Source organism: Micromys minutus (genome assembly GCF_963924665.1).
Source record: "Micromys minutus genome assembly, chromosome: 21".
NCBI lineage: Eukaryota > Metazoa > Chordata > Mammalia > Rodentia > Muridae > Micromys > Micromys minutus.
In genome coordinates, this window is record NC_137956.1 from 24631897 (window position 1) to 24776075 (window position 144179).

Below are 144179 nucleotides of genomic sequence, written 5' to 3' on the forward strand. Positions count from 1 at the left end.
TTTATTAATCTTTAATGATGCATACAAATGAGGGCAAATTAAAAACCTCAGAACAGGAATCAATGTTCCCGTTATAAGCAAATGGCTTTGTTTGCTAATCATTTATTATGCTAAGCAGCTCACTTAATTTTCTTACTGGCTGAAAAGACATTCAACTTTAAAAATATATATGGCACCCGGAAATCATCTTTCCTTAGATTACTGGAGCTCCTGGAGCATGTTACAAACCTTTTATACTCAGAGTCAGCACTGCGGGAGCTTAGCCATCCTAAGTGAGGGAAGGCTGCACTCCAACATGCCCAGGAAAACCCTGGTTCAGGTGGAGTCACAGAGGAATTCTGCTGTTTTCTCTCTCGTCGCCACCATGTGGTTTCTCTTCCCTTCTGAAGTTAAGATCTTAAACATGTATTCCGACCACTTAGGCCGGTCTCCTTTCCCTAAACTTTTTTTTTTTTTTTCTGGATCAGTTTTGTCTGACTTTATCCGTTTCCTTTAGTCTACTGCCCCACCCCCTTTTCTGGAAGGGCCTGCTTTCTTTCATTTCATTTCTTGGCTGTCTGGCTATTTTCCTTCCAGTTTGTTTCTTATAATGTTCCTCCCCATGTCCACCCATCATGAAGTGTGTTCCCACAGCATTGCTTCTCATTCACCCAGCAAATATTCTCTGAATAAATATTCCTTGAAATTTCTTCTCTTACACCCACATACAGACCATCACATTTTGTTGGCTGTACGGTAAAACAGACATTTAGTAGCACCAATGTGGTTAACACCACCATGCCCTTTTTGCTGGGCTTCAGTCTTTAAATCGGCCTGTAGTGTTGTATTTACCACTGCCTGCCCCTTGGTTCTTCATCCAACATCTGGAATCTCATTCTTTTATAATTCACCTCAAAGCACACTTCTCTCTTGCCTAAAGCACTCACACGACGTTTCTGTTCCCTTAGATCAAAGGATGAAGTCAGGGAAGCTCCCTATGTGTTCAGCTGTTTCAAAGGATAAGATAGAATCTCTACAGTGCTTGAGCTTAACTTGAGGTAGTTGGTTCAATGAAGAATGATGGGGCTGTTAGAAGTCTTCATACTCGAAGGTAACATAAACAAACGCAGGCTTATTCCTGTTTTCTCCTCTGATCTTACCTTACTGTCTCTGAGCATGTCAACCTGACTTCCTGTCTTCCAGAGGTACATAGTCATTGGTAGATTGCTGTGTCTCTGAGCACAGCATGCTGGGAATGTGTGGGAAATAACCGCTATTCCATGGCCCTTCCATCAATGAATGTTAGAGTTGAGAATAAACTCAGATATTTTGTGCCTTGACTACACTATTTATGATGTGTAAATTGTACATCAGGTGTGTGGACTAAGGGCTGTACCTACTGGATTAGATTACAAAATGAATGGATTCCTGGTTGTCTTTTTTGGACTTTCTTTCACCTCACCTATTCAATTTCTTCTCAACACTCTTCCTGCAGCCAAGGCTGACAAACAGAGGAAAACAATGACAACGATTGTTATGTAAACATTTTTTTCCCTTTAAAGGTTATATACATTTAATTGCTGTACAAACCATACCACCAATTTAGGCACCAGCAAGTCTCCAGGTTATAACGTTGAACTCCATCTGGTAGGATGGATCGATGACCCTGATTCAGTGCAAACCCTCAGTCTCTCCACTGAGTGATTGTTAAGGACCAGCTTCATTCTCTTCCAGTGTCTTCTCTTCCGGCTTTACCTGGCTTTGTTCCCAGTTTTCATCCACATTCATTGACCAACAGGACGATTTTGCCTTTGTTTCCTGGCCCAGAGACTGCTTGATTCTGAAAGTCTTGTGAGAAGGCATGGCAAGAAGCCGTATCAGGTATGCGGCAGGGGAAAGGAGAAGAGAGTGCTAGACAGATTCCGGAGAATAAAAATGAAAACGTTCACCTTGTGGTGAGAGATGAAGTATGTCAAGTCAATCAAGTGTAGGTAGGATACAGAATGAGGTGGCTTCAATTTTAGTGAAATAAACTGAATTGTTGGCAAATGGGTTAGGATTGTTTCCAGTTCTATGAAACCTTTGTGTTTAGGATGAGAACAAAAATCAGGATCTAGCCATAATGCAAAGTGCCACAGTTTGGGTACAGGAAGCAGCACGGGAAAGTTGGCCAGTGATAAAAAATTGTGGGCTGAGGCATCAAGTGGTGTGTTCCTTAAGCAGAAACAAAAGAATGGGAGAAGGGAGGGAAAATGTGAAGGAAAATGTTAACAGTTGGTGTTATTGAGAGAACAGATTAAAAAAAAAAAAACCCGAATCCACCCGAGTTAGAGCATCATTAATACAGATAAAGAAGCTAGGCATAAGATCTGGATTTGATGAGCTAAAGATGCTAAGTCTTTGCCATGGGAACATACAAGAAGACAACCCCAGCAGACAGGAGGTCTGGAAATCCGAGTGGGCTGGAAGGAGTTGGTTTCAGGCTGTTATTGAAGCGTCTGGCTATTTTGAAAATCTCAGAGGCTATTGCTTTATAGAAGCTTTTAAGTTCTGCCTTTGAGACTCAACAGAGGATGAGACTGTCATGGTAACCAATAATTACTGGTGGGTTCTACAGCTAAGCACACATGGAAATTCCATCACTAGCCAGGCAAGTTGAGGGTTCCAGAGGTTCGGGGAAGCAAGAACTCAAGTTCAAGGAACTTGGCAGCGGTAAGTCTGGATTTCTGGAAACGTATTTAGCCAAACGACCAGCCGTTCTTCTGAGGGCTGGATTCATGGAGCTGCACCTGCCACCCACACCGTTGAAAGAATCCACCCCTTAGCTGCTTCCTCTTCAGAGAAAAGCAGTTTCACTCGTTCTTCCTTACTCCACTCTTCTTTAGTCACGGTTTCCACTTCCTTGGCTATTTCTACTCATCTCTGTTGTTTCTCCAGGTTTCCTTTATTCAAAAAGAGAAGGAGGAGGGCAGACACACCAAGAGCCAGAAACTGGCTCAGTCCTAAGATTATTTTTTTCCTTTAAATGTCGCACTCCAAATATTTACACACTTCCCCACCTGCTTTCAATCTGTTAGCTAGTGTTCCTCTTGAATTCATGCTAATTTTTACAAAAACTGTAATCATGAACTTGCGTAATTTTAACTCTTAAAAATTCAGAGTTAGGATGAGTATTTTCTTTCTTTTCACACGTCATGAAGCTTTAAGTAGAAGCTTCTAGAATGAGGCCAATTTGATTCTTCATTTTTAAGCGTACCATGGAGTATGTGAGACAAAGTTGTAAAAACTTTTGCCACTGAACAGTTCAATTTAAATCTCGGGCTAAAGCGTAAGAACACAGGACAAATGACTTTGTATAGACATACTAATGAAACCCCGGATTAGTGGAGGCGGCTCCCAGGAGCCCAGGAATGGCTCCCCTACATCTTCGGAAGTAATTTTCCATGCGCCTGGCAGGGAGATCTTGTAAAGCACAGCCCCAGGTTGCACAAGCTGGGCTTGTACTCCGTCAGATTTACAAGCTTCATTACTGGAAAGAGTGGAAGGCTCTCCTGGCCCCAGCAGCAGGAGAGATGTTCACCGGACAGTGAAAAGTTTCTGTTTACAGAATAAAATCAAAGCATGGCCTTCCGTGATGGCTAAGTTCAGAAGCAGAGGCAGGGCAGGGCGTGTGACAAGCGCCTATTCAGCCCAGCAGGCTGAAGTCCCGGGGCAGTCACCACTTACCTCCGGGAGCGCCCGGTTCAGTGGAGAAGGAGGTCTAGCCAGGGCGTGCCGAGGAAGCTTCTGGAACGCTGGGAGAGCAGAGGGGCGCACGTTTCCCCAGCAAGCTCCTTGGCGCCCCGGAGTGAGGCGGTGCACGTAGGCGTAGGCGACTCGGAGGGTGGGGGCGCAGCCGGGCTAGCCCGGGGACGCGGGGTCCCCGAGCAGCGCCCCGCCCCCGGCCCCGCCCTCCTTGGCTGCTCTTAAGCCCCCGCGCCGCGCGCGCCGCGGGTTCCGTCGTCCGCTCCGTGCGCTCGGGCCCCGAGGTAGTCCGCTCAGTCCTCTCCGAGCGCTTCGGTACCCACGCAGTCCTCTCAGTCCGCACTCCGCTGCCGTCCCGGGTCCCGCGTCTTGTCCGGCGCTCTTCGGGGTCTCCGCGTCTCGCGAGAAGTCCTCGCCGCAGGCCTCGGGCTCCCGGGCTCAAGGGCGGATGGGGGACCGCGGAGTGAGGCCGGGGCGGCTGTTGCCCATGCTCGCCCTGCTCTCCTGGGCGGCCGGCCTGGGCGTGGCGGAGGAGACGCCCTCGAGCATCCCTGCAGGTGAGCTCTGCACCCCGGCTTCCACCGGCGGGTCTAGAGGGAGTCCCGCATGCTTCCTCTTTGCGTGCCTCATCCCTGTTTGACCTAACCGCGGGGTTCCGTGCGTCGCGATGGACGGGGGCATCCTTCCCTGCGCCCCCGGAAGCCGCCCGCCATCCTGCCTCTGTCAATACTCCGCGCTTGGGACCTGGCTAAGAGCGGACCCAATGCGCGCCCACCCACTCCTCCTTCTGTTACATTTTGGGGCGCCCCTGAGCCCTGGCCCTGGCGGGTGTTCGGAAGCTGAACTAAAGCTAGTAGTTGGAGGCAAGTTCCTGTGAACAAAACTTTCTGGGTTCAGCCAGAGGAGAGCCCCGCCGCCTATTTGTCTCAGCGGGACTTGCAGCGCTTTATCTCGCAGGGGAGTTCTTTGGCTGTTTCTCCTTCTTGGCTCTGGGCTAAGCTCCCTGGAACTGAGCCTTGCGTTTAAATGACCTGATGTATTCTGGTGGTGATTGAGTGGGTGGATGGCGATCATTTTGCATTCTTCAGTAACTAGTTAGATCCTTTTTTCTGCTGGAAACCAAGCTCAGGAGCAAACATTGCCACCTTGGAATTCCGATTCAGCGGGTGACACTTGGCAGAAGCCCAGCTGGTCCCTGTAGACATCGTTTTTTTGTCTTTTTCTTGGCTCAGTACATGGAACGTAGGGGCTTAGAAACACCTGGTTCTGTGGAACAGTGCTCTCTTTGTTGGCTGCAGAAATGTATGCCTCTGTTCTATCAGTCACAGGGAAATCTGAACCTGTACGATTGTATTCTGATTTGGAACTAAATGTAATCCCATATCAAAGGTATTTTCTTTTAGCACAATACTAGAAAACCACACAGATAAATGCAATAGAGCCACAAAATATAAAAACGCAGCCTGAAAACTGTCTTTGTTGAAACACCCAGACAAGCTTTTATTGATAAGTAAAAATAACCTCCAGGACTTGCTATTCTAGAGCTTGGCTTCAGCTTCTGGGTATTTTAGGCCACTTCGATTCAGCTTCTCGCTTTTTACAGAGGATATCTGCGCAAGGCTGCTACCTTTATATTTGTAGTTAAAAATCAGTTCCCAATCCAAGCTTTTGCATTTCACAGAAATGGATGTTAAATTTTTAATGAATTGTTTTATCTGAGGCAGGGGATTTCAGATTTGAAAGTTTTCCATATAAAACCTATGGTAGGTGGGCCCAGAGTTCAGTTATGAGCTAAATGTTGGAAATGTTCGTGTGCATTAGTGGAGACTGCTGAGCAGTAGACATTCTGATTACACGCACAGATAGATGGTTTCACATGTTCCGTGGTAAGCTAATAAATGCAGAAGATGCATTGTTCAGTAATTTGGTCAGGTTTATTATCAGCCATGGTAAGTTTTATCCCTAAGACAGTATAACTGAAAAACCACGACATAACTATTGAAGTAATATTTTAAGGTCTACGTTGTCTAGGTGAATAGGCCTTCGAGAAGAGTGCAGATCGCCTGGGACTCCCCCATTATTTATCAGTATGCTCTAGTTGGTCAGTAGGAAGTGTATTCAGAGCTGGGGAGATGGCTCAGTCAGTCAAGTACTTGTCCCAAATGTGTGAGGATCTAAGTTTTTGGATGCCCAGGGTCTACTTGAAAGCTAGGCATGGTGGCCTGTGCTTAGAACCACCTTGATGAGACGGTAGGAAGACTTTGGCAGATCCCTGGAGCTGACTGGCCACCTAGTAGTGTAGCCAGCTTGGCAAAGTTCACCAAGGTGGCTGGTATCCGAGGAGTGACTTCTGAGATTGTCTTTATGCCTTCACATGTATTCCCCTGTCACCCCCCAGTATGTGCTCTCTCTCCCACATAAAAAAAGTGGATCCCATTGATAATTGGAGCTGTACCACCATTGCTTGAATTGTAAATCTACTTTTTTCCTTAACCTCTTACCTACTAGATGCCAGTAGCGTCCAGCTCTGAATGAGAGAACAGAAGTAGTTTTCCCCAAAAGGCCAGTCTGAGAGGCAAATGGTCCAGGCTTGAGAATCACTTTGCAAGATTAATGTCCCAGAGGCAATGTGACATTACAGTGCCATCTGGAGGATAATAGGTCCTCCTCTGCCCTTCCATTTATTTGTGAGGGTTTTCTGGAACTTCTGGGCTCATGTGATCCTCCTACTTCAGCTTTCTGAGTATCTGTGACTACAGGTCTTAGTTTTTTTTTTAAAAAAAAAAAAAAACAAAAGCATTTTTTTGTTCCTAGCAGTTTTCCATTGTTACACTGAATGTGCTTCTGGAATATATTTTCTGGCTTTGGGCTGTGTGCTCAGCAGTTGGGAATGTCTTGCTTGTTACAGCAACTGAAAGGTCTGCTGTGTGCTATCCTGGATGTCTTTTGGCCACCTCAGTAGTCAAGGCTCAGAGAGAATGTAGCAAAGATTTCAGTTACAGTCATTTGTCCCCATTTGTCCTCAAAGCATTTATCATTTTTTTTTTCTTGGAGCTTTCCCCAGCCGGAGGTCTTCAGTTAAGTTCCCATGTTGATGCTTCTTTCTGTGCTCCGTGCCTTCTGTATGAGACAGGCAGGCGAGGATGTTCCTGCCAAGTGTGTGCAGTCAGGATGCTATATCTGTATCCAGACTAGTGTGCTTTTACAGATGCATTCACTATTATATGAACTCCACTGGGCCAAAACCAAGTTTGGAGCAAAAGTGAAAGAGATGTTTTCAGACATACCTGTGAAGGCTAGCGTTTTTCAAAGATGTTCATTTATAAGCCCTTTAATTTGCTACGGTGCATTCGAGGAAGGAAGAAAAGGTCTGGCTCTATCTGCTGACGCAAACTAGCAATTTACAGGGTGGAGAGGGAGACAGTCCCCAGAGAGGCTGTGGGGAGGGACAGAGGGAAGCTCTGTGTGTACTCTCCGCCTTTCCTGTGCTTTCCCTAGTCTGAGACCTGAGAGATGCCCCCTTGCTGTCTTTAGTTTTTGCTTTTCTTTCCTTTGTAACTTAATACACTCAGTTTATGCAGCTCACACCTGTTTTGCTCTGTGTTTATGATTTAAGGAATTAGACCATTTGAAGTCGACTTTTGCTAATTTTTTATCGTCTTCAGAATGCACGCCTGGCCCCTTTACCACTAAAAAGATTCACCGTTTATTTTGTAAAGCTTAAGGTCTCCTTTGAGAATTATGAAAAGCAGTGTGCAGCCACTGATGTTAGTAGCTGCGCCTCTTCCAGACCTTCAGCGAACTTGGCTCGGTGTTCATTCTTCCTCGGGGACCCTTGCTACCAAGACTGAGCACTTTAACCTTGTCCTATCAGGGCCTTATTTCAAAGTTGCTGTTAGCAGCTCTTCTCCGTAGCTTGTGCCCACCCCTGCCCCCAGATTTCTCTTTCTAAAACATGGTGTGTTCACTGTTTTCTTCAGGTGCTTGGATGCCGCCATCAATTATAGGACCAGAATTGAGATTTGGGATGTTTCATATCTCCAACAAGGCCACTGGGGAACAAGAGGAGCCTGTACCCCAACTCCTGTACTGTTTCTGTTTCTCTGTGCTCTACCTACCCTCAGTATTGTTCTGTTGGACTTTTGGGCACTTGGGAAGGAAATAGCAGCTGGGCTTCGGTGACTTAGAGAGATGGATGTTGGATAGGAAAAGCACGCTGTTCATAGGTTATGCATATAATGGTATACGTGCAAGGGAAGTTTGCCTCTCAGCCAGGCACAGAATGCAAATCACGGGCCAAACCCACAAGGTCAAACCCAGTTATGTGTTTTGTATGGCCTTTCAGCAACCAGACTCCACAGTTTAGCATGGATGGAAAAGATCAGAAGGAAAGTAATATATGGTGGCAAATGAAAACTTTATGAACTCAAAGCTGTACTAGCTGCAGTCACATTCTCCGTGGTGGCTCTAGTGCTCCCAGGCAGAGCTGAGGAGTTTGCCACAGATGGAATTGAGTATGCTGTCTTAAAATGTTTACTGTCTCACCCTGTGCTGGCACTTGCCCTAGAAGAGGACATTCTTACCGAAGCTGTAACTCATGTATATTGCTCCTCTCTTGGAAAGGGCCACATTTGGGACAGTAGCAGCTGGCCCTGGGCATGCCAGAGGGCTGGTTTTCATTTTAGATGTTGCCAGTGATTTCTGGAAAGTTTGAAACATAGTACTTGGATCTAACTAGATATATACTTTGGTGTAAATACTGTTTATGTAGTTAAAAACAAAGTATCTTCATTTTGCCCAGATGGGAAGGAGATACGTTTTTCTTTAGATTTGTATTCTAGAACTTTATTCAAGGGCTTTGTTGATGGGTTTTGGCTTAGTTCCTTGAATGAAATAATTAGTACATTTATCCATCAGAAATTTCAGTCTCTTCTAACTGCAGCAGTAAATCATGCTGAGTGGAGAAAAGCAGTGCATTTTCAAGTGACTTGAACTGTTGGTGTGTGTGTGTGTGTGTGTGTGTGTGCTTTATTTCTTTTTCTCTGTGAACATGCTACAAAGGAATAACTTTCAAAGTTGTTGCTGTTGCAATTGCCCCCAAGTAGTTACTCAGGGTCTTAGAATCTAGACAGTGTCATGCCCTGAAGCTGTCTTGAAAGCCCGCTTTGTCACACAGTTGCTGTCGGTGGAGGGCTGTTAAATCATTATCCGACTCATTGGGTCACAAGGATATTTCTATACTGGAAACCCTTTATCATTTTAAAATGTACCTTCAAATAAGCTACTGTTTATGTAAAAAATTAGTTTATAATTTAAAATACAGTAACCTCGTGTACAGTTTAATATTTTTCATCCAGTGTAGGTTCACTTACAAACTTAGATTGCAGATAAGTCGTTTTTATGCAAAAAGCTAGATTTCTTTTATTTGTATGTTCTGAGAGGGGAAGTTAAATTTTTGTAGCATTTCTATAACACATGAATACACTTTTGGAAAAATAAGTTAAAACAGAGTATTTACAGATCTATTTGAGTTATGACTTTCAGCAATTTTCTCAATGTAATGAGTGTCACATTCAGAATCCTACTAACATACAATTTTTCTTGGATTTCTTAAAGGGGGTGTGATTATGCACAGAGGGCTCTGTGGTGATATTTGTTGGTTCGGAATACTATTTCTATACTGCTACCAGAAAGTTAGTTTAACATCTAGTCTGGGTAGGTTTAGAATGCTGAGCAGCCAGCGAGACATTCCTAAGGGGTCCATGGACAGCTGTTGTTCCTCATGTCTATAGCTGCCAACACCGAACCCTCTCCTTTCACCGTTCTTTTTGATTGTCTCTACTCACAATTACATGAGTGCAGGGTTCTGAGTGACAGGGATATTTCACACCTTGCCGAGACAGGGAGGCCCTTGCCTTCTTCCCTTCTGCCTGTGACTTTCTGTTCCTGAAGGACAACTACTTTGAGACTTCCCCAGAGATGAAAACGAACAAAACCACACTGCAGATGTTAATGCAGCCTACAGAACATGCTCAGCACTATGAATAGTCCGTGGGATGATTTTAGTGCACACACACTAATACGTGGGGCTACTGAGGGCTTAGTAGGAGGTGTTGCGGTCAAACCAGGATGCATTCAAGTAGGAGAAAGTTAAAATTACATTTCATTTGTTACCTTATGTGTTTGTTTTAGCATTATTTAGCTTATTGTTGGGTGCATAAGACATCCAATTATCATGCTAACTTACCTTTGGCAGTTTTTTTTTTTTTCTTTGCCACAGGGCTGCAGAGTCAGATGTTGCTGAGGCAGTCCTCCATTTGCGTTCCAGTTTAAAGGTTTCTTCCAAAAGCAAAGCGAAAGAGGCTTTGCATTAGATTTCAGTAGTGTGCTTCTGTTCCACGGACAGGTGAAGGTTTCTTTCTGCATGGAATAAAGGAGTTTTCAAATACATGTTTCTGTGTTTTGATGAGGAGGGTCTGACTGTGTTGCTCAGCCCGCCTTCATACTTGGATTCCTCTTGCCTCAGCCTCTCTAGGGCGGGCCAGGGTTGTGGCTGTGAGCTGTCACGTCCACTTCGGTACAGACAGTTCTTGTGTTCTCATCGTTACTGCCTCGGACAGTCAGATACACAGAAGAGATTAGATTTCTTCCAGATCACACCCTCTCAGGATGCACTGTCTCCACCCTGTTTAGGTATCCCCTCTGGAAATGCCAGGAAGAGCTGGCAGACTGACACTGCTGCTTAGATCCACACAGATGAAGCCTTGGCTTCTGCTGGTCTCTCAGCTCTCAGAAAAGCTAATCCCTCTCTTCAGCACCTGGCGTTTACAGATAACCTGGGCTACAGAGGGGTTGCAGAATACGAAAGTGACTCATGACATCCAACCTTTGTCATTGCTGCACTGAGGACCTTTATCCTGGGATTCCCCGGGACCCTTTAAACTTCTTAAGCCAGAAGTGAAAAGAAAGAATTTCTCTGAGTCTAACTGGGGATTGTCAACTGAGCTTGGGCCCATTTCCTTGGGTAGAACACTTTCCCCCTCCTGAAAGAACTAAATATGTTCTTTCTGGGCTGGTTGAAGCTTCCTGTTTATCCCAGTGTCCTGTCCTGAAAACTGCTCCTTCTCAGGGTTGTTCTTCCCCAGAACTGAGTAGTGCACCGTGGCTGGCTGAGTGTTCTGCAGGCTTAGCAATCTGAAGAACTGCGTAGATTCAGGCAGTCACTAGGCTCCTGTTGCTGCAGCATCCCTTGTTGGTAGGAGACACACCCAAAAGCCATCCTCCTTTCCTCTAGAGCCCAGGGCACATTTTTTGGTGCTGCCTTGGCTTTAGTTAGCTTGGGGCCAGAGTTTCTATGAGATCTTAGGGTGCTAATTGCTTAATATCTAATATTTACTGCACAGGGGGAATCCAGTTTCTTTAGGTACTTTACCCACTTTTGAGGCTGCATCTTACTTATCTAGTCCTGGCTGGTCTGAAACTGCTGGCCCTCCTCCCTCTGTCTCCTCGGGATTACAGGCCCATGTCACCAGGCAAGCCTCCTATTTTTGGTATTCTTGATTCAGTTTCAGCAGGTTCCTGGCGCATTTAAAAACTTTTCTTTTTGGTTCTTTAGGTATGGTAAAGCCACTATTTTGTTTTCAAATTTTCTGCAAATGGAGAATTTAAATCATGTCTTTCCAAACCCAAATGACCTGGCTAATTCACTCTCCCAGGAAGCATTGCAAAACCCTGTGCTGAGGGCTGACTGACTGGCTGGTTGGTTGTTTGGGTTATTCCAGTCCTGCCCAAGCCAGCTCTGAGACCTCTTGTCTCCAGAGGTCTCGGCTCCCACTCCAGCTGGTATTTCCTGGCTGCCAGCCTGCACTGTGGCTGCGACCAGAATGCCCTGCTCATCCAGACCCTACTAATTCCTGCCGGCCACTTCTAGAGGACAGTTCTCTCTTTCTTCTTACTTTAGTTTAGAGAAGGTTGGAATTTTTTAAACAGTGACTTTACTAGGTAACCAAGGGCAAAACAAAACCAAACCCAAATCCGGAAAATCACCACAGCAAAGAAATGACCAGACCCATGCAGCAGAGTTCCCAGTGTTTTCTGACCCAGCGTCCTTAGAGCCCCATGCTCCTGGCATGCTGCTGGTTTCTGTCAATCCATGCCCAACTTTGGTCTGGCCAATCTTTTATCTCCTTGCTTTTCCTAGCACGGCATGTTACAGGGACAAATGCTTTCCGGGGTGGGAGTGCTGACATTATAGACGAGTGGATGGTTGTGTTTGGAGCCTCTCGGTGACTCCGTAGCACAACCTTTCCCATTTAGCATCCCATTTTCTTCAGTAAAAGAGAGATTCTGTGTTACATTCGTCTACTTTGAAAATGTTGCCTGTATGGTTCTTTTATTTTCCTTTATTAGTTATTTGAGAGTTTCAAGGCCGTACAGGTTTTGATCATATTTACCCCCCACCCCCAACTCTTTCCAGATATCACCCCCTTCGCTTCAAACCCAGCTTTGCATTCTTTTCCGAAGCCCAGGTGAGCGTGCATGTGTGTTCTTCCAGTGGAGCAGATCAACTAACTCTTTTGCATTGTTACAATTCTTGGTTTTGAGTAGCAATTGGCCAAGGCTTTTGTGATTTTATAGCTTTCTAAATACAGATTTAATTAGCTAAACTTTATGTTGTCCTCTAATAAGAGCTTTTGTTGGTAGCTAACAGCACCACTGTTCATTGTTTAATCCTCTAGATATGACAATATTTCGGGGTTCCAGTGTATATTGTATGCCTTGGCTGTGTTTTTTTGCTTTATGTGGAGGGAAGAAAAAGTAACACAAACCAAATCCCAGTGGATTCAGTTCTTGTGTACACTGAAATCGTAGGAATCATAGCAGGAAAAGAATTCAAATGTAAAGTTGAAGAAACTGAAAAAGCCTTTAGGGTGAAGGCCCAGAGGAGAGCTGGCACCAGGAGGCAGGGACCTGAGATCCCTTCACTCTGTAGCCTGAGCGCTCAGCAGGCCAGCACACCCAATGTGCAGTGTGTGAGCTTTCTCCTGCTATTGTTACAGATACACTTCTCTTTTGAAGTTTGTGTTTGCTCCTAGTTATTGTACCTCTCATGGGATTTGACTGAAATTTGATGTGTCTTCTTTTTCTTAATGAGCTTTTGATTAGAGGTAAGATAATGCTGACAGTAACTAGAGTTAAATTTACATTTTAAAATATTCCAAATGTTTCATCTGAGGGAGAAAACCAGTCTAGTGTTGATATGACGCTATTTTTTTTGTCTTCACAGAGGAATTAAATAATCTACTACATTTAAATAATGTGAACATTTTTAAAAAGAACTGTATTCTGTTGTTTTCTTTCTATTTAAAATTTATAAATTAACAAAGATGATGCTGATAACCCAGGAATGACTAAAAGTCATGTAGTGTGTGATGTTTAAAAATTTACTCTTCTTTTTAGTTACTGAAATAGGTTTATCCCATAATTTTAAAATATGATGACCATTATTGTGCTAGAACCATAAATTCAAAAGGAATCACTTTGTAGGAGAAAAGTTCAGGTGTGTGTTCTGTAGTGTGTACGTGCATGCTTCCGTGTTCTCTGCTACATACAGAGATCACGTTAGGCCTTTGGAGAGGAGGGCCTTCCCTGAGGTCTTGCTTTCTCAGTATTTGTTCTTCCTGTTTGCACATCCACACCTGAATGTTATCTAGTGAGTAGCATTCTTATCCCTAATACTTAGAAGATTGCTTTGTTTTTTTTCTTTTCCTTTTTTTTCTCTTTTTGGACTATTTTATTTATTGCTTCCAAAAGGACCACACCCCACCTCCCACACTTGCTCTCACTCTTGCTAGGCAAATGCTCTACCCCTGAGTTAAACCCCAGATCTCTAAAATGATTTTAGGTAAATTAAAGGAAGAAGTTCAAACAGAATAGCCAGAGGGAAAGTGTGTAAATTTTGAAAAAGCAAAATAACTCTTTTGTTATGCTACTATAAAATTGTAAAAGCATTCACCTTGCAAACTGGAGAATTAACTGTGATTTGTTGAGAAAGCCAATAAACATTAACCTATTCATCCCAATATATTACATATTAAAGGAATGTCTGACTTATTAGAATGGTAAGTGCTTTAGTGTGTGGGTCGACTCATTAGTGTATAGGTGTACATGCTCACTTGCACATGTGTGTTTACACATGAACATGCATGTCTGTGTTTGTGTGAAGGACAGGAGTTGAAGCTGGGGACCATCCCAGATCCTTCTATACTTTATTGAGATCTCTCCCTGAGCCCAGTGCTCGGGTGTTTTAGCCAGTCAGCTTGCCCGTGGGATTTTCCTGTCTTCTTTCAGGTACTGAGATTATCAGTGATCCATACCCAGTCAGTTTTTAATATAGGTGCGGTGTAACCAAACTCTGGCCCTCCAGTTTGGGGACTGGCATTTTATTGAGCAATCTCCGTAGCTACGAGTTAATTAAGCTACTTATTACTGGGCATTACTTATTAGATGTTTTTATGTTCTTCATGTTCACACATTTTCCCCATCACAGTGATAGGTCCTAAAGAGCTAAGCCCAGCACATAGGGTAGTTGATGGCTCAGTTCCCTGACAGAGGTTTTTGTGTGGCTTATGATTATGGGGGTGGGATCCTGGTTGAAGTGTGAGAGTTCAAGAAGCTTGTGCTTTAAAACATGTTCATATAAGAAAGAGCCATCACTGATGATAATGTGTTTCCTTTAACTAGGTTTGGATTCTGATAGGCCTGTGTTCATGCAGCTGTGTTAGGGAGTTTGACTATCATGTTCAAGAACCTGTGTCAATCCCCAACACAGAAAATGAAAGTAAAGCAACTCATCATAGATGGGAAACATGCATTTTTCTCAGTAGTCATCACCCAATGCGAATGGTTTGAAGAGTTGTAGGGAAACTTGGAAAACACTCGTGATAGGAGGTGACAGGAAGCAGAGTGGCAGAGAACTCACTTGTATGTGTGAAGGAAAAGGGCCCGCACAACTAAGAAAAATGTTAATTGGAAGCCATTGATGGCGTATTGTAGTCCATGTTGATGACATAAGTTGAACCTTTAATTCTGTCTGAAGTAGAGCTTTGGTTTGGTCAGTGTCTCTGTAGGACTTTAGGTTATGCTAACTAATGCCATGGCATTTTATGTTGACCATAACGAATGTACTGTTCCAGATGTTCTTGCTAGACCATGGAATTTAGCTTGTGGTCTTCAGTGGGTGGACCTTGGCAGTATTCCCCCTCCCCCTTTTCTTTCTCTCCCTCCCTTTCCCTCCCTCTCTCTCTCTTACACACACCCTCTGTCTTGCACAATCATACTCCTCTCACACTCTGTTTCTCTCACACATACTCCCTGTCTCTATCTCTTTATCTGTCTCTGTCTCTGTCTTTATCTCTCTGTCTCTCTGTCTCTCTCTCTCTCTCTCTCTCTCTCTCTCTCTCTCACACACACACACACACACACACACAGAGGACATCAGCTGGCTGCTTCCATGATTAGCAGAGATGGAGAAAGGTAGATAATTTATCAACTCTACATGGGTGTTTGATGGTGAACAGGGTCATGATTCACATGTCCCTTGGTGCGTCTGATGAATTGAGGTGTATGTCGTCTCCTGTGCTGTAAATAACTTGAATAGCCATATTAATTTCACCCTTTCTGTTTAATATTGCAATAACATAATATTAAGGATGATAGTAATTTATTTTGAAATACAAAGAGAAATGCAGAAGGAATACGGAAGAGTGTTCTTGCTTTCTGAGAATAGCCAGCAAGGGCTCACCATGAAACACTGATAGAAGCCTAACTGAGTTTAAAGTACTGAGCTTCTGATGCTGGAGTGCATGAGTATTGAAAGCCAAGGGCTTACAAACTGCTTACATAGTAACGGAAAGATAAACAGTGTGGAAACAGTATAGGACAGTAGTTAAGAGGATAAAGCTTCCGAATGACATAATGTGTCACACAAGAGCAGATTATCCTCTGCACAAGCTTCTCAGCCTCTCTGAACTCTCATAGTTCCCCAAAGTAAAGCCATTTCCTCCGAAATCATATGAACATTGAATATGACAATACCTGTAGGAGAAGCGTGCCTACAAATAGAAATCACCCAATTTGGGCTATTACTTTTGTACCATTTTAAGAAATATAGTTCTAGTTAGCATTTTTCTAGGGTGGAACCTAAAAATAGTGGAATTATTCTTATGTTCCTGTAATGGAAGACAGAGAGGATCTCAGTAGGTGTTAACAAGCTAAGCTGTAAAGGCAGCATTTTTGGAAGAACTCAAAAGAAATAAAAGATAAAATTAACAGTGCAGATGTCATCTTTTTGATGATATTCACTACTTGGCTTCAAAACTTTAGTTTCTTTGTCATTCTTATATAGGATTTCCCCCTCTTTTTCGTTCCCTTTAAGCCCAGATCTTCTTGGGATTTATGCTCATAAAACTATGATTCACTTGTGTCTTCTTGAGTCTAGTGCATGTTTGATTAGTCCAGGCACTCAGATCTGCTTTGGGCATCATTATTACCTTGGCATCTGCATACTTATCTTCAGCAGAAGTATACACACACGTTAATCAATGTCTCAGACAGCTAAGGACTTTAAATACACTATCTGAAGCCATGGTGATTTGAATTCATCTCAGCTGCATGTTCTCAGAAGTCCCTGCGCTGGGAAGTTTTCGTGATCAGATCCACTCATCTCTGTTTCTAAACTCCCTCACAGTTGTCTTCATCCCACACCAGGTTGCGGAGTCAAATCTCTTCCATTAATGGGATATCAGAGAGGTCAAATAGTGTTAGGTTTTCAGGATCAGGGAATTTTATCTGAAGTCTCTCTATTTATTTATTTAATTATCTATCTATCTATCTATCTATCTATCTATCTATCTATCTATCTTTTGGTGGGGAGAGGGGAAGAGGGAAAGGTAGAGAAGGGAGGGAGAGACAGACAGACAGGCAGGGCCACCCTAGCGCTGCCTTCCACACAGATAGGGCTGCGGGGGTCCTGGCGGAGGGGTGCATTGCTCTTCAGCTCCTTCACTTTGACACCTTGTATCCCGGCTCTGGGCACAGGTCTCTGAAGGAGACAAGCACGGCTCTCCATCCTCCTCCTGCCCCCCTCTCCAGTCCAGTGGCTCCGGAGCAGGAGACATTCTCCCAAGGGATAAAGGGTAATGGTATGTAAGGGCTCTGCTCTGGGTAGTTGGTGCTGCTGGCCTCCTGTGGCTAAACAGTGATGGATGGATGATGCATTGTTTCTGAGGGAGGAGGCTTGAAAACTTTCTGGAACTACTCAAGGGTTGTCTGTAGAGTAGCCAGAGGAGTGGGCCTGCAATGGAGCTGAGAGTTCTGATCCACAGACAGATAGGGAACACTACAGATCCTGGACTGTACTGAAAACAAGAGAAAAACTGCTGAGATCTTTTGAGGTGAAAGAAGTTTGGCAGGCCCCCTCTTCTGATGACAGTGTGAAGAACAGATAGATTAGGTCTGCAGTGATTACTGTGAGGTCCTTAAGAATAAGGTACAAGGGGAGGAGGAGGATGGTGCCAGACATGGGACAGGTGGCAAGGAGAGGCCAGGCCACATGACTCTGCTAGGATTTACAGACACATTGCACATGCACAAGAGGAGGGGAGTGGAGGATATACGATGTCTCTACATTTTATACATGCTTGGGAGTTAAGTGCTGAAGTTTGCTTTAATCTTCACAAAGCAGAAATGGACTATGCCTGCTCTACCATTCCGACATGGAGGTAAACTAGAGCTTTCTGAGAAGTTTTGGTGGCTATTTTTCTTTCAGTAATCAATTATTAAAGTGTATAGTCTTTTTGTCCATGTGGTATTCACGGGCTTAATTTAGTGGCATGCTAGGGCTGAAAAGAACCGACTGCTGAAAGAGGGATTCTGCAGAGGAACTTCAAGTGTGAAACTCCAGGAAGATCTGGAACAGCTGCTGCTGGTCACTGACCCCGTGAGTTTGGGACACAGCATTCTCCAAACTTTCATTACAAAAATTATATTCCCTGAAAGCTCTGATAGTCACAGCAAGGGAAATGGAAATAGGCCAGGGAGTCTGGCTCCAGGGTGCTAAGATCATTGCTTATGTTCTCCTGAGTCAGCAGAGGGCTGTTCCAAAGTGATGAGCATATCTGATTTGATGCAAGATTAGAGTGCACTGAGTGACTCTGCTCCCCCTCATACTCTATTGCAAACTAAGGTTTATATTGAATTTGATTTTTTATTTGTCATTTATTACGAATTGAAATGTGTTTAAAGGCAGGCACTGCCTAGTGTGCTTTGGTTGGTTTACAGGAAGTCCTGGGGCATTCATGTTTCCCACGGGTGCTTCCCTCCAACCCCAGGGAACCTTTAGTTGTTCTGGGCTGTTTTGTAGTGCCTGCTGATCTCTTCTGCTAAACATGCAGCTTACACAGTTTAAAAAGGATGTTTAGATGTCATGTTGATACTTAGTGGTACCCTAGGGCTTAGCTTTCAGTAATGAGTGAAGCGAGAGATAACTGGAAAAAAGACTGAAAAGGCAGAAAGAAGAGAAAAATAATATTGAGCACATCAGTGGAGAGTGGATTAATGCTCTGGATTGTAAATTTGGCACTAGGCAGGTTTGCTCATAGAACAGGGAATTGATTGTGTTACATACGTTTCTATTTAGTGAAAAAAGGAAAAACTAGTTTTCTTCACACCTTTCCCCTCAGTGGCTATGATGAAACACTGTTAAAATCTTTTAGGGAGAAAGCTTTTCTTCCAGTTACAGTTCCTGTGCTGAGGATGCCACAGCATGAGGGATCTGGGCACATTGTGTTCACAGTCAGGAAGCAAAGAGTGATTAATTCTTGAGCTCAACTCACTTTCTTCTTTTTTGGTGTGTAGTCCAGGATCCCAGTCCAGGGAATGTGCTGTCTACAGTTTACCTAATCAATTTCTTCCTCAGTTAACTCAATCCCTGAGGGAATCCTAGATCTCTTTAAGTTGAAGGTCGATAGTGGCCATTATTTCAGATTCAGAAAGTATTTATCTTGGTGATAGCAATCAGTGGGAAGAGTTAGTTCATGGCTGGAGAGAAGGCTCAGCAGTTGTGACCACATATTGCTCCTGCAGTGGATTTTGAGCTCATTTCCCACAAGAAACCTTCAACTCTAAGGATAACTAATGCCCTGACTCTGTGAGCACCTGCACTCACATACACATACCCATCCCCAATAGAAATAACAACAAATCTTCAAATGAATTTTAAATGAGGGGCATTAAATAACAACAGTGATAGTTTTGTCACAGTATATTTAAAAGTACTTTCAAAGGTTTAAACATTTCCTTGATCATTTTTAATTAAAATATTTTTTTGGAAGATGAGAGACATAGCTCAGCAGTCAGGGGAAGAGTAATTGCTCTTACAGAGGACCCTGGCTTGATTTCTAGGACTCCCATGGTGGGTTACAGCCATCTGTATCTTCTATTCTGAGAGGATTAGACCTCTCCCTTGAGCACCAGGCAAGCATGTGGTGCACTTATGCACATGCAGGCAAAACACATATCTGTAACATAGAAAAAACATTAACAGTTTAAAAACACTACCAACAAAAAATTGTGGGGTAGGAGATAACTTGCGACTCAAGCATGAAGACCCATATATCTCAGCATTTACATAAAAGCCAGATGTGTTGCACATCTGTAACTCCACCTCTGGCAAGCAAAGACAGGTGGATCCCATGGGCTTGCTGGCTGGCTAACCAGCCTCACTGAAACAGCCATTTCCATGTTATTTAATTGATCCAGTCTCAGAAATAAAGAGGAACACAACAGAGGAAGACCCTTGAACTGATGACTTTTGCCCCCCCCCCCCATATATACATGGACAGACAGGCAGACAGACAGACAGACACTCTCACAGCTATTTTTCTTCTATCAGAATTTGGTCAGTGACACAGTAAAGGAAGTTGTTATCAGTCCTCCAACTCTCTAAGAACAGGAATGACATAGGAAGTCTGGTCTTTGAACATTTATTTATTGCTGGTTTTAGACCATTTCCCTTCAAACGCGTGTCTTCTCCTAGGAAACTCTCCACTTTAAGTTTCACTGATAGTATACATTTCTCAGAACTATTTCTTAACCTTCTTGTTTAATACACTTTCTTCATTAAAAATCTCTCACCTCGGTATAATATAAAAAAGGATTCTTTGTTCATTTATCACAGTCAGTATGAAACCTTTGTTTTATGGCAAAACTTACCCTGTGTTATCTTTGACAGTCCCCAGATTATGTGGAGTCAGACACCTGCCTTTCAAAGTAAATTTTCGGATGATGTTTCTTTACACTGAGAGTTTGTCAGTCAGCACTTTATGTTCTTCTAAATCTTAGTATTTCTTTCGCTTTCTGTGGCATCTCTGGATGAGTAGGCACCTGTTTCGAAGTGGACAACCCTAAGTGTTGAAAATGAAAATGAAAATGAAATAAGTAATTGTAATTCATAGGACCTTAGGGCACAGTAGAACCTGGAGTTAATTTAAGTCTGTGGTTTAGGAGCCAGACTTGCCTCAAGAAGGAAGCGCCTTTTTGTTAGAATTTCTAAGTGTCCTGCTACTCTGGTACTCTCTTGGTATGTATGAAGTTTTTTTTTTTTTTTTCTTTTTTTTTCTTTTTCTTTTTCTTTTTTTTTTTCTGGCCATAAAAGAAAAAGAAATAAAAGTAGCCTTGAGATTCGAAATCATTAGTTCCTTTAGGATCTATTCAAAGCATTTGTGTTGAATACATTCTTTAGGTGTTCAAACTGCATGAAGGTTTAAAGTCACATCCCAAAGGAGAATGAAGCTGCTGGAGTGTGGGGGTGGGGTGTGGGGGTGGAGTGTGGGGGTGGAGTGTGGGGGTGGGGTGTGGGGGTGGGGTGTGGGGGTGGGGTGTGGGGGTGGGGTGTGGGGGTGGGGTGTGGGGGTGGAGTGTGCGGGTGGAGCATTCACTTTTCTTCTAAGAAAGGGAATCTCTGGATAGGGTGTTTGTGTATGTGTTTCTCCAGAAGAGGTCTGGAATTTTTTCCATGCCATTCTAATAGTTATCAAAACATGGTTAACTTCCACGAGATACCATGGAAGCTTGAGATGCTTTCTGCTGCTGCAGTCTAGAAGTGCGTAGGTAAGTCTGGCTTTTCTTTCAATGAGAACATAACCTCCCATATAACCTCCCTATGCTTAAGTCCATTTTTCCAGATGCCACCGGAGAAGCTATACACAGTTGGAGCAAGTTTCAAGATAAAGCCCTTCCATGCTGGTAATCAGCTTAGTATTGGTGAAAACATGGGCTACTAATTGTCCGGTTGTAGATTAAAATCCAGCGATTATTTGTTACTCGTGATTAAGGACTACAAAATAAACAGATGAGCTTTTCACATCTCAGTGTAAAGTACATTTTATAATCATACAGGGATAGCTAGTGAAGAGGCGTGCTGGCCAGTGCTATTCAATCCCGTGACCCTTCAGATATTAAAATGGGAACTAAGAAGTTAAAGACCCAGGGCCAGGAACATAGCTCAGGGGTAGCACACTCCCATAAGCCAAGTCCTGAGTTCAGTTCCCAGCATCAGAAAAACAAAAGCAAAGCAAGAACAATGAAATTAAACTTGAAAACATGTGAAAAAATGGTTCATCTGGGGCCCTGCTCTTATAGCAGTTAGGAGTCATAGATAAGTCATATTTTTCATATGTGTTTTTAAATTTATAGTCAGCTGTGTTCAGTAGTGGGAATGTGTTGTAACAGAAAATGCAGAGTAATTTGTGAATTTGAGAAGCATTTTTACTTGATACACACATACACACACACACCCCATAGTTTAACTGGTATTATTTTATTTAGCACTAAATGAAATTGTGTTTTGTCTTTGAGAAACCTTGGAATTGAGGGCATGTAAGGCACACTGGGAGAGGTCACTGGTTCTGAGGAAATACTCAGAGCTCTTCTTGGCTGTGGCGGTTAGGATGGAAGAATAACAGTAGAGGGCAGGGTGACCCTGGACTGTCAGAGGTGTCTGCAGAGTTCGCACTTCTCAGGATTCCTGTTAGAAGCTGACCACGTGGAATATGGGCTATGTTCTCCAACAACAGGGGAGATGTCTTCATCTTCTGCTCCAGAAATGCTCTACCTTAATCACTGACTGCCCGGGTACTGCACAGCTTGGATAGTGCTCGGGGTGGGGGGCATCCCGCCCTGTGTGTAAACCCTTTGTGGATTTATACACAGATGTTAGATTGCATTCATAGAGCTGTTTGAACATCTGCTTTAAATGTGTGTGTCATCTTTATGAGTAATTAATGCCTTACTGCTGCGTTCGTGTGGAGTCATCTTAGTATTTGAAAAACCACGTGGCCTGCCGTTTATTTCTAATGTACTGTAGCAAGAAAGTAAATGAGTGTTTATACACAGAAGACAGGGAAAGAATGGCGGAACCAGGGGAAGGAGAGCTAGCTAGATGAACCCTTCCTCCAGCCTTTCCTTCTCAGCGTTCTCCTGCAGAATAGTCCTCTCCAGTGATCTTCAGTGGCTGTGTCCCAATCCTTCTAAGAGCTGTCTTAGTAATGACTTAAAGTGGTAAATTTGCATAATGCACCAGTGGCTTGTTTATTTTACTCTACTTTAAAATGAGGAAAAGTCTCTGCATACTGATTGCTCAGTCTGGTGAAATTCAAACTAATGGGAAGTACAGAGAAGCATTTGGAGTTGAGGTGAGCTCAGTCTCTGCCATCACACAGTGTCCTAAACCCCAAAGTAGCTCATTCCGGTTTCTTGCTAGTTTGTATCTGAGATTCTCCTGGGAGCAAGGAAATATCAACACAAGAAAAGTTAACAGGTTACTGTTACATTCTAGGTTTCTTAGGATCTACCTTGTCATTGTAAGTACTTTCAATTTAAATACTTTCTTGCCATTTTCTGGTCAGGTCTCTCTCTCTCTCTGTGTGTGTGTGTGTGTGTGTGTGTGTGTGTGTGTGTGTGTGCGCACGTGTGTGTATATGTATGTATGTATATATATATATATATATATATATATATATATATATATATATATAGTGTATATATATAGTAACTTGTTGAATTATTCAAAACACACCCAAATCCGTTGCTTTTCACATTCTTCATTGCTCCTCCTTGGTTCCAATTATGATCTTTAGCCTGGAGTGTTGTAAGCCCCCTCCAAGCCAGCAGTGCCTACATTTATCTGTGATTCTTTCAGCAAAGCCAGGTGATCCTGATAAACATTAGTCATAACAATATGAGAAAGCCATATTCTGTTACACTAAGCATTTTGTCTGGGCTCGAATCTGGGATCCTGTCATTTCAAATATATTTTGTTTAGGGCAGCATATTTGATGAAAATTGAACCGTTATAGTAATTGGATTGGATGAATCATAAGTAAACACTGTTGTTGCTCTTAGTGGACACTAATGTTGACCTTGCGTTTTATCCCTGTCCTCAAACTTCTGATAACATTGATGTCAAGATTAAGAAATGCAGTGGCCTGCGAGGCCCTCTGAAGTTGACAAGCTGTTCCGGGGTTTGCATGTGCCACGTCTTCGCAAGCTTGATGCCTTCTGCTCAGGTGTAAGCCTGCCTTGTCCTTTCCCAAGCCGGACACCATGACACACTCTGTACTGATCGTTTCTTCTTACTAGAAAACTTCAGCGTACTATTGCATGGCTCCTCACAGACTTTCCTCTCAGCGTGCTCGGTGTGGGATTCAGGTGCAGCACGGACGCGGCCGTGACTCCCTGTGTTTCCTGTCCATGTGCCTCAGAGCAGAAAGTTATCCGAGGTATCGTCCCTCATGTTTGCCCCGCTGGCAGCAAAGGTTGATTCATTTCCTCTTTTATTCCCCTTGGAATACTGAGCCTTTAGAACACTGTGGAGCTTGGTAGAACACAGCACATGTTGAAGAAGTGGAGGGCATTCTGGCTTCTGTAGAATGTTTATTCCTTGCATACCGTACAGGACAGCATCTTCCCCTGTCTGGGTCTGGTACTTCCCAGAGCTCTGCATGGTCTTTTTCATCTTGGCATCCAGATGCCCTTTCTCTCAGTAAATGCATTTAACCATTTCCTTTCATTTTTGAGTGCAGAAGATGGCAGTCTCTTGCCTCTGTTTCTTATTATTTAAATCTTACCCTTCAAGAACCACCTACAGTTGATTTCTTCTTTGGAATAATGCAGATTACTTTTGTTCTTCGTTCTCCTGTGTCCTGCTGTACCTAATTGGAATATCTGCCAGCATAGGTAGCGAGTTTATAATGGGATCTTCACTTCAGCTTCAATAGTATCTCCTGGTGCACAGAAGTTAGTCCACCAGCAGTTCCTTATACACAGTGAGGAGAAATGTGACCCAGTGTCTTGTGTAAATGAGACCTGGGGTAGTTCTGACACATGTTCATGCCTGAGAACAAGTTGATAAGGACAGTGGATGAATGGAACAGATTGGTGATACCTGCGATTAGGGAACTAGTTGGTAAATTATTATTACTAGCATTGAATTATCAGGGTTCAATAGTCCCTAGGTATAGAAAATCAAAAGTGAAAATGGGGGCCCAGAGATCCAGTATTCAAAGAATGCGTAATATGGTTATTTCTCTAAATATATCATTAACTAGGGGACGTCCTGTAGGACAAAGAACCGTCAATGAGATGAAAATAGGTCAGTGTTTACATCTGTGGTTTAGACTTTGGTCTTTTGAGCACATTTTGGATAATAGATGGTTGGCTGCCTCGCTTCCTGTGGGGAGATTTGAGACTGCTAAGTCATACTGAGGCTAAATGTGGCACACATGGCTTCTTAGGATGGGTGAGAACCTTAGGTTCCAGCTTCACAAATGGAATGTGTCAAAGGGACTGGTGACTTGTGGGAAAAAGTAGAAGGACCAAATTAATAGGAAAACTTAGAATTGTAAAGCAGACACTGAGAGGGAGGGTGCTGTGCTCTTCAGGATAAGGTTAAGTGGTCCCAAATGCAGGGGCTGCTTCTGAGAGACAAGTCACATATATATATATATCACTAAGGTCAACAAAGTGTCTTTTGGGAGGTGCACATCAAATTACTCCAAGTGTTTTACTTGGAAACAGGCTATGCATTCTTGTATCTCTTTGGTACTTGAAAAGTGGATCAAAATAAAATACTTGGATCACCTACTGTATATGAGCGGTCATTTACTATACATGCATATTTACTTGCATGGTACTAAACTCTTTGATTTCCCCATCACTTTATAACTAGGATAAACTATACTTCCCGAACTCCGCTGTTGCTTCTCTAGCATGCTGTAAGTTGAGATGGCCACTTCCTCAACCATACCAGTCCATCCTCCTGGAATCAGGAGGGACATGGCATCCTTTCCTTTGCTCCTTTTGCTTTGCACACTCATTATAAACCTGACCAAAGGCAGCCAGTAACAGTCATGTCACAGACTGAATGCTAGGTTGTCATGAGCTTTACTCTGTGAAAGAGTTCAGCTTCATTCCTATTTCTGGGAGACAGGGAGAATGTGGTCAGAATATCACCCGAGTGGCCTCCAGCTCTGCTCTCATTAGTATTTTTTGCTGCCTGAAACCTCATCAACAGTACTTAAAGCCTGTTTCTGCCAGCGTCCCTTGCTTAAGGCACTCTAGAGTTCTTCTGTGTCTACTGGAAAAGTCTTCCACAAGGCAGTTCCTACAGGCTTTGATCTAAATGGTCAAGTTTATAACACCCTGAGAACCCTGAATATCTTTCTTCTGATCTCATTAATTTTCTTGTTGCTGTAACAGCATTCCTGATACATTCAACTTAAGGGAGGACTGAATTATGCTAACCATGCTGACAGAGGACTTCAGCCCACCATGCAGAGAAGAAATAGCAGCAGGAGCTACGCCATCTGTGGTAGAGAGCAGGACTCTGTGACTGTTGACAGTACTAGGCTGAACAGGAAGCAGAGAATGGCCCAGAAGCAGGGCCAAGCCATAATGCCCAAAAGATCACTTTCTGAGTTTGGCTTTTTCCAGGCTGACCTAACCACCTAAAGTCCCCATAATCCAGGCCAACAGGTAGAGACCAGCTACTATGTGCCTTTGGTCGACATTGCAAAATCAAGTCAAGTAGAATTGAACTTAAAATTTATATAGTGTACCTGTAAAAATATATCTAAAGCACGGTCAACTCTATCTTCTTAAATGTTCTTAATGATAGCCATGTTTTAAAATAGCTTAACTAAGTCCACAGCACAGTAGTTAAATAAGATATAGCTTATGTAAACCAAATTATACTGTTGTTCTATTTGGGAACAGCTCAAATATATGCAAAGCCTATAAAAGGAAAATATGGATTAGCATGTAAATGTGCTTATATATAATTGTATATGAAATATTCACTTGTGTGACATTGAGATTTTTTTTTAGAAGCAAGCAGCAGAACCAGTTTCTTTGATGTCTTGAGTGGAAACCACTCAGATGTTTGAATATATATTTTAATTTTATTGTTTAATCCAAACCCTAAATTATAAAGAAGGAAATATTGATCATCTCTATCTATATCTCTGTCTATAGATATATAACATTTTTATTAAACTTATGTGTATAAGTGTTTTACCTGAATGTATGTCTGAACAGCAATTGTGAGCCTGATACCGATAGAGACTAGAAGAGGGTGTCAGATCTGCTGGAACTGAAGTTACAACAGGTTATGAGCCCTACTGTGTGAGTGCTGGGAAGCAATCCTGAGCCCTTTGGAAGAGCAGCCAGTGCTCTTAACCACTGAACAATGGTTCTAGCCCTATGTATATATTTTTAAAATATTTGGCTTGGCACAGTGAAGCTAGACTATTATACATTCTGAAACACCCCCCTAACTGTTAACTTTTCAGCAGGATGAGAGTGTGGTAGTTGGTAGTAGAACATGCAGATAATTTTTGTGACGACTGTAGTAATTCCACAGAGGCACAGTCTGTAAACGTGGCATTGTGAGCCATTCGGGAGTTACTTCATAGCCTCAAATTATCATGTAATATCCCAGCCCACATTTTTAGTATTATCTTACATGGCAACTCCTGAATAATGAGAACTGAAGTAGCAAGAAGGTGTTCTAAAAATTTTGACTTCCTGGAGTAGATGCTGTAAAACCTTAAAGTCAGAATGAGGCTGAGCTGCTTCTGCTTAATTTAATGCGCTTGACCGTACACAAAGGGTAGACAGGACAGGCAGGTTCACCTGTTTCTATGTCTCACATTGTGCGGGGAGTCAAGCTGGGCCTTGAGCATGCTAAACAAGCATTCTGAAAACCAAGAAACAACATCCCAAGCTTGGCAGCCCAATCCCTTGAAAATAATTGGGTAGTGTTCTCTTAGAAATGCAGGATAGAGGAAACAGCTGTTCCAGTGTAACTGAAGATGATAAGTGAAGTTTAGGACTTTGTTTTCATTAAATTTCAACAGCACATGTTTCTGGATCTTCTTTTAATTAGGCCATTCTCTTAGAGCATGGCCTCTTAATTCCAGCACAGGTGCAGTGGCCCGGGCTGCAGGGCAGCTCTTACAAGTGTGTGCGCTGGTGGGAACCTATGTTATCTTCTGTGTTTCTTTGTCCTGGTCCCTAAATGTTGCTCTCTGTGTATGAGCATAGTGGATATTTTTACTGCCTGTGTAGAACGGGGAATAGAAAGCAACAGATCAGACGTGTTTCAACAAGCTCCATAATCTGCCTGCAGATTTCAGAAAGGCAGTTCCCCCTCTCTGAGAAAGCATTTGGCCAGCAGATGCGTTCCCCCACTCTCAACAGAAGAAGTTCTCACAAGCACATCTTTCTATTTTTGTGATGTTTCATGTCTCTGAAGCCCTGGGGTTCATTAATGTATACTCTTTCTTTTGGGTGGGCGGTTGGCAGCCTCTTGTGTCTTTGACATTCGAATCTTATCCATCGTTCACATTTTGTGATGTGTGGAGGTATCAAATATGCTGTTACAAATTCTAGAAAATTGCACCATGTTTGTTGCATCTAAGGGCTAGAATGAACATTAATTTTCTCACATAGCTTGTTTATTTGGATACATCTTATTCTTGTTGTTGACACAGAGTTCTCAATTATTACTCCTCTTATAATCAACTCTCTAAAGTTATGCAGAGAAGCCAGTTTTATTTTTTTCTTTCTTAAATGAGTTAGTACAAAAGGTGGTTGATTCCTTTTTCATTTTTTTCCTTTCAATCAGAGTAGAAAAGCATCTCAGTCTCTCAACTGTTATTACATGGCAGGACTTTCAGATGTCTTGTCGCACTGGTCAAACCTCACACACTCAACACTGCCTAGTGTCTTGTAACTTTACACCTGGGAAGGAGCTGGCGCATGTCACCTGCCTCGCCAAGATGGCTGTCTTCTTTGCTTGCTTGGCATGTATTGGCTGTTCTTGAGCCTGTGTTCAGCCTCATGAGTTTTTTTTTTTTAATGTAAATTTATATTTATTATTAAAATATATCTCCATGTTGAAGGTGTCACAGAGAATACTTTTCCGTGTTTTTCCCCCTTGTTGTTTTATTTCAGAATTTTAGCTCAGGTTTTATTTGGGTGATATGCGAGTCCTTTAGCATGCACATTCTTTGGTGTCTGAACTTTGTTTTCACATTCTAAACTCCAGAAGGAACTCTTGGATCTCTGTGTATAGTTCTTGGCTGCATCTAGGCTTGTGTAATTTTTATCTCCATGTTTCTGGGAAGGGATTACTCGGAATCAGATCCCCTTCATTTTTCTTCCTATAATTTAACATACTGAGCTTGGGATCTTTTAACATTTAATTCTTAGTAGCAGAAGTTACTTAGCACAAGTGTGGGTGTGTGGGAATGTGAGGGAGTATTGGCTGTGTGTGGGGCATTCTTCCAAAGTATTTGTGAGTGGAGTACATTTTGTACAGATTAAATAAGTTATGTGCCCCAAGTTTTACAATCTTAAGAATGTAACTGTTACTACAACGTGGACATGAACTTATCTAAACTGATCATTGTGTTATGACCAACTCCTCTCATTTTAGTTTCTGTAACCAGTTATTGGTATCATTGCCATAAAGCATGTGGCCAACAATAAATTAAAAATGACATCTTAAATAGTAGGGTAGAATTTTATTATTTCAGTCTTTACCTAATAATCACTTTTACTATAAAATATACTAATCTTGTTTTCATTTGAAGTATAAATAATCTACTTGCATACTTTGAAAATGTCTTAAAGCACCCATAGCTCTGTGAAGGTTACTTTGCCTTCCAGTCACTATGTGGCTACCAACAGTAATATACAAAACAAATGGGTGTATATAAATACATCCCCAGAAAAAATAGTACATACAGAAGGAAAAGGAGTGAATCTTGTACACATTTTTAAGTCTTAATTCTAGCGTGTATTCAGTTTTATTTGAAGTGTGTTTTGGTTGGCAGTGTTTGGGAAGAACCGTCATAATACCCTTAGTACTGTTTATCATTCATGTCCTGAAGGTTTGGCTGGTTTGCCTCATCAGGTTCCAGAAGACTGTGCCTAGAACATGTTGTCTTCACATAGGACAGATGATCATATAGCCTTCCTGCATGTAGTTAGGGATCATATAGCCTTCCTGCACGTAGTTAGGGATCATATAGCCTTCCTGCATGTAGCTAGGGATCATATAGCCTTCCTGCATGTAGCTAGGGATCATATAGCCTTCCTGCATGTAGCTAGGGATCATATAGCCTTCCTGCACGTAGCTAGGGATCATATAGCCTTCCTGCACGTAGTTAGGGATCATATAGCCTTCCTGCACATAGCTAGGGACACGCATTCTCCATCTCACCGTATGCATGCTGCTGTAATGATCAGTTTGTCCTGGTTTGTCTGTCCATGGACTTTCTACTTCTGTAACTGCAGGCAGGATGTGGGAAAGGGAATGGGTGAACAGCCGGCCAGCGTTCCCACTCTGGGCACATTTTCCTGTGTACTATTTGTTTCCCCTCATGCAGTTTAGTGTGGAAGTACAGATGGAAACTGCCTCCCATTGTTCTAGCTGAAGTTACAATGGGAATTGCTCCTGGGGCACGTTTACCTTGAGTTTCTTCCAACAGTTCATCAAAATAAAATGCACTCCCCTAGCCACCTACAGTGCAGTTAAGACTGTTGGATGTAGCTTGGTACTTAGCAACAAAATGGTGCTGTAAGATCTGGGAGAACCTATTTTTAAGATTTATTGTCTATTTCTCTGTATGTTTTCTAGTGACTGTATGCCATTGCACAAGTTCTCCTGGGGCTTGAAAAGGGTATCCTAGCACTTGGAGCTGGAGTTGTCTGCTCTTAACTAGAGTCATCTCTCCAGCCCCCAAGCCCCTAGAACACCTTCTTTTATGTAATTTGTATCCCGAATTTAGTTTTAAATTGACTATTACCTAGCTACAGGATCTTAGGAAAGTCTTATTTTCTTTTTAGACCATCATTTTCCCCCTCTATAAGAAGTGGGTTTACTCTTCTGGTGCTGAGGTAATTTACTTTAATAGGAAATGACTGTTAAGGGAAGACCGCGGTATGCTGCCCTCTGCCTGAATTCTGCTTCTGGCACCTGTGTGCAGTCTTCTCTGTATGGCTAGCTTGCATTCTGAGTCTTGAAATGATACACAGTCATATCGTATAACTAAACAGTTGGCCTTGTTAAGGCATCAGGTTCCTTCCTACACCTGGTTGTCAGGTATGCATTCAGAGGACTGAGGATTCAGCCCAAGTTATGGAGATACGAGGATAACTTGGGCTGCATCCTCAGGGTGTTACAAAGCAAGTGCAGCCTTGGGGATCCCCAGAGAATCATGCAGGAATCTTCTAGTCTTTCTTGATGTACAGATGGATTTAGTTTCCCCGCAGCCAGTACACATGAGATGTTGGTAACATGGGCAGGACACCGGTGATTTAGTGCCCCGTTTTCACTGTGGACATCTGACATACTCAGGCTCCTTACTACCTTTGAAACCTGGCAGAAAATCAGGTGTACAACACGAACCACATTGGACAACTTAGGCACAGTGAGTAATTCTTCAGAAGAGAGTTGTTCCCCTAGAAAATGTAGTAGACCATATCTGGGATCCAGCTTTCCACAGAGGACTAGCCTTTTAGGCAGGCCTTTCAGAAGAGGGATGCCTCTGGCTTACCATTTCTTTTCTGCACACATATTATTCTGTTATTATTATTATTATTAATTATTTTATCTATTTACATCCCAAATGTTGCCTGTCCTCCAGGAATTAGGAATTCTTTCCCCCATCCTTTCTCTCCTGTGCTTCTAAGAGAGCCTCTCCCCCCACACAAGGCATCCTCCCTCCCTGGGCATTAAGTCTCCACAGGATTAGGCTCATCCTTTCCCACTGCGGCCAGACAAGGCAGTCCTCTGTTACACTACACATACCATTCTAAAGTTTGTTTGTGGCCCTGTGAGCCAAGTGAGGCTCCCTTAAATACTGGAAACAAATGGGCTTTACACAGTAGCTCTGACAAGCTCCTCCTTGCTCTGCAAGTAACTAGTTTGGTGCTATTAGCTAAATCACTTATCCTACTTACATCTCACACTTTGTTTTCAATTTGTTCAGCTTATTTTAGAGACTAAGAGTTAGTCTTGCGACTAGGTCTTTCTTCGTGAGTGTCAGTGTGGAGAACAGAGCTTGCTGAGGAAATAACATGATAATATGCCTCAACTGGGATGGTTTGTAGGTAACAGTGCCGCTGGCCAATGGAGTGATGTCTACAGAAGTCTTAACCTATAGAGATAAAATAGCCTTTTGTGAAAGCTCGTCTCCTATATTTGAAATACTCTGTTCAGGACCTGTTTTTCTTGAGGCATTAATGAACTTTCTTTTACCAGTAAAACAACTTCTTACTACATGGGTTAATCATTGCAGTCTGGTCCATTTTACACGCCTGTTTTTCAGTAGTTCTTCGTTTAAGTAATCAAAAGCATTCCCATGAGATAATGAAGTGTTTAGTCATTGTAATGTTATGAAGAAACAGCACGTAATATTTTGCTAAACCTTCTTTCTTTATGTCTTTGCAGATAAATTATTAGTCATAACTGTAGCAACAAAAGAAAATGATGGATTCCACAGATTTATGAATTCAGCCAAGTATTTCAATTATACTGTGAAGGTATGATATGTCTTTCAGCCATTGGACTTGTTGGAATGTGTGCCTAAAATATATTATCTAGTGGTTTAATTAAACGTGTTCTATATGGGTATATACGTAACTTTCCTGACTTCCTTTGGAGGGTCATGCGCACATACAACGTAATCAAAGCTTGACAGTAAATATCTTCACTGCCATGGTGTTTCTTTATAGACAGTTGAAAACGTGGCAGGAAGGGGTCTTTTGGGGAGCACTACTGACAGTCGTGTTTCCTGTTTTGTTTGCTTTGGGTTCATTTGTTGGAAAATTGCCAAGTGTTTTAGATGTTTTGTCTTTAGGGTTCATGGATATGATCAGAGGTGACTTGCAGCCCCCGAGAGAGTGGGAAACTGGCATCTGTGAGATCTGCTGGTTGGATCTGGTTAGTTTTTGATACAAAGAGTGTGCCAGCCATATCTTTTCCTGAAAGAGGGGCATAGGAAGTATCTGAGTGACTGAAAAAAAATGAAAAACGGAAGAAGGAAAACATTTAGCATTTAATATTAAGGACAGGGCCATCGGTTGCCTAGCCTCTAGATGACAAGGTATAGATTTTCATGCAGAGTATTAATGTTGCCGAACTTTGCTGGAAAGAGATCTAGTGATAGGGTCTCTGTGTTTAAAGAGTAAGGAGAAAGTAAGTGAGAATATCTTTAGCATTGCTTAATGGGAACGGTGTATATGTACAAACAAGTCAGGTGAGATGCTTGACACTCAGTGGGCCAAGGTTTAGGGCTCGGTGTGAAGAGAGAACAGAAAGTTTCTCATGTACATGTGTTAGAAAATTGAGAGAAACACATTGATGAGCAAAATTATTTATTTTTGAGGAAAACTTGGTCCTAGAGTACATAGCTCTAACCTGTCATACCTTAGAGTCTAGTCCCATTTGAATTTTAGAGATTTGGGCCTCTCTTTGTCTGCCTGTTCTGTACTCAAGAGGTTTCTAGATTAAATACTTTCTACCAGGGATATCTTCCTTACTTGAAGGAGCTAGACAGGAAAATTCTCCCGCGCACACCACACACGTCAGGTCAGTGAGTCACACAGAGGACCCAGGAGTCTTGCTTTCACCCTGTGACTGATGTGCAGCGAAGCCTGTCTCTCCTTCCTGTGCTCATCTGGGATAGGCCTCAGATGTGGTTGTCCCAGTAGACTCCTCCATATTGAGACTCCAGAAGACCACGGAAGGAATCTCAACTGGAGCACTGATGGTTTGTCAGACTTGCCCCTACTTGAATCCAGCTCCACACTAACTTCAGTTTGTTTGGATGTCTTTACCCCAGACATCCCTGTAAGGGGTAAAATGTCTGAGGTTGGGCTTGCTGCATTTGTTTTCCTTGTGTTTCCTTTAAATCCCATTCTCCTTTTGTTGTCCAGATCTACTTGTTTGTCGGAGGTGGGGAACGTGCTGGTTACCTCTCTCCCTCAAAGCCAGGGTGTCAGTTACCGCTCACAGTCAGGGTGAAGTGGCTAAGGCAGAGGCAGATGCTGGAAAGTCAATGCTGGTTTAGCTGATTTCAGCATCCCCGCATTGGGTAATTCTTACTAAACTTTTGAGGCTGATACAAATAATATTTGCCAAAGAAATAGGGGCTCTTTATACTTGATGCTTTCTGTGTGTCTGATGCTTTCCATGTGTTTGACAGGACAATCTAGGAGCCTCTCTCTGAGCCTAGGAATCTCCTTGTAGGTTTCCTGTCTCATTAGATAGAAACCACAGGGGTTTCTTCATTTGCAATTAAGTCTGAAAAACAAGAATAAGATGAGAAATATTTTCTGAGTCCACTTGTATAGGTTAGAGTCAGGTTTTGAGATGTTGTTTGGAGTGGTGTCTTAGTGGTGGATAGCGTTCAAGAATTATGACCCTCCTGTACATTAATTTCCCTTCCATCCCGGTATTGTGCTTATAAATAAGTACTGAATTTCAGGGAGCATGGCACAGTTTCTGTTGACATTGTAATGCTGATACTGCCACTGGCATTTTCCTCAGGATAAGTTCTTAATTTCATTTCTAGGTTCTTGGTCAAGGGCAGGAATGGAGAGGTGGGGACGGAATGAACAGTATCGGAGGGGGCCAGAAGGTGAGGTTAATGAAAGAAGCCATGAAGCACTACGCCGGTCAGAACGATCTGGTCATCTTGTTTACTGAGTGGTAAGAGAAATATCCTGTGGCTTTTCCCATCTGTATTACATCACCTTTAATGATTAAATTTAATAATTGAAGTTTAAATGTTGAAATATTTTACTAACAAAGACTCATTGTAAAAAGTATATTTTTCTCAGGTATAAATGAGTTTTTTTTTTCCCAGTGAGCAGCTAACGCTTCTGAGCCCCAACTTAAAGGCAAGATGGTTTTATATTGAATTTTTATATTAGCAGGAGTTTTTCTTCTATGTAAAATAAATTTACTATGCGTGAAAAAAATCACAGTCTGCATCAATCTTGTAATATTGAAGATGATGAACTAATAAGAGACATGGAATCATCTAACATTTTTGTGAAATTCGTTTTAATCTTGGGTTAAAAGCACGATCATGCTTTGAGTACACAATTGAAGGAGGCAACAAAATGACCTCGGTTCAACCACCAGAAATGCCTTATAATGATGCAAATATAAGGCAGACATACAAGACCCTGTGCTGTCAAGAACAAAGAGTCCTTTGGTGCATAAATTTCTTTGGTTTATTTGCTCTAGAGCTTGGCTGAAATACCAAGGGATATGTATCCAGAGCACGCATTCTGCCATAGAGCTAACTTCCTCACTCCCAGATACCATCTTTGCACACTGCCTTATTCTCTTGAAATATTTAGCATCTTCTTAAAACTTAGATATTCTTAAAAACACCACATTGCACTATATACTGTTTTGTATCTTTTCATTTTCATACTGCTGTCCTTGATCTTTCATTTTTAGTCCTGTTTTTATTTCTCTCATTGGTGTCATGACGTCATCTTAAGTCCTCCTTTTATTTCAATTTCCAAATGCAAAAACCACATTATCTGCAGATGAAACTAAAGATGGTTGTTCTTAGGTAAAGGCATATGTGAGGATGGCCTGGACTCTGACATACAAACAGAAACAGTGATTCCTCAGCCCTGTCTGCTCTTAATACTTTCATTTCTGAGGGCCTCCAGAGGAAAGCTTTATTTTTTTGTATGTACCTTTTCTTGCAAGTTGGATTATGATAGGGCAGTTATAGTACACCTTATGCACTATGAAGTGTTTTACATTATTTAATACATTCATACCATATATAATATGCATCATATAACATCTAGATTAAATGCTAAGTATGGATTTCTAATAGTCACATCCCTGAGTTTGAACCTGGCATAAGCAAATTTGGGTTTTTGATGGTGAGGCAGATAGTCTGTGGACATCTGTGAAGAATCTGGTAATGATCTCTTGGTTTCTGAGCCTTTGAGTGTAGGGACCCTGATTTTCTCTGAGCTTCCCTTCCCAGCCTTCTTTCTCACCCTGCTCATCTGATTTATCCTGGAGAGTTGGTGGTATGGGGAGCCCAGCTGTTTCTGACAGACAGAAGAGGGTATTTATAAGACACCCTGAGACAAGTCAGGCTGATTCGTATGGATTGTACTTCAGACTCAGCTTGGCAGAAAATACAGTGTTTGAAAAAGGTCCAGTGGCTCTCAGTATTGCCAGGATCAGCCATGTGTCAGTGGACCAGGTAGATTTTTTGAGAATAAAATTTTTAAAAGCCTGTACTTTTATCAAGAAAAGCAGGTTTATTTGGTGAAGACTCCTCCCTGGCAATAGTGACAACTATTATATGCAGACACAAAGGATCTCCTCATTAGTGATAGACAGTGTGTGTGTGTGTGTGTGTGTGTGTGTGTGTGTGTGTGTGTTATGTATGTGTCCCTGTATATCTGTGTGTCTGTGTTGTCAGTGTATTATGCAGGTATTAAAGGTTCAATACTGTTGCATTGTGGTTTTATCTCTGGAAATACTGAAATTTGAGGGAGACTTAAGATACATAGTTTTCAGGTATGGGCTGTTTCAGTTACATTAGACTTTATTTAGCCTGTACCTTATGGTTTAGGTTATAATTTTTGTTTAATTCTATGCATATAATGATCACTAAAGTTTTATAATAGAGAAAAGTAACAAGGTTCGGGAGACTTCTGTGGCTTTTTTCCTTGGCAACCCAGTAGTAGCTTTTACCTCATGTGTAGATATAGTTTAATTCATTTATTGGTTGATTGATTCATTTGTTCAGCAGACATTTACTGAGTGTCTTCAAAGTTCTCAGCTAAGGGCCTAGAGTCCAGCTGATAAGGGAGAAAGTGTAGGCTGGAATAAGAGGGGTCTTTTGACTAAGTGTATCAAATTGAACGGATGTCTGGATGGGTTCAGAGAATTACAAGAGACTGAGGTAAGTAGAAGGCAATGCTGTTTTCCTGCCATGGTGGTGTCAGAGGAGTGGAGACCGCCAATAAGGCTTGAAAGGGAATGGCTTGGGCCCAGTTGGGAAATCCATGTTAAATAGATGTTCCTTATGAAGGCACTGTTGACCCCACATGAAATAATTTGTATCAGCTTCTGAATAGGATAGGGAATCAAGATTATTGTTGTGAGCTGGTCTACGTAGATTTTCTTCTACAGGGCAGGTATCCATAAATGGGGCTTGTGTCACCAAGCATTGTTTTGTAACTGAGAACTCTACATCTTCTTATGTCTTATATGTGACTGCTTTTGTACCAGCCTGGCAGAATTAAGTCGTTTGACAGAAACTGTGTGGCCTTGGAGTCCAAACTGTCTTCTGAAAGCCAGTGTAAATATTTGGTAACTTATTTTAGGCCACAGCTAGAAACTACTGGTTGACTCTGGGGTGTGGTACCTTCAGGAGAGTCTCAGATTCCCCGAGCCAGGGATGTGCGTGGCAGGGTGGCAGGTTGCTGAGAAGGTGCCTGTGGAGCCTGCAGGGGATGTCAGTCAGTGCAGGTCATTGTCTTCGGGGAGGAGCTGAGTAGTAGATGTAAGGCGCAATCAGTAAGACACTGCGAAAGGGTTCCGATGAATGTTGCCATGGAAACTGACGAGTCCAGGATAAATGATGAATTTTCATCCAGTCTGGATCACTGTGGTAGAAGTTACCACAAACATAACACAGAAGGACAAACACTCATAAAGTCTCAATGACCTGCCGGAGACAGAACTGTGACATGTCTGGGCTCACTCTTATGAGTTTTGCAGGACTTGGGGATATTTACCATGCAGAATATGGAAAAGTTTTATTTTATTCCTCGCATTTAAATGGCCCGAGTTCCTCTGAGAATTATTTTTATGACCTCTGTGCACTTGTGTTTTGAAAAAAAAATATTTTTATTGTACATATTTGTGGCTCAAATGATCTTAAGTAGAAAAACTTTGGTCTTTTGACAAGTTTTAAATAGGCAGAAAGTCCCCCTCCCCCACCCACAGAACTCAAAGGGAAAGGACACTTGCTAGAAGGAAAAAGGAAAAGATGTCAGCAACTTTAAGGCTGAGTGTGGTGGCACCTGCTGTAATGCCAGGACTTAGGAGGAGAAGGAAGGAATGTCGGGTCCAGCCGAGACGTCATGCCATTCCCTGGCTTGCCTGGGTTATGTGAGACCCTTTCTAAGAATATGAACTATTTTACATTTTTTAGTTAGGGTAATATTCTTACTTGAATTTTGTGAGAATAATGTCCTTCTCATCTATCTTAAGAGAACTGCATTTAAAAGCAGTGTTGATGAAGCGATGAATAAGCAAATTAAATATATTACCTTCTTTTATAGGCTACTGCCCGTATTAGTAGTCTAAAATACAGTTTTATCATTGCCCTCCACTAAAGTTCCCAAGATGAAAAACATTCACTTTCCAAATGTCATCTGTAACTTTTTTTGGGCTAAGCTGGGAATTCAGTCCAGTTTTCCTTCACCTGACGCCAAGGCTGTATGTGGAGTTTCACCACCCTCACCCCAACCCCACCTTTATTTGTAACATTTGAGTATGGGGTGCTCCTTATGAATTTTTTATAGACTGTCTGTATATATGTGTGTCTGTGTGTTTGTCCATCAGTCTGTCCATCCATCCATCTATCCATCTGTCCACCCACCCACCTATCCATCCATCCATTCATCCATCCATCCATCCATCCATCCATCCATCCATCCATCCATCCATCCATCCATCCGTCTGCCCATCCACTATAAATCATGGTTCTTTTACTCACTAAACTACATTTTTAAACTATCTTTAGAGACTGTCTTGGCCTCCTGAGACTCACTGTCTGCTTGACTCAGAGTTTGAGCTTTTGGCCTCATCTTTAATGTCTCCTCCTCCCTCCCACCCCCGCCCCTCAAGCTCTGTACTCACATCATGAGCACATACAAACAAACTTACCAAGTAGTACTTTGGAATAAAGCAACTATGGTTAAAAACAGGACTGATGAAGTCAGTTATACAGAAATGTCTGTTTATTTTGTTTTGTAAACCAGATTAGCTTGTTTAATTTTAAAAACACATCAAGAAAAGTTAATTTTGAGATTTCAGAATACGTTTACTGAGATATAAAAGTTGGTTTAAAATAGACATCTTTTTTAAAGTTTATTTAAAACACACACACAGACACACACACACACACACACACACACATGAGCACTGTCTTTTCCCATGCCCTACTTTCTAAGCAGCCCCTCCCCAGCTAATAACCAGCAGCCACTGTGTTTGCTTATATGTAGCAACTGTTGATGGACAATGACTACTTACAGTTCCTTTCCCTCTACTTTAGAAATGAGAAAGTAAGCTGTTAAATGACTGGTGTGTGTACTCTGATGGCCAGCAGCAAAGCTGGAATCAGACTGCGTTAGTACACTACACACTGAGATAGACTATGTGTTTGTGCGTTAATAGTGCCAAGAGCATCTTCCTTATTGATTCTAGAAAGAAAAATAAAACATTCTAATATGTATCTATGTTTCTGCACTCTCTCTGACGGTCTGCCTATTGGATATTAATAAAGAGAAATTTAATTTTAAAGTGCAGTATTTCATAATAGAAATATAAGTAACTGATTAATTTTTCTAGAATAGCTTCAAGTGAAAAGAAATTAACTTATTTAAACAGTATTTTAGGTATTACTTCAAAAAATTGGGGGGGTTGTTGTATGGTGGATTTGTGTGAGTAATTCTAGCCCCCATAGCATTTCAAGTTTAACAGCAGTCTGTGCTATGTAGTGAGATTCTTATCTCAAAATGAATTAGTAAATACCAAATTTGTTTAGCAGTGTTAACAGTATTCAGCCTTTTAAATTTAGGTTTTAGCCACATATTTTATTTTGTAGAGATGTAAGCACTTACGCCCTATGCAAAGGGGCAGAGAGGTGCGGTCAGTTTCCTTTTTAACGGATATTGCTTGGTGGTTATATGTCTTGCTTCTTCACACTGTGCTGGACAGAATTAGTCATGTGGCGTGTCTTTCTTCCTTCATAGTACTTCTTAAGCAGGATGACCATGTGCTCAACTTAACACATGAGCAATGCTGTTATCCAAGGATTTGAATGTGGAAGAGGGGCAGGTATTATCTTTGCCAAGAGCCTAATGGAAAACATAAGCTTATGGTATTTTTGCTTCCCACAGTCAACTATACATTACGAAATCTTACATAGACACAGCTAGAGAGCACAGATGGAGCAGCCGTGTGCTTCCAGGATGTAGAACTCACAGTCCATCTGCAGTGCTAGCCACTAGGGAACCCTTTGCAGAACTCTAGAGCTCGCCCTTCATATCTGCCACCTACCATAAGATTAGCTTAATGTGTGACAAACATTGGCTTTCAGCTGCACTGATGTAAAAACAGATACTGGTAGATTTAAAGTTGTGATAAGCTTTGACTTTCTGTGAGAGGTTGCATTCCTAATAGAGGTTATTACAGTCAATTTTCTGTTAAGTTATGATCCAGTGAGTTAGATCTGAAAAATAAAATCTGGGGGGGGGGGTGTCGTCAATCAATAAACCTGTCATGTTAAATTATTTTGTTAATTTTACCTTGCTCAAATTTATGGATCCGATTATGATATAAATGTGATTAAGATTTCATATTATAGAATATATCAAGTATTAAATGGGTACTGATAGCAGTGTGAGATATATTAGCCAAAACCAGTTTATCAGGGATAATAATGAATTGGTCACTAAACTTCCTGTCTCTGAATGTAACCAAAATATTTGTTAAGATGGAAATTTTATTAAGTATTTATGCCAGTGTCATTACCTTAAACTAACTGTAACATTTGCACACTAACTTACAATGTTTATTTTGTAGGTAAGGTACTATATATAATGAAAACCATCTGATATTTTTATTTCATTTGTCAATGTAGAATAAAACCAAGTCACATGCAGTTCGTGTGATGTGAGTTGGGCAGAGGCTGCCTGCTGTGTGCTCTAAACATGTTTTAATCCTGTATGGATTCTAAATTCTCGGGTTTTTGGGGGGATTTTTTTCTTAGTTTTTGTCCTAAAATTCTGAAACATGCATTTTAAGACTTGTTTGTTTCCTTTAAAACCAGTTTTGATGTTGTATTTGCTGGTGGGCCTGAAGAAATTCTTAAAAAGTTCCAAAAGACAAACCATAAGATCGTCTTTGCAGCAGACGGGCTGCTGTGGCCAGACAAGCGGCTGGCAGACAGGTATCCTGTTGTGCACATTGGGAAACGCTACCTGAACTCTGGAGGTATGAACAACGCGCTGTAGACTGGAAGTTTCACAGCCCCACAGGCAGGACCTTGCGAGGAAGTATCTTAAAGCCAAGTACAAGTCAGAGCTTAAACCCCATTTCCCATGTGCTGTCTGTATCTAGGCAGTGTGGATGTTCGAATTTCCACATTGTAAGTGAGAATTAAGTCTTCTCGTTACAGTTCATTGAGGTGTTTTGGGTGTCGGATATTAAGTTTAATAAGTTTACTTTGAAAAGGTTTCTTGTTTAATCTGTAATCGTGTGATTAAAAACAGTCACTTGTTAATCTGGTCTGTTTTTAAATATATTATGCTTAATTACTTATTTTGACTTTTTTTTTTTAGTCAAAAATTTAAATAGTGTCTGAACGTACAGAAGTGTTGCATTCTCTATGAGAATCACCACAGACTAAGTACCAACGGTCACATACACTGCTTAAATAAGAGGAAATTTGACCTTGGAGACATTATGACTATAGAATATGTTCCCCTTGAACTGAGATTAATGTAGGCACACAGACAGAAGAAGGTGTGACCTCATAGACGGAGGACATGTGTTCCATGTGAGCGAATAGCTCTGGATTAGGTTGTCGTTTGTATTTGGTTGTTTTGTTATAAAAATGGCGTGTACATGATATCCTGTGGTACACGTTCATCTGGGTAGAAAACCCCCTGAGGGAAATCTCCGAGGGCCTCATGGTGCTGTGGAGATGGCGGATATATTCGCAAGTAAGTGCCGTTGGCACTGATCTAATACAGGGAAGCCCTCGGAGATTAGGGGATGAAGGCATAGCCCGTGAGCGCGTGCAGTGAGTCTGTGGTTTCAGAAACAGTCTGTGAGAGGTATTCAAAGGACATGAGTTAGTTATGACCTAGTGAAAATATATCATTTAGTTTTAAAACACATGGATAGAAAAAAATGCATTAAGAATGCATATTAATATAATTTTATTTCACTTACTTAAGGATATTTGACCTTAGAAGAAGAAGAAAATAATTTTTATAAGACAATACTGTAAGCCACTAAAATGTTGTATCAATTTTTTTTTATTTTAAAACATGACTCATAGTAATTAAACATACATTGTTAGTCTGGAGAGATTCTCTGTGTGAATGCTCTCACTGTTTCTGCAGTTCACAGCACCCATATCATACCTGCTACCTCACAAGTCTGTGACTCCAGTTAAAGGGATCAGACACCGTCTTCTGGCCAGTGTGAGCACCTGCACACACTGCACACTGCACGCATACCAGCAGGCAGACTACTCACAAGCATCAGATAAGCCTTTCTAAAAACTATTGTCTCTGTGCGGTGATCTTGTCAGTGAAGCAGTCATACAGCTGGCTGCATGTCTGATCCTCAGGGGAAGACTTAGCTAAGGATCCTGTTGTCTCTGGTCCTTGTAGATCCATGCCAGGGCAGAGTCATCGCATAGGCCTGAAAACCAAGGGGAACACTTCAATTTTAGAATTTCCTTTTCCAGACAATGACATATAAAAGCTAGCCAGACAAGCAGTCTAGCAGGCACAGTAAGACTGCTTCAAGTAATGGAAAAAATTCCCCAAATTCCCTAGATAGAAAATTTGTTCTTGATTTTTGTAGTCAGTGACAACTTACATTCTTTGCCTACACTGGAATCTTGGCACAGCAGGAGACATTTCCTTCATTCAGAAGCCATGACTCCTTTTCTCTTCAGTGGGTCCAAGGAGAGAAATTCACAAGGTCAAGGGGAATGCCATCTTACCCTGCTCCTTGCTAGCTAGCCTTTCCTTAGCAACCTTTGAAGGTTAGTTCCTCTGTGTCAGTTAACTTCAGGAATGCATGCATTCAAAGCACCTTTGGTTATCTTGCTTTGTATTATAGTTGGTGTTATCTCTCCATTCAGATATGTTAGACCTCATGACGTTCCCATGTTGGCAGCTGTCCAGTGGCACCAACATTGACATGTTGACATGCGTTTAGGTCTTTTGGTCCTGAGCTCTCTGTTGTATTTTTGTGCATTGCAGGCTTCATTGGCTATGCTCCCTACATCGGCCGTCTGGTCCAGGAGTGGAATCTGCAGGATAATGATGATGACCAGCTCTTTTACACGAAAATTTACATTGACCCACTGAAGAGGGTGAGCCATGGCTTGCAATTTCTCATTTGCTGTTTTGGCTGCTCTGATTTTTTTGTATTTTCCTCAACCAAGTGGTCATTGAAACAAAGGATTTCAGAAGCTGAGTTGCAAATTGTTTGTTAACATCACAGTTAAAACCCTACAAGTCAGTGTAAGAAGCATGGACTGGTGACCTTGGTCTCCCTGCCTCCCTTGGGTATGAGAACTTTGTCCCAGTCTCTCAGTGGCTGGCTCAGAAGCCTTGTCTAACCTGGGTTCATCAGAGAGGAAAACTGGGTTTAAGACCCTGTTATTTGCTGTATTGTGTGGAAGGACACATAGAACAACTAGAAAATCCAGGCCTGCCATCTGCCTTCCTGCCTGCCCACCTGCTGCAGCCTCATTGCCAGACCTCAAAATGTCAGAATGAGGTTAAGACAGGGATGTTTCTGAGCCTGTAGACCAAAGATTATGCTAGATAATTATGCCAAATTTGGAGCATATATCTACTATTAAGACAGTGTTCTAGCAATAACAAATTAATTGTGAAAATCTATTCATCCATCCATTCACCCATCCATCCATCCATCCATCCATCCATCCATCCATCCATCCATCCATCCATCCACTCACCCATCCATCCATCCACCCATCCATCCATCCATCCATCCATCCATTTATCCATCCATCCATCCATCCATCCATCCATCCATCCATCCATTTATCCATCCATCCATCCATCCATCCATCCATCCATCCATCCATCCAACTGTCCGTTCGTCCATCTGTCCATCCATCCATCCATTTTTATGCAAGGTCCCGTGTAGCCTAGGCTTTCTTTGAGCATTTTATCCTTCTGTTTCTGTCTTTGAAATGCTGTAATTTGTAATCACATACAAGTTTGCCTGGCAATGCTTTTATTGATAACTTTGAAATGGCATATGCATTAAAGGCAATTTTCAATTTTAAAAATGATGTACATCAAACTAGAATGGGCATCTCTGTGAGACTTGTCCTTTGGAGCTTGAGGGTGCCTCACCATTGTCCAGGGGCTGGTGTTGTAGATACGGTGTGGTGAACACAGACCTGTGAAGATACATTTAAGTGGGTTTTGTAGGGTACAGGAAAGCTAAGAATGTTTGCAAAGGGGATGAACAGATGTCTCAGTGGGTAAAACACTAACTGTATCAGCCTGAAGACCAAATTTGCATCCTAAATATTATACAAACACTAAGCAGTTATTCTGTATTTTCAGTGCTGGGAAACAGAGGCTGGCTGTCTCTGGAGCAAGGTGGTAGCTAAATTAGCTCAGTTGGTGAGCTCCACATTCAAGTGAGAAGCCCTGCCTCCATATAAGGGAGAGAGCAAAGAGAGAAAGATAGTCAGTGTACACCTCTGACTTCTACATACATGTGTGCTTACATACAGGCTAACACACACACACACACACACACACACACACACACACACACACACACACACTATGTCATAAAAGGTAGAGAAAGCTAGTGCTTTGGAATGTATGTAGATCATGGAATGTAGATGCTAAGATTCCAAAGACCATGGCCTGAGATTCTAGGGAGGCAATGTGTTTTATCTCTTAATTAAAAACTGTGAGTCACAAACAGAATAACTAAAAGTCCTGGCGGGCCTAATAAGACAAAGGTTTTGTCTGCGTATTTATTTCTCTCTCTAGCACACTAGATATAAAGCGAGAGAAATGGGCCCTAACAGTTGTGTCCTCCTTTCTGCTTGGCAGTGCTCCCTATATAGCCTGGAGTGCATGTGTCCTCTCTAGCCTAGGTGACTGGTGGGTCCCCAGTCTTCATAGGTTTGTTCTAGGCAGATAAAATTCAGGGGGCTTTACAAAGAAAGCCATTGAAATTCATGGGCTCTCCTTAATGAGCCTTTCCGGAAGGGTCAGGAAGTGCCTTTGTATTTCATTGACAAAATTCTCCTGTGACTGCACGTTACACATGAATAAAATTTTGTGCTTCTCAAATACATAGATCATACTAAAAATTCTGGCTATTAGAACTCAGTCTGCCTCGTGCTTTATAAAAAACATTCTTAAAATTGATTTAAGCTTTAATTCAGAGAAAAAGCAAATGCAATTTGAAAAAAAGAGTTTAAATAATATGAGGTAACATTTTGTGCATTTTCTGTGCACTATAAATATAATTGTAACTTTTCTTGAGTCTGGAGTCCTGCACACTGTCACCAGGGACCCAAGATCCGTGTGACTGCAAGTGTCATGTGTACAGTGGTGTCTGTCTTAGACATCTGAATATTTTCATAATGCGTTGAACAAGTATTTTAAAAAGTTGCAAATCCCCTCCAAGATGGGTTTGTCAATATGACTGCGCTGTTGGCTGTTTCTGTTGTAATTTTCTGTGTTACCTGTTTTCCTATTTTTTAGGAAGCTTTTAACATCACATTGGATCACAAATGCAAAATTTTCCAGGCCTTGAATGGAGCTACAGGTACAGACGCCCGTGCCGCCTCCTCGTATGTGTGCATGCCCGTTTTCTGCACTCTCCTGAGTTAGACCACTTGTGCTATAGCCAAGGTGGCAACCCTCAAAATGTTCAAAACATCAGATACTGAATGTATGCTGACATGTTCCCACAGAATTCAGGAAAATATTCCACGGAGTGAGAAAGTTTAAGTACTGGCCTTGGGTCCCTTCCATTGGGTGGGTAGCAGTGACTTAATTACACCTTTACAGCACACTGTGTGCTTCAAGTTCTTTGGATCCTGAGTTACCTGGCCCTTTAGTAAATTGAAAGACAATTTACTAGACCTGAACACTTGTACATATGTGCATGTGCACAGAGTGTGTGCATACCTGCACATTTACGAGTATACTTCATAGAGCACCTGTGCTCACAGCACTTATGTGAATACACTCCCAGTGTGTGCATGTACCAACATTCTTAAAAGTATGCACACACACGTACACATGTGCAAATGTACTCTCAGTGTGCATGTAACACCTGAAAACTTGTGACTATATGCACAACGTGTAGAACACCTGCACATGTGTGTATACTCACAAAACTCATGTATGTATACTAGTGTATAGGTGAGTACACTCTTAAAGAGCATATGAGCACACATGTATACTTGTACACACACAAGCATGTTTGTATACTTGAGAGTGAATGTACAGAGTGTGCTTGTGCTCATTTGTGAGGATCCATACAATGCACACACCTGCACATGAGTATATATGTAGCATCTGTGTACACCTGTGCATTTGTCAGTACTTGCTCATACAACATGCAGATACATCTGCACACTTGTGTGTGCACACACAACTGTATACTTGTGGCTGCTCAAACAGTACTTGTGTGCATACTCATGAGTGCACATACAGCAAGTGTGCAAACCTGCATGTTTGAGTACATCTGTGCAAAGAATGCACACGTACATACATGTTAGTATCCTTGATTGTATCATTTTTCTAGAGGTATGTGTACCCCAGTAGGACCTATCAGTGCATTAATTTGTGTATTAAAGGTCAAAATATTTTAGCTATGAATGGATTACCATCTTAAATATTAGTGTGTTAGAGTTCAGTATAGTTCATGTGCTGTCCATACAGTGACTAGGTTGTTGGGATAGAAAGTGTGTAGTGTTTAGAACTGTGAGGTGAGAAACCTGAGGTACAAACACAGTGCCTCTCATGCTCTTCTCTGCTTTCTGGACCATCACAGAAGGCCAGCTGAGAATTGTACATCCATCCGAGCAGGTGCCCATCAGCCGTGCAAGTCTTGCTTATACCAGGGAGTGCACAGTCACCACACACACACACATAGCTTGTTGTTTCAGAACAACCCTTCGAGGCCGGTCTGGGTCCACTACAGGAGGATAAATTCTGGTAGTGTGGCTGGTATCACACTGCTCCATGTCAGGACTATCGAAGCTACTTCTCAGCCCAGTTTTGTGATACAGCATTTGGTTGGAAGCTGTTGTTTGCTAACTACAGACTTGAAGAAGACAGTTGCCTTGCATTTAAAAAAAATTGGATAGTGTGTCTTAGAATTCTACAGTCCTATATATGTTTGAGGTTGACAAAACTTTTCTCTTTTCAACCCAGATGAAGTTGTTTTAAAGTTTGAAAATGGTAAGAGCAGAGTGAAGAACACATTCTATGAGACACTGCCAGTGGCCATTAATGGGAACGGGCCCACTAAGGTAAGCGCCGTGCTCTCAGCTCGCTGTTTCTCAGTGTGGGACGGTGGAGAAATTTCTGAGTGCCGTCATTTTTTAAACCATCTGTGAGAACTTTAGTGTGAAGAACAGGTATTTACATTGTCTTGATGCAATATAGCATTTGGTTTAGGATAAACAGGATTTTCTCTTAGCAAGATTATGACCTTTGTTCCATAGTAGATACTTCACTTTAGTGTTTATTTGATTTTTAGGAGAAGTAAAGGCCAGAGGACAGGAGAGCAAGCCTTAGTCCCCAAATTGTTCAAACACGTTAGAATAATCACCTGTTTTTTTTTTTTTTTTTTTGGGGGGGGGGTCGTTTTGTTTTGTTTTTGCTCATGAAGTAATTTCTTTAGTTCTTTGAGTTATAATAAAAATGAACTTAATTCATGCACCAAATCATAATGTGTAGCCACTGTGACCTTCACGAATAGCTAGATATGGTTCAGAACAGGTCCTAAGCAAGACCAAATGACATCATTCTTGGAAGTGCTTTGAGGAGGAGTCAGGAAGTACTAGATCTCAGTGCCTAGGAGCCCAAGGCAGCCTAGCCCTGGAAGCAGCTTTCCATGCCTTCCACAGCAGCCAGCAGAGGCAGCTCCAGTTAAGAGGAAAGCAGATGCCCTGCTGTGTGGGAATTGGGAGGAGGTGGATCATCTCCTGCATGAATGACAAACATGGGGCCATTTGAAAACAACTGTTTCTCAATATCTTAATCAAAGGGCAGGAGGTGGAAATTTCCAAGATCAAATTTTAATTCTTAAAACAGAAAGCACAAATGCCCCTTTGTGACTTACCCTTTGGAGCTACTGACCGTTTTCATATTCATACAGAGGATCTAGTAGATGAATTCATGGCATAAATATTAAATTTTGTTACTTCTAAGTGGGAAAGTTGTCAGTTATTCTAAGTTGTGGGGATTGTTTTAATGTGTCCAATTATATATTATATGTTCTGCATTTTTTATGTCCTTTATGTCTTTTAAAAGTGACGTGTATTAAGGTGTCCATTTTTATATAGGCATGATAGTCACTTTATTATTTGACAGAAGCACTGTAGTTTGTTTCTGCTGTGTATTTAAAACATTGCCACTGCTTTAAACCCCTTTTCAGAGTGTGTCCATGTTTTATAACAACATAGACATTTCTAGACACAGTTTACAGCTGTTAGTGATTCATCCTTTAAAGAAAGCTTTACTGGGGCCCCTGTGCTCAGTCCGGTGGTGAGCTGTGGCATCCTCAACCATATCTGTATGACTCCAGCAGAGCCTCTGAGGAGTCATCCAGATCAGGATCCTGCCAGTGAGCACTTCTTGGCATCATAAGTAGTGCCTGGGTTTGGTGGCTGCATATGCGGTGGATCCCCAATGAGGGAGCTGGAGAAAGGAGTGAAGAAGCAGAAAGGGTTTGCAACCCCATGGGAAGCACAACAGTATCAACTAACCACGCCCTCAAGAACTCCTAGAGATTAAAACACCAACCACAGATCTCACATGGAGAGACCCATGGCTCCAGTTGCATATGTAGCAGAGCATAGCATTGTCTGGTGTCAGTGGGAGGAGAGTGAATGGTTTGGTTCAGTGAATTCACTTTGGTTCAGTGAATGCATGTTCTCCCAGTGTAGGGCAATGCCAGGGAGCTGAGGTGGGAGGTGGTGGTTGGAAGAGGGAGCACCTTCATGGAGGGAAGTGGATGGGGAAGGGGGATGGTAGTAGGGGGAAAGAGGATAACATTTGAAATGTAAATACAGAGAATATCCAATAAAAAGAAGAAAGCTTTATTCAATGTGTATATATTGTTGATAAATGTTAGTGTACTTCTGCGGCTATACCAGGTTGAGACAGAATTCTGCAGCGCTGAGGATCGGTGAGCACACCTTGCTGGGTAAGGACTGCTTCTGCTCATCTCTCTCTCTTGCCTTTACTAGATTCTCCTGAATTACTTTGGAAACTATGTTCCAAATTCATGGACACAGGAAAACGGCTGTGCTCTTTGTGACTTGGACACAATTGACTTGTCTACAGTAGACGTAAGTAGAATTTATTTGTATGAACATCGATTAAAAGCTAAATTGTCCTAAAATGAAGTGAGTCGGGAAAAAGGCAAATTGTTTTACAGTGTCCTTTGGATATTAGGTTTATACAAGTACAGTGACTGAGAGAATCTACAGGACTGTCCTTTCTAATTGTTTTGAAACCACTAACAGCTGAAAGTTGAGGGGGCTGAGCATTTACTGCATGCCAAGGAGTTGAAGCAGCTCAGGATAAAGTCTCTGGGGGCTTCTGTGACTGCAGTACCTGGGAGCAGCAGCGTCCCCCACACAGCACCCTGCAACTCCCAAAATGAATGCTTCCTTTCTCATTGCTGCCGGAAGGGAGGCCACAAAGTAAATTGTCTACATTTAGTAACTTCTGAGTAAAGCTCTATGTCACTTGAAAGAAAGGATTTTTTTGGCCAGACTCTGAAGCAACAAACTAAATGTTTCCGATCTGGAAAGCGAGCCAGAGCAGCTCTGAATGAATCTGCACCACAGAGATGTTTAATCGTTTGCCCTGATGGTTTTTGCAGAAAATGGTGGTGTCCTCCAGAAGGAGAATGGATTCCTTCTGTTTAGATTTTCTTCTCTAACATAAACTTTCTGGTTGAAGGATAAAATGCTCGTGTTGAGGGTTTTTTTTTTAATTCAACATATAAATAATGTTTTTGTATATAAATAATTTTGTTCTTTACTGTGGTTTACTTACAACGTAATAAACTGTGCTAGGAAAGGAAAACAAGTTATTCCTAAATCTAATGGAAGTCTGTAGTCTCCAAATGTAGTGACCATTCAGTAGGCACAAAGACATTAAGTATTCGTAGGAGTTAAGATTCCAGAGTCAGCACATGTTTACATGTGGGTCATAGTACAATTTTATTGTGTAGAATTAAATTTCTGTTATATTTTAACTCATTCATGCTTTCTGCATGTGTCTGTGTACATGCTCATATATGCATTCTATGTGCACATATGGAGGTCAGAGGACAGCTTGCAAGACATAAAAAGACATCTTTTTTTGATGAGTCCTATGGGTTATAAACACCTTTGTACCTTTACTACTGGAGTCATCTCACAGGCACTATACGTGCATATTTCAGATACTTTTAGTGTTTGATAGACGTTTCACTATTGCTGCCGCTGTTTTAAAAGAATTAAAATAAGATCATTTAATGGCTCTAAGTTACTCCCGAGTTCCATCTTGCTTTTGTATGATGTAGGATGGTAAATAACTTCTAAGCCATTTGGACAATGAATGAAATAATTGTGAACTACTCTTGAATGGTTTCCTCCAATAAGCTGAAGGTTCTCAAAGTGTTAGAGGACATCAGAGCTTGATGCAGCTTAGCGATTATGCTGACAGGGAAAGTTGAGTGTGCTGTTGATGTAGCAGTTTTTGTTTGTGTGTGGCTTTCCTCACTATCATACTGCTTGAACTTAAAGAGGGTGGGTGTACTGCCTCCAGGGTTTTTTGCATTAATTTGCATATCTAATAATCAGTGTTGGAAGTGATAAATAAAGCCCAGTGGATAGGCTGGCTTTCCTGCAGACATGTTCTTATTTCCAGATAATGCAGGAATGTGCTTGAAGAGATAAGAGTGAAGTCAACACCATCTGGTTTGTGGGACTTAAGGTCTGGCTCAGTGGTATCGACCTTGCTCAGCATGTTTGGGCTCCATGAAGATGTCTCGTAGCTCTGGCTTTAGCTGTTGTGTAGGAGTTGGATTGTGTGCCTGTTTTTCCCCCTTAAAGATACTCTTTTAGAACCAGGAGCTTCCATTCTCTTTGATAAAAAACATCACAAAGACTGCCATGGTCAATGTGTATTTTAGACAGTTTCATATAAAGAATAAAAGGAGGAAACTACACCTTAGTATGCTTAAAGTAGATTTAAGAAAGTGCATACAGTATTTTTACTAAGATAAAATATTAGTGAAAGTAGCATATATAAAATAATGCGAAGAAAAGAGTAAGAATATAAGAGCCTATTAATAAAGGGAGAATTCATCTCCGTCCCCCCTCTTTTCCTTTTTCCTTCCTTCCAATCTGTTCTTTCTCTGTGCCCAGTGAAAGTTAGGGCCTCTACTAGTAAGCAGCACCCCTGGCCTGGAGCTTATAGAAGTTGTCAAAACCGTTCGGCTCGGAAGCCATTTCTTTGAGAGCAGCCCTGAAGGAAATGGATCATGGAAGTAGACTGTACCCCAAATTTATGCGATGAAGAGGATAAGAACTTTAAGCTATGCATCCAGGTTTCAGGAACATGATCCAATTTGATAAAACCACCTTGACTGGCTTCGTGGATACTAAGTGTTAGAGGACATCGGTGCTTGATGCAAGTTTAGTGATTATGCTGACTTGTGTGTTGCTCTTTGTGGTTTTCCCCTCCCCGTGGTACTGCTTACGATTTGAATAGAATTTAGAGTGGTACTGATGATAATTTGCCTTTGTATCTGCCGTAACACATAGGTCCATCCAAAGGTCACAATAGGTGTTTTTATTGAACAACCAACCCCCTTTCTACCTCGGTTCCTGGACCTACTGTTAACACTGGATTATCCCAAAGAAGCACTTCAGCTTTTTATTCACAATAAAGTAAGTGTCCCATGTGTGAGTGTTGTGGGTGAGAATTCTTTTGAAGTGAATTTCCTTGCGCATAAACCAAGTGGAAGGTTTTCCTTCCGTTCTGGGTTAAGAATTGAAAATCGAATCTAATGTTAAACTGAGCAGCATGAAATTGACAGTTTCTGTAATGAAAATGGCTGAATATTGGCCATTTTCATGCAGAGTGTCTGTGGAGGGTGTGTGGAAGAGCTTGTGTTCCTTTGCACTGGGGAGGGTTTGGGGCTTTATTTTCACTGGATTTCTGGCCACTGCTGATTTTCTAGCAACAGCACCGTCACATTAGACCTGAAACCACTTGCGTCCATCTCAAAGTGGCATGTGCTTCACCGGAGAATTGATGATGTGTTATTTCTTGCAAGACATGAACCATGCCGTTTTCTACTTTTGTGCCAATAGTGTTTTGTTTAACTGTTGTCTTTTGGGTGTCTCAGAATCATTTATTTTTTCCTTAGAGACTATTTTAAAATTTCAGAAACTTGCCTTTAGTAATTTCAGAGAACATTTGCCATCCCAAATTAATCATAGTGTAGATTCTTAAAACAATCCCTTCTTTTTTTTTTTTTTTTTTTTTTTACTTCCATGGTGTTAAGCTTTTTGTTTACATGTTACCTTCCTTTTAGATGGCTTTAAAATCTTTAACATTTCTGTTTGTGCTTCTGCTTAAGGTTGTGTCTTGCAGCCTTATGTGATAACTGACTTTGCCATGCTATGACAGCACTTTTGGGAAGGCAGAGTAGCATGTGCTACATAAAAATTTCATCACAGCCTGGTGCTGGAGACAGAATTCCCTGGAACTTCAGTATGGCTGAGTCATGCCAGATTGACAGTTTACCTGCAGACAGCCTATCTGTCAATACGAATATGCCAGAGTCTCCATCTTACTAAACGTAATCTTGCGTATCTTTGTAATATTGTAATTATATTGCTGCCTTTGGCTTCAGAGATTATTGTTGCATTTTATTTAGCACAATGAGACTTTATAGTCATTACGGATTGATACCCATTATATTTAATAGACCTTTTCTACATTTTTATGGCAAATGTCTAAGATTCTTAGGCTGCAAGATTCTTTTCTCCCTACAGTTCACATTCTCTTGAATTACTAGGACTCAAGTGCTACTGCAGGATTTATCCAAGGAGCAGATACTGAAATATTTCTGAAGGCACTTCTCTTTGGATGTTGATGCAAACCGATTTTATGTTCTGTGTCTGTTTTTAAAGCAATAGTTAAGTGCATTTTTGTATTGAAAAATGAATCACATAATTCACACTTCAATGTGAAACATCGTCTTTATATATAAAACATGATTGTTTTTCTCTCTAATTTTTTTCTATTTAAAATGCGTTATAGGAAGTCTACCATGAAAAGGACATCAAGGTGTTTGTTGACAAAGCTAAACAAGACATCGGCACTATAAAAATAGTAGGACCAGAGGAAAATCTCAGTCAAGCGGAAGCCAGGAACATGGGCATGTATGTCTGAATGGGTAGATAGAATTAATGTTCCAGTAGATGAACTTCCTGTAAAAAAGGTCTCAGAATTCTTCTACTAAAGTTGCAAGGCAGACGCTTCAAATGTGTCCCAGACCCAGCTGCAGGCGTCAGGTCTGGGTGGGTGCAGCTGCAGGCGTCAGGTACTTTTATGTTCACCATGAGGCAGGCGGCCCTGTGTGTAGTACAGGCCTCTGGGGAACCCAGGTGCGCCCGCTCGGCCTGGCTAATGTTGCATACTCAGAAGACTGTTTGAAGTTGTTTCACACTCCTGATAGAATCCATGTCAAATTTGGCTCGCAGTGAAGGCATGGCCTCAGAGAACGCCACGCCGATCCTCCACACTGCATTTTGAAAACTGCTTGTAGAAAGGCAAACATACCATGGCTTCTTATCAGGAGACATTCTTGTCTGTTGCTGACTCTCATTCTTGTACTGTTCCAAGTCCACCTCATAGCTGGGGTTCTGCTTGGGATGGGATTTTTGTACAGGCAGAAATGCCCGTGCCCCCGAATCTTATTAGACAGCCCCGTGAGTTCCTTTTCGGAACTTACTCTGATTGTTTGAATAGCTGCTGTAAGTCTTCCCATCAACTGTGCTTGGCACCTATATGGAAAAATGTACTTAAGAGCAGAAAGTAGCCAAGGGGCCAGCACTGGAAAGATGAAGCAGACAAAAGAGTCCTACATACAGAAGCCATAACATATGGAAGATTTCAGAGATCATCTTGGTACCAGCAGTGGCTCAGGCCTTGGTATTTCTGCTGATAATACTGCAGGCTCACTTGGAAAAAGATGCAAGTCACCACCTCCAGTGAGCAGACAGGAGATAACTGCCCTAAAAAACATTCTGTGCAATCATGTATTAAATATTAATAAATTTACTGACAACCTTTAACTTCATCTCCATAATTCCTTTCAAATTCCAGATGCTGGTGTCTAGGTTTGTAGTATAGTGGTCTTAGCATGGATAAGGTTGGGATTAATCTTCATCGCCACACACACACACACACACACACACACACACACACACACACACACAGAGAGAGAGAGAGAGAGAGAGAGAGAGAGTAACAATAGCAAAAAACCCTAAACCACTAAAATAAAAACCTGAATTCGTTAATTCTAATATTTCATTTTGTGCATCTGTGTGTTTGCATGTAAAACATAATTTCAAATATAAACAAATTAAGGTTTTTTTCCCTTTCAGAAAGCATTTACAAGGTTCACATACCCTCTTTGTTACAGGATGTTTTGTACGTATGGTGCATGTGTGTGCATGAGTGTAGGCAACTATCATGTTGCAGAAGCCCGAGCGGGACATCAGATATCCTTATCTATCTTTATTCCCTTGAGACAACATCTCTCACTTCCCTGGAGGCCGTCCGAAAACCTGCCAGTCACAGCCACACCCCTCTGTCTATGTCCTATAGACATGTTGGACCATGCTGAACTTTTCAAATGGATTTGGGGCACAAGTCCTTATATTCACATAGCAAGAACTATGATACACTGAGCCATCCCTGTGGCTCCTATACGTTTTTATGCCTTAAAATATATAGTGACTTGAAATGCATTTCTCATTTGGTGATATATACCTATGCATTGATGAATTAGGGGTTTTCAGTATCGAGCAGTGTTTGGAAAAGAACATCAGAACATCCCTACTTAGGTTTGCTTTATGCTAATATTTCCAAACATGAATTTCTATCTTATCCTTATTTTATTTTCCTTCTCAACATCAGGGATTTCTGCCGTCAGGATGAAAAATGCGATTACTACTTCAGTGTGGATGCAGATGTTGTTTTGACAAACCCAAGAACGTTAAAGATTTTGATTGAGCAAAACAGGTACTAAGATTTAACTTGAATTCATTAGTCATATGATAATTTCCCACATTTGTGTGGACATACTATCTAACTGTGCAACAAACTGAGAGGTAAGTGTCATTCACCTGTCTTCTGCATCTTGTAAGTTCCCTGTACTCAATATTCCATTAGCAGCTGTAGCCAAAAGTGTTTAACAGTGCTTACAGTCAAAAAGTGGTTGTTTAATGGTGTTTTGTCTATTTTTTATATAAGCAGCATTTAACTGTATTATTAAGATATCTAGTACTAGTAAATGTTTAGACTTCTGTCATGTATAGATATTTTAAATATAGGCATTCATAAAGCTCATTATCAAAGTTGTTCCATCGAACTGGAGTTCTAGAATCCGGCCTTTCCGATGCTCTGGTCACCCCACAGCGAGCTGTAGTTCTGTTCTGTTGCACCAACTGTTTCCGACTCGAACTGAAATGGAATAAAGACCTGATGGATCCAAGGGTCTTAATCCTGCTGTTGTAATACAGCTACTGAGTCTGATGCTTTTCCGTGGCTCACAGTTGTGCTGTTTGTGTGCATTGATTATTGTTTGTCACAATAAGAAGGTTAGGAATTGAGATGCCAGCCTGACTTCACTATGTTACAGAAGTACATAGGCAGTCTGCTCTGCCACAGCAGCCCGTCCTGTGTATGGAGACATGCCCCTAGATAGCTGCGCAGTTTGCAGATCCAGCCTTTGCTACTTAGCCTGACTCAGAATGTGTAATCTGCGTACACTAAGTCATTGCCCCTCAGTTAACAACTAAAACACCCTGAGATGTCCATTGGCCAACATGATTTAGAAATTTTTATCTTTAAGTCTCTTCCTTGGTGATGCTGTTTTGTTGGGTTGAGACTTTAAATTAACCAGCACAGATGAGTTAATCCTGTGATAGTTTTGGTAGTTATAGTCACTTAATTATCGGTTAGTGTCCTAGTGTAAAAATCCATACCAGATGTTAAATATAGATTCTCCTGAATATTAATCAAAGGTTTTCATAATCTGAAAAATTTATTTCAAGAGGAAGTCAGGTGCCTCTTCTATTCTGTATCCCTTTATAGACTTGTAAGATCAATAGTTCCTAATTGCATGGACTTCTCAGTTACAGAAGATTACATATGGTCCTCATGGTTCTTGCTTTTGTTCCTGAAGTTTCTATGAGAAATGTGTGCATAGCAATATGTTTGGGATACAGAGGACTCAAGTGTGGGTCACATGTTGGGGATGGGATATGAAACTGAGCATCTGTCACCTGTCTGTTCTTCCTGTTTCTTGCTTCCCATTTTCCTTCTTTGATGTAAAAGAAGTCATCTCCCCCAGAATGTATCTTCATGTTTTCCATTCATAAAAAACAGCCCGTAATCTTTGGTTTCTAAGTTTCTCATCCTAACACTTCAGGAGCAACTGAGATAATAAATTATAAGGGTTTTGTTTGTTTTTTTCTTTCTTTTTTTTTTTTTTACTGCCAGAATACTTCGTGTCAGTCATTGAATCATCATTCCTTAAATTTCCATAAAGATGATTATAGCATTAATTCTAGTGCTATACTTACTGTACAATACAAAGCCTTGTGCTTCTGGCTAATATTTGGTAAATGGTAAAAAAAAGAATCATGGTGGGCATGATATATACTTTTCCTTATTTTGCCTTCTGTGTATAGGTACTTGGCCTGCATGTATGTCTGTGTATCGTGTGTGTGCCTGTTGTTCAGAGACCTTAGAGTCTCTCAGACCCACTGGAACTAAAGTTAAAAGGCTTCATGAGCTGACATGAAGGCACTGGGAACCAAGCCTGAGTCCTCAGGATACCGAGCCAGAACAATCTCTCTAGCCTTGACATACAATATTTTTTATATTTATTTTTGTATATGCTCACACAAGGGGCCAGCTGATCTTAGCAAGGATTGGGCATTTTGAATTATGATTGTTTGTGGAGAGTGTTCAGTCTGTAAGCATGGAAGAATCATGTGAGCTTTTATTAAATTGCATGGCATCACTGCAACTTAGTAGTAAACATAGAAGACTAGCAGACTTTTTACTCATTTGGAAATGGATAATATAAATAAGACTTCCCAAGGGAAAACCTGACATACTTCAAACTTGTATCGTCTTTCTCTCAGACGAACCATTTTTCAAATAGTTATTAAGGCAGGATAGTGTCACAGTGCTTTACTCTATATGCTATAGCTGTAGCAAAAGGCCACCAACTGGGTAATTTATAAAGAGTGAGAGTTTGTTATTTCGCTCATATGGACTTTGAGGCTGGGCAGTTCAGTATCACATGCAGGGGTTGCTGCAGGGCTGCCTGCTGCCTCCAACATTGTTGGCTATGTTCTGCAGAGAAGAGGAACAAGAGGTTTCAAGGTCTCTCTGCTTTTATAACCTTCTCCGAAGTTAGGGACTGAGATGCATTGGTAGCAATTACATTTCAACTCTAGTTTCCTAGGGGACTTTCAGTTCCAGGCAAGCACCTCTGTTTTGTTTTCTGAAGTGAAGGCTGACGCATCCCTTGCCCTGAGGCCAGCTTACAACCATAACCCGGTTTTAAAGCTCCTGGAGACAGATGGTAAAGTGATTAGGGTTTGCTTTAGGAACATTGCCTCTTCAGTGTCTCAGCCCATCTGCATGTGTTGTTTTTCATTCAGCAAATATTCCTTGGCTAACTTACTACTGTACAGAGTGTTCAGTTTGCTGGGTTAAACTAGAATTTAATTTAAACACAGTGAAACAATTTAGCTGTACTCACTTCAAAGTAACTAACATGCTGTTAAAACTTTAGTTTAATATTTTGTTAACATTTCCAATAAATTTTCCATTTTTGCCCGTTTTAGTTAAAATAACTGAAAATTTTGTGTGTCTAATGAAGAAAGCATGATGAGATTAATTTTTATTTGTGTGTTATATATGTATATATATGTTATAATTGTTACAATATGTTAAATGAGCTTCACCATGATATATGTTTTGCAAAATCCAGAATCCCAGTGACTATTTAAATGCTGTGGGTTTCCTTCTTTAGGAAGATCATTGCTCCTCTTGTGACACGTCATGGAAAGTTGTGGTCCAACTTCTGGGGAGCACTGAGTCCTGATGGATACTATGCTCGTTCTGAAGATTACGTGGACATCGTTCAGGGGAACAGAGTGTGAGTCAACTGATTAATCTTTTCATATACAGTACAGTGAAGATGTGATCTTACTAGTATTACTTGAAAATCATTGTTACCTGTCTTCATTTTGTGTAGTATAAATTTGAGAGCTTGAAGATCACTGACAGTTACATAAGAACTTTTTTTTAAGTTTGAGAGCAATCTGCTTGATTAATGGGACAAGTTCATTAGTCTTGCCATGTGGACACAGCTAGTGGTAGAGAGCAGTAGAGCTCTTTCCTGAAAGCTGGAGAAGCTTTTAGCTTACTTAATTCACTTAATAGCTCTAACAAAACTTGTCCTTGTTGTCTTTAAAGTCTATGAATATTAAAATAACAATGCAGAAGAACTTCCCAACATTCCCAATTGCATGAGGTGATTCTGTTGGTGACAGTGGTAGCTTTGGGTTTATTTATTATATCTGTGTGTGAGAGCTAATGTGTACAATGGAAAGGTAGAAAACTTCACTAACATTCAGTGGTCATCTTTTAGATGGTTCAAAAATACACATGCTATGAAGTACAAGTGTGCAGGTAATACATACTTTCTAGATGATTGTTGACATTTTCTAAAATTTAAAAAAAAATTAGCCTGTCAAATACCAAAAGAATGTTTTGTTTTGTTTTTTAAAGGAACTGCTGGGCAAGAATGTTGCTCTTTTTTTTTTTTTTTTTCCACATGGTGGGCTAGCATGCTTGAGTCCTAAGTGCTTTGTCTTAATTACCAAACTCATCAACTCAGTTTAAAAAGGAAATATACTCTGATATCTAAAAAGAGGTGCCCTTAGATTAAATATTTCATATTTTCTGTGGGAAAATTGTAGATGTGGCAAGGTGCTTTCTTCTGAAGACTGACTTAGGAGTGTTACATCTGAAGGATGTAACTACGATAAAGTTTGTTACCTGCTAGCATGGTAGGTAGGGAATCACTAGTAAGACAACTCTATTTCAGTTACTCTTATTGAGTCTAGAATGGCTTATATAAGTCATATATTTGATACTGTCCATGGATTGGATGGAAATAAAGGTTGTCAAATGTGGAATAGTGCCTTCATGTTGATTGTAGTAAATCATTGTTGCTTTGTACACGGTGGTTTCCTGTCTGACTTACCGGTAGAATACAGTGAAGAGAATGAGAAAGTTCGTGGTCAGTTACTGAGCTGGAGGAAGGAGTGGTTCGAGCCTGATGACACATAAGAGTGCATCTGCATTTGTGCCTTTAGAAAGAAGCGTTGTGCGTTCCATCATGTTTACTGTTTGAATTTACCTGACAAATTTATTGTTTATAGTCTCTCATCTAAATAAGACCAAATGAAGTCTTACACTTTCTTGGTCAAGATTTTTCCACTTTGCTTCGTAAATGTGACAGACACAGGCCTTCCAGAGCTGGTACCGTTCATATAGAATGGAGTAGGGATGGGGCAGAGAGAGAACTGTCTGCAGACACACACTAGCTGTATTCCCTCCTGGCTTCTTCCACGCAGATTCAAGGAAAGCTCAATGAATTTCTTGAGACTACCATAGAAGGGTTCTTATTTCATATTTATTTTTTCTGTGCTTGGATGCAGGATGCATGCCCTCAGTCATAGTGTTTACAAAGTCCTGTGGTATAAATGCTTTTATGACTTGCATCTTGGCTCTCTAGAGAGCTATGCCAGGTAATGCCAGCACACCTCTGGTTCTGTGTGGGTGCTTTGGATATCATTTGTCCACTGTGAAACAGAAAACATTCTGCACAGTAGACCAGTAGACTGTCATGACCTAACTGTAACAACCATGGCACGTAACAACAGCTAGATACACCTCAATTAAAGTCTATCTAGAGATAATAAATTTCTCCCCAACCTCATTAGGACATGTGCATACCAAAAGTTGTATTTGTCAATCATCATCATATGATTTACCAGATGAATAGTTTATATATACAAAACCTGAACATATGCAAAGCATTTATTTTAAAATATAAGCGTGAAACACATTATTTGTTTGTGTGGTATCTTTCGGAATGTATTTCTATTTGTTTGTTTGTTTATTTATTTATTTATTTTACTTTCAGAGGAATCTGGAATGTCCCGTACATGGCTAATGTGTACTTAATTCAAGGAAAGACACTCCGATCAGAGATGAATGAAAGGGACTATTTTGTCCGTGATAAATTGGATCCCGATATGGCTCTTTGCCGAAATGCTAGAGATATGGTAAGATCCACAGCTGCGGCTCCCTGCAGCCTTCTGATGAGGTGCTTGCTTTTCAGTCCGTGTGCCACTGTATTTGGATGCCCTTTTCTCCCATATTTGTAAATACTAGCCAATTCTTTTGATCCTGTGCATTTTTGGATACTAATTTGTGAACATTTGTAACATAGATTTTAAATGTTATATTAGATTTGTCTCATAAGCAGCCTAAAGATATTTTAATAAAGTCAGAATTAAGAATAAGCTTTGTTTCTTTTAAAGAATACTATCTTTACATTTGAAAATTTTTAACCAAATTAAGTTTAGTTAATATTAATTTGAATTAAATGTACTTGCCACATTTGATAAGCACATAATCCTGTGAAATCAGTGGCTACTTTTTTTTCTGAGTGTGCCTTATAATATTAGTGATGGTATACTTTCACAAATCAGGCTCCCTAACTTTAGAAATAGTATATTTATTACTGTGGTATTGATGATACATTAGTATTTTAGAAATGTTCTTTTACAATAAAATATAAATACTTAAAGAAAATAAATTTTGAAACTGCGCAAATATGTTTTAATTAAAAAACATATTTATAAGATTCTCTGTTTCAGATATTGTTATTTTGTTCCTCAATTTATATAAGCAGTCATGGCCTTAGGAATATCAGAAAAGTTGGCAAGTATTTTTCCTTAGTTTAACAAGGCATGTGTTCCAGTATGTTTGTGCCGCCTGTTTCTCTGTGTGCATCCTCACTGAGCACCCTCAGGACCTGTGATTTGATTTGTGCTCATGTTTGGCTGATTTCACTCAACAGCGCATCCGGAATGGCCTCTGTTACTCGTTTTTTTCGCCTTCGTCTTAGTTATGTGTCTAATGAACTTTTGCTTAGGAATGAGCGTGGGTATGTGCTTCACCAAACACGTTCAAGTAAAGCAGTGGGGAAGGCTTGACGCTCCTGTGTGCTCGTAAGCTTTGCCTGTTATGCATGTTGTCTAGGAAGGGCATTTCACAGAGTCTGCTTTTATCCGAGCTGCTATGTTTATTTACCAAGATGTCTCACACATGGGTGTGCAGATCACTGATCCCATCCTCCTCTTCATTTTAGACCCTACAAAGGGAAAAAGACTCCCCTACTCCGGAAACGTTCCAAATGCTCAGCCCCCCAAAGGTGTCATTTTCATTTATTTTCTAATTTTTCTTTATGTAATTGTTAGATTGCTGTGTCGAGTGGCAGTAAAGCCACCCCATTAGAGCCTCCTTTGCACTGATGGGTAAAATGTTGGTACTCATGAGATCCTTATCTGCTTGTATGTGTGTTGTGGGTTCTGGAGGAGTGTTGCTGGAGGGTCGGCTTTTGGTTGATCAAAGTAGTTTACATTTTATAATTAACAGGTGAGAGAAATAATTTCAGATACTTTTACTTATTGTTGTAAGGTTTGGAGGTGCTGAGGAGAGGAGGAGGAAGTAGGTTTAAAGTACATCTCCATTAGAGATGAGACTTGGGTACTTGCTGATGTGTTTGTTTGCACCTAATCTTTTTTATAACAAAAGCAGGTATAAAGAGATGTCCTTGACCCAGTGGTGTCTGCCACATTTACTGGGTTTAGGTCAAAGACAGGAGATGTCCCTCCTACACCCTTCCAGTGCCTACTGAACTGTGTGCTGAGGCAGAGCCATAGAGGAGTGCTTCACTGAGGAAGAACTTCTGACATCTTGAGCTCCCATAAAATACGTGTTTTTTTGAAAGGAGACGAAGAGAGAGAGAGAAGACACATTTGATTGCCTGTCGATGTCTGAAATGTTTTCTGCTTCCCCCATCTTTGTCTAGGATTACTGAAAAGTAACAGAGCAGCCCAGCAGCCCGGTCCTCCTCTTCCATTCAGTTGACCTTAGTGCTAGTAGTTTTGTATGTTGTGTGAATATATAACACATTTATTTTTTAAAAAAATACGTGTTTTAAAAAAAATTAAAATGTGTGTTCACAAATGAAGTATTATAAATATTGAAATTAATGCATTCTGTGTATTTTTCCCATAATTAAATGTTCTGTGGTTTGAGATTAATACTGCCTTTTTTTTTGGTACATAGGGTGTGTTTATGTACATTTCTAACAGACACGAATTTGGACGGCTATTATCAACTGCTAATTACAACACCTCCCATCTCAACAATGACTTCTGGCAGATTTTTGAAAATCCCGTGGTATGTTCATGGTCAACTCCCTTGTTGTTTACCTTCTTGTCACATTACATGGATATAAACTGTGCACTAATACTGACACATGACGTTTTCAAATGGGTACAATTAATTGTGTTTTATGATCTGCAATAGTTTTAAACTTGACCAAGAACTCTTTAAAACTAAGACACAATTACCTTTTTTGAAAGATACAATTATCATAAAGGAAAGGAATTTATCAGTTTCTTTGCTTTCTCTCAGACTAAGCATAATTTTAAAAACTATGAATAGCATACGTATTTTAAAAAGAGGGAAATAAAGAAAGACCTTAGTGACTTGGGGCTAGAACTCTCCCCTAGCATGCAAAATGCATTAAGTTCATGCCCACCTAAACACACACACACACACACACACACACACACACAGAGAGAGAGAGAGAGAGAGAGAGAGAGAGAGAGAAAGAGAATTACAAGTTAGTTTGGGAAAACACCGAGTATTTAATTAAAGTAGTTTAGTGTCTTAATACTTAGAGTATTCTAACAGTTTTTTAAATTTACATTAAGGTAGCCAGAGGACAATGTAAAGCTTTCTCCCATATAAGGTAATGTGCTCTTAAGTTGAAGAAATTTGAGTCAAACAGTAATAACTGTTGGTTTTGAATTACAGGGACTTTGTTCATCAGTAGCATTGGCACATCTATTTATTTAAAAAGCTTTCTTGAATAGTCATTTTTTGTTACCTTCTTAAGATTTCTTCCCCTTGCCAACAGTAAGTTTTAAATTACAAAGACTCTGACCTCCTGATGTGAGTAGTCTTTGATTTTTGGAAAAATAGTAGGATTCCAGAAAGAGCAACTTTGAACACTGAATCCTCTGTTGGATAAAAAAATATATATATCCTTTTGGTATTTCAAAGGTACATTTGTCTTATTTTACCTGTATATTTTCAACTTTTATGAGGTAGAACTGGAAATGTGCTTTATTTTTTCTTACAGAGAAAATAGAATGTACTTGCTTAACCTAGGTTCTGAATTTTTGAGAGTTTTGAGGGGCAGCATGACTTGGTTATAGCTTCCAGGTGAGCTTTAGTTCATGTCCTTCATTGTCTGAATTCCTGTAGGAACTCAGCTCTCCTGAGAGGTGATGGTAAATGTGCTGAGCAAGGTGGTGCTGCTTACCTTCCATGGTCTTACTCACTTTTTCACACTTCAGTCTGACGGTGTTCAGTGGCAGAATACTTAGAGATTTTCCATTTTCACAATTTCTAAAAGATTAGTGAGATTATAATTGTTTTACTGGCTGGAAAGATACTTTCAAATGAAGAGTTTATGTCAGTGCCCAATATAAAACAATAGGAACATTAACATCAACGAATTAAAAATGGTGGCCCAGCCCTGAAATGTAAAGATTTTCTCCTACCTCTGATCTACATTCCTGGGTCTGTTTACACACTACATGTTTAGTTTCATAAAAATTGCATACAAATCTGTTTATTGTAATATTGTCAATTTTAGTAGCCTGAAACACGAAACTTTATAGATGCAAGGCTTGTCATGGGGTGCACCCATACACAGAATCAGGCCAAGACTGAAATAAAAACTGATTTCTAAAAATTAAAAGTTTCCAAACTTATAAATTATTTGAATATTTTAACAATATATATACTTGTTTATGGAACAGTTGTTTAAAGTGTGTTCTTTTTTCTTAGGATTGGAAGGAAAAATATATAAACCGTGATTATTCAAAGATTTTCACTGAAAATATAGTCGAGCAGGTTTGTACTAATAATTCTAACTTGTAAAGTAGTTTTTTTTTATAATTTCCACAAAATCTTAAACAATACTGGATTAGCAGAAAATTTAAATATAGAGACAGTATTGGTTAGGTACTATTCATAAGGTTTACCTACAGCTTTTAGTTTTATTAATGGAGCCAACCATTAAGACCTGTCTTTGATAACGAGCAGATGTGCATCTAGGTGCTGGAGCTGCCTCCAGCCACTGAAGTTTGGGAGTTTCTGATAGACGGTGGTACAGTGGAACGTGTCTAGGAAAACAGTGGATTCCCTTTCTTAAACAGTCTTCACTCAAATCTGTTAAAAAATGAACTACATTTTAATGTTTGAACACTGTTCAAGCTGTCATTCAGATTGTTTCTGAGGAAGTTTCGCCAGGTTTACGATACACCATTGTTTCATGGAGCAAGAAGAAGAAAGCACACAACTACTTAATCAATGATAAAATTATTTTTTAGGGGGGATTTTTTTTAAAGAATTCATACATATCAAGGACTGTTACTGGTGTTATTCGAGCTTCTAACAACACACTGTTATTGTAGCCTTGTCCAGATGTCTTTTGGTTTCCCATATTTTCTGAACGAGCCTGTGATGAGTTGGTAGAAGAAATGGAACATTATGGCAAGTGGTCCGGGGGAAAGCATCACGTGAGTTGTAATTTGCAGAAAGGAGTTAAATGGGAGGAGTAGATATTTAGAGATATTTCAGAGGACACGCATTATTTGGTACATGTCTCTGGGGTCTTGAGCTAATTGAATCAAGCAATCATCAAGCATCTTGGAAGCCTAATTTTACTGATTGCTAATTGTTTTAGCTCACGCTGTACCTGGTCTCTTTCTCATTTATGGAAGTATTTCCACTGTGTGGCCATAAGGAAATCCGTGTCTTCACTCACCAGTGTTTCAATGACAGTTTTTATTTCCTGTGCTTCCTGTCCCAGCACACTGTTTTGACGACACTGAGACAGTCATGCACTTCACTGGTCTTGTGTGTGTGTAAAATCTGTAATTATGCTTTTTATTTACATTAAGTTAGGAAATGTGGCAGGAAGTAATACAACATTGATTCTGTATGTATCTCTTTAAGAAGCCACAGGGGCAGCCTGCTCTTTAACATTACCGTGGAATTTTAGTGGGCTAGCTTGGAACCTTAACTGCATTTGTTCAGCTTTGCTCACAGTTATGTACCTGCCCAGGAAGGCCTGCTTTCAAGATATGAGGGAGAACTCACCATCTAAGGATGATGGTGTGATGGTGAACAGTTGCCTGGGTTACACCAAATGCAAGAAACGCTGCAGGGGCTCTGGTCCAGAGAGCACACAGTGGGATCTACCATGAGGTTGTACTGCGTGTAATTTTAAAAATCCGCACTAGCTCCAGCTTGGCTCTAGAATAACAGCTGTCTGTTCCTCCTTGCCCAGTGCTGAAAATGGCTGGCCCCGGGTTTCTGTGGCTGGTTTGCTAAGCCACCCAAAACTCCCGTTCCACAGATGGACTGCCCAGGTGGTTGGCTACACAGACCAATGACTGATTTGTGGCTTCACCCTTTCTCTTGCCCACCTAAATGGTCACAAATAGAAAACAACAGTCTTAATATTTAATACCACCCAGTTTTGTATCAGTAGATTTCCAACCCCAATATGCCTGTGCAAAGAACACACAACTCAGTTATAATATGTATGAGCTGCACACCTAGATTGGGCAAATCTACCACTACGCATTCCCCAGCTGTGAGACCTCTTGCTACTGTGACTCCTCCAGGCCATGTGGTTCCGCTCCATGTTCCACCTCCTTTTCCACCACCTTCCTCTCTCTCCATCCCTCTGTCTAGTGGGCGCTCCTTCCTCCTTCCTCTCTCTCCTTCTCTGAAACTTCCAGACCCACCTTTCCCTTCCCCTGCCCAATAACAGGCTCTAGCCTTCATTTGACCAGTTAAAATGGGGAGAAGATTCATGTGGACTAAGCTGAGTACTTGATCCACTCATCATGGGGTGGTTGGGGGTGGAGGGGGGCAGCCAATCTTCAGGAAACACAATTAGCATCAAAATACAAACGGCACAGGGCAATCCACAATAAGGCTGCTTGTAAATTTATTTTCAGGGGTGGTATGAAGACTTAGTCCACTTTAATAGTGAAACTCGTCAGTTAACAAGTAGAAAAGTGTTTTCCAATGGAAGCTTGCTTCACCACCAACACATGTGTGTCATGTGCAAGGCGGTGCTACCTAAATGAACTTGGTCCTTCTCGAAACTAAAACAGGTGGCACAGCATAATCAACCAGTTGTTTATTTTATGATTCTTGAATGGAAACAACAATCAATACAAATTGTCTTGATACATTAACGTTATTTCCAGGATAGCCGTATATCTGGTGGTTATGAAAATGTCCCAACTGATGATATCCACATGAAGCAGATCGATCTGGAGAATGTTTGGCTTCACTTTATCCGTGAATTCATTGCTCCAGTTACACTGAAGGTCTTCGCAGGGTATTACACAAAGGTAGGCCGGCCTGCCCCTTACGCACTTACCAGTTCAGGCACGAATGCAGTCTTCTGTGTTTTCAGTGGTAAGCACGTCTCCTGCGTTGGTCTTCTAGGGCTTTGCACTGCTGAACTTTGTTGTAAAGTACTCACCTGAAAGACAGCGCTCGCTTCGTCCCCACCATGATGCCTCAACGTTTACCATCAACATTGCTCTAAATAATGTAGGAGAGGATTTTCAGGTAATTATGACAAGCATGAGAAATTTAGGAGCTGTGGTATTACGTATAGAAAAGGCTCTGCTGACACTCGGTTTTTGCTCACTGTTTAGGTGGCACAGTTTGAATATTGCTACTGATTTAAAACTGTGTTTGTTTAACTTTTTTAGGGAGGTGGATGCAAATTTCTAAGGTATAATTGCTCCATCGAATCTCCACGAAAAGGCTGGAGCTTCATGCATCCTGGGAGGCTTACACATTTGCATGAAGGACTTCCTGTTAAAAATGGAACAAGATACATTGCAGTCTCGTTTATAGATCCCTAAGTTATTAACTCAAACTGAGTGGCTCTTTGAGACGGATGACAAACGTAAACATGTCCCTGAAGTTGGACTTGAGAAGACAAGAGGAATATTTCAACGATGTCAACAGAACAACGTCACTTTGGGCCAAGCATTTGAAAACTTTTTATATAAAATGGTTTCATGTCTCTTAATGTCTGCTCTGAGCCTTAAAACACAGGTTGAAGAAGAAAAGAAAGGAAAAAAGTGAAAGTTGGTATTTATTTCTGTGCTTTAATTGTCTCTGAAGATAATGGCAGTTTATAAAATGTTTAGGTACAAAGGCATGAATGATAATGAGGATCAATAAGCCTAGTGATATTTTCTTATTTAAGGAGAACCTGAGATTTTATTTATCAGTGGGAGAAGTATAGAAAATGGTTCTAATGAAAATCAGCAAATCTAGACGTCTGGGATTCTGAAGCTTCCTGAATTTATATGTAATTATTAAGCCACGTTGACCTCTGTGTAGGTCTGTTTTTCAGTAATAAGAATGAAAACCCAAAGAAAATATTGCACAAAGGTTTTCCTCAAGAAATTTAGGGCAGATAGCCAATGGAGGCACATCCTTTGGAAATAAACTTAGTGTGTGACGCAGATTTTCATGTCTGTTGGAAACTGGGCCCCTGTGTTCCTCCAGGGCAAGCTCTCAGGGGAAGCTCATGTCTTTCTGCTTTACCAAGTGCTTCAAGCGTCAATTCCAAGTGACCTTATGTCAAACAGGATTTGTTTCCTCCTAGTTTTTTCTCCCTAATTATAGAAAATAGTAAGGAAAAATAACAATTTCATTGAGATTAGTAGTAAATTTTACTATGTTTTTTTTAAGCTTAAGTACTTGAATTTTATATCAGGAAAATAGTTTTTGAGCCTGTTTCTTACCTTTGACCTTTGTTGATAGTTGGTTTCTTTTTGTTTTTTCTGGGGGAGGGCCTTTTCTTTCCTTCATTGTAAACTTTTTTCTCAGTCTTAGTCTTGTTATTACTTTTCCTCTACCCCACTTTTTAAAAATTCCCACAGCAAAATTTTTATTTCAGTTTTTAATATTTCTCTGAATGAGGTTTAAATATCTTTATTATAGATACTGTTTTTAATTTAAAGTTTAAACTTGAAGAAAGTCTTTATTCATGGTGCCAAAATGCATTTTTCTAACTCTCTGTGTTAGAAAATAATGAAAAATAAAATAATTTAAAATAAACATTGTGCTTTTCTGTGTTATTGGTGGTTCTTCAGAAATGAACATATTGTAAACGCTTCTGAAAGCATATCTGGATATAAAAACTGTAAGTATTTCAGTTACCTTGATGGTTTAATAGTATATATCAATTAGTACCTAAATTTTAGATTCAACTGTACTTTTTTCTACCCTTACAGTGATGGGTCATCTTACAGAGACCAGGGAGATGATATAACTCATTTTATAGGAGTGGAAATGGAAACCGTACATTTAATCAGTCTACATATTGGCCTAGTTGTAGTTTCAGGTCACCATGAAGATCCAGGCTCTGTTCCAGACAGTGATTCTCTTCTCGTGCTCACTGGGAGACTGATTTGAGCAGTAAAGAAGTTGGATTTTCTCCTCGTTCTCTTCTTGGTAGCCCTAAACATCCAAAGTAGATCAGGTAGATTGAGGAAGTATTTTAGTAATGATCTATTAATTTAATCGCGATTCAGGCAGAGTGTTCACAATATGTAGGTCTGGTTTGGCAGTACTGCCATCCTGGTCCACCAGACACTAAGGCCTTATTCTCTCAGGATAGCCTCAGACACATACACTGTTCTGAGCATTGGCTCCAACATGACACGTCAGGCCATAAATTGAATAAAGACAACATATTAGCAAGTTTTCTGGTTTTATTTTTTATCTCACTTTAATGGGGTAATGCACAGTGTATCTTAGAATCATAATTAGTGAGAGTAAACCTCCCACAAGTAGATCATACAAGTTAAAAAATGGAGAAATGTAGGATCAGGTAGGTGGAGAAAACTGATAACTGGGATGCTGATGGGAAGAATTCCTGGAGCCATGATTCATGCATTCATTTTAGGGAGAGCAAAATGACAGATGTCTCTGGAAAAGAGGTGTATGAAGAAAACACCATGCTACTACAGTGCAGGGCCAGCGATGGTAAAAAAATCTAATCTGTGTCTGTCTGTCTGTCTGTCTGTCTCTGTGTGTCTGAAATATTCTAGAGAGGAACATAAAGGTGTGAGGCCTTAGAAGAGTCAATGATCTTGTACTTTATGTTCACTCTGTAAATGCATTCAGGCATTATTGAAATAAGACACAAAAAATACCATTTACATGTGTATGTTGAAAGGGCTTTCAGTCCTCATGATGGTTATTTTGTTCCAAGTTATTTTTCTTCCTTTCTTATTTCTTCCTCTTTTCTGTTTGAAGCCGGAACCTCTTGCTCACTTACATTGTTTAGACACCTCTCATGTGTGCTTTTGCTAAGTACTTATGCACATGGGAATCAGAATGAACATTGTCCTCCAGAACAGATCATCATATTCCAGTAAATCAGTCTCTGTCTGCTTTCTCTCTGAAAATCACGACATCTTATTGGTAATTTTATAGAGTAAAAATATGGAAAAGCACACATGTATGTAGTCAGTGGGACTCGCAGTGATACATCCACATCACTGCTACTTTGCCTGCTGGCTAAACCCTAGAGCACATCTTATGTGTTAGTGTTTGGGCATGTCATTAATTCAGTTTGGAACCATTTACACACCGGATCTCCTTAAATTGCAGACAAATCTAATAGAATTTAAAATTGCCGTTTGCGGTGGAGAATCGGTCTGTGTAAATAACTTCCTTTCATGAAATGCTGCTTTTGGAAAATTAAATTATTTAGGACATCATGAAAGCAGGCTTTGTCAGCAATGTTTTCCTGTGGCCTTTTAGAGAACAAGTATAGACCTGGAACTGTAACTAAGAAAAAGACACTAGAGGAAAGCGTGTGTGTGTGTGTGTGTGTGTGTGTGTGTGTGTGTGTGTAAGAAATGAGCTTTGATTCAAATTGAGTAAAGCAGAAATCACATGGACTCATGCTTTTAAAATGTGAACTGAACTGTGGAAGACTGGGCTTAGAGCCCATTGGAAGGGCTCTTGACAGGTACAAGACCCTGCATTCAGTTATGAGAGCAGTTTTTGTGCTATCAAATTTATGATGTTCATATTGTTTATTTGTACATTAATAAACCAATTGGCATGTTCTGTCTTCACCAAGAAAATAAGTGACTACTTCTGAATGTTAATATTCTTTGTAAATCAGGAATTTCTGCCTATATAATAGTAAGAAAAACCGGTCATTAATTTAAAATTGCCATAAGGGTTACCATTTCCAAAATCTCATTCTAAAGTAAATATTACTTTGTCCCTGAGAATTAAGACATAGAGAAGGTTTCCTGGAAATTTGTGGTAGATAATAAACTGCTCTCCGCATAATCGCACAATAACTTTTACAGTAATTTTTAAAGGCGTTTCTTACAATGTTGTTCAGTGAACTTTGAGGCTGTAATAGGATCTCTTAGAAGAGCAAGGAGAGTCAGTCACTTGGCAGTTGCATCTGCTGGAGCTTGTGACAGCCAGGGCAGGGCTGAGCACGTGGAAGCCTATTTGATACTGAGCATCAGTGGTGCATAATTGATTAATTGACAAAAGTGTATAGTTTTAAAATTAAGTTAGCCTCTTACATTGCGTTTTGCTAAAGTATTCTCATCTGGGTTTGCATGGTTTGTGTTTGCAAACTGTGACATCACAGCTCCACCTTGTGGTTAGAAGCTAAGCATGACAGAGTCTAATCTATAAAGAATGAAAAAATTGAATTTTCTGTTAGTTATTCCTGAGCATTTTTTTTTCCTTTAAAGCTAGTATAACTGAAAATTGCAGAGGTGATTTTTCAACAATTCTTTTTAAATGTTTCTCTGTGCTCTGGATCCGTGTTTTAAAAGGAGTAATTGCATCTTTATTCTCAAAGAATGGGCATGTTTCCAGGTGATGCTGATGGAACGCCTTGTCCTCCGTGCTGATTGGAGGCTTCTCACTGAAGTCCGACACCTGCTAGCGGGTGTTACTAATACAACCTGTATAGAAGATGTCAGATGCTGGTACGTTTGATAAATATGGCGGTACATAAGTTACAGCTCTTACCACCGCAGGAAGAGGCCCATAGGATTCTACAAAGGAAAATCTTTTGAATTACTATCTATAAATAATAATAAATAATAATTGTGAGTGGTCATCACAAGGCTGATGCGTGTAACATTAAGGATAAGTTACTGTGGTTAAAAAAAAATAGAACCTGGGTGTCAGCATCTTTTGACATTAATGATGTTATTGTACATGGAGAGAGGTTGGCAAAGTAGTTCTCAGGTGTGTCTGCTTTTCATAATCACATGTTCACAACCACCCTTCCCTCGGCCCTTGGCTATTTGACCAAAGGGATCCAGCTCACTCTACAGCAGTGGTTCTCAACCATCCTAATATTGTGACCCCTTAATACAGTTCTTTACATTTTGGTAACCCACAACTACAAAATTATTTTTGTTGCTACTTTATGACTGTAATTTTGCTACTGTTATGAATCAGGATATAAGTGTTTGCGTTTTCTGAAAGTCTTAAGTTGGCCCCTGTGGAAGGACCACAAACGGGTCATGACCTACAGGTTGAGAACCCCTCATCTCTGAACCTCAAGGACAAGGAATAGCAAATACATATTATTGTGAAGAGTGGATGCTTGTGTCAGTGACCGTCCAGAGCTGGTCCTAGACGGTAGTGACAAGGGTCCTTTTGAAGCCACTGCCTTCCACATCAAATCCATGTGGACACTTTAGAAATCCATCCATCCAAAAGTGGTATCATAGTCTCCAAGTTTAATGACAGAACTTGCAGCTTTAGTTCTTTGGACAGTGAGTCTCAGGGAAACTTCTCCAGACTCCAGGAGAAGTGTTCCATACAAGCTCTGTCAGCAAAGGTTAATGCCTATCCAGCCAGATCACATGTTAAGAGATAAACTTCAGCAGTTTTAATAGAGTGATAACATTGTAAGCCACTCAGCTTCCATGGGAAGCCCTCTGAGCACTCCTTTTTTTTTTTTTTTTTTTTTTTTTTTTTTTTTTTTTTACATTTCCCTCTCAAGACCCCGCGTTTCCCAAGGGTAAAAGTGAAGGTTTACTGCTCAACAGTCTTTTCAGTTCTGGAGCCTCTTTTTTTTTTTTTTTTTCCCCTTACTGCTTTATTTAAAAAAACAAAAAGAGGGATAGATTTACAGATTTTTAAAGGTATTTTGGCATAACATTATATGAATAATTTTGTCAGTAGTTAATTCTTTTAGAGGTTTGATAGCATGCCTAGAAATCCCACTAGTTACCATAAGCATGAAGTAAATGAAGGACAGAATGTAACATGGAAACAGATTTCATGTTAGGTATCGATTAAGCATAATGATCTGTGAATACCAAAAATTGCCACAAGGCTATTATCTTAGCTCTTGGATTATTAATGATTTGAGGTCCAGGTGTATCACACTCTGAGAGGGTGCTATACATTTAATATTTTTTTCCCTAAGAAGGACTGAGGCTTTTTTCTTTTTTCTTTTTTTTTTTTTGGCCTTTATTTTTCTTGAGCTTCATAAAGTGAGTTTTTTCTGGGGTGTTCTTATTGGGGTTAGTATCCAGTTATCAGTGACTGCATATTATATCTGCCCAGTCTGAAGTCTACAAAATGTTTAGCTGAACAACTGGGAGGTGCTTTTATTTCCAAAATTTTATTGTGTTTGAACCAGTATTTGCTAGAGGCTTGGGTGGGGCAGATCCTTTGAACCTAAAGAGGTTCATTCTTGAAAATGTATGGACTTTTTATTATATGCAAGGTGAAGGTGTTGAGACGGTCCCTGAATAGAGCTGTGTACAAATAATCCACGTTGTAGAGAGGGATGCATTAAGACTCACAAGTACTCGCTGCCTCTGCTCTCATCGAGTTTTTGAGTGACCTGCTCAGTAGCCGAATGTGGTAGACTTCTGAGAGTCATTTTAAACCAAATGACATGGTGTTTCATATAGTCAAAAAGAGTGTATATATTTTTTGTTCTAAAAGTGCTATGCCTATACACTATCTAAAAAGCCCCCATTTAATCATCTAATTCTGAAGTAAAATATAGTTCTAAAATAGCAACCAGTAAAGAGAGTGGATTCAGATGCTGAGGCTGAGAGTGGCCTTGACATGTTGATTGGAGCCCCATGGTTACCCTGGTTACTGCTGGTATTGCTCATTCTGCTTGGCTGGCTGATTTGACCAAACATCATTTCAACATCTTTTCAGACTGGTCTTCAAAATGGGATAAATACTATTTAGGAGAGTTAAAACTAGAGTAATGTCAAAAGAAAAGAAAAAAAAAATAAAAGGCTAGAACTTAGTAACGCTTTTGGCTGAAAGGTAGATATTAGTGAATCATATAAACTTAGAAAACAGTAATTTTTGTAAAAGTATGAACATGTTATTTTTAACTTTACAGTTGCTATAAGTGAGTTGGTCATGTGTAAAGAGAACTTGCAGTGAATTCAAGGGTAAAGTAATGATGAAAATCGTAGAGAAGGTAGACATCAGGAATATGAATATTTTTATTTGTGTGTGTGTGTGTGTATGTGTATGCACACGTGTGCATGTATGTGCTGAGATGGAGTCTTTCTATGTAGTTCTGACTATTCTGAAACTAGCTATGTAAACAAGGCTGCTTGCCTATGCCTACTGGGATTAAATGTGTGGCCTACCATTACTGAGGGAATAATCTGATTTTATTACCCACCAGATGTGGTAAAAAAATTAACACATAGGTAGCTTATCGCTGGTTAAATAGCTTTCCTCTACTGATTTCGGATATTTGTCTTGGCAGTGTTTTTTTGGATAGGGTTGTTTGCAATACATTTTGTAAAAATGTAGTCCATTGTTAAACTATTTGGGGTCTAAAATGAGGACACAACTTGTCTCTGTAACATAGGTGATGGTTCTCAGATGCTTATGACTCAGGATGATGGTTGATAGTTTACTTTTGTGGTAGTTATAGGTACTCACTGAGTCCTCATGTGCTTCCAGGTGTCACAGGTGGGATCACGTGACTCTGTAGCTCATTCCTGAGACAAGCACTTAGCACTCATCTGGGGTACCCTGTAAGCTATGTACACTGAGAGGCCTGATCTTAGAGTCATTCTTGGAAGGAAGTAAATCCGAGAGCTGCAAGAGCCAGATTTCTGTGAGAACTGAAGTTGATTTATGTTCATTAAGTAACAGAGACTTTGCAGTTTGTCAAGCAGTTTATTGCAGTGTAACTGGTGGTTTGAAGGAGATGTCCTGTGTGTTCTGGAACATTTGAATAATCGATCTCCAGTGGGTGGTAGTGTCTGGGGGTTGCTTAGGAGGTGTGGCCTTGCTGGATACAATGTGTCACTGACTCAGGCTTTGAGAGTTCAGAATCCTTCCACCATCCCCAGTTAGTTCTGTCCCTCTGTTTTTCTCTTTATTTCTCTTTCTCCCTCCCTCCCCCCCCCCCCCCCCCGTTTGCTGCTTGCAGTTCGAGATGTGCGCTCTCAGCTGTTCCTGCCTCCCTTGTCTCCTGATACCATGCGTCACCACTCCTGAGGGTGACAGACTCTTAGCTCTCTAGCGCCCTAAACCCCACATAAACCTTTCCCTCTAGAAGTTGCCTTAGTCATGATGTTTTATCTCAGCAACAGAAAAATATGGTAACATAACAGTCAATGGGAAGAGAAAAGATATAGTCACTGACTTCCCAAGTTAGGTTTTTTCTAACTTTTGATGATTCAAAAGCAATACACATGAAGTATTAAAATGCTGCCGTTTTATCTTTTGTCAGGTTGTCCTGTGCATATTACTGCCTCCATGTTACAGTGTGTCAGTGTGTTGAACTTCCCCAGGAGCCTGGACTCAGGGCTGGTGCTCTGCTCTGCTGTGTTAGGATGTCAGGCTTGTGCTAAGTGCACTTTCAACTTAAGGTTTTTCAATTTATTGTGTGTTGGGATATAACTCCACTTTATTCAAGGGATATCTGGCCTTGGTGTGAATTGAATTTCAAGTATAAAGTGGTAGCATCACCTGTAGACGTAGTGATTTGGTTTGTCATCTAGGAAGAGGTGTGTGTTGGTGGCCTTCTAAGGGAGCAGTTCACACTCCGAGCACTCCCTCTCTGAGCAAAGCCTTTAATCCCTCCCAGGTTGCAGTCTTCCCTTAGGAAGTGACCCACCTGTGGACTTGCAAGATGTCAGCCTGAGGTATGCACCATTCTGCATTGCAGATCCACAGGAAACGAATCACAGACTTCCTGGACCTGTTGAAATTGGTCATTTATAAGGTCTACTGAGAATATATTTGTATACCTCTGAATGATATGAAAGAATACTCACACACACTAATAAAATTTACAATTTTTAACCTTTGTAGTAATAATTACTGCTCAGGTTAAAATGTTTCACAAAATGTAATTGTAGCTTAGACTGAAGTTTCTTTTTTATAGGTTGTTTTGTTTGTTTACATCTCAAATGTTGTCCCCTTCCCAGTGTCCTCTCTGAATGCCCCTCCCCCTACCTCTATGATGTTGCTCCACTACCCACCCACCCACTCCCACCTCACTGCGCTAGCATCCCTCTATGCTGGGACATTGAGCCTCCTCTGCCATTGATGCCAGATAAGGCCATCCTCAGCTACATATGCAGCTGGAGCCATGGGTCCCTCCATGTGTACTCTTTGGTTGGTGGTTTAGTCTCTGGGAACTCTGGGAGGTCTACCTAGTTAATATAGTTATTCTTCCTATGGGGTTGCTATCCCCTTCAGCTCTTCATAGACTAAACTTTCTGACCAGGTCTGTACATTAGAGATGTGACTTGCTCATATTTAGGTGACGTGAACCAGGGGAAGACTAAAAAATTATGTTAGGCGGAAAGAAAAATCACCTTTCACAAATATGGCAGCAGCCTAGAACTACCAACTAAAACCACAAAGAAAAACTGAATTCTATAGCTTGCTATACTTGGCTCAAAAAAAAAAAAAATAGTAAGCAGCTATACAGTTGTAGGGTTGATTGCATAGGGAACAAAATGTTATCTGGCTACAAATTATTCATAATAAAATACCAGTGGAGTGTGCAGTAGTCGGGGCAGTTGGGGTTGCCCCAGCCTTTCTGAAGTCTATGAGGGTGTGTTTTCAAAAGAACTCATCTCAAGTGTGGGGTGAAAAGTATGGGCTGAAGAATTTATTTCCTGATATTCTAAGGAGGTGGTTAGAAGCACCACTGTGCTCTTTCCCTCTAGGCTGAAGGGAACCTTGGCTATGTTCTCCTTTTTCCAGTAGATCAAAGCAGCTGAATTTAGCCCATGTTCCTTCAATTATTAATGTCTGGGAACTCTCAGTGGAAAGACTCTGCAATCAATTCTGAATTCTTAGTTATCAGGTTTAAAGTTTCCTTATAATATTGTACTGTGGCTCCCTTCAGCAGTCTTTTTGGCCATATTTTTATAGGATGTTTATCACTTACTTTATTAAGAGATCATGGATGTTTCCTACAGAGGACAGGTCTTATATATGGAAGATCTAATAAGAGGGTCTCAGACCTAGAAAGACAAAGTCTAAAATCTAATTAAACAATTAGTGTCTCTTGTTCATTCAAATACCAATGCAGAGGCTGTGGGGAGGGGCTCTGTTTGGGAGAGGGAAGTTACTTACTATTCTTCCTTTATTCAAAGTGGACACATCATAATCTTGTTTCTGTATCTGTTGTTTCTTTGTTTTGTTTCCGAAGATGTGTTTGTGTGTTTGCTTTACTATTATTTGTCTCTTTAATTGTCCTATTGAGGTAATGTGGCTTATTCTAGCTGTGCAGACTTGTGGAGCCCAGGCTCTGACCCCGACAATTCCAGAGCCACTAAACAAAACAAACAAAAAAACAAAATAAAGCAAAAACAAAAACCAAAAAACTCCCCACTATTTAAAGAAAACTATGTTCTCAACAGAAATTCAGCCTATTAAAGTATTGAATTTTGACCTTCGGAATTTCAATACCTTTTAACTATAGCCAATTTAGTTGTAGCATGTAATCTTTATTTAAATTTTAATTTCTATGGCACTTTAAAATACTTTTATTGGAATATTTTTATTTATATTTCAAATGTTATCCCCTTTCCAAGTTTCCCCTCCAGGAACCCCCTATCCCATCTCTCCTCCTCCCCCTGTCTTTATGAGAGTGTTCCCCCACCCACCCACTCCATCCCACCTCCCTGCCCTAGCATTTCCATACACTGGGGCATCGAGCCTTGACAAGATCAAGGGCCTCTCCTCCCATTGATGTACAAGGCCGTTCTCTACTATATATGTGGCTGGAGCCATGGGTCCCTCCATGTGTACTCTTTGGATAGTGGTTTAGTATTTTCATGATTAACTTTCTAGTTTTGTCTTTATCTTTGGAACAATCATCTGTTTTAGGGTGTATCTAATTTATAATCTTATATCCTTTCTTATCTAAAAGCATTTCATTTTTCCTTAACCTGCTTTCTTTTTTCTTTAGCAAAGTACTTATACAAGTTATACTTTCCCTTTTCTCACTTCACAGTTTCATTTTGCAGATCTGTATATACCACGTAAGTGGAAACAAACAGAGAAGAAAAGGCTTAGGCACTGGTTGACCAGGATTCAATGTTTAAAGATACTCATACATTTATTACATTCCAATCTAGTTCTGACTGTAGCTCGGCTCACACCATTAGCACCCAGTGGTTGCAGGCCGTGCCACGGGGACAGTCCTTGGGTTTTCTCTCCACAAATCTGACAACATAGTAACATCTTTTGCAAATGTATGTCCCCAGGTTAAACACAGAACTGAAACCAGTGATTCAGCTCACCCACAAGAACAGCAAGGTCATATTTACATCTGTTTATATCTAGCTCCAGCCTTCACTGGGCATTGTTGAGGGATCAACTGTACTTTCTGGGAAACTTCGTGTTATGGACGCTCCCTTGGGCACTCAGCCGACACCACAGTTTACTTTTCTTTAAACAGTTTACATAGTTGGCTGTGTTTTTGGCAGAAGCTGAGGCTATGAAAACTAACAGTATAGAAAACTAATGCTGTCAATAACTTCACTTCTAGAGAACAGTCCTAGTCTCTGTTTATTTTATCATCAACTCCTCCAGATATCAGAGTGTGGAGATGTGTGCTCATGTACTGAGGATGGAAAGCAGACAGATCTATTCCCAGCCTGACCTGGGTGGGGGTGTCAGTGTAGCTGAAAAGGATCACTGTGCTACTAAAAATGGAATTTTAAATACTTCTGGTAACCCCCTCCAATCTGGACCTCTGTGTACCATGTACTGTGGGCAAAAGTTACAAGGTTTTAGATGATCAAGATTAAAGCAAGCAAAGATTTAAGGACAGATTTTTTTTTTTTTTTGAAAAGTAAAATCGTTCCATATTTATTTGTTAAATCTCATACAATTTTAGTTTGAGATTGTTCTTCTGAAAGTCATCGTCTGGGGCAAGAGACCTGAGCTATTTCAGAAAAGCAAGCTGTTGAGAAGCGCAGGCAGTTCCACACACTCCTCGGGCAACAACAGAAAGCAGCACTGGGATTTAACTGTCCCTCTCAGAAGTTTCTCAAAAGAGCAGAATCTAAGGCAAATGTGGTCTGCAGTCTGTTTAGAAAGTAGTAACAGTGCAATCTGCCTTACAGATGCTTTTCAGTCTCATCAGGTCCCGTTTGTCAATTGCTGGTCTTAGAGCCTGAGCCATTGGAGTTCTGTTCAGGAAATGTTTCCCTGTGCCAGTGCATTTGAGGCTCTTCCCCACTTTATCTTCCATTAGATTAAGTGTATCTAGTTTAGCGTTGAGGTCCTTGATCCACTTGGACTTGAGTTTTGTGCAGGGTGATAAATATGGATCAATTCTCAGTCTATATGCATACTGCCAGTTAGAAAAGCACCATTCATTGAAGAGGCTTTCTTTTTCTCGTCGTATATTTTTGGTTTCCTTGTCAAAGATCAAATGTCTATAGGTGTGTGGGTTTATTTCTGGGTCTGTGATTCTATTCTATTCATTGGCCTGTCTGTCTCTGTACCAATATCATGTTTTGTTTTTTAAAACCACTATTGTACTGTAGAATTGAGGTCAGGGATTGTGATCCCCCAGGAGTTCTTTTATTGTTGAGACCTGTTTCTGCTATCTTGTGATTTTTATATGAATTTGAGAAGTACTCTTTCCATGTCTGTGAAGAACTGTGTTGGAATTTTCATGGGGTTTGCATGGAATCTTTTGCTAAGAAGGCCATTTTTCAGGAAATCTTTCCATCTTCTGAGGTCTTCTTCAATTTCTTTCTCCAGGGAAACAAAGTCAGATACACACACCCAACCATTGGACTGAGATTGGGGACCCCAATGGAAGAATTAGGGGAAGGATTAAAGGAGCTGAAGGGTCTGGCATCCCCATGGAAAGACCAACAGTGTCAACTCACCCAGAGCCTTGGGAGTTCTCAGAGACTAGGCCACCAACCGAAGCACATACTCGGGCTGGTCTGAGGCCTCCAGCACATAGATAGCCGAGGACTGCCCTGTCTGGCTTCAGTGGGAGAGGATTTGCCTAATCCTGTAGATACTTGATGCCCCAGGGAAAGGAAATGCCCTGGGGGGGGTGGCAGAGGAGCAGCCTTTCTGGAGTGAAGACGTGGAGGAATGGGGTGACGAAGTCTGGGAGGGGGCAACATTTGGGATGTAAATAAATAATTAATTTTAAAAATTAATAATAAAAATACAAGAAAGTAGTCATAATGTGGTTGGGGAGATGGCTCAGTGATTAGGAGCACTCATTTCTCTCCCAGTGATACTGAATTCAATTTCTGGTACCCACATGGCAGTTCACGATGGTCTGATATCATCATCTGCTATTCAGATATACATGCAGACAAAACCCCAAGTAACAAAATCTCTAGGAAACCTCTATGTGAGAAAGTTCTACTGTGGGTTTTATTTCCTTATGTTGAATATATTGGTCCTGTTTTGTTTTGCCAGCCTCTGCCTGTCAGGAGTATTATGGGAGTGGAGGACGAAAAGTGCCCGTGGAGAAAGAATCTCTGTGCTTTGCTTCGCAGACCTTACACTTCCTGCTTCACTTCAAGCCTGCTAGATTCCAAGAACACGTGAGCGTGTTGGAGTTTGTGTTTCTTCACACTCGCTGAGATGCTAAAAGTGAAACTTCACGAAAGTAAGGATTTAGTAAGAATTGCTGACTGGAATGTGATAAGAAGTTTTGTTACTGAAAGAGATTTAAGATGGGAAAAGCTTGATGACACTTCACTAGTTTAAAATGAAAAACTGAGGGTAGGAAATCTCACAGGACTGTGAGGAAGGAGCGTGGAGAAGAGAAGGAAGCCAGCTGCAGCCAGCTGTGAGACAGGAAAGGAGGCTTTAGCAAGAGTAAGGAAGCTGGAAGCAATGCAGACTTTAAAACCATACTCAGGTTCTGGCCAGTACTCGGTAGAAAAATGCAGAAGAGGAGAAAAAGACATCATTCCACCTTCCTGACTGACCTCTCAGAAAGGCAGGTGTCCCAGCCAGACATTGCTTTGCTCCCTGAAAATTCATTATCGTACGGTAAACCTGCCATCTTCAGTTTGTCCGCAGCCAGGTTCCTAACCTGCCTCACAGGGTTTACCCATAATGAAAAAGACAAGGTGGACGCCACCTAGAGGTGGAGTCTGTTCTTAACAAGGGTGTCAGCTGCTCGGCACCTTTGTCCTCTTCCTTGGTTTTTATTTTAGTTGTCCTAGTGAATGTGGGGTGCTATCCCCCTGTGACTTTAAAGGTGCTGAATATCTATGGATTTATAGGTCTTCAGTATTATTTAACTTGGGAAAAATCTGTGTAAGTCTTGGCCAGCTTTGTTATTTTTCTTCTTACTGTTAAGCTGTTGGGGATTTATTATATATCTAGTAAACATACAATATTTTAACCAGCCCAGACATTTGTAACAGCAGCTTTTGCTAAACAGAAAACTTAATTTTTTATGTTCTAAAACTTGTGTGTACGCACAGAGGTATCATCAACATTGTATGTATATATTTTCTTTTTCTCTGAGTATATGCTGTATGAAGTGTGCATGCTTGGGTTCATTAGCCTGTGTATACTTGTGGAGAGCTGAAATGAACTTTCTTTGTTGCTTATTTCTGTTCACATTTTTTTTTCTAAACATGCATCTTATTGAATATAGAACTCACTGTTTAAACTAGATTATTTAGTGAGCAAACTCTGGAAACTTATTTGTTACTTCCTCTCACAATCCGGTTTATACAGGTTCTGCAAATCTGAACTCTGGCTTTTCTGCTTACATGGCAGAAATTTTTACCTCTTATGCTATATCCCTGGCCTGGCATTTCATTTCTTTATAAGCTCATATAGAAATCAATCTATATAGAATTAATTTCAGCTGGAAATATAGATTGGGTTCAGTAAGGATGATGTAATGATAAATGACAACAAATATATCACGGATATATGTGAGCATAAAGAAATTTGGCAAAATAGGAAATGGAGATACCCAAGGTAACAGATGCTTACTTGTTGTGATGCACAAAGAAAGAGGAGGAGGAAGAAGAGGAGAAAGAGGAGGAGGAGAAAGGGGAGGAAAAGGAACTACTAGGCAAAATATAACCACGCTACTGCTTGAGAAATTGAGTCATTGGTAGCTCCTTCTACTGTGAGAAAATCAGGTTTGCATTCAAGGAAGGTGGCAAGCTTGTTTGGTATGATGAATTCTGCTAGTTAAGAGGATGCTTCAGGAGCAGGGTTTGCCTATAAAAAGACAGGTGTGGGGATCTGCAGTACAACAGTGGTCATTTTCCAACATACAATTGGATGAAGACTTCACCCACTGAGGGAGCATAATGAAGCCTTGTGTGAGGGTTTGTGCTAATGACAGAGCAGGGGAGTTCTTGAATGATGAAGCTCCCCTCTCAGTGATCCAGCAGCTGGTGGAAAGAGGACCCCACACCCATCAGTTATCCTGGGAGGTCCATTCCTCTTGCAACCTCAGCAGCCTTCCTCAGACAGAAGAATTTTGCATGGACTTTGCATTTTCTTCTGTGGTTGTGATATTTCTGAAATTAGATTTGACTATTGCAAAGCAGAACGTGGCATGATGAAATAGAAAGATCTAATTAAGACTCTGTTTCACTGTTCTGTTGACCTGTTTTTCCCCTCTGACAGTTTTAGTAGTAAATGCTACACACACTCTTGCTCCACCAAATATTTTTGAGTAGGACTTACTGACTGGATCTTAATAACAGCAGACAGGTATCAAGATTTGGTTAAAAATACAAGAGATATGAAGCATGTTTAATGTTATCCTGGTGGCTAAGAGAACGCAAGAGCACTTTGTGTAGTCTATAGTTCCTTAGTGATTCTACTGAAATCTCTAAGCAGTTGTAGGTAACTGCTGGAAACAATAGCAGTGCAGCTCCCAAGAGAGAAGGGCCAGGTTCCCAGGGTCAGAAGTCCGGCTGGATGAGGTCCAGTGCTCTCCAGTATCAGCAGCTAACTCCTCTTCTTTATCAGTATTCGTAGACATCCTTGACTTAAAAACAGATGTAGATACTATGTGTAACCCACATTAGTCATAAAGACTAGTCACGACGGTGAGAGTTCTCTAACCAGCAAACTGAGTGTCGTTCAGCAAGAACCACTTCTCCAACATCTGCAGACACCTGCACAGCAGGGGACTGAAGTTTTACTTTGAAGTGCCGGATGGTTCCATGTGCTTCCCCCACAGTACACCTTATTTCTTACTTTTGCTGTTAATTTTTTTCACTAGTTCCTGTCTTTTTGTTAACTCATAGACAATTCTTTGTCTCCTGGTTTGCTCAAGCAATCAATCAGACACTTGTCACAACACAATCAGTCAAAGCGACTGGCCAGGATAACTCTAGCAACACATTTATAGAAAAACAGTGTTGGCAAAAGTGATGAATATTTACGATTTTCATGTACCTTATAGCAGTTCAGGCCAGCCATTGTATCCTTTCCCTTCTGTTTATTCTTCCTGGGAGTGGTGTAAGATTTATTCTTTTACATAACTCCACCACAAGATTTCAGTGCAAGATGAGGGGCAGGCTTCTTTCAGATGTAGTCAGAGTTCATTCATCTCCCAACTGCTTACCAGGACTATCAATCTTTGCTGAACAGGAGGAACTCCTTTCTCTGGATCTGAGCCCTTCTATTTGCCATGGTGTCTGGTTCAACCTGAAGAGTGATCGTCTTCCTCATAAGAGTCTTCTGCAAATTTGTATTTTGTTGGCTTTTTCATTCAGCTCTAAAAATCTCAAATTTATTCAGAGTGCTCCTAAAAATCTAAGGTACTTAACACATTTTTATATTCGGGCTGATGCTTATCACCGCTGCATTGAAAATGTTTAAGAAGAAGTGGGCAGAAAGATTATACTGCCTTAAGCTAGAGTAGATCAAAGGCTTATGTCCCACTCAGATAACACCTCAGATTACCATAAAATGTGTAGGCATTCACCTTCTCCAAATTGCCTCCCAAATTGTGGAAGGTCCCTGAGGGCTTTATGGCTGGCAAGAAAAAAGATCTGGTCCAGAGAAGAATGAGACACGGTTCAGCCCAATTTAAGTAACTGGTGCTGGGCCAAGCCTTCTTGGAGTCTGATATCAGCTCGTTTAATTTTTGCCAAATTTAAGCACAGCACAATTTTGGAAAAAGTTTTCAGATAACAATCAACTCTGCCCCATGAGCAGGACAAAGCTTCAGGGTTATTTACATTGAAGCTCTTTAAGGCTTTGCGCATAGAAAGGGACCTGGTTGACTTAGAAGCAACGCTCAAAATAGGGCTCTAGGGAGAACGTGGAGGTAAAATACAATTAAAATTTGAACACAACATAGAATTAAATGTATAGAGTACAGATCACAAAAAGATGAGTTTTATGGCCTAGAAACAATGGTCAAGGTTTTAGGAAGCAAAGTTCTGGGATAAAGAAACATAGTATTCTGGTTGATGTGGGAGGAGCCTGGCCCAACAGGTAGCAAAGGATTACCAGGTTGTAAACTACATCCCCCCAGCATTTCTGGAGAACAGCCAAGTATCTTCTCTCTTTGGAACAATCAGCTGTGTGTTTAACATTTCCTGGCTTTCCCAGTACTCATCTCTGTGTACAGGGGCCTTTTAGCCATCTACACCAAATCAGGAGAAAATGTATTCGATAGGCCACAGCAACCTTGGCTTCAGAACAGCTGTTAAGTGTGGTACCTTCTCAGCAAAGACAAGGACTACAAGCGAGGCTCTCTCTAAGCTCAAAAAGCTCTGAGTGTTCAGTGCAGATTTCTGGGAATATTGGAATCTACAGAAACTGGCAGGCACTTAACTGGTAACAAGGGAGTCTTCATACTAAATGTTGGCTTTGCTATTAACCAACCCTGAACAGGGCGAAAAGCCTGTTCCCATTCCCGGGCCAAACTCCTCATCTGAAATACGTGTGTTGGCTTAGAATGGTGGAAGCCCATGGAAGCATTACATATCATATCCACAGAAGGCTCTCTCTGTCCTTTCTTTCCTCGTTTCTCCTAGTTAGAAAGGCCTAAACACTTAATCACTAAGTAATTTTTCTTCAGAATGCAAGAAAATTGGATGTGAAATAGAAATTGCTGCCTAAACAGGACTATCCCAATGGTGATATCCCAATGGTGATAGCTCAATGCTAATATCACAATGATGATGTCAAAATGCTAATATCACAATGGTGATATCAGAATGGTAATATTCCAATGGTGATATCAAAATGCTAATATCACAATGATGATGTCACAATGCTAATATCACATGGTGATATCCCAATGGTGATATCACAATGCTAATATCACAATGGAGATATCAGAATGGTAATATCTCAATGGTAATATCAATGAACATATTAACTAGGAAGGGAGAACTCTTTTCAAGACTCTACCCCAGGCAAAGAACTGCAGGGAACTAATAACTGCTGGGAAAAGAAGAATTCACCTCCACCAGTTATGTGCCACATTTATCCAGTGCAGAGTTTCCAGTGCTGAAATGCTATGCATACCAACAACCTAAATGGGCTGAGTAGATTCTGTCTCCACCTCTGTGTCTACAATGTCTGTATCTGTATCATCTAATGTATATATCTATACATCTATATTTTCATATTCACATACTTACATATATAAATGTATACGTATGTAATAATGATAAAGAAAAATAAGCCACCAGTGGGAAGGAATGGGAGCAGCGCTGGGAGGGACCAGAAGGATAAAAAGGAAGTGGGAGAAAGTGGCATATTTCTATTTTAATTAAAGTGTATAAATATAAGTAATAAAGAGGAAACTAAGTAATTTTACTCATAGCCTATGTTTGCAGTTTCAGAGGGGAATTGGCCATGTGGAGTCTGAGGTGTCACATGGTAAGAACAGAACTATAGAGTGGCACTGGCCCTTTCCATGGGTTCAGATTCCATGTTGCCACAATGTCTGTTGCCCCCCCCTCCAGCATTCCCTCTGGCCTCAGTAGGACCCTGGGTTTGTGACCTCTGGGATTTTAGGCCTATGATTTTCCTTCTACTTTCCTTTCATCGCAGCAGGACTGTAATTCTCAGTGGGCAAACCAGTAATTATATCGTATTGCCATTTCAGCAGCCTGGCACGTAAGCTGGAAAACCTTAGTACAGGACCAGACTAAATTAGCACAACCGGAGGTTTCTCCCCCTCTACAGATCTTTCTTGTAGGTGGCAGACTTCCTACACCGCACGTCTTTTCCTCATCTTAGGTGCCGGCTTCATCTGTTAAAAGCATATCCTAAAACTCAGATGTTCATTAAAAAAAAAAAAACAAAACAAAAAAACTAGACTCTTGTCTTCTTTTCAAAGTGAATCATCTTTTGAACAAACGAAGCGTGCAGCTTCAGGTTCAGTGCTATAAGGAGCATGGTTTACCCAACTGTAGTTCTACGAAGTCTGAGTAAGGCCCTAAAGGGATTTCCCACAGGTTCACCTACTGTCTTCACTCATCCTCTTTCAAAACCACGTTCTCCTTTGTCCCTTTATTGTCCCCTCTTCTGCCTCTGTTGACATGTATTCAGCTGCATGCCTCTTGTCTCTGTGATCTGACACTGTGACACTGGCCTGCCCGTGTGTGCCTTCTCATCTTTTCAAAGCACAGAAAGAGTGACGGGGGATGGGGAAGCAGATACAAAGCCTCTGCTTCACTAATTTCTTACTTTTGTTAAATAGCTGTGCTTACCCTCCGTTCCCACCCAGACCCCGACCCATCCTTATTGGCTTTTCTCTATTTCTAAATGGTGATTCCATGAAAAAATCAAACATTTCCTTTTCTGAGATAACAACTGATTTCCTGTGTCCCCCTCAAACAGCCAGCACAATTTATGATTTTAAAAAGAGGACCATTTGGGTCTAACAAACATGTGACATTCGGCATAATCTTCCCACTGTTTCTGCCTGGATCTAACACAGGAAGATGTGAGGGTGCCACCCCCCTCGTCCTAGCTGCTTAACATTTGTGCTGGTCCCCTTACCAGGACTAGGTAGAGGCACTTCTTTTTATGTCTCAGAAAGGACAGAGGGTAATTTGGCCTGGCGGCTTTGGACAAGAATGTAACAACATCTCTGTAGCTTGCCACCTAACTCAGCAGCAGGACCCCATGTTGATTCATGCACACACCAGAGTTAAGGCAATTGCCCACAATCTATGGCATTGGAGGCTGGTTTTCTCCGAGTCCTTCTCATGGGTGTGGCCTCTTCTATGCTTCATGTCCACAGTGAGAACCCAAAGCCCTACAATGTGCCCCTCCCAAGATGAGCTTTTACCTACACTTCAGAAACTTGTCTTGCCCTGCCAAATGTGGACTGTAATTCTGTCGGCCTGTCTACATTTGCAGCTGCTACTATTCTCTCCAGCAAATCTAAAATCCATGGTAGCATGGTGCCATCTTCTTCCTTACAGCTTCATGGCCGTTTCCTATTATAGTCTCACCTTTGCATTTTCTCCTTCAGATTGCTTTGTTTCTATGTCCTGACCACACAGACACCGACTTAACAGATCATCTTCTGGAATGAAATATCTTTTGAAATGAAAAGAAGAATATATTTGAAGCACAGATAGCAAGGTCTATTAAATGTACAGCTAAATTCATGCTGGGGAAATTTTTATTTATATCGTTAATGCTTGTTGTGAGGAGTGAAAAATAATTTTAGGACAATGACAAAAAAATTCATGCAATAGCCAAGAAAAAGTTGCAGGAGAAAGAAATGATAAACATTAAAAAAAAAGGATGCTACATGGCAGAAAATGTGATAGAGAAATAAGTGAAACAAAAAGTTGATTATTTCAGATGATCAATAAAATTAAGGTGAGCATGAAAACTTGCAAGGTCTGAGATAATTGAGGGGTTACTATTACAGAACTTGAAAACTCAATAACAAAAAAATACACTACCTATATTATGCCATGAAAACAGCAAATATACAGTGAAACTATTTGTAAATGCAAATTGTAAAACTATGCTTACATGGAAAACCTGTTACCTTTATTTTTAAAGAGGGATCAAGTTTAGCACACAGAAATACACAATCACACACTCACATACACATATACTCACATGCACACATTGCACTCACACACACAAATACACCCCCACACACTCACATACATGCAGAACTCATATATGCACATTCACATACAGACACACACACACACCCAGGCTCAACTGGCTTCATTGCTGAGTGCAATAAAATGTTTGAACAAGCTGCAATACAAATTCTAAAGGATTTCAGAAAAAGAATAAGAAAACACTATAAATAGTTCTCACTACCAAAAGCTCACAAAACCTTAAAGGAAAACACAGTTACAGAATGTTAGTTAGTTCAATCCAGCCATGTTCAAGTGAGATTTTCTTTCAAGAAGGCCAATTTGATTTAACATTAAAGGAAATATTGACAGAATAGTTGTACTTACAGAAGAGAAAAAGTCATATGTAATTATACAGAAAGCAATTGAAAAAATTAGGGTGCAGCGTTAATAAATTTTTAGTAGATTGAATTTTTTACAACTGGGTAAATTTACAGATACCATCACAGTTAATGACAAGTCTGAGGTCTCAAGCACGCAGTGTGAGTGTGTGTGTGTATGTGTGTATGTGTGTATACTCATTCATGTGTGCATGCTTATATATATATATATATATATATATATATATATATATATATGTTATATATAAAAACAGAAAACTTTTTAATCTTACAATAGTGAAAATGTTCAAAAATCTCCAAAAAGCAATTCAAATGTGAGAGTAAATTTGGCTCAGCCAACGTGAACAGACATATATCAAACTGAAGTAAAGATATAGTCTAATTACATCTAAAATCAAGAAGTTTAAAGTTTATCCCCAACAGAAAATTCGTAGTACCTAACTGCTGAAAACACGATCCCCAGGGATTTCTAAAGAGAACTATGTAATAGTTACTGATAAGCAGAGCCTTTCCAGTGAATTATCTCAGTCATTTCCTCGAAAATTAACTGCAACTGTATGTGTTTGTCATTTCTGGAGTCTGTCCACTAGTATTCCAGTAACACATGCTTATGGTTTGTACAAACACACACACACACACACACACACACACACACACACACACACACACACACACACGTATGTATGAATGTATATATATATATGAGGTAAGGTAGGCCTTGTAACGTTTTCTCTATCTACATTAACAAGGCTACTGGTTAGTCATTCTGCAGGTCTGGTTTAGATAATCATATTGTTGGAATCAGTAGGTACAGCATCTCTGTCATACCTAAGATACACTTGTTCAAAGTTTGTGTCCTGGTCCTTTGCATTTTCCATGTTTTTCACCAGTCATTAATGAGGTTTTCTGTGCTATACTTGTAGGAGTTGTGCTGTGGATGTATTGATTGGAGTTGTCCACTCTATGTTGACATTTTCCTGTATATTTTGACCAGTTGTGGGTTTCTGTAATGATTTCTGATTGTTGCAAAAAGCAGCTTCTTTAATGATTGTTGAGAGTTGCACTTCTCTGTGGGTGTAAAGTTACACATTTAGGATGAAATGAGACATTGCACTGGTTTGGGGAAGTGGTGGTAGTAGGTTTAGTTCTATCCATTGGCCTGCAAATATCACGATTTCATCTTTTTTATGGTGTGTTTTAATAGAATTCATGGTGTATATGCAATACAGTTTATTTATCCATGCATCTGTTGAAGGACATTGTGACGGTTTGTATAGGCTTGGCCCAGAGCATGGCACTATTAGGAAATATGACCTTGTTGGAGTAGGTGTGTCACTGTGGGCGCAGACTTAATACCCTCATCCTAGCTGCCTGGAAGTCAGTCTTCTCATAGTAGCCTTCAGATCTGCCTGCTCCATGCCTGCTTGGATGCTGTAATGCTTCTGCCTTAGTGATTGTGGACTGAACCTCTGAACCTATAAGCCATCCCCAATAAAATGTTGTCCTTATAATAATTGCTTTGGTCATGGTGTCTGTTCACAGCAGTAAAACTCTAAGACAGACCTCTAAACTGTTATCATTTCCTGGCTCTTGCAAATGTTGTAGCAATAAACATGGCTGAGCAAGTATCTCTGTATTAGATATCTAGTCCTTTGGACATGTGAAGGATTGGCATGGCTAAGTTGTATGGTAGATTTTCTTTTAGTATTTTTGAGAATTATCCATATTGCTTTCCATGTTGCCTAAAGCAGTTTGTAACCCTGGGAAATATGAATGAAGGTTCCTCCTTCTCAACAAACTCATTAACATTTGTTTTTTATTTCATTTATTTATTTATTTATTTATTTATTTATTTATTTATTTATTCATTTATTCATTCATTTATTTATTGGTCTTAATCATTCTGACTAATGGGAGATGGAATTTGCAATTCCTTGATGACTGAGGATGTTAACTGATTTTATTTCCTCTTTTAAGTACTCACTGTTTAAATCTATAACCCATTTTTTGTGTAGTACATTTACTTTCGTGGCTCTTTGTCGATTTCTCTGTTTATTCTGGACTTTAATTCTCTGTTGGATATATAGCTAGCACAGATGTCCTATGCTGTTGGATTCCTCTTCACTTGATTATTTCTCTTGCTGCACAGAAACCTTTAGTCTTAAGAGGTTCTGTTTGCCATTAGTTTTGGCATTAATTCAAGAATGAATGGAATTGTATGAAGAAAAATTTTTCTTGCACCTGTGTTTTGTAAGATATGCTTTCTGTCTACAACGTGTCAGTGTTTCAAGTTTAACATTGAAGTCCTTGATGCACTCCGTGTTGATTTCTGTGCAGGCAATGCCTGGAAGTCTAACTTAATTATTCTACTTGTGGATAGACAGTTTTCCTTGCACCATTTGTTTAAGACACCCCTGTCCTTCATGTGTGTTTTTTGGTACCTTTGTCAAATATCAGATGATTTTAGGTATGCATGGTTTGATTAATGTCTTCCATTTTGGTCTATTTATTTCTATGCCAGTATTTTCTTAGTAGCTCTCTGTAATGCAGCTTGAAATCTGGAAAGTATTGCTTCCAGAACTGCTCTCTGCTCATCACTGCTTTGGTTACTTGGGAATTGTATTGGATTTCTCTAAGGTAACAAAACTTACAGAATGATTCTCTATATATGTATAAAATGGGGACTTAATAGAATGACTTACAGGCTATGGTTCAGCCGATACTACAATGGCTGCCTATGAACAGAAGGTTCAGGAATACAATAGTTGGTTAGTTCATGATTTTGATGTCTCAGCTAGTCTGCAGTATAAGGCAGAATTCAGAAAGAGTAGGTTCTGATGCCAGTGAAAGAGGTGATTTGCTAGCAAGACAAAGACAAGCAGGCAAAGGGCAAAAAGTTTGTTCTTCCAGGTATTTATATAGGTTTGTAGCAGAAGAGCAATGCCAAATTAGATCTGGATTCAAAGTCAGTCTTCTGACTGCAAGATCTGGATTGAGTATGTGTTTTCCCATTTCAAAGATCCCGATTAGAAGTAGATCTTCCCACTTCAAACTAAGCAGAAATACTTCACAGATATGTAGGCTTAGATTTTCCAAAATCTGCTAAGTATTCTCAAATTCTTCAATCCCCCTTCCAGCCCACTGTCCAAAGGTAGGGGAGAAGGGATGGGTAACAAAAGAGTAGGTAATGTAGATCTGTTTAGAAGTACTTCTTTGAGGATGATTCTAATCTTTGTTGTTAGGATACCAGTTCAGTAGTGTCAGGACACCAGCAGTCCAGTTTAAAAAGTGTCACCAAATACAAAGCAGAAATGGGGGCACGTTCCAGCAGAAACAGCCAGGCCTCCATCATATTGGCAGCAGGAGTGACCAAAATCAATGGGAACGCCAGGAGTTCTCTGCCATGTTTCTCTCAAGTGAAGTTCAATGAAGACCAACTAAGGGCTGCAAGGCAAGCTATGCCAGTTCCATCACTGTCTGTTAGGTCCTACTTACACATTCTCTAACACCATATATTCTCTCAAGGGTCTGCTACAGCAAAACATCATGTGAGTCTACATCACGTGACACAGCCAGAAACTTCCTCTTCACCGGTATGTTCACCTTCTGTATAGTTAATTTGAGATGTAGAAAGTTGGCAACCAAGAATTGCTATTGCAGAACGTTTGTGTGACAGATAAATTTTGTTTTTTATTTCTGTCAATGAAACACATCCTGAATATTTCAATTGGGATTGCATTTAATTTATAACTTGCTTTAGATAAAATGGTTATTTTCATAATATTAAATCTATCAATCCATGAGCATGGGAGGTTTTCCCATCTTTTAGTTCCTTTACAATTTATTTTTTTTCAGAAACATAATAATTTAATTTTACAGCTTTTACCTCCTTGGTTAGCCTTTTTCCTAGACATTCTTTTCTCAGGATGTTATTAGTGAGAATATTTTTATCATATCTTCATTATCACACTTTGTGTGTGTGTGTGTGTGTGTGTGTGTGTGTGTGTAGGAAGAATACTGATTTTTTTTGTATGTTGATTTTAAGTCTTAACACTTTGATGAACATGTTGATCATTTCTAGTGGTTTTCTTTCAGAATTTTGGGAATCTCTTACATATAATATTCCACTTTTATATATAGTTTTCACAAATCAGGATAATTTGACTTATTTTTATATTCTCTTTATATTTCTTTGTTTTGTCTTTATATTTCAGATATATTTATTTTTATTTTATTTCTCTCTCTGTGTGTGTGTTACCTACAAGATTATAGACCATTTGTTTGTCTAGTTCCTGAGGATTCCAGAAAAAGATGTTTGAACCTTTAGAGCTATAAATAACGGTTATAGTTGTTATATGAGTCCTAGGAATCTAACTAGGATCCTCTGAAAAAGTAGCAAGGGCTCTTAGATACTGAACATTTCTATGGCCTTTCCTCTTCTCTCTCTACTCTACCTAGTTCTTTAAGTACTACATTGAAAAAGAGCAGTTATAATGGCTACCCTGTTTTTATTCCTTATTTTAACAAGAAAGCTTCTAGTTTTTTCCACTTTGGTTGATGTTGCCTATGGGTTTGTTATCTTTATTATGCCAAGGTCTTCCTCTTCCAGAAGGACAGTGGCATTCTTAAATGTCTTCAAAGCATCACTTTCCTGTCCCCCAGTTTTTCTTTTTTATTGCCATCCAGTGGCTCGTGATCAATTTCTGAACTGCACACCCAGAAGTCCAGACGAATTGTTTGCAGAGCATGTTTTATTTCTTTCTGAAACTCCTGACTGAATCCTGCCAGCCCTTATTCTTTTCTTAATTTGTGGAAAGTCTTGTTATTTTGAAGCTTACCACAGTTTCCAGAAAGCTCCCAGTAAAGAAAAGCACCATGAATATCTTTTAATTGTTGGCCCAACTCTGTGAAGCAGCTGTTTACTTGCTGAGCTGCTGATCACTTTTGCACACTGACTGATTGCCCACTCAGACTGGAGGGTGTCTGAAGAGGAAGTCTCTTCAGGTACAGTCATCTACAAGAGATGCGAGCATGCTGGGATGCTGGGATGCTGGGAACAGGTGTGTGATTGATATTCAGAATTTCAAAAGCTAATTGCATCTATTAATAACTGTGCTACAGAAATATAATTTTCCTGTTTGTTTTTAAACATTAGACATTTTATATTATGGTTTTTAGTCCATAGGAGGGCAATGTTGAGCTACAGGAAAACCTTTCTAGGTTTTTGCGAAAGACCACATAGAACTGGTTAATTTAAAAATTAATGAATTGAAACAGATTAACTAATTTAAACACACTACAAGAAAATACTTGTTTAATAATATGCCAGGCATGTGTTGATGGTTCGTGTGTTTGCCATACTGGAAATTGTCAACTGATGCCAACAATGCTTGCCATCAAAAGCCAGACCACAAACTGTCCCTTGGGAGAATGTTGGATTCTCTGTGTACTCCTTTATAGTAGATATTGGAAGAACTTGGATTCCTTAGATATAGAATATTATTTGTCTTTCTTATGTGGCCTGCTGCAGATTTCCACTTAAGGAGATAAGGACATTGTCCTTCTAATTCCCATGTTCTGTGACACTCATTCTCAGTGCAGAGTGTTTGGTTACCTTTAGCCAAAGACTGTCATAGAGACTTTAGAGCCAAAAGTCAACTAAATATATGTCTTAAATAAGTTATGAAATTTGTTCTAAATCTATGTGCATATGATCATATTATTATAATTGCTTATTATTGTGTGTGTGTGTGTGTGTGTGTGTGTGTGTGTGTGTGTGCCCATGAGTGTGTGTATAGCTGAGAGGACTACTTTCAAGAGTCAGTAGTTCTTGGGATGGGAAGATGGCTCAGTGGTAAAGAGCACTCACTGCCTGCTCTTTCTGAGTTCAATTCCCAGCAACCACATGAGAATGAACTCACATTCACCTGAAATGTGATGGCTCACAACCACCTGAAACAGGATCTGGTGCCCTCTTCTGGTATGACTGGAGACAGCTATACTGTACTCATAAAATAAATACATCTTTTAAAAAGTTCTCCCTTTTCACTGTGTCAAATCACTGTTTTGTTTTGTTTTGTTTTTTGTTTTTTTCTACTGTCCTATGTACTGTAGGCCAGCTGGCTTACAAGACTCAGGGGCATTCTTCTGCCTCCACCTTCCATTTCACTACAGAGGTGCTGGAATTACAGAGGCAAGCCATGTATTAAGTTTCTTATGTTGGTTCAAGGGTCTGAACTGAAGCCATCAGCTGTCTGCATGTAAATGTTTTCCCACTGACCCCTCTGGCTGCTAGAATATGAGCACGGGAAAAAAAGAAGTTCAGGCAAATCTTCAGATGTGGAAGTTGGCCTATTTCAGTAATATTTTCAAAGAAGAGTCACAGACTGACATATAGTTCAACCATTTATGTATATATATATATAATTAAAATTTTAATAAAATTTAAATATAGCATAGAAAAGTAACAAATGCTATTTATACCTCCGTGAAGATCCAACAGTTGACAGTCTCCATTTGCAAGAAGTGTGTCCTTCCTCTGAGTGGTTGAGTCCCTTCCACATTGATGTAGGACGGTGTGTTGCTGTCATTCTGTGTCATGGAGCACCCTCATTTCCGCCACATTCCCGAGTACAAAGAGCAGGCAGCCTCCGAATAACTGCAGGCCACGTTTATCAGATGCTTAATGTACGATAAACACTGTAATGTAATATATTGCTTCTAATTCAATTTCATCTTTGGAACAATAGCTTGCATTGTGTTATTAATATAATTTACTGAGGGAGGAAACAGAGCGGCGCAGTGAGTAAATTACTTGCTTAAGGTCACAAATCTTCCTGAGAGATGGAGCCCAGTGCCTCGGGGATCTATCTTCATCAATATTTCTAGTTTAAAAGTGAAGTGAAACACGGACTAGGGGAGGTGTTATTATTGTTGTTACAGAGGAAAGGGGGAAAGTAAACTGGGATGATTCCTCATTAGCCTCTGCTTAGCTGAAATGCTTCTCATTCTATGTGAGGAAGTGGAGTTGAACAGGTTGTCAAGAGGGTGTGCCACGGGAGGACTTGATTGTTGAAGTGCTAGAATGTCTTAATGTTCTTTTTTTCTACAGAAGTGCTTCTACGTTCAATATTAAAATGTCCGGATGAGTAGACATTGCATTCTTATAATCCCGTTCACCATTGCATGTTGCAGACATGTTGATAGGACCTTGCTAGGAATTTGGACGAACACAGACACTGAAGGTGATGCTCTTCAGCATCAGACTTTCCAGCATAGCTTCTGGAAATAAAGATGTGTTGGGACAAAATGTCCCTTTCTAGCCAGCATCCGGCATGCGAATCTAGAAAAATTATGTCTAAGAATTCTCCATTGGACTTAGAGAGGTAAGACTAAGAGTTCATGATTTGAGAAAAAAGAAGATGTCACACAAAGAAAATGCCATAGAAGAAGGATTAGATTGTAGGCATTGTTATAAAGTTATTAGATTATAATTTGAATGTACTTGCATTTCATGAGAAGATGAAAGGAATTAAAATTATAAAAAGATTTCTAGCCTTGTAATATAAAACAATTTCCTCATGCTCTCCACACCATGTTCATGCCAATGAGTTCATGTGATTTAAGTGGAACCTTTGCACTGTTCAGTTTATCCTCAGAAGCATGTTTGAAAATGCACAGGTAAAAATCAGTCAATCTACCATCCTGATTAGATCAGACCCAGAAGCATTGGAAGCTGATGAGGTCATCTGAAGTGAAACAGAGAGAATTCTAGTTAAGGCATCTGCCCGCAGACCCTAAGAGGTTTTCCAACAAGTGTAGGAATACAATTTTTGGCTTGGCTTTCCTGCAATTAGAGAAGTTTCAAAGTAACTAAAATAGTTTGCTTTATAGCTAAATAAAATATTTAATTCAAGGTACTTTAGACTTATCTGTAAGATACCACAATGAGTTCCTATATACACAGTACACAGATTCTCTGTTACCATCTGGCACAAAGGTAATAAACCAATATTGTTATATTATTAATAACTGAACTTTGTACTCTTAAGTTTTTTCTAATGCTCATTTAAAAACTTCCTGTCTTTTTTCTTGTCTCTCTACCCACATCTTCCTCTTTCCCCCATATTGTGTATGTGTGTGTGTGTGTGTGTGTGTGTGTGTGTGTGTGTGTGATTGACTGCCACAGAGCTGTTGATCATCATCTTCCAACTATTTTATAGGTAATTTATTTGCTGCTAGGTAAGCCAGACTTCTCAGGGAGTCTCATGCTTTTCCTTTGTATCTACCTACAGTTGCACTAAGGTTACAGGCAAGTGATACCATATCCTCTAATGTTTCTTGAATATTCTTGCACCTTGACTGAGATCCCAGACTGGAATAATAGGTATAATAAAGCCTCTATGTCTGGCTTTAAATGAAATGATTCAACAAAGCCTTTGCTATGTTTGAATGAATCAGTACTCACTGAGAAACTGTTATGAGACTGTTTGACCCTTGAAGAAATATTGTCTCTCTGTAAGGTCTGCACTTAGTACTATGTGAGAGCTTGCAGCTACAATAATCTTGGGCCTAAGACACTCCTGATAAACCATGAGTTCTTACTTTTGATTATGGCTAGCCACAGTCAAATGAGCCTGAGATTTATATAGATTGTCTGCACTCATGGACAGCATAGGGCAAGTTACCTTTGGTAGCTGGAACCTTTCCCTGCCCCAGTGACCCTTGTTTGAACAATGTAACTGGAATGAGCTAGCTGCATGTCAGTCTTTCCTGAGAGGCTGTACCCCTCTCCTCCTTTGGAAAATGAAGGCTTAGCATCTTGGTGAGTTTCTCTCTCTACTGTGGCACCTATAATGAGCATCGAACAGTACTAGACTTGTTTCAGTTATGTCTTCTCCGTGTTTAAATGCTTTATCATGACTTTAATGGTTCTGAGGAGCTCTAGAATGGACATTTGTAGACTGGTTCTCAATTTGTTCTTTTTCTTATATTTTTGTCAGATTAGTTGCTTGGGGGCAGACCACAGGGGTGAAGTGCCATTGTCAACATATACTAAAGATGCTTGCTGTGAATGTAATGAAATTTTTGATGCTCTCTGGATTCACTTGGACAAGAATGTACCTTTCAGGCTGTACCATAGGGGATTATTCATTTCCATAGACCTCACCATATCATGCAATTTGAAAGCAAGACACTAAGCACACACTGAACAGTGAGCCATTCTCTTTTCTTCTGTAGGACAAGAGGCATGGTGAGTTCAACCTCAAACAAACTATTACAGTTCTTGTTTAAACGTGTGCTAACATCATTTGTTTATTCATTGATTCACGTATATCGGTACAGACAGACACAGATAGTCTTTAACATATCATAAGTTGCTATTGTTTTCTTGCTCTGCTCATTTCATCATTAGCCAAATGGAGCTCTGCGCCCATTTGACACACGGTCCTCATTTTTCCTTCGTCCAGTTTATTCAACTGTGGTTCTGCAAGATGCCCGAGGCTCATCTGGCTACAGATACAGATTCAGACACATCTTTGCACAGAAACTTGAGAACAGGATTAGAAATCAAGGTCTGAGAACAAATAATTTTTCAAGTATTTTCTTTCTTCTTCCTTTTTTGCTCTTTTGTTATCATTGTTATCCCTGCTGCTGCCACTCAGAAAGCACTTAGCAAATGTTTAGGCCGCTTTAACATACATTCCATACAAGTGGAGGTCACCCTTCTTAACAGCCAGGGACACCAAGGGGAAACAAGAGCCACTTCACTACATTTGCTGGCAAGGAAGGTCACCATCCCACTGCTGGAGGATTCTGTTTAACAGATTTTGGGTAGAATAAGGGATGACATACTACAGGCACTAAGAAGAGGAAAAGGTTTGGTTTGGGCAACATCTTGAATATGCTGTGCAGTATAATTCATATTTCCCAATATAAATGTGAGGGCATTTCTATTCAGATCATTTAAAAATGCTGGCATACATGTTACAAACACCGAAAGAAGTAGGCTAGTCAATAAATAGTAACACACATAAAAACTTAACTCAAATCTCCAAACATTATCATCTTAAAAGTCAGTATGCTATTGTTGCAATATTTTGTGGTCATTTTATTTTCACATGAAACTAAGTATTTTTTACATCCCATTTTCCAACTTCATTTGAACTACCGAATTTCAAGTGTTTCATCCATACTTGTATTGACATGCTCTTTTAATTTTAGCACTCTGGAAACTGTAGATATCAGAATTCAAGGTCATCCCGGTCTATAGAGTGACTTCTAGATCAGCCAGGGTTACACAGAAAAATGTTGTATCAAAAAAAAAAAAAAAAAAAAAAAAAAAACAAACAAACAATTAAATACACGTAATTAAATAATACTGTTTTAAACAATGAATGAAGTAAGTATATATAGAACATTAAGTGACTATACTGGGGACTTTTTCACAGCTTTATTTATCTGTAACACCATTGGTGCTTTAGTCTTTAGGTTTATTTCCTCTGGTGTATATCCCCCGCTTAAACTGCGACTTACACAGCAACGAGACAATAGAGAATTACAAGTCAAGGCTTTCCAGAGACTCTCAATACATGCGTGGTGATTTTTGTTCATTTACCCGCCGGTTGTGTTTGTGCTTTATCTCTGTAGCTAGCGTTTCTTGCTACTTCTTCTGCACGATATCGCTGCATGTCCGGGACCCTGGGGCTTCCCAGTGCGGGGCTGATCTAACCTGCTTTTATGTAGTGTGAACCAGTGATGTGAAAGTGAGGGGGTCACAGTCAGAGGTAAATGTCCAGTGCGCAGATGATGGAGAGTGAGGTGTAGCTTGGAGACCAGAGGTTACGCTTGCGGTTGCTCGATAGTTCTGTGAAGGGCAGCAGTTCTCTGCGGCCATGACCTCCACTTTGTAGCTCCAGTTTTTCAGAATGCGTGCCATCTGCCAGATGTGTTTTGTTGATCTGAAAAAGGTTGATTTGCTGTTTAAAAGACATATAGCCCCGTAAGTGGAAACAGTAAGGTTCTAAAAATGATATGGGTCACATTTAAGGAATAGAAATAATTGTCTGGAAGACACAGATCACTATTTCAAAAATGTAGATTGACTCCCCATGTCCCAAACTGGCTGCTTACACTAGACAAGTGTCCTGGGGATGGGCAGACAGTATGTCCTAGGGATGGGCAGACAGTATCTGCCAGTTCAATGTCTGCCCTTCCTCGGGAAGCTCCCAAAGGAAAGCTTCCCAGAAGTCTTTACTGGAATAAGTGTACTGTGACCTGGTTTTGCCTTTCGTTAAAATACCACCAGACCTGTGGTTTGACCTGTGATTTGGGGTACACTTATTATTCGGTGTACTCCCAAGGTCTTCTTTATGTAAGGTTTATTTCAGTATGGTGCTGAACTGATTTTAAACTGTAATGGTAAAGAACAGTAACCACACACACCAAAAAATTGATTTTGGGGTGATAACGAGAAAACATTTCACACTGGTCCACCTGTGAGAGTGTGGCTTTATGAGACTTGAGGCGCTGGGCAGATTTGTGGTCAACACACACTTTACACAGACTGTTTACAACCAAATGACTGCGCACAGCTGGAACGGATCTAGGGATGGGAAAGTTTCTGGGAGTCATGGTGCTCTTCTAAAACTCTGAGCGCTTGACCGAAATTCCTTTCCCCTGAAGCCATGTAACTTGCTTATCAGTTCCTTCAGTTACAGTAGTGTTTACTCGAACTCAGACAGTCCTTTGACCTGGTCGGTTTCCTTCCCTGTTGTCCTGCACGGAGTCATCTCCTTAAACAAACCACTCCAAAATAAAGCTGCTCTTTCAGCTTGCTTCTTGGAGTGTCTCTGGGTAATACAGTGACTTGAAGTCATTTGGTATTTTGACTTTGGAATGAAAATATTGTATGGAACTGCGGGGAGGTAGGGCAATCTGAAAGGGGGCCCTGCAGGATGCTGGTAGCATTGGCTAGTGCAAAGTGTTGGAGCCTGAACTGGACAAGAGGAACATTTTTACAGGAACACAGGGAGGCTGGAGCAGCTCAGAGTCAGCAAAGTGAACAAGAGAAGAAAGACGTTGTAACAATGGGAGATTCATTGTACACTGCAGGGATTCAACTAAAAAGGCAACTTGAAAATAATGGCAGCCAGGTTTCACCCTGTCAGAGACAGAGGGTAAGATGTGTAAATGGACGACCTTGTATAAGCCTGTGGTGTTTGCCCATACAAATTGTCAACTCTCAGTGTGGATATCTTCAGTTATGGCTACATGTCCAACACATTTCCTATCTCTGACTGTGAATATCCTAACAATAATGAGCATGCATATCATGCAGAATATAATTTTTCTCAAACATTTTTTCATTGAAGTAGTGGACTTTCTTCTTCTTCTTCTTCTTCTTCTTCTTCTTCTTCTTCTTCTTCTTCTTCTTCTTCTTCTTCTTCTTTTTCTTGTGTGTGTGTGTGTGTGTGTGTGTGTGTGTATGTACGCATGTGCATGTGAAGTTTAGGGTTAATATCAGGAATCATCTTCCATCAAGTATTCTTCCAATTTGAGGCAGAGTATCTCAATCAAATTCAGAACTCACTGTGAGGCTAGTATTGCTAGTGTGAATGAAAACTTCTGCAGAAAGAATTTTCTGTGTAATGTATGGAACCATCACCTGTCAATAAAAGTCTTATGGCCAAGGAGCTGAGACAGGATTAGTAAGTTAGACATTCAGTAGAGAAAGAAAGGATTCTGGGAAGTAGGAGGAAGATTAGCCCCTAATGCTGAAGATGGTCACAAGAAACTGAGGAGAGGTGACTAACCATGTGGCAGGATTCAGAATAGAATAAACAGGTAATTGAGTTATTAGCTAATTGGGGAACAAACCAAACCTTTTGGTCTAGACATTTATTCTAGAAATATTAAGTCTCAGAGTCATTGTTTCAGTGAACAAAGAGGTGGGGTGGAAAAGCTCACTGTTACAAACGTCTGAGTAAAAGCTGCATTTAGAATGGAATCTGTGTCTGCAGACACTGATTGGCTGGTATCCATACTATGGAAAGATTGGAATGTTGCATGTACAAAGGCTGATTAGCTTCTCTTGTCTCTTGGGCTAAGTACTGGCTCTCCTGAACACCATCCCTTGCTGCCCTGTGTTGGAACTAACATCTTGGTGCAGTAGATAAAACACTTTTTAGACTTAATTGACTTGGCAGGCAACTAGCTTTTATCAGTTCAAAAGCTGATAGTGTCATCAGAGAATGTCTTGAGCATATAGGAACTTCCCACAATTCAATATACCTGCCTCTCTAATGCACCCACCATTGTATTTTAAACTCTCATTGATTAATGACTTTTTATATTCTGTAAAACTGTAAGAACTTTGTAAAACTGCATTCACATCGGAACATGGAATTGGGGGTGGTGGTAACTGAAATCTTATCAGACACAGATTTCTTTTTCCTAGGCTGGGGTAACTCAACGTAGCTCCTTAAAGATGAGAGTTGCGGTCTTTGCATTAGCACTAGCATAATTATGTTTAAAAGTATGAGTAACAACACATTTAAAGTCTTAATATACACCCTCAGCCAATCAATAGGCAAAAGAACAGGCACAAGTTGGAAAATAGTCCCTTGTAGGAGCACACATGTCAAATGAACATAACTAACTTCAACAATGAGGACATTCAAAGTGAGATGTAACTTAATAGGAAAATGAGACCTTATACCTTCTCTGTGAAGTCACTGTTAAAAATACACAATCAGGGCCTCATAATGAGGCAGTAGCTGTAGACAACCATCTAGGCACACCTGAAGTTGTTCCTATCACATTAGTTAGCGCCTAGGTATACTTTGATTCAGCTCAAACTTCTTTGAGAACCTTGAACACTGAAGGAGGTTGTCAGGGTGTATATTGAAAGATTTGAGTACTACGGAGAAAGGAGTGGGTGCAAGTGTCCGGCTGGCTTTGATGAGCTGAAGCAGACAATTTGCCCATATGCTGTCTAGACCTGCAAAAATTCTTTATGTGTTCCTCAACCAGTAAAAAAATTAGTGTCTAAAAAGTTTTTGCATGTATTTATATTAGTAGAAAAATATTTTTTCCTCTGTGAAAAAAATTCTAAGCTATAGTTTGCATGTCTACATTGTTTTTGTTTTAGAATTGATTTATGGGATAGATATATATTTTCCTTGACCTTGGTATCTATTGATACTTTAAAAATTTGATTTATTGTTTGAGTTCCATGCATGTGTCTAATGTCTTTTGATCAAATGCAACTCCCAATCTCCCTTTTAACTCTTTCATTTACCCCTTCACTTTTTGGGAATGTACGCAATTTGTACATTTGTTTGCTTGTTTTTTAAACCCACTGAATCTACTCAGTGCTTCCTATATGGTTATGAGTGAAGGGCTGCATTAGGGTTTCCATTACTATAAAGAGATACCATGACCAAGGCAAGTCTGAAGGTCTGCCTTAGGGTTTCCATTACTATAAAGAGACTTCATGACCAAGGCAAGTCTTATAAATGTAAGCATTTAATTGGGGCTATGTTACAGCTTCAGAGATTTAGTCCATTAACATCATAGCAGGAAGTATGGCAGCATGCAGGCAGACATGGTGCTGGTGGAGTTGCTAAGAGTCCTGCATCTTGATTTGAAAGCAGCCAGGGGAAGACACATCCATGCTTGACAATGCTTCAAAGCCTTCCCAATGATGCACTTCCTGCACCCAGGCCACCTCCAAATAGTGCTATTCCCATGGATTAGTCAGATTCAAACCAGGCCCATCTATTAGAGGATGTGTAGCCTCTTTGAGACAACATCTCTTAAGAAAACAGACTCTTATCAGTAGCCATTGATTACTGACAGCTCCTCAGCTGGGATGAAGTTTCATGAGCCCTGCTTCTCTCTGTGCTTTAATTTTGGCCAAATTTATCTTGGTTGCATCTTAAGCATATAGTCATAGCCAATGTGAGTTCTTACATACAGTGACACTACATGGGTCTTCTATTTCTGACTCTTCCATTCTTTCTACTTTCTCTTCAGCAATGGTCAGTGAGTTTAGGGAGAAGGGGTATGATAGAGATGCTCTGTTTAGAGCAGAGCAGACTATTGTTTCATTTTGTCCTGTCTATTGGCCAGTCTTGGGTCTCTGTACTAATCACCAACTACAATTGGCACTGATGTGAGAAAAGGGGGCTGATTATTCACTGCTAGTGCTTAGAAGCTCCAGGGATGACTACGGTGTGAATGAAAACTGCTTTAGCGACTGACTGTGGAAACCAGTATGAAACTTCCTCAAAAAGGGAGAGATGGATATACCAGAATTGCAGCTATACAGCAGTTAGTGGTGTTCCCGGAGGATTTTACATTTTACTACAGAGGATTCTATTCATGCTCAATGCTGTTCTGCTAACAATAACCTGGAAATGGGAACAGCCTAGATATCTATCAATGGACACATGGATAATAAAAATGTGATACACCGTGGATTTTTACTCAGCTGTTTTAAAAAAAAAGAAAATTCTTTTGCTAGGTTTAAAACTGAGGTATTTTAGGTCCATTTGACAAACATGTAGACATTCATGCCACACAGGGTATTTTCATAAGCTGAGAACATAACCTCTACTCCTTCCTGGTTGACTTCTGTCACCCTTGATCCTAAATTCATCTGTCTACGATGCTTAAGTTCATCTTGTCCTTGTGAAACTGCATGTGAGGATGGTATCATACAGCTCCTGTTATAGCATGGTTATTCTCACATCAACACAGGAATGTCATTATCATCTTTATCATGATTATAGTTCTAAGCAATCACTGTCATGTGAGTATATAGAAATGGTAAGAAGAAAAATTACAAGGTTTTTCTTTAGGTGTAATATATATGAAAATATATAACTATTTGTTTCTCTGTAGACACTACGTAATTTGTAGACTGCTTTATATTTTGCATTTATTTTAATCTTCAGAAAATTTTTAAGAAATAAAATCAGATATAGTGTATTTTTTATAACCACAGTAAAAATAAGGTAGAAATAAACAACAGGAAAAATAAAAGGACAATCTCTAAATATTTGAGTTAAATGACACATTTCCTAATAAACAATGAGTCTAAAAAGGAAGAAAGACTGAGTTTTGACTGAATGATAGTGAAAAACGCATATCACAGTTAAAAGTAAAATGTAAGTTGATCATACACATTCAAATACAAGGATGACTGAAAAATAATGCAACCTTTATATTATACAATTATCTAAACATATTAATAGAATGTTGTTGTTGTTGTTGGAATTGAACCTAAGTCCATGCATTTGCTAAGCAAGTGTTCTTCCACCGAACTATGATTACAGTCCTAGTTTAAACAAAAGGAGGCAGTAATAAAAGAGAAAATATACGCAATAAAGGTCAACGATATTACTACAGGCATATCCTATGAGTCTACAAAAGATGAAAAGTCTAGCAAGATGATAATAGAAAACATAAAGTGCTTGTCTAAGATATGAAAAAGTTAACTCCACTGAAGATTACATAGAAATTGAAAGTATAAATAGGAAGATTGTGCATCTTTGTCAAGATTGAGCTTGTGTCACATAGTAAGACCCTATCAGTTAGTCAAAGAGGAAAAAGGAGAGCAAGTACCATCCAATTATGTGCTGATGCTCAGTATTAGTAATCAACATTACTAACTAACTAACTAACTAACTAACTAACTAACTAACTAACTAACTAACTAACTAACTAATTGCAGCATTAAGAAACTGCAAATCAAAGCCACTTTATACTCTCTATAATGACCTAAAAAGAAGAAAAAGAGGAAGAAGGAGGAGGAGGAGCAGGAGGACTTGTAAGGTGATGAGAAACAGGGACTTCCCCAAGTTCCTCTGTTAGAAATGTAACATGATACATCTGTTCTTTTCAGCAGCCTCAACATGTTGAAAATGGAGTTAGCGTGTGACCCAAAAGTTCCCCCCTTGGATTTATACCCACACGATTTAAAAACAAAAACTCAAATAATCATTTCATGTGTTGTCATGGGAACAGCCTTCATAACAGCTTACAGAAGAAACAACACAAATTTCTTTCAACTGATTAATAAAAATGGGTGGTGTGTCCACTACACAGGAATACTGGTAAGCTCCAGAAGGGAACAGACTACTGACAGGTGCTGTTATGTAAGTGAACCTTGTAAACATCTCACCAAGTGAAAGAAACCAGACACAGAATGTCACACAGTGTATAATTCTATTTGTACAAGATATCCTCAAAAGACCAGTTTTTTTTGGAGGCATACAGCAAGTATGTGGTTGCCAGAAGCTAGGAGGAAGAAAAACTAGCAACTGCTAACAGGTGTGTGATCTCTTCGGGGATTTGTAACAATGCTCTGGAAATAACCGCTGAGATTATTGCACAACCTTGTAAACATCCCAAGATCCCCTGAATGGTACACTGTAAACTTAGGAATTTTATAGTATGTGAACTAGATCTCAAAGACAGAAAATTGGGAACACATTTATGCTAAAGATGTTTGAAAACAAATCAAATACATACTCTTGGACAAACTCAACTTACTTAAGGATTTTTGGAGAAATTCCAGGGTTAGAGAGATGGATCGATCAATAAAGTGTTGTGCAAGAACAGGGACCGGAGTTTGGATCCCAAGAACCCAGGTCAAAAACTGGGTGTGGTGGTACAGCTTTCATTGGAGTGCTGGGGAGGAAGCAGAGGAGGCCTCTGGAGGTAACTGGCCAGCTAGTCTTGCTGGTAGTGTGAGGTTGACTGAGAGACTTTGTCTCGATAAATCAAGTGGATCTGCTGATACAGTAAAACATGAGGGTTGTCTTTGGTCCTTCACATGCACATGTAAATATGCTCACACACTTCAGCATGCATACATGAACATATACACATGTAACAAACTCATTACCTCAGAAGTTAAATAAGCCATTTGCTGAAGAAATTGAATTCAAAACCTTCCTAGATATACATGGAATCTTCAATCTTAGGTCATCTTGCTAGAGAGTGAATTTTACTCCAAGTATTTAATGAAGAAAAAAAAGTTATTAGTTTATTCAAATATTCCAAAAAGAAGTATATTATTTCCAAGTACTTATGGAAAACCAGGATTATCTTCATGCCAAAACCATGTAATAATTTTAAGGAAAAATAAGGCTTACTCGTTAATGTAAACAAACAAACAACATTCAAGAATGCTAGGAGAGCTTACTCTAGAAATGGAGACTGGTCAACAACTAGAAAGTTATCAACTATTTCCCCACTTCACAGGTCATGAAGAAAAGGCTTACGACTGACTTGGTAGAAAGGGGAGTTTGAAAAATTCAAAGTCCATGCTGTATAAGAATACCCAGGAGCATACAACTAAAGTGATATTCCTCAGCTCACAAAGGCTCTGCAGGGTAACGCCAACCTTTAGCTAGCATTGGCCTAATAAGATACCGGGCACTTTTCTCTCAGAATTAAAAATAGTCATATGTATGATCAATGCCTCTAGCTAATACTTCACAAAGTCCCTAACTGGCTTGCTAAAAAAACACCATAGAGAGCAAGAAGAAAATACTATTAGTTGTAAATACCACAATGGCTTATGAACTAATTGATGAATTATTAGAAGAGAGCAGCAAATTTAGCAATGACTATTGGATATCCAAAACATACCCATTATCAAAAGGTTTAAAATTCGAAACCTAACTAACGTATCCTTTTTCAATTTATTACATAATGACTTTGAATAGAATTCAATGAAAAGTCACTTTGTTAAGCTGTCTAAACATTTCTACAGATTCCTTTTTTTTATTTCATCTGGATCAAATTTTATGACAAATTGCTTTTAAGTTTTATTGATTTGATTGTGGTGATGATGTCATCTTTGTGTGTTCATACATGTTATATGTGTTCATGCAACCGTACACATGCCTTGGCACCTGCATGAGGCGTCAGAGAAGAACATCTGGGCATCAGTTCTTCCTTTCCACTGTGCTGAAGCAGGATCTTTCTTTGTTTCTTTTGCATTGGGTCTAAGCTACTTTGGTTATGAGCTTGTAGGTTCTTTTTTGGTCTCTGTTTCCTCAGCTTCCACAGAAGGACTGGTATTACAGTTGAATGCCACCACACTAAGTTCATACATGAGTTAAAAGACAGATTTGGGCTTCCAGGTTTGCATGTAACCTTTGATCTACTGAGCAATCTCTGAACATAAAGTTGATTCTAGACACATGAAAGACCTACAGCATCTTGAAAACAATTTAAAAATAGTAGGTACTAAAAATAAACTCAGTGGTATTTTGGGAGGGTTTTGTGTCATAATGATTTGTCCGGATATTTCTTAACTTCCAGGTCTTTTGTTTCTGGTTTTATACTTTTACAGGATTTTTATGTGTGTGAGTATGTGTGTTTCTACATCTGCATGTTTTTCTTGTATACTTTTGTTGGTTCCTTTTGTTTGTTTGGTTTGGTTTTTGTTTTGATTTGTTCTATTTCAATTTGTTGGTTGTTTTTAATACCTGGTTTCCCATGAGACAGTTAAAGGAAAGGGTGTGGATTTGAGTAAGTGGGGAGGAGTTGGAGGAGGAGCAACTAAGATTAAAATATAGTGATTGTCTAAAGAAGATTTTTTCTATAAGAATAGCTCAAAAGTTGTAGGCCTTGGGGATGTTTCAGCTATAATGACACGAACAGAGATCCACTAGGTAAGTACAGGCAACTAACCAATGAAACAACACAGGTTCCTGAAAAGACAAATCTTACTAAGTATTTTACAAACTATGTATAACTATTTTTTTATGTCTTTTGTGTGTGCTTGGAATTGATCACAGGGCTTCACACATGGTAAGAAAAAAAGCTTTCTCAGAACTTAAGATTAAAAATCAGACATTTGAGTAAATATAAACATGGGGATATATCAAAGTAGCAGGCAAACAAACTTAGAAGAAATATGTTTACCATAGTTACTTTTCAGAAAAATTTATTCACAATGTAGTGTCACAATGCACCCAATGGAATTGTCCCAATTGAAATGATTAATAAAATTTCTATTGGCAAGAATATCAAATATTTGGAATGTTTATAAATTATTGGCAAAACATAAATAGATAAGACTTCTTATGAAAGTTGATGATATACTGAAACCAAATAGACATTTATGCACAGGGTATATACTTGAATAAAATCAATCACAGGATCTAGCTCTATCACTCTTGGGTATATACCAAGCTGACTCAGTATCTTACTATTTAGATTCCTATATATCTATGTTTATTGATGCTCTATGAACAGTAGCAAGAAAATTGAACAGCCCAGATGTCAATCAACTGATGAACGAATAATAAAAGTCTGGCCCATTTACACAAAGGGATATTATTCAACTTTAAAAACAAAATGATGAAAAATTTCAATTGAACAATAGAGGTTGGAAACAATTTTTCTGAGTGAAATAACACAGATGTGAAAACACAAAAGTCTTGTGGGTGTTAGTTTTCAATCCTTAGATATGTGTGTTTCATTTAGAATAACTACAGAGGTCAGGAAATTAGTAAAGGGATGTTGTGGGAGGACTTTCAGGGGAGAGTGATAAAATACAGTGCTATAAAGGGCTGAGAGAAGAATATAACAGGGGGTGTAAAATTGTCATTGTAGACGAGAAGGCAGAGTGGAGAAGGGAATTTGGGTGTAACAACAGTAATTAAAGATTTTTTTTAAAACAGTCATGGAAACCTACAGTAGTATAAATTATAAGTACATTTATGTATATGCAAATACATAACAGGAGTAAAAATTAATAAAGTTAACCTATCTAGTAGGGAACAAAAAACCCAACTAGACAATATCAGAAATGGATTGCCACTTTCGGAGTTGTTGAGTAGTAAGGTCAACAGACCCTACACTAGAGGTTGGTGACAGTGAGTGAAACTGATTATACTCCAGAACTTTATTAGAGAGACCACTGAGACCATTAAGACATATACTTAAGTCATAGAAAAATCAATAGGGCAATTACCTGGAAGCTTCAAACTTACTGACTAGAGTTCATTTGCTGGAAGGTGCTGTGTATGCTACCTGAGGAGAAAATTAACCACCAATCTCACCAATCTGTGAGCCTTGCAATCTCTAATAATACCTTGCTTAATAAGATATATACTAGTGTCATAGTAGCATAAACGTTATCAGAGTAACTGACCACTTTCTTATTACATCTGAGGCTTGATCACATGATAAAACCCATACCCAGTACAGTTGATAAGGACAAGAACCTGTGGCTGTATAGTAGCTCTATCTAAATGGGGGAGATCATAATGCAGTTCTTCTGATAATTGGACATCATATTAAAATGACTCCTAAAGAATTATTGCTACATTCATAGATCAGTACATTCCTCAACACTCATACTGAAAAACTTCTTGTAGAATGTGGCAATTAACCCAGAAAACCTTTAGTGGTCAATATGCAGGTATAAAAGACTACGGAGTTCTCAGTTCCAAGTGAAAAGTATATATGGCACTCCCACCCCAAGACTTTCTTTGGGGGAAGAGGGAAAAGAAAGATTGCAAGACGAAGAAGTGGTGAATGGCTCCAAGGAAACAGTGCTTTTATGGACACAACAGGGAAATTGCACATATGAAGTTATAGGGATTTTGGAAACATTTACAAGATCTATGGAAGCTCAAACCAGAGAAGATTAAATCATGGGGCAAGAGTGGATACAGCCTACAGGAGCTGAGGTGCTCTTGTAAATGACAAATAAAAGGGTGAGTTGATTTTCTTTAATGGTGTGGATCTGGAAGCTGTCGATGGCAAATGGTAAATATGATCAAAATACATTTCACAAAATTCTCAAGTGATCAAATACACATTCTTTAGAATTCTTTTTCCTAATTTAAGCTCTGATTTTGACTACCTCTTCCATTTCATTGTTTGCAAGGTTTAATTATTCTTGTCTTTAAAGGTAATTAAGTGCATCCTTACTTTGTTATTTTGATATCTCAATATTTTTGATGTAGGTACTTAGTCCATGTTTTCTCCTTGAGACAACTTTCATTGTGTCTTATAGATTTCAGTATATTGTATTTTCATTTTCATTTACTTCTAGAAATTTTTAAATTTTCCTCTATTTTCTCTTGATTATTGTTCAATTTTCTGATTGTTTGTAGTTTACTGTATATTTATTGGATATATGATTTATTATTGCATATTAATTATATTGTTTATAAATTGTATAATTTCCTGATTATTGCTCAATAGTGTATTATTACTATTCCCATGAGTTTGTATACTTCCTGTAGTTTCTGTTGCTATTGCTATCCTGCTTTATTCTATTGTTGTTCGCTGGAGTGCATCCTGTTGTTTCAGTTCGCTTGCATTTGCTGAGACTTTCTGCAACGATCAGAATATCAGCCCCCAGGAATAGGATCACACTAGCTGTTCTCAGAGGAAAAAAGTAAACAAAGCTGGTGTTCTTTACTACCAACAACAGTGCATTCTGTGGTCTTCCTTTCGTCTCTGTTTAGTGTATGAAGAATTCTTGTAGCTTTCAACACAGTCATAATGTGGTATCTCTGTGTGCACTAGGAGCACATAATATGTGGAATGACCCATATGAGGTGGATCCACAAAGAAAGTTCTCTGAGGGTTTTTCTTTTCTTTTCTTTTTTTTTTTTTTTTTGGAACTACAAACAAAATTTTATTGTGAAACAACTTTTAAGGAATAATAATTTTCACAGGAGCCATAACACAGTCTTTTGATATTCTCTTAGAGAATAGGAAGGTAAGAGGATGTTTTATGAGAGGGGTTAAGAAGAGGTAGATATTGACTTATACTTCCAAAAGACTCCACTTCTGAGTCTCTGAACCTCAAGACTATAAGGTAACAAATACTACACATAAAACATTTAAGAGACAGGTATAACTGAATAGGATGTTATATCTAAAACCAACACAGGGTCTCACCATACAGCCTCACCTAACCACACTGAACTCGCTACGTAGACCAGAGTAGCGTTGAACTCCCAGAGATTCATTTACCTCTGACTCCCGAGAGTTGGAATTAAAGGCAAGTCCCACCACACCTGGCATGTTTATTGAGTTTTATAACAATATTGCATGCATTGTTTACAAATAACCATGTAGGACCTTTTAGGAGTAAGAAATGTACAATACACTTCACAATGAGTATATTTAGAATCTGTGTTCCTCTTTTTTGCCTAATGATATGATAAATCTGGCAATGTATTTGAAATATTTTAAGAAAAAAAACAATGCCATCACAGGAAAATATAAAGTTAACAATAAACTTCATTTATGACCCAAGAATTTGCTTATTTTGACAGTCGAAGTCAAAATAGAATTTGTCATATTGTGCTCTATCTAAATATGCCGTATTTTTTGTCAACAAAGTATTTTTATGCTGTGCTGTTTTCACACAGTTACTTCAGATGTGGCAAATATTTAGAACTTATAAAATAGTACTGTGAATAATTCAGTTTTGAAATATTTAGCAAATATGATTGCTAATTACATGTAAGGAAGAAGTTAAAAGTCAGGAAGTATTATTTATTATTTGTTTACCATAATTTGATTTTGTTTATACAGCTTTAGAGAACTGAAACACCCAGTTGAATCTTGATTAATTATTGAATTTCAAATATTGAAAACCTGGAAAATTTTCTAGAGTCTTTGGAAGGAAACTCGGCTTCCTCCCATTTCCAGTGAGCCTCAGCCTCAGCATCTGCCTGGTTGAAACACTTGGAAATTTTTCTAGAATTAAGGCTGACTTTTCCAATGGCTGGATGGTCTTCAAGTATTACATTTGATACATTGCTGGAAAGCTTGCCGAGTACTTTTACAAATTGCACATTATATGTAATATCTCCTGTTATTAATTGGTGAGATATTTTATAATCATTTTGAGGTCAACTCAGGACAAGACACAACAAAATCAGAGGTTTTAAGACTGTATTCAATTGGGATTTGAGACTCTGTGGGTCAACATGACATTTCCATTTTCACATGCAAAGGAAATACACACTGTCCATTTAAGCTGCTCTTCCACACTTTCTCTTCTGAACCACAGCATATTCTGGTTTATAATTTTGCATTTCCAGTCAAAGAACAGCACATTTATTTTGAATGGGGAAAAGGTCCTTCAAACTGTAGAGGGAAAAAGAAATTAAAATGGGCAGAGTTCCATAAACATTTATACCTCCCTCACATCCCAAATTCTTTTTGAGTGGAAAATATGACGATTGTACACAGCACCTTGAGCCATGAAATGTGTGTAATACTGGACAAGTAAAATTGAGTGGATACTCCATTGAGCAACATCCTAACCATATGATAGAGCCTTTTACAGTAGAAACTTCATAACTCTAGTACATATTAAAATAGTTTTTAAAAAACGTTTAGTTATATTAACATCATCTGGATTTCTGTGTGCTCACAGACTAACGTGTAGGACAAAGCAAAGAATCCTCATCTGTGATTTCAAGGCAACGAAACTTCCTATTTTGGAGGTTTTTGGAAAAGCTCCTTCAAGTGAGGGTGCAGGCAGAAGGAGGAAGCTCCCAGTGGCTGTTGTGTGAGAGCTACTGAGCCTCATCCCATTTATCCCTACTCTCGACTTCCAAGATGGAACACATTTATTACCTTCCTGTTCTATGGCTCTGAAAAAACTTGAAACTGACATGAACCTGACAACTTAAAGTGAGACTTCACTGGAGCTGTGGGAATTTGGATAGACTCCGGATCTCTAGAATGCAGTGGAGACCAAGCGTAATTAGCTTACACGATGAAAGGAAACAATTTGTGGCCATGATACATCTATTGTGCAAATAATTTCATATATATTCTTGCTTAACCAATTTCCCTTAATATAAGCGAATCAAATTTTCACTAACAATAATAAATGTGAAGATTTTCACAGGCGACGTCAACCTTCTGTGGACTAGGTGACCGAGCATCACTATGTGGCAGTAACGAGCTACACCTGCACAGTATGCACTCTGGGGACTGTTAAGCAGCACTTTCTTAAGCATACTTAGTGTTCTCTCTACATTTGTAGACCGATTTCCAAATTGCTCACAGACTGTGAAAGTTCTAATTGGCAGTGCTCCTGTATTGGTTCAGTGACTCCCACATTCTCTGGCAGTTGGTTCAGTTAAAACATAAAACTACTGAAGGTGCTGTTTTAACTAAAGTAATTTAGATAGTGTTTTGCTTGATAATTTGGGAAGCACTCTTGTGCTCAAAACTTCAGTGACTCCTGAAATTAACTTGGCCAGGATTATGTTTACATCAATTACCAGACTTAAAATTTGAAGGAGAAAGTATGTAGCTAGATAGAAAGGGTACAATGAAATTTTCAGATACAGGTACTAAAGAAAACATAGTCTGGAATTTATTACCTTCTGTTTGTTTATAAATATGTTGCACCTATGCATAATTGCATGGGCATTGGGATTGTAAAAGACAGTCCAAGTATCAGTAAGCATGCTGGATATAAAACTGGAAGTTAAATCTTACTTTTAAATGTGTCCAGGAATATGCATCAATCACATGTGAGTAAGTGGATACAGTACCCAGTTCTTCTCTCTCCTCATCTCCCCACCATGTTAGACAGAAAAGGGCCATTGGTAGATAAAATAAATTAAACATTTGGAGCAGGACTAATGCTACCTGCTCTGAATTCTTAGGAAGTGCTTCTAGATGTATCTAAACCACGGGGCAGCCATCTAGGAGACAATTGTGTCCTTTCAGTTCATGTTAAATATAATCTTAAACTTAAAATGGAAAAATTTTTCTAAAACTGGAGAATATTAGTACATCAGGAGGTATTACCAGTAACATAAGTTAAGGCAGGAGGAAGAAGAAGGAAAATTTACCCAATTTTTAGAATTATTTTCTTTAAATATTATCTAACGTGGCTCCAATTTTTAAAAGTAAACCCCCACAAATGCTCAAGATTTTCTGAGTCATAGTATAGAATTATTTGAAGAATATTTGAAATGACCATTTTACTGAGTCTGTGATTCTTTATCTTCAATGGTGAAAAGTATGATTAGCTCTTCTTTTCCAGTGGAGTTACAATAAAAAGAAGTTAATAATCCTCTACAATTGATTTATTTTAGCACCATTTTGATACAGAAATATTATATATACCTTATTTAATCATATGTATATGTATGTATAACTGATTATATAAGAATTCCTCTCTCCCCCTTTATTTCACATTTTAAAAACATTTTTGATGAGTCTATGATGTGAAAAATGTATATGACATTTTAAATGGTAACTTTGTTAATTCTTTGGGCATTGTAAATAGAGCTTAATTGGCCACTTTTGGAAGTTTAGCAGAACTGAATGAGGACAGTGGAGGCTCAGTACATGAGGTTTCAGAAGGGAACAAGGATCTATCAAGATATGGGCTTTGTTATTTGTGTGATGTTCTGACAAAGAATCCAGAAGCATTTACCTGTATCTGGAGAAATTGACTAGGGCTAAATTTGAAAGCGATAAGTGAATGGGTTTTATGGGAGGTATTTTAAAGGCATAATTATTGTTCATCACTTTTATTCAGGTTTCCCATGAAAAAGAACAAAGACGGAGAAGACATAAAAATGCATGCTTTAAGACAAGTTTGTCCAACTTGCAGCCTCTGCACATTCTGAAAAAGAGGCAGCAGTTGCTTGGGTGAAAACCCCTGCTCAGCACACAGTAGAAAGGCCTTCCTGTGGGCAAGATCTTACCCATCAAAGTTTTCAGTTTGTGAAAATTCAAATTCATTTAACAAGAGGGTGTAGACAGAGGATGCTGCTGAAATGGCTGTTTTCTCGTTGAAATCAATTGGTAGGAATGTTTTCTTGGTGTCTGGACACAGAGGATGCTGCAGTTACAGTCCAAGTTGGCATCAACACTTGAGAACAGCATCCACATGGTACAGGTTTTTGCAAGTATGGAAAATGCAAGATTGAGGGAGTCATCTTTTTACATCATGGTTCACCATGCATTCTGTGGTTATAACAGTGTGGATGTCCCTTTGGGCAGGTCCTGAGAAGCCATTTCACAAAACGTTGAAGGTGAAACCTAAGTTACAAGGAAGAGCCCAGGATGTTGGAGAAGACAAAACAGCAGAATGTCTACAGAGAAAAGCTGCAGGCACAAAGTAGAATGATCCCAAGGCAGATGCTATGCATAAGGCATTCTGTAGTCAGAAAGGCTGTCGGGAGATGCCTAAGTCTTTTAGAGCCAAGATGATGTCATCGTGAGCCTTACCTTTAACTTAGGGTCCTAGGATTTGATGTTTTCTTTTATGAGTTTGGGTATTGTTTTGGCTGATTTTTCTTTGCTATGGTTCTATTCCATTCTTCTGGAACATGCCAGTCTATGTTAAAGGAATGTAAATTGTTCTTTAATTTGTCAGAAATTTGACATTAAAAGACGGCCCACTGTAGTTTTGAAGTTATTCTGAATTCATTTTACATTATGAGATAACTATGAGCCTATGGGGATATCATGGAAGGTTTTGGCTCAAAAGTGATAGATTTAGATTTTAAGTTGATCAAGATGGACATGTAATAGTTAATACTGACTGTCAACTTGACAGGTTTTAGAATTGCTAGAGAGAAAAATATTTTTACGAAGGATAATCTGCATTAGGTTAATGAAGTGAAAAGACTATCCTAAGTGTGAATGGTATCACACTTTGGGCTGTGATCCTGAACTGAATAAAAAAGGAAGAAATGAGCTAATTACAAACACCCACCTCTCTTTGCTTGTCAATAGAGGATATGATGTGAACCTCTCATTCCTGCCACCGTAATTTTCCCTTCAATTCAATGTCCAATATCACCTGGTCTTAGACACCTGAATAGGGCGAGGGCAGGGTGAAGAAAAGACAGACACATACAGAAAAGCCAGGTTCAGATAAGCAGATGCTAACTTTGACAGACTGGCTTTGATTCTGAAACAACTCAGAACATCAGCACATTTATTAGGAACAGCAGAATGTGGCTTTAGCTGATCTCAGTGGGAGGTTTTTGGAGAGGAGCCATCTCAGACAAGAAACACATGGAAGAGGAGGCTGGGACTGAGTCTTTCTCGTCACCGTGTCAGCATCCTCACGGAGACCAGAGGGAGGCTTTGCCAATTTTTGGGGGTCCAAGGCATAAGTCCTTGTTCATAACACATTATATCAGGGTTTCCTCAGCTCACCCCGCACCAAGATGGACTGTCCTTGTTAACTTTTTGCCAAAGTGACCCCTTATTCGTTAAGTTGCTTTTATCAGGTATTTTATCACAAGAAGAAAGAACTAATTTATGAGTTTATACTTCCTATCATCCCTTTATCCTATATACTGCACCTTCTGATTTCTTTTATTCAAGTTAAAAATCTACATACTTAGCTTACAACTCAGGGAAGCAGGTGGAATGTAACCATGCTAATGACTTCTGGAAAAGTTCATAATCATACAGGTAAAATGGGGAGGAGGCATGCACTGCCGTCCTGCACTTTGCTTCAGGTATTTGGGCGAAACATTGAGAAACATTACTATAAAATCCAAAATATAACCAAAACACAAAGATTTTGGAAATTACAAAAAAAAAGAAAACTATCTCTCTTCTCAGACTTTTCAAGCCAATATCTCTGACAACAAAATGCTAATATAAACCAGGTAATTTCAATAAGCAGGGATACATACATACAGAAGTTCTGCTAGAATTGACACTTAGAAACATCTTCAGTGTCCTAGAGACAAGCATGCCTGCTTCCCACCGTAGACACATATGTAATTGATGAGAGATAACAGGGCTCTCAGAAAGATTTTTAGAAAAATCAAAGAAACCCTATAATGCAAAGTTTTAGAATTCCCCATTATTAGTCTTATGTTTGCTCCAGAATCAGCTGAAGTGTTTTTAAAAACAGTTTTTAGGCCACTCTCAAGAGATGTTGATTGAATATATTTTCACTAAGATCCTAAAGGTTCTGAAGAAGTTCCCAAATGCTAATACTTGTCTTTTAACAGCAGCTTCTCTTAGAGCAACACCTCTTAATTGTTACTGAGGTTGAGGTATTGAGTCAATCAGTCTGGAGTTGAGCTGCAGTTTCACCAAGCCTCCAGGTGGTACTGTGGACAGAAGACCAGTTTTTAAGAAAGGTGGTTAGAGGCCCAAGGGGCTCATTGAGCAGAAACATGAGCAGCCAGAATGTTCTGTGCAGCCTTAGTTAGAAGTTACTGCTCAGGAGCTGGGAGCTGTTAATCACTGTATCCACTGCACCTCGCCCCGGTCTCTCAACCAGTGATCTTGCTCACCTAGCTGTGTAAGAACATATTAATTCACAATGACTTATACAAGACTAGAGGGGATGATCACTACATTCCGGTCAGCAAATTCTTTTGTGGTATGCAAAATCACAGGAAGTCTGCTTGATGGAAGATTGCCTCATGAGCCTTAAACAACTTAAGAATTCATAGTTTTGGGTGTGAGTTACCTCACTCTGGATATTTTCTAGTTCCCATTTGCCTGCAAATCTCAGGATATCCTCATTCTTAATGGTTGAACTCAGACCCAAAAGGACATGCACGGTATCTACTCACTATGTGGATATTAGCCAAAACCATCACCAACAACAAAAGTAAAGAAGACCCAAGATGCAGTCCACAGAACTCAGAAAGGTCAACAAGCTGAAGGGCCCAAGTGAGGATGGCTCAGTCACACTTGTAAGCAACCACAAGGAGAGGAGGGAAGGAGGAATCTAGAAGAAAAAGGGGACGGGGTAGGCATGGTCTGGTATTGGGTGGGGGGAAAAGACTGAAGTCCTAAAGTCCAGCAGAAAGAATGGAAATGGGCAACCTGGGAGATAGGAAGTTGGGAGGATCCTTCAGACTGTACCAGGGACCTGGGATTATGTGAGAGACCCTCAGGACTCAAAGGGGGTTGGGGGTAGATGTAATACCCTACAGCGGGAAGAGGTAACTTGTAGAGCTCACTTCTAGCAGAAAGACAGGGCATCAAGTGAGGGATGAGGTTGCCACCCCACAGTCAAAACTTCCAGACCTGTAATTGTTCCCATCAGAAAGAACTGCAGGGATGGAAATAGAAAGGAGCCCGAGGAAAGAAGATCCAGCAACAGGCCCCAAGGGGGATTCATCTAAAGGGGAGACCCCAAGGCCTGACATCATTAACAAGGCTACAGAGCACTGACAAAAAAGGGACCTATCATGACTCCCTCCTAAAGACCTACAAGCAGCTGCACATCAGAGGCTGGTAGGCAGGTATTTGCACCCAATCAACCAACAGAAACTGCTGACCCCTGTGGTCATATTAGGGAGAAGCTGGAGGAAACTGAAGAAGTTGGCGACCCTGTAAGAAGACCATTAGTCTCAATTAACCTGGATCCCCGAGATCTCTCAGACACTGGACCACCAACCAGGCAGCATACACCAGCTGAAATATAAGCCCCCAACACTTATACGGCCCTCAACACATATACAGCAGAGGACTACCGGTTCTGGGTTAAGTCAGAGAAGATGGACCTAACCCTTAAGAGACTGGAGGCCCCAAGGAGTTTAGAAGTATGGTGGGGTGGGTGGGGTGGGGACATCCTCATGGAGACAGGGGTGGGGGAGGAATGAGATGTGGAACAGTAGGAAGGTAGACCAGGAGAGAAACAAAATCTGGAGTAAAAAAAAAAAAAAAAAGAATTCATAGTTCTCTCTAAAACAGATGGAATTGCTAAGACAGTTTCACCCACTGAAATTTTGTTTTGTTTTTTTTTTTTCGTTTGTTTGTTTGTTTGTTTGTTCGTTTTTGTTTTTGGTCAAAAGAATCATAATATACAACTCTCCATGAAATCTGATAAGGCTGCTGAGAAAACTTGCCTTCACTCTAAGAGACAGGGTTTTGGTCCTTACAACCAAATGACACGCGTCCAATAAAGACCAGTATTATACATTTTGTGGAGGGTTTGAAGGACTTATGATGAGGATATTCTCAATTTTCTTGATGAGCTCAAAATAATCAAGCTTTTGGAAGTAAAAAATGAAGGTATAATCAAAATGGGGTAAGCAGCGTGGTAGGCCTGGACGGGCCCTACATCAGGGACCCTCCCCCACTCCTCCCGCCCTGCCGGGGCTAAGGCCCTGTGAGCCTGGTGCCTCCCAGGGACCCATGTCACCCTCGGTGGTTCTTGCTGGGAGCTCCTGAGGGGTCTGCGGCAAGGGACTCGGGGCAACACAGACACATGGAATCTGCAAAAATCAGAGCGAAGTACCCCGACCAGGATTGCGGTGATCGTGGAAAAAGTGTCTGGCTCTCAGATTATTCTCATTGACAAGAGGAAGTAAGTACTTGGTCCCATCTGACATCACTGTGGCTCAGTTAATGTGGATCACGAGGAAAAGGGTCCAGCTTCCCTCAGAGAAGGCCATCTTCCTGTTTGTGGACAAGACAGTCCCACAATCCAGTCTAACTATGGGACAGCTTTACAAGAAGGAAAAAGATGAAGATGGATTCTTGTATGTGGTCTACAGCGAAGAGAACACTTTTGGCTTCCGAGGCCCTTGCTGGGTTAGGTGCACCCTTCCTGCTTTTGTATCTTGTAAATAACCAGCTGTTCTCAGATGCTCCGCCAGAGCCTCCAAACAGGCCTACTAGTGCATTTGCAACTGAATTTATTTCTTAATATATTGGAAGGTTTTGTTTTCTTAGATTAGTAAATTATCATAAAGAGCAAAAAAATAAAAATAAAAATGGTAGACACTTCTAGAAGCTCTGAATTGTTCTAAGACAATAGCTAACGACAGAAATCAGGCCTTCTGTTCTATTACCACAATGAGCTGAACTGTGCCACCAACCTAAACGTAAGAGGTAGTACTGTCTCAGAACCCCTCCAAAGCAATGCACAGCTAATAGCTGAATTTGGCTAAGACCTGTCCTGGAAATTCCCAGAGCTGATAAACACTTTCAGTAAAGTAGCAGGAAGCAAAATTAATAGGAAAAAAAATCAATAAGCTTCCAAGATACAAATGACAAATGAATTTGAGAAAAAAATCAGGGAAATAAGACCTTTCACAGTAGCTTTAAAAATGTAAAATATACTGGGGTTATGAACCAAGAAAATGCAAGATTTGTTTGATCGGAATATTAAGACATTGAAGAAAGACATTGAAGCTATCAGAAGATGGAAAGGTCCTCTACTCTCCCAGTTTGGTAAAATTAGTACAGTACAAATAGCCACCCTATCAAAATTAATCTGTAGATTTAATGTCCTCTTAATCAGACTTCCAATAGTATTCTTAGATCTGGAAAGACACATTTCAGCTTTATAGGAAAACACACATATGCAAAAACCAAGGAGAGCTAAAACTCACCTGAATGGTAACAGAACTGCTCTACGGTATCATTGCAAAACAACACATGTTGATCAATGAACTAGATTGAAGACCCAGACATAAAGTTATAACACTTGTGGATTTCTGATTTTTGATGAAGAACCCAGAAATACACTTTGGAAAAAAGACAGCATCTTCAGCAATTGGTGCGGAGTGAACTGGATGGCAGCATGTAGAATCCAAACAAATGCACACTTATCACCCTTCACAAAGCTCAACTCCAAGTAGATCAAAGACCTAAATACTAGATCAGATACACTGATCCTGACAGAAGAGAAAGTTGGCAATTGCCTTAAACTCATTGGCACAAGGAACGACTTTCCCAAACAGAATACTATTAGCCTAGGCATTAACAACAGCCTTTCATAAACAGGATCTAATGGAACTTAAAAGCTTCTCCACATCAAAGGACACCATCAGTTGGGAAAATCAGCAGGTTAAATAATGGAAAATATTTTTTTCAACTGTATACCTGGTAGAAGGATAATATCCAAAACATATAAAGAACCTCGATCAAAAAACTGAACCGCAAGAAAATGATCAATTTAGTTTAAAAATGCCATACAAGCCTAAACAAAATTCTCAAAAGAGGAAACTCAAATGGCTGTGAAACACATAAAGAAAACTTTAACATCCTTAGTCATGAGGAAAATACAAATCAAAACTGCTCTGAGATTTCATCTGACACCAATCAGAATGGCCAAGATCAATAAAACAAGTGATAGCTTATGCTGGCACGTAAGTGTAGTAAGGAAAATACTCACCCATTGCTGGGGAGAATGCACACTTTCACAGCAACAAAATATTAGTGTGGTGGTTCATCAGAAAGATAAGAATTAATCTACTTCAAGATCTAGCTATACCACTCTTGGGTATATGCCCCAAATGACACTTCATCCTCTTACATAGACACTTGTTTCAACCACGTTCATTGCTGTTCTATTTATAATAGCAGAAGTTGGAAAAACATACATTTTTGTCAACAGATAAATGAATAAAAAATGTGGTACATTTGCACAATGAAATGTTACTCAGTGGTTTAAAAATGCAATAATGGAGTTCACAGGTAAATGGCTGGAACTAGAAATATCATCCGGAGTGAAGTAACTCAGACACAGAAAGACAATGTAGATTTTAGGTGATAAACCATAAAACCACAGAGGCAGAGAGTAAGGGATTAGGAGCATGGTAGCTTCCCTAGGATGGGGAAACAGAGTAGATGATTTTGGATAATGAGAGGTGGAGAGACTGGAATGGGAAGATAAAACAGGAACAGGAAGAAAAGGGAAAGAAAACAGAGCAATACAGCTAAAATTAAGAGCTATTTGCAGGATTGTATGTAAGCTTAATGCAGTACAAACTACATACATACATACATACATACATACATGCACGCATGCACACACACACACACACACACACACACGTACATTGTGTTCTAAATGGAATCACCAAATAAGGGAAGATACAGAAACTCAAATGAGCATCTCTCATTACCACATGAAGCTCCCAATAATAAAAATATAATTACAGCTAATAGAGTTCTTGACCAGAAGGTTCCCATGAAAACCCTTAGAGAACCTAGGCTATTTTCGAAGTTATTGGTTACTCGCCACATACAGAAGAACCTCATTGCTGCAGACAATACCTACATAACTAATTGAACTAGTAGAATTTTAGCTGATGCCTATCCAGAAACTTTACTTGAAAGTACTCCAAATGCTACCAAAGAAGAAAGGTAAGCATTACACAACTGAGCTACTTTAAAGATGTGCTGGATTAATAGTGGCACAAAGCTTGTGGGAGTAAGCAACCACTATCTGAGTTAAGGTTCACTCCATAAGATGGAAGCCATACTTAGTTCTGCTTGGTTGACCAAAAAGCTAAGACTAGATAACTAAGGAACCTAGTGGAAAACCTGTAAAAATAACATTTATTCTTCTGATGTAATTGTCCTCTCAGAGGCTTGGTGCTGAATAAGCTCACCCTTTCTAATTCTTTCTGAACTTTGCTTGGTGAACTGTTCTGGCTCAAAAACCCTTATCCAAGCTGAATGATTCAATCTTGCTTCTCTCAGCTTCTTACAATATATATCATTCTATGAGCCATGGTCCTGAACTGAATAAAATGAAGAAAATTTGCCACATGCCAGCATTTATCTCTTTCTGCTTCTTAGCCATGGATGCATGGCAAACTGCCTTAGACTTGTGACACCCAGAGCAAGGCACGGATCTATGAGGATTGTAGAATGACAGTAGGAGTAATTTTATTTTTCCATCCCTCTAGCAGAACCACAGGATTGGATTTTTGTAGATGTATTTTAATCCAGAATCATGCCTGCTCTGGCAAGGGATCACATACAAAGACTTCCTAGTGGTCTGTGTGATCTGGCTGGAATACAGACACAGATTTAATCCCTTTGGCTGAAATATAGACATGCCTTTAGTAAACACCTTTAATTCCTAATAATGGAGGTAAAATTAGTTGGTAGATGGAGCTACCATGTTTGAGAGAGATGTTTAATTTGGGGGACAAATAAAGTAATAAATCAGAGAAAGATTTAACAGAATGAATTAGAGATAGGATATGCCCAACTCTCAGAAGACTAGTCAGGAAAGAGAATCTATTTAAGAGTAGTTCAGGGAGAGAAAGTCAATGAATTGGGAGTGAGCGAATCGGTTGAGAGTCAGTACTATGGAGTTGAGGTTGTTTGTGAGTTCATGCTGTTCAGAGCAGGTCAGCAGAGGCAGTTGACCCTAGAGAATAAGAAGGAGTCAGAAGATGAAAACAAATTGCCAGGGTTAATTTGAGGCAAAACAGAATAATGTGTTGAGAAGCTTTCTGCTAGCTCCATGAATGCATGAGGAAAGGACATCAGGGAACACCATGCTGCTAGACAAAAGTCCCAAGAAAGACTGCCTGAGGGGACACAAGATTAGATGATATTCACTGTGCTCATTCACCACATTTGTTTCTGCGTCTGAAAGGTCTGTTGTTGTTGTTCTTGGGAGAGCCATTAAAATCTGATCAGCAGTGAAACATATATGGTATTAGGATTACACAGAGACAGAATCAACAATGAGTGAGATACACAGATACACATGATTAGTGTTTGAAACTGGCCAACCTAACTTTGAAAACTGACAGGGGCTAGGATGTGTAACCTAGCAGAAGAAACGATGGAGCAGGTTTTGTTCAAATGGCAGATTTGAGACTGAGAAAGGGGTGTTATACTGTGAAGGTAAAGCATAAGACCTACACAAGATCAAGCTAGCCCAAAGTCCAGCAGATACTGAGTAGATGCTCTCCAGTTCCTATCCATACTGAATTATTGGCAGCTGATAGTTTCTGAGAAGAGAGAATCATTCTTTATTGAGAATGTGGCTAGTGGGAGGTTTTGCATGCTCCAGGGAATGATTCCATATCCATGTGCATAGAGGCAACATTAATTGATAGAAAAAAAAAGATGAAGTTGGGAGGGTGGAGTGTTGTAAGGTCTATGAGAGAGTTGGATGGGGAAGATAAATATGACGTTTTATTGTATACATAGATAAAATTCCCAAGAATAAAGTTAAGTGATGCTTGTCAAGCATGTAGAGCACACAGTCAGGACTTTTATTGGGGGGTGGTGTGGAGGGGAATGTTAGCATTTCTTCTATTCATCTAAAACAGAAACTGAATAAGTGAGGTCCAGCTATAGTAGGAAGCTTGGTCTGTTTTGCTCATGCTGAAGGCCAATGCTAAGGTCACTTAAAAACACCCTCACAGACCTGCTGAATTTAACCCTTGACAAATTCAGTTATGTGCTGTCCATTGGCCTTAACAAGTTGAAGTATAAAATTTACCACTAAAGTGGTAATGGGTAAGTTTGAAGATACTGCTCAGTTTTAAAACAGAAGCAAAGCAGGTGCTAGAAGAAACAGTCTTATGAATTATGTAATTCATACTGTCAAAGAGTTCCATTCATGCTAGACCACTGTTTGCTGAGCCCTTGGCACCGTGGGGCCCTCAGGGAGCTGTATGGTTTACACTGATGGAGGATTTGCCCTATTCAGTCTGCTATCAGGTAAGTTGTTAAAATTTAGTATGGTTGCACCAATTACTTGGAATAAAACAATAAAATATGCTGCATCAGTTGACTTTCTTTTAACAAAGATTTCGATATAGTATGTGATGCTGGGAGTCTATGTTATGAAAACAGAAATGTTTTTCCAAATTGCTGCCAGTCCTTTTCAGCCTGTCTGCTGCCTAATTAGATACATTTGCATGATATTTGAAACCCTTGGCCTCTCAGTTCAACATTGTTTCCAGCTTTTTTGGTCCAGTTCCATTTCAAAGAACCACTTTCTATGCTCATTTCAACAAGCAGCCTTTCACTTACTGAAGTCTTATCCTGTTGTACAATTTGGCTCCATCTTCCAATTCAGGCTCTCTTACTGTTTCCACAACCTCTAAAGTCACTTCTGCGAAAGTAATGAACTCCTGCCAGCATCAGCCGTGACTGTTAGAATCAACTCTTTCCAATGCCCTGTTGGTGCTGATGCATAGATCTCCTTTCATGAGTAATAAATGCTCTTTCTTTCTGCATTTCCTGGCTCAACTGAAAATTAAATACAGGGCTTTATTCCCTCTCGGAGACTTTTCTCTATTTGAACTATATCCTATGTTGCAAAGATGATATTTGCAGCATTTAGTGCTGAATTTGGGCTGCAGAGATAACTCGGTGGTTATGAGCACTTTTTGAAAACCCATGTTTATTTCCAAGCACACACATGACGGTACACATATGTCATTAACTTGGATCACAGGGCATCTTGTCTCCTATTGTGGCCTCTACATACATATTACATACACAGTGCACAGATATATGTGCAGGCAAGACACCCCTGCACAAAATCAATCACATAAATGAATAAATAGATAAATAGATAAACAAACAAACAAATAAACAAGTGTTGAATCCTTTCCAGAAAGTTCGATGGACTTTGGCCACATATGCAAGAAAATCACCATCTTCAGTCACTATCATCATGAATGTTTTAATTAAATATATGCCTTGAAAGTCAAACATGCTCTTTGACCCATGAGTGATAGTGGATGCTGTTGGAAGTCATAAGGCAAGAGCAGTCTCATACATCTTCATCACGGCTCTCCTGTGACCTGGTATACTATCAGTGAATGGTATTTTGAAAGGATTTGTTTCCCTTAACCATATGCTCAGCAATGGGTTTACAGTATCAAGAAACATGCTCTAAACAGATTTGTGCTCAACCAGGCTTTAATGTCCCACTTAAGAAGTAGCACATTCAAAGCATATTTATATTTTTATTTTTTGATTGAAGAAAGGAAGGTCACATTTCCTGTCACTTGAACACCTTTTCAGTATAATTCTTAAGGGTTCTAATGTAATAGAATTATTGTTGTTCATAAGCTAATGGCCATATTTAAACATAACTGTTAGCCTGTTCTTTGCAGATTTAACGTCAGGCACTGACTTCTCCAAGATAAAGAGCCCTAGATGATGTCTACAGATGTGTAGAACATCTGTTGTATAGTTGAGGTTGGTCATATATTTTCTTAGCTTGAGTTTTGGACATAACATCTGCCTCTACACCAACCCACTCTGCTTCATTATACACTTGTGGAGGTGACATCTTCTCAGAAACCTGACAGGACAACCTCTATCTGCTTCATCCTTTCCTTCTGCAGCTGCCTCAGCTCCTGAAGTCTTCACAAAGCAGAAAAGCACTGCCCCTTGCTGTGGATTTGGCTATGGTTTAAGAAACTGTGTCTGGTATGGTTTTCAAAGCAGACTATTCAAATATTCCCCACAGTCATAGTAAAGCTGCTATACCACAGAGTCACTGGAGTAGCACATTGAACATCTTTCAAGTACCTTCCCTGTGTATTCGCAATATGGGTAAATGCTAGACATGAGAGGTATTTATTTAATTTTTATTATTTTTTGATTGAAAAAGGAACGTCATATTTCCTATCTCTTCAACACTTTTAGGTTCTTGCAGGAAAATTGATTTTCTTAATTTCTATGTTTTGTTCTGTGTGTGAGAACCCAGAAGATTGAGGACAGGAAGAGAGGAAGGAGGAGGAGGAAGAGGAGAAGGAGAAGGAGGAGGGAAGGGGGAGAGAGGGAGGGAGGGAGGAAAGAGACAGAGAGAGACAGAGAGAGACAGAGACAGGCAGTGACCTGGTTGAAGGACAACACTCATTACATTGGTCGAACCAATTTGCTGTCTTATGTGTGTGTGGAGAGTTGCTTAAAGTAATGAAACATTTTAATAAAATCCCCCAAATATGGCCAAAGGACAGAGAGTGAGCACATGCTACTTACAAAGTGAGAACCAGACCGATTTGACCAGGGATGCTTCAAACTTTTACTTTGTAAAACAAGGGATGTCAGCAAAGCACAATGATGCTTGGAGAGGCAGAGGGGCCGGGTTTCCCCAGTTCCCAATAATGGGGGCATGCTGGAACTAGATGTACTTTTGACAGTTCTCTAAATTACACCATGGAATGAGTAGTTTGCTTCAGAAAGATAGTGAGACAGCTCTTGGCATGGTTTCTGGCTACTTGACTTGGGAGAGCAAGGGTGACAACATCTGGTTCAACACAATGAAGGGCTCCATGAGGTCAGATGTGTCCAGGTTGGTTTCATGTCAGAAAGTTGCCAGGTAGAGCAGAGGAAGAACTGGAATTTCTAGTCCAGGAAGATTTTCTCTATATCCAATGTTACAGTAAACAAAAACCTTTCCTCTCCCTCACTGTCTCTTTCTCTCCTTTCTCTCTCTCACTGTCTCTCTCTCCTTTCTCTCTCTTTCTCACTGTCTCTCCTTTCTCTCTCTCTCACACTCTCTCTTTCTCCTTTCTCTTTCTCTTTCTCTCTCTCTCTCTCTCTCTCTCTCTCTCTCTCTCTCTCTCTGTCTCTCTCTGTCTGTCTTCTTCTCCTTAGGGTTAGCCCCCTATCTCTTTCTTTTTAAGATTCAACTGTAAAATCTTCCTCCATGATGTCTGTAGAATCCATGTGTATTACTAACTGAGCAGGAACCAGCAGCTAATTGCATACAGACTTCTAAAACCTTTCTCAGTGATGGAATTGCTGATATTTCCCTAGAGCAAATTGTGCAGACGCAAGATTGTTTCGTTGACGTGATAAACAATATCTGAGTATCAGTAGCCAGGAGAGAATAATACCTCACAACAAGATGGCAGCCCCCATCTGCTTCTGGGTCCCCAAAGCGTGACACAAATGTGAAGAGAACAGGTGCAGCTCCAGTTTAGTACATAACAGCTTGTGTGTTAGGAATTCTCATCTTGCACTGTAAATGCATAGAATAGTTGCTGGTACATATCTTTATTAGCTCTATATTACGAGAATCATAAGGAATAGGAATGTCTTGTGTGGGTGATTACCTTTCTGCAGAAGGCAAGAATTCAAATGTATATATTACAAAATTTAAGGATCTCTCCCTCTCTCTGTGTGTGTGTCTGTGTACACGTGTGTACATGTGTGTGTATCTGTACTAGTTTGGATATAATGCCATTATCACCATTATAGTTAAGTTCTGTTTTGTAGGAATTCTGACAAGAATAGTTACCCACCAGAACACTTCAAAATCAGCATAGAAACATGGTAGACAAAGTGGCATCTACACAGCAGAGCTTGGGATGCAGTAAGGCGAGAGAGCTGTGATCCAGCTGGACCCAACGCACACTTCTACTCAACTTATGAGCTGCAGAGAAACAGTACACAAAGCACAGGTCTGTGATCATGTCCTAGACCAGGAGACTCATCCCCAGGCCTGGAAAGGGATGTTTTCTGAGAGTCATAATCACAGTTTTAGAGCTATGAGTAAATACATTCCTATATTCTGAATACAAATGACATCATGACCATACTGTTTTTATGTCTTCACTCACATACAGACATTCAGGTATATCTGCATTACCTAAGCACGAGTCCAGAAACATTAGAATGTGAAACAGGTAATGTGAACTATCCTTTTTTAAATAGAAGGGAAGATTCAACAGTATAGATCTTGAAATAAGGAAAAAAAAAACATCCAGTAGCATATTTTTGACTCTCCCACAGTTTTGGAAACATTTATAAAGTTGAAAAGTTCAAAAGTTTAAGATTTTTTTGTCTTTGCAGTGATTTAATTCTGGTACTAACTACAGGGCCTAATAGCAACTGTGGAAAGGTAGAAAGTAGAATCTTACAGTAGGATCTTAGTTACAGTAGGATCTTACTTATAGTAGGATCTTACAGTAGGATTTTACTTACAGTAGAATTGTACTTACCATAGGATCTTACTTACAGTAGGATCTTAGTTACAGTAGGATCTTAGTTACAGTAGAATCTTACAGTAGGATTTTACTTACAGTGATCTTACAGTAGGATTTTTCAGTAAAATTTACTTACAGTAGAATCTACTTATAGTAGGATCTTTCCATAATGTGTGTTTTGTAAAAGAGTGCATATTACATTGGTGTCATAGATGTGCAAGCCTAACCTGCCAGAACTGATCAGTTCATCTTGCCACTCAAGTGAACATGCACCTATGAATAAGAAGGAGTATAGACTTCACACATAATGGTCCGACGTGATAGCATACCGCTTCTCCCACTCCTATACTGATCCTGTAGTGTCAGCATTGTTTTGTGTCTACTAGAGGGAGGAAAAACTGAGTGACAGGGAAATGACCAGGTACAACCTCAGTCAGCTTAAATGGGGGAGGTAGGCAGGATTCAAACCCCAGCTGTCTGTGCACTGAAGCTGCGTTCTGACATCTGCGATCCTCATCCAACGTGTTTATCTCCGAGAGGCGTCTGCGGACAGTGCACATGGACTTGTAAATGGTACTAATGCTTGAAAGTCAAGGCTTCAGTACGGCCACTGAGGCAAGTACCACTCAGAGACAAGCTGCTAAAGCAGATGCAAGGAAATCGGTGCTCAGATCGTCCGGTGAGAATGTACAGAAGTGATGGCTAAGAAATAATAATGGTTCTGGAATTAATGCCAATGATATCAAACATCTGTTTAGAACCCATCGGTGTCAAGTTTGACTATCAAAGTATTATGTCCATTAACAGCTTCTGTTCTAAACACTTTAAGTCAAATGTCACAAAACACTCTTATTTCAACAAAGGGGGAAAAACTTCCACGTTTTAGTCAGGCTGAAAACTTAGGCAAAACCATTTATGGTATATATATATATATATATATATATATATATATATATGTATGTATGTATATATATATGTATGTATATATATATATATACATGTGTGTGTGTGTGTGTGTGTGTGTGTGTGTGTGTGTGTATGTGTGTGTGTGTATGTGTGTATTATATGCATATGCACCATATATTGGTTGCTGTGGTAGCTGCTAAGCAGAAAAGAAATTATGGCAAAATTACAAAATTCTAGTTAGAAAAGATAGAAAAAATGTTGCATGTTACATTGAATAAACCCAAATTGAAGGGATGGTTAGCATTATCCCAGCAATGACAAGAGAGAGAGTTTTTCATAGAAACAGCACTGCAAGCAAAGACAATGGTGTAAGGCAGGATTCGTATTTAAGGGTCCCCAAGGTGGAGTGGCTTAAGTAGCATTTCAGGGATCAAGGGAAATGCAAGAAGACTCCATCTTTCAAGGATAGGAACCTTCAGAAAGGTTTTCATGGCTTAAGTCAGAGAAAAGGGATGTTCAAAATGAAAGGTAGTGATGGATATTCATGAGAAAGATATGAACAAAAAAATGGGTACTGATGGGGATAAAATGAGGTTAGAGAGATGGGGTTGGTAAATGCCTGGGAAGCTAAAATAGGGCAAGGCATTCTGGATGTTGGAAATTCCTACTTCCAAGACCATGCTGCTGGCATGGGGTAGTAAGGGGGAAGGAATATGAGTCTGCACAGTCAAATGTCAAGACTGCTTGTGTAAATGTGTTGGGTAGCAATATTATGATCAGGCACATTAAATAAACACATCTTCAGTGTTAAACACACATGATAATTCCCAGATAATTACTCTGCTTTGAGTATGAATAGTTTAATGCTTTGCTATCATCATCATCATCATCATCATCATCATCATCATCATCATCATCATCATCATTATTATCATCATTATTATTATTATTAAATCCTGACTTCAGTTTTTCCTTCCTCCTCTTCTTCTGATCTTGCCTCCTCACATCCTTTTTTCTTCCTTGTCTACATCCACTTCTCCTAATCTGCTCATGAATATCAAGCAAACAAGGTATAGCAAGTCACAGTAAGACTAGGCACTTGCCCTGGTATTAAGGATAAACAAAGCAACCCAATATGAGGAAAAGTGTCACAAAATCCAGCTGAAGGGTCCCTGCCCCCACTATTAGGAGTCCCACACGAAGATTAAGGTATACAACTGTAACATGTTCCATGAAGGCTTCCTAATTGGTGGCTCAGTCTCTCTGAGCCCCTATAACACCAGGTTTATTGGTTTTGTAGGTTTTCTATTGATGTCCTTGACTTCTCTGGCTCCAACAACCCTCTACCTCCTCTTCAGTAGGATTCCTAATGTTTGGTTGTGGGTCTCTGCATCTGCTCCTATCAGTTGCTGGATGAAGTCTCTTTGATAACAACTGTGCCAGGCACCAATCTATGAGTATTCCAGAATGTCATTAGGCATCATTTCATTGACATTTTCTATTTTTTGACAGTTTGGCTCTGTCTTAGTTCTCTGGGTTATCCAGCCTCTGAGTCCTGGCCCTTTGAACAGTGTCAGAGGTCTGTGTTTTGTAGAGAGTTGAAATCACATACCATGTCTATTGTGTGTTTTCTGTTGCTTCTGTTTCTATGGTGCCAGCCCCTTGGGTATGAATATGGAAACCTTCGTCTGACTTTTCTTTTCTGTCCATCATGAAGTCTTGGCTTATTTCTAGATGATGATGTATAATAGAAAGTGGCAGGTTATTTTTTTAAACTCAGTATTTTCCAACCATTACAGTAAAACTGACCTATTTAAACTTTTCCTGGTTGGTCTTTTTCCTTCTGCTTTAAATGTTTTTTTTCTAAATTGGATTTGATTTGTTTGTGGAAGCAATGATAATGTTCAAATTCAGGCCAATGGTAAAACTGTCTTTATTGAGGTTGGACAGGAGCTCTATTAAGTTAAACACATGTTTAAACTCTTCTTAATCTTTCTTTGTAAACAAGCATACTCTCCTTCATGTTCATCAAGTCTTACGATCCCCAGTGGACCTTTGACAGATCTTTAGAATTAGGGAGACAGATCTTTATCTTTGAGGATTTAACAGAAAGGTTTCAAAGTTGCTCTCTATACAGGTAAATTGCACATGATTCTGTGTCCTATGCATTTTGTTTGCTGACTTAGCAAAATTCGCTATAGAAATTAAAGTACATGTAAAGATTTTACACATTATGGCAGTCTGGAAAATGCAAGACAAAATAAGAAAAATAAATTGAAGAGGAGAAGTAATAGGTATGTTTTTTAGGTATGACATTTATTTTTGCTCAAATCAAATTACTTATTTCAGTCTGTGCTTAAAAACAATATATTGTATATAGTTTCTTCTTATTCACCTACTGGGTATATCATTTTTTCCATTAATTAGAATATGCTTACCTTTGTAACAATCTCAATTCCCATTGGGTTCCATCCTGTTTCTGAGCATGGAATAAAGGTTTCTTTCTTTCCACTTTCGGAGCACAGATTGCATTTTAGGGCAGTAATCCCAAGCACTGCAATTGACAGTAATTAGCTAGTGTGTGGCATGCTTTGGGGAGACTGTGTTCCTTTTTAAAATAAATTACTGTATTAGACTCTTACAGATATGGATTTTTAAGACTTCAGGAACCCTTCAAAGCTAGCACAGGCTTGCTGCAGAGGGGTCTTCCTGAGAGAACAGCTATAAAATATCTGTTATATTTAGAACATGTCAAATATCAGTGGATATATTTATAGTACCATAGGAATGTAATAAAACAACTGATTATTAAGTTTTAGTAACTTTATCTAAATACTCAGTACCACCTTGGCACAACTCGGACTATTAGGAACAACATGGAAAGTCATGAGTATATCAAAAGATTTTGGCTTTATTTTTGAAAACCACAATTCTGAGTGTGAAAACACCAATGCTTTCTTACTGTAGTTCTGTAATATAGTCTGAAATATGATGTGGGAGCTCCTCCAACATTGTTCTTTTGCTCAGGATCACTTTGGCTTCCTGGGGTCATTTGGGATTCCATATGAATTTGAGAATGTTTTGTTTGTGAAGACTGTCATAAGGATTTTGATCAGAATTATATTGAATCTGTAAAATACTTATGCTAGAATGACCATTTTCACAATATTAAGTCTATCAATCTATAAGCATAATGGGTTTCTCCATCTATTTCTGTCCTTCTCAATCTCTTTCATCAGAGATTTGAAAGATTTAAAGATTGCATTGCACAGGTCTGTTAGCTCCTTGCTTAGGCTTTTTCTTTTCTAAATATTTCATTTAGGTTAATGTAAATTGGAATGTTTCCATGATTGCATTCTTGGCATGCTTGTTCTTGGTTCAGAGAAAGCTTACTGATTTTCTGTAAGTAGTTTTTATAGCCTGACAAAACATCGATGTTTGCTAAAAGAACTGATCATTTAGAAGATTTTGGTGGAAGCAATCCCTTGAAATCACAAACAATCCCGTCCCTACTTGTATTCAGGATAGTGCTCAAAACAATAGCTAGAGCAATAAGACAAGAGAAAGAAATCAAAGAGATACAAATAGAAAACGATGTCAAATAATCCCTATTTATAGAAAATATCCTATACATAGGAAATCCCCCAAATCCACCAGAAAGCAATGCCTACCCTCTTCCCAAGGGGTGCTACAGCTGAGATGCCCAAGACGGTGATCAATTGGCTAAAAGGACAATCACTTATGACAGAAACATTATTTTCAATACTTACTTAAGCACACGCACACACACACACACACACACACACACACACACACACACATTTTAAATGAAGTTGTACCATGAATTGAGCCATATGTCCTTCTTACAATAGTCATAGAATGTCTAGGTAAATCTTCACTGCCAGCCACGTGAAACTTTCCTTCTAATTGCTGTTTAGTTTGGCTAGAGACTTCCCAAACAATAGAGGCCCTTGCCATTGCCTTCATTACTTCTCAAAATGTGAAGACAAGTCTCTTTAACTGATGAGGCCACTCACTTTGTGTAGGGAACTTGGATGGATCAAGCTGGAACTGACCTGAATGCATCCTTTCTGTTAACTTGTCATCTAGAAGATAGAATGTAAGGTTCTGAAGTGAGAAAAATCAAACAACAGTTAAACCCAACAGTAAAGTCTATGGGCAGTAGCAATGACTGGTTCAAAATCTGTGTCTAATGGTGCAATTATGTCATTTTAATTTGGGTGATAAGTGAAAGCAATCAGTATTTTAAGGCCTGATCAATAGGAAGGAAGTTATTCCTGACATTATAAATCACTTTGCTACTCATGGATGAAGAAGATGTAGACCCTAGACGAGATCCTACTACTGCAATTTTTCTAAATCAACATAATTTCTCAGTGTATTCTAAATACTTATCTTTATACACACCAACATATTGCTCATGCCTCATCAAAGAAGCTTCTTTCTGCAGTGAGCTATTATGTGAATTCACAATTGATTAAAGTGTAGACAATGTGTTATTGGCTTTGCCCAACCCCAACACATATATCTACAATTCACACATCTTTAGAGCCAAGGCTCAGAGAAACTAATGGAAGAAGAGGCAGAAAGCTTCTAAGAGTCATAGAACCAGCTCTGGTTTGAGGGACAGTCTTTTAGTCATGACAGGTTGCTGTAACCAGGTAATCTTAACAATACAGTTACCTACGTAAGACCCGTATAATAGCACAGCCAGTTGACATGCCAATATCTATGGGAGGTGTTCATAAGGTCCCACCTCTAGATGAAGAACTTCAGAAAACCTAATTATGAGTGGCTCCCACTAAAAGAGTTGGGAAAGAGAGAGGAGAAGAAATGCAAATACCATGGTCATTTATGAAATTCTCAAAAATATAAAGATCTACAGTCTCCCACATCATACATGCTGCACAATCCTAGAAAGAGTGAAAAGCTTCTTTTCTATTTGTTTTTTTGGCTTTCCATTTCTTCTGGGCTTTTGGATGTTTCCCTGTGGAACCTAAAAGAGCGGTTTGTGGTATTCATTGAGAAACTATATGGTAATGAATGTCAAGAAGAAGATCTTGAAGGCTGGTGTTCATTTCCCCACTCCATGTAGCCACTATGACCTTGCCATCATGAATTCAAGTGGAAATACCCAAAGCTTGAAACATCCAAAGGTCTCTCTCATTAGAGGTCACAGATTCACAGAAACCAACCTAGTCCTAAAACTGATGTCCTATGAATTAGAAATGAGCTTTTAGTCTGAGAAGCTGCTGGGACTTTAGTGTTATTGCCCGGCTGTAATAGATGTTCCACACAGTGTAATTCTGGGTAGTGTAGCTCTGGAGGGTATTTGTAGTGTTTGTTTATGCCCTTGTGTATGTTTAATAGCAGATGCCACTCCACATGTTTACAAAAATTGAAAGAATAAAAAGATGTTATTTTAATACTTGATTTTCCCAGTTCCCTGAACAACTACAAGGCAAGTGATAGCAAATTGTCAGCACATATGACAACTACTCTTTTCTCTGGTAAGAGATGTCCCTTTAAACATTGTATTTTCAAATCCACTAAAAGCCAGAAGCAATATATTATCTTTCTTTTTGTTTCCTGAATTTTCCATATTTACTGTTTATTTAGATCAGCTCTTTCTCCTCCTTCTCCTCCTCCTCTTCTTCTTCTTTTTCTTCTTCTAGAAAACACCAAATGGCAGATGATGCCAGCTCAGCTGGAGGGCCTGGAAGACCCCAGGCCCAGAATTCGAAGCACATGGTGGCTTCGAATATTCAGCAGAGGTGTTAGTGGCCATGTTTGTGGTCCACTCAATAGTCCTTGTTCAAGGTCTGGGGCTCATGGAGGTAAAGTCAAAGATAAGGGGTAGATCTCTGTCTCCAAGCTGGGTTGCCTGTTTAAGGAAAGACTTGAGGATCAAGTCCTTGGAGATCTATCTGTTCTGAGGGTCCATCATCTTGGACAAGATTTTCATCATCTCTGTGCAGAGAGGCTACTGAAGAAACAGGATTGGCAGGCCTCACATTGTTCCATGCAAGATGCCAGGCCGCTGTGGTCCTGTTGGTGCTTCTCAGCCCTGCCTTCAGAGGCACAGGCATTTTATCTGCTCCTGTGCTAAAAAAGCTACTAAAGATGGCATTAATGATTATGACACATCAACCAGGGGCTACACTGCTACCCAGGGAAGTTTTGCCAAGGCCACCTTTGTTGCTATCTTCAAGACTTATAGCTACCCAACCCCTGACCTCTGGAAAGAGACTATGTTTTCCAAGCCTCCTTATCAGGAATTCACTGACCATCTTGTGAAAACTGACACCAGAGTCTCTGTTCAGAGGGCCCAGGCTCCATCTGTAGCTACTCAGAAGGATTTTTATGCAAGAAAGAGAAAATGAAATGTCTGTTAAAAAAAATATCAGTAAGTAGTTCCCAACCTTCCTAACACTGCAGCCCTTTAGAATCTTTATGTTGTGGTGACCCCAACCATGAAATTATTTTTGCTACTACTTCATAATATTAATTTTGTTACTATTTTTATTTGTAATGTAAATATCTATGTTTTCCCTTGGTCTTAGGCTACTCCTATGAAAGTGTGGCTTGACACCCTCCAGAGGGGTTGTGACCCACTTATTAAAGAATCTAAGGAAAACTAGTTGACACCAAGGATGGGTAGGGCAATAGAAGAGACTGTGTACATATCTAAGATTAGCAACTTAGAAAAAAGAAAAAAGATAAAAAAACTCACTTTATCACTTTACCGGCGACTGTCTCATTTAAGAATAGAATTTATCATTGTATCTTTGACTTTTATAGTTTAGTTAATAGTTGATCTTATAGTTAGTTAATAACACAAGTAGGTGGAAGCCCACTCACTTACCCTCAGGGACAAGACTGTCATTTAGGGGTTGTCAGACGCTGCCATTTTCTGAATTGACTTGGAGTCTTCTCACCACTAGAATTATGGTCTTGAAAAGAGGCAGAGCCTCATGTATGTTTCAGCCTGACTTCAAACTCATTTTCCCACCTAAGCTCCCTAAGCTCGGATTATTTATTTGTTACCATAGTGACACTCTGCCTCAATTGATTAGTTCATTTCCTAGATCTTTATTAGCTTCCAAGAATTTCCTGACTTGTGCCTAGTTATTTTTGTCCCACAAACTCCACAAAACCGCATGGTAACAGAGGAGTCTTCATTTTAATTACATCGGCAATGATAGTAAAGTTGACACGCTTATTTTAATTTTTTCCCTTCCTAGGCTGTCATGGCACTACTCACCCTGAACTGGATATTCCCTCCTGGAGCAGGAAGGAAGTTCATAAGATTCAGGAAATAAAGAAAACATTCAGAGCTTACGAAGCTCCTGAAACAAGATCACAAGACCTCTCCCTAGGGCTATGTGATCTATGTCAGCTGTGGTGGGAAGGAGACACTCCAATTGGCCAGGTTTCTGCAAGTTGTGCCCAGAGATTGGAGTTAAAGCATCTGAGAGGCATCGCCCATGCTGGGGTGGATGTTTTGGGGATAGCTTTAAGTCACCATGTTCCTGGTAATATCCTTCCATCCACAGGCCTGTAAGCAACCTTGGTAAACTAACCAACCCACTAAGCTAGACCCAGGTGAAATTGATTTTTTCCCTGCTTTATTATTTGTGTGCTATCATGGGTGTCTAGACTTTGTTCATCTCTTCCCTGAAACTCGTACAACAGAGGCAACTCATCAAACCTGGGCTAGAAACATTAAAAAATCACATTAAAAATAATTGTGTTATCTTTCTTCTCTCTGTTGATCTCCCATTGTTTGAAAATTAAGATTTTTTTTCTTACATTGGTTCACTGTGGAGAGCAGGACACTGAACATAATTATCTCAGGGGTAATACTAGGCTCTAAAACTAGTATCTAAACCTGGTTTGACACTGACAAACACATTGCTGGACATAATAAAAAGGAGATATAGTGAAAAACAAAGAACACTGTCAAACAGGATAATTGCCTCATTGATTTGGCCACAGCTGACACGTAATAGCAGTATCTGGGAAACATGTCCTCTAATGAGATGGTGGTTTAAGATAAAATTAGTGGCTCTCATTATTTCATGAGTGGTTTCATGACTTAAAGAAAACTATTTAATATATGAAGTGACTTAAAACGTTTGCTTTGACATCTTCATTGTTAGTTTGTAGGCTGCTAATCATGCGTTCCTAAATGTCAATAGTACTTAAAAATTCCAAAAGACAAAATTGGGGTTTTGTTATTGTTTTTGGAAAGTAAGTTGCTTTCCTCATATGAGGGAGCACAGAATAATTAAGTGAACTTAGTAATTTTTTTAATTGGGAAAAGTTATTGCAATTTTTGAGCCTACAGGTGGGCATTACTATGTATATGTTGCCTAAGGTGTCTTGGGAAAATGCTGAGGGAAGCGCTTGTTCCCACCCCTTGAGTTCACACTGCCTTGTATCTCTTCCACTCAGATCCTAACACCTTTCCTGAGACAGTTTGTAAAATGCTTTGTCTCCTCTGCTAGCTTGGTTTTCTGGACCGATTAAGAGGCAATATCTTTAAGTATAACTTTATTATCTGTATATGAATCAGGGAACAGTTATATTGAGAGATTTAAATGTTATGAAAAGATAAACTTTATGAAGCATACCTCATAAAAATGGATAAGTTTTTGTGCTATCTAAAATGAAATGTACATAAACCTCAGGCTTTCTGTCCTTGATAGCTTCTTAAATATAAATGTGTGGGAAGTTAAAGCCAGAGCCTGGAATTGAGGCTTTTCATAATTATACCATTCCTCTCCTCTCTCTCTCTCTCTCTCTCTCTCTCTCTCTCTCTCTCTCTCTGTGTGTGTGTGTGTGTGTGTGTGTGTGTGTGTGCACATGCAGCTCAGAGGAAAATCTGAATTACTCAGTTCTCGTCCTTTATTATATGAATCATGGGGATCAAACTCAGGTGATCAGTCTTGGCAACAAGTCCTTCTACCCACTTGCTAGTGCAGTTCTTTTCTGTCCATCCTGCAATTAATTGTCACCGAGTGAAACTCTTCAATGTATATTATCTCAGTTGAGGAGAATCATGGCTGTGATCATTAGAACTAAAGTTCAGAGTATACCCCCACTTCAAATAGATACTGTATTAAAATCTTGTGGATTCTCTTCTCGCTTCATTGGCCTTCAACAAAGACCTAAAGGACATTTTTTTGTTCATTGTTTCCGAGAGACTCATCAGCTGAAACAGTGGTCATGGTAGTAGTGGGAAGCCGCAGGTGGAAGCACCTCTTTCTCTGTTCTCCTGCTCTCCTTGACTCAATGAGCCATCCCAACATTAAAACTGCTGAAGACAAAGGACAGGCTCCTTCCAGGCTCACAGAGATTCCCGCACAAAAGCTGATAGAAGACTGGAAAAGTTAAAACAGATGAAGGGTGCTTGGGGAGTCAAAGGGTGGGAACTCTTTCAACATCTCTCAATGCTATTGAGTGAGCCTGAAAGATGCAGAGGGAATAAGAAGCCAACAGTGAGACCATGATGTGATTCTCGTCCACAGCCTCGGGTGAAACCCTTCTACACAGCAGAGACATTGCTAATAAAACTACATTTATTATACATTAAACAATCCTAATTACATTTTATAAACGTATGCTTGAACCTAAAGAAGCAGTTGTTGTGGGCAAATGTCAGGAACTGATGTGACAATTTATATAAGAGAAATCTCCTGGTGTCAGAGAGCGCCAGTGGAGGGTTGGAAAGAGCTCAGGCAATAGAGTGTAAGCATTAGAAAGGCTTTTGTAAGCTATTTCACATTCTCTGCCCTCTCACTTGTTTTTGTTTTCCTTTGCATGATTGAGTTTCATAGCAGGAGGAAGGTTTTTGTAGTTTGCATGTTATTGAGAAAGTTGTGCTATAAACTGCTTTTGTAAGTAAAGGAAGGTAGAGCGTCAGAAAAAAAAAATGGCTAGAAATTCCTTTCCAAATTATGAGGAAATTATTAGCACATACTCCTTCCCTAGGGCAAGATGAGGATGACTTCATATTTATCCTACCTTGTCCCAGAGAGGATTAAGACATCTACATAGTGTCCTTAAAAGGGTGTTTTCTGCCATGTTTTTGGTATTAGCTACTGGAAACGTGTTTTCCATCAGTGATGCCAATGTTCCTTCTTCTAACTGGTACCCAGAGTTGTGTAAACTAAGAGAGCTTCTAAAATTGGACACCAGAGTTCCCAGCTATAGTGGGGAGGGGAGCATGTAGAGCAGGAGTACTTAAAACGGAGTCGTTTAAATATGAAACTCATGTTTTCCATCTTAAGGCACGTAGGTAACACTACTCACACCTTTTGGTTGGTAATTTACATCTGAACTAAAGGAAATACCAAATGGACTTAAAATTTCTGAGTCAGTCTTTTGAAATGGAGCACGCAAATGGAATGACATAGAGCAAAGACATCACATGTGCTCTTGGCTAGAAGAAGTGTTTGGTCTGGCATATCTGTCAAAACCTGTTTATTATGCTAATACTGTTTGGTTAAAGGTGAATTACACAAGTGTTCTGGGTCATTTATTCAAAGCGAAATTTAAACTTAACATGATTCATGCTGTAATATTTCACCTAAAAGTTTTTATATTCTTTTGACTGCTACTTTAACCTAAAGATTAAAAGGTCATTTATATCTATCTGAATAGTTTAATATATTTATAGAAAAAAGTAATGTGGTGCCATTAGAATTATTAAGGGTTATCTAAAAGCAAGCCAGATAGCAAGAGACATTTAAAAAATTCATAAAATATAAAAAAAAAGTCTGAAATAAGTGAGTTTTGGCCAATAAGAACTGAGAAAAGTGAGAATTATCATGTAGATCGTTCTAAGCTTTGAAGCACCTTTGAGTATGTGGCAATTTAGTTGCTTAATGATGGGATATAGGAAGGGAGAAACTGGTAAAAACCAAAGATACAAACAAACAAAATCAAAACAACAACAACAACAACAACAAAACAAGCGTTCTTAAAGGGTGACAACACTATAGGCTCAGAGACAGTCTTCAAACCAGAAGGTAAAGGGACTATTTTGAAAACACAGTACTATGAATTTGTAAGCCAGTTAGACATATTTTTAAAAGCAGAATTGTGTGTTCAGGGGGACCCATTTTACTCCAAGAATGTTTAAGGAAAACCAATGTAACTGTCATGTGTGTAGATTGGGCTAATTGAGAATTAAGGAGGGTAACAAGAGTCTTGTGGGTGATGACAATGGAACGGAAAGGAGTAATCAGGCAAGGACAAAGACCCAAGAAAGAAGAGCATATATATGATCTACAGAGCATCATCAACGTTTGGGGACAAGGAAGGTATCTGAAAGAATACATGCCTCACAGATTTGACTGTGTGTGTTTTGTCCTGTTACTTAAAGTAACAGCATCATCTCTGGTATATTAATGAGCATCTCATGCTCTCCACTCAGGATAGCAAACAAGGGCAACAGTACGAGCCACCTTACTCATACTCGCTCCTCCCGACTCTATTGTTTTCCCACTTTCTCTCTCCATCTCTTTTAAAGAAAGGGTCAAATCTGCACTACAGTGCCTGGCTTTATGCCTTCCTGAGAATGAAATCCAAAGTACTTGGGTAAGTAATCTAAACATGAACTTCACCTCCAGGTCTACCTAAATCTTTATTAAAGCATACTTCCCCTTGTTAGGAATGTTCAGTTCTTATATGTGTAAGGACCACAATGACAAGAATGTTCTCTTTGATTTACTTTTTGGTGTGATGCTGGATCCTTCTGGAAGTTTATTTTTATAAGTGAGAGAATGAGGAAGACACATATCCATTCTATGCAGAGAGCATCTGTTCCACTTTAGAAATATCAAGGAAGTTACACCAAGTCATTCAGACATTTCTTGAGAAACCAAGCTTCCAACAAGGGCTACCTCCAAATTCTTAAAATAAAGAACTTTATAAACTATTAAAATTTTTGCACCCGGTAATACCAATCTATTACTTGAGTAACTAAAAGTTAGTTTCCTCCAAATAGATAAAGTATTAATGTAACTGCATTTTAAGAAATTTCAGTGCAAGGAGCTTCATTTGGAGTATAAATTTTACATTTTATATCTAATTTTAACAATTTCTATATATCACAAGATTTATTATTATTTTTATTTTTACTAGATACTCTCTGTATTTACATTTGAAATGTTATCCCCTTCTCCCACACTGCTCCCATCCCCTCTCCCCCTCCACTTGTCTTCATGAAGGTGGACTTGCTCCTAATCACCCTTTCCACCCCATTGCCTTGGCATTCCCCTATATTGGAAAAATGTGCCCACCCTGGACCAAAGGCCACTTCTCATATTGATGCCAGACACTGCTATCTTCTGCTACATATGCACTTGGAGCCATAGGTCTCTCAGTGTGTGCTCAATGGTTGGTGTTTTACTCCATGGGAGTCGTGGAGGGTCTGGTTGATTGATAATGTTGTTCTTCCCATGAGGTTTCAGCCCCTTTTAGCTCCTTAGGACTCTTTTTTTTAGCACCTTCATTGGGGTCCCCATGTTCAGGCTGCTGGTTTCATCCATTTGCCCATGAATTTCATGAAGTCATTGTTTCTAATAGCTGAGTAGTACTCCATTGTGTAAATGAACCACACTTTCTGTATCCATTCCTCTGTTGAAGTACATCTGGGTTATTTCCAGCTTCTGGATATTATAAATGAGGCTCCTTATGGTGGAGCATGTGTCCTTGGTATATGTTGGAGCATCTTTTGGGTATATGCCCAGGAGTGGAATAGCTGGGTCTTCAGGTAATACTATGTCCAATTTTCTGAGGAACTGTCAGACTGATTTCTAGAGTGGTTATACCAGCTTTTAAAACCCCACCAACAGTGGAGGAATAAACCACAAGATTTAAAACACAACTTTTTTTTTATTACAGCAATGGTATTCGAACCTTGAAAAATATACGCAAACCCAATACAAAAACAATTTTTTAAAGCCTACAGAAGGAAGATTTCATATTATATTCACAAATATTTTTAGTTTTAGGTTTTATAACATATATGTTGCTCAAACTAAAATTTTAATTAGAAATCTCAAAAATTTTAGTTTTGCACTGAATATTCATCATTAGAAAAAGAGCTTTGTGGATTTTTCTGAAGAATTTGATCATTCTTCTTTAGAGAACAAACATCAGAACTGACCCTGGTGACAGACACCCGTACTTCCATCCCTGAGGTGTGGAGGCAGGAGATCAAGGTTATCTATGGTAATACAGTGAGTCTGAGACCATCCTGGGCTACAGAATACCCTGTCTCAGAACCAAACCAAAAAAATCTGAAACAAACTAAAAAAAAAAAAAACCATACATATGTAAAATAAGCAAAAAAATTACAACACCAGACTCAGAAGAACACTGTTCTAGAATGTTCTAGAACATTCTAACAGAAGACTTTACTCAAACTGTATCAGATGAAGAAACTGCCAAATGTTAACATTGAATTATTAATTTGTTTATACTCTTAGAATGCCAGCGAGAAGAAATAATACCTAGTGACTATTCAAAGGCTTGGAATATTGCAGCAACCTACCTATGGAGCCTAACTTCTTTGAAAAAAATCATTTTAAAATATTAGAAATGCTTATATAAAGAGTTCTGCTTATGTATGCGGTTTAATCATTTTCATATAATTAAATTGAAACCATGTTAATTATTCATTATAGCTGTGTGCCAGTTAATCAGAGATATGCTAAATATCTAATAAATATATTAGATAAAAATGAGATGAAGTAATAAATGCTTTTTACCTAATTTAGAATTTACATAAAATGTAATTGCATTAAAATGTTGAATTTTTAAGCAGAGCTGTCAAATAAGCCTGTCATATAGCTTGTACAGTTTTGTAATGTCTTCTGTAGGTTGATTTCTGATTTCCAAGTCACAGAATACTGATCTCAAGAAGAGGGAGGTGTTCCTGTGAGGTTGTCAGAGGTTTTCACGCACACCAGATATCAGCTCACTGAAAAGAATCCGTATGTTCTTGGGGTACTTGCTGTGGTGTTAGGAGGTGGCCCTGGTGCATAACAGGTTCTCAAATGAGAGAGAGGTGCTGGGAAGATGGGGTGCCTATAGTTCAAAGTCAGTTCTCATGTGTGAAATGAAGGAATCCAAGGTATTTTGCAGTTTGCATTTATAGGGAAATGTTCAAATTCCTT

General features: G+C 39.6%; 1 protein-coding gene across 1 annotated transcript; it reads left to right on the top strand.

The window, feature by feature from the left end:
• Nucleotides 1-3986: 3986 nt before the first annotated feature.
• Nucleotides 3987-68430, top strand: PLOD2 (procollagen-lysine,2-oxoglutarate 5-dioxygenase 2). Its single transcript, XM_080934128.1, has 20 exons — nucleotides 3987-4280; nucleotides 31802-31893; nucleotides 33927-34063; nucleotides 40470-40633; nucleotides 42643-42755; nucleotides 45154-45217; nucleotides 46837-46934; nucleotides 48879-48980; nucleotides 51453-51578; nucleotides 52960-53081; nucleotides 54844-54948; nucleotides 57980-58105; nucleotides 60164-60305; nucleotides 61397-61459; nucleotides 62380-62493; nucleotides 64177-64242; nucleotides 64806-64910; nucleotides 66618-66764; nucleotides 66862-66987; nucleotides 67134-68430. The coding sequence occupies exons 1-20, from the start codon at nucleotides 4172-4174 to the stop codon at nucleotides 67287-67289; spliced, it is 2277 nt and encodes a 758-aa protein (XP_080790254.1). The 5' UTR covers nucleotides 3987-4171; the 3' UTR covers nucleotides 67290-68430.
• Nucleotides 68431-144179: the final 75749 nt, after the last annotated feature.

What these genes read in the sequence shown, in the direction of transcription:
- PLOD2 (XM_080934128.1), top strand. Translation starts at nt 4,172, where the DNA reads ATGGGGGACCGCGGAGTGAGGCCGGGGCGGCTGTTGCCCATGCTCGCC. An exon ending in TTGACTTGTCTACAGTAGAC is followed by an intron (nt 48,981 to 51,452) that starts GTAAGTAGAATT and finishes CGTAACACATAG; the next exon opens with GTCCATCCAAAGGTCACAAT. An exon ending in CTGAAAATATAGTCGAGCAG is followed by an intron (nt 64,243 to 64,805) that starts GTTTGTACTAAT and finishes CTGTTATTGTAG; the next exon opens with CCTTGTCCAGATGTCTTTTG.